The sequence below is a fragment of the Cydia pomonella genome, chromosome 20, assembly GCF_033807575.1.
Source record: "Cydia pomonella isolate Wapato2018A chromosome 20, ilCydPomo1, whole genome shotgun sequence".
NCBI classification, from domain to species: domain Eukaryota; kingdom Metazoa; phylum Arthropoda; class Insecta; order Lepidoptera; family Tortricidae; genus Cydia; species Cydia pomonella.
Genome location: NC_084722.1, coordinates 6566104 through 6693448, shown reverse-complemented (window position 1 = coordinate 6693448; position 127345 = coordinate 6566104). Strand labels below are relative to the sequence as shown.

The window sequence follows — 127345 nt, the reverse complement described above, 5'->3', positions numbered from 1 at the left end:
TCCTCGTGATTGTTCAAAAACGATTTTTTCCTTATATTAGCTGGTAGAATTTAATTTTCAATTATGATTTTGAATGGTATATTTTATATTTGGATTTGATTTAGTTTGATTTTATTGGTATTTCATTCTTAGTATTTTACTAGCGTTGGTGTGGTGAACATTTTTGTGTTTCACTCAGAGGCAAAGTTTGTTTAACCCTCGCATCGCTCAAGATTGCGCTTCTCGAACCACTCGCTAAGCTCGTGGCTCAATTTTGGAATCTTTCGCATGCTCGGGTATCAATATTAACACGAGCGGTTAAATATTAACTTGGCCTCCTTGTAAATAGGTACCTATGAGCCAAAAATACCTCATCATTGCAATAGACACAATTCAATAATAAATGCTCCTCATTATGAATGGATAGTTTTAAACGGTTCAGGCAGATCCCTAGTATCTAGACTCTAGAGAAATTCAGATAGTATTTTTTACATTCATGATATAATAAAGAGTTTTTCAGTCAAGTACCGTTTTTGGGCAACGAGGCTTGCTGAGTTGCCTAAGTAAGGTACGAGATTGAAATTTTTTATTATATTGTAAAACAAATACCTAACTATTAATAGTTTCCTCGATTTATTCAGGGCCATATCATTCTATCCTGACAATGGGATATGGAACTGGCAATAGGACTGACTTTAAAACTATTCAGTAAACCTACTCATTCAAACAAAACACAATTATTTGTTTAACTAGTGAGCAAATTTATTATTTTCTCCTCATGCTTATATTGAAACCCGAAGCGACTCAGCACTTTCGTGCTTTCGAGAATAAAATGTAACTTACCTACCTAACCAATATTCACGTGTTTTTATTGAATTGCGTTAACTCCGGGGTTTCGGTAAGTACGTTTAAGGAAACTAAATGGCATAGTTAATTTTCACAAAAAAAATTTTTTTTTGTTTTTTTTTTTACTATTTTTATTTTTATAAAAAGTAGCTAAATGTTGCATATAGCGTTGTTGTAACACGGGCATTACATTTAACTCAACCAAACAATTGAAAACTGTGATATATCAATGTCATTTCTAACATCGATCGTCCGAGATAGTACGTACGTTAGTAGCAAATGTATGAACTCGCACTAAACACTAATCAATAAGTAAACAGGTCCTAAGGCAAGTGTAAACGCTCGTAAGGGCCTTATAATATAAAAAAATATGATTGATTATCTCCGAAATGGAGTTAATTAGAATATCGGTGTCTTTGAGAAAGTTACTTAATTAAAGCTCAGGAATGCACCCTTGAAATTAACGCAAATCGAAAAAAACACGGTGTTTAATAAATTTAACACATATCAGTGAAAGAATAAGGATTAAAGTAAAATGGCGTTCTAAATGTTTTAATCATATGTCGAAAGATGGCAGTATATTTACTGTGGCTAAAAAGTTTACTTTGAAAATCCAGCTCTATTTAAAATTCTCATAGGCATGGAAAAATATAAATTGTACGAATAAGGGCTATTTCATTGACCTTGTACCCTCAACTCCCAAGTCGCTAGAACTTCGCAGCACTTAAACGTGGAAATATTGATTTTATTTAATAATAGCTCCCACTGTAGAATCGTTTAGTAATAAATGACTAAGATAACCTAACGACGACATAAACAAAGATAAAACTTTATCTACTTCTGCAATAATGAGCATTGTACAAATTTACCTAAACAACACCATTATGTTTTTCGGTTAACTTCCATTAAGTACTTAATCTTGTGACATTAGCCAGAAACTGAGAGTAGATCTACCTTTCCTAATATTTATGTATCTAAGTAGGTATTACCTAGTATTTATAAATTATAATTTTTTTTTTTTTTTATTAAAATCTGATCGGCGATTGGCTCTAGTCACACCTGATGGAAAGTGAAGACAGGGCCTAAGATGGAGCTCACCGATTCAGTAGTAGCCTATTCACTCTTGCTTTAAAGAGACCGAGGTCATATTGACCAGGGAATACAGAGGGCGGGAGCGCATTCCATTCTTTAGCCGTCCGTAACAAAAAGAGGAGGCAAACCGTTTAGTGCGAACAAATGGAATGTGTACCACGAACGGGTGCATTCGCTCCCCACGCCTGGACGTCCGATGATGGAAAGGGGAAGGTGGGATCAGATCGTGCAGTTCCTGTGCACACTCCCCGAAATGTATCCGATAGAACACCGATAGGCTAGCGACTCGACGGCGATGCTCAAGGCTCTGTAATTTTGACTTGATAGATGGGTCATCGCCAAAAAGTATAATACTATGGTGGAGGATAGATTTAGTTTTCTGCCAACAAAACAAAACTGCGGAACAGTTTGGCAGTTAAGTGATTATGACTATTACTCGTATAGTAAACACCCCTATAATTTATAATGGAACAGACTCCAATAATGGGATGGTGTAGGCAAATCCTGTAAACTAAGTATTTATCATCAGTTTATAATACTCGGAACATTTTACCATAAACAAGAGCCATAGAGCAGCTTAAGTTTAATGTTTCATTAATTTTTCTTTGTTTTAAAATTAATGGTGCCATACATTCGTAACAGGAGTAAAAAAACATTTTTATCTATTAACTAGCTGATCCGGTGAACTTCGTATCACCTATCGTATTCGTATTATACACCGTGTTTTTATTGAATTTCGTTAACTTCAGGGTATCGGTAAGTACGTTTAAGGAAACTAAATGGCATAGTAAATTTAAAAAAAAAAAAAAATTTTTTTGTTTTTTTTTTTTACTATTTTTATTTTTATAAAAAGTAACTAAATGTTGCATATAGCGTTGTTGTAACACGGGCATTACATTTAACTATACCAAACAATTGAAAACTGTGACATATCAATGTCATTTCGAACGTCAATCGTCCGAGATAGTACTACGTTTAGTAGCAAATGTATGAACTCGCACTAAACACTAATCAAAAAGTAAACAGGCCCTAAGGTAAGTGTACACGCTCGTAAGGGCCTTATAAGATAAAAAATAATGATTGATTATCTCCGAAATGGAGTTAATTAGAATATCGGTGTCTTTGAGAAAGTTACTTAATTTAAACTCAGGAATGCACCCTCGAAATTAACGCAAATCAAAAAAAACACGGTGTATAAATTTATAGTCCCTTTTAGCACGTCACGAATTATCCAATCATTCTTTTACAGATGTTACTGACTTGTCAAATAAGTAGGTACCCTACGGACAACTTTTTTTCGGAGCGGTTGTGGCACTTGTGGCATTTCCCTATTTATAAGATGTAAAAAACACTTGGCCTACCGCGAAACACGCAAATCGAAATTTTGTTACCTGCCTCTCTATCGCTCGAATATGCAAGAGTGATAGGGGGCAGATAATTCCAATGCCATTTATTCTAATTTTGGCCTCAGATATATAATAAACGACCCATCGGATCCTCAAATATCGATTTTCACCTTGATCAGAGCATAAAATGGAGATATTAAAGATGACGGCCGTTTATTCCAATGTTGACCTGAGATTCATAATGAAGCGCCTCTCGGATCCTTAGATATCGATTTTATTTCATGTTTCATATTTATTTTATTTATTGTGTACATGTACATACGTATAAATGCAGAGGGAATAGCTTTAGGTTTGCGTCGTACAACATGCTACCTCTCTGTAGAGAGGTGCTACAATATACTTTCTTCTTTAATCAGAGCAAAAATGCTGAAATTCAAGATGCCTGCTGTTTAGTCTAATTCAACCTCCGATTCCTAATGAAAGGCCTCTCAGATTCTTAAAAAATCGATTTTAATTTTGATCAGAGCAGAGAATTTCAACATGGCAGTTTCTTTTCATATTGATCAGAACAAAATGCCGGCCGAGTTTTGCAATTTTTCCCTCAGATTCATAATAAAGCGTCTTTCGGATCGATTTTTATCTTGATCAATGCAAAAATGAATAAATCGAAGATGGTGATATTTTATCCATTTTGACCTTAGATTCATAATAAAGGGGTTCTCGGATCTTTAGATATCGATTTTCATCTTGTTTAGAGCAAATATGCAGAAATTCAAGATGGCGGCCGTATTTTTCAATTTAACCTCTGTACCCCTAGTGTAAATATTTTCGACAGCGAAACGTGACGTACGCGTTTGCGTTAAGTGTCATTTTGTATGAGATTTTTGACTTTCCAAAACGTCCCGCTTGGCGCGCTGTTCAAAAACCCATACAAAATAAGACTTAACGCAAACGCGTAGGTACGTCACGTTTCGCAATCGACTAAATTTACACTAGTGGTACTGATTCCTAGAGTCAGACTAAGATAATTTGGCAGCGATTTTGATAGCCCAGACGGTGCAAGTGTTAAGTAAACGTGTTAAGTAGAAGTTTGACGTTAAAAATAACACGTGCCCCGTCTGGGCTATCAAAATCGCTGCTAACTTCGTTTTATTTTTGGTATATATATATAGATAATATTGAAACCAATTGCAGTATCTTTCATTAAATACATCGAAAATATAAAGGGCGAATAGAACATTTAACTTTTGACGCATATTGTAGTAGAAATTTTAAAAGTGACGAGAAAATATCAAAATACTCCAAATGTTTTCTTAAATGTCCCATGACTGGTGGTGTCTTATTTTTTAAATTAAATAAAAAAAGTAAAGTCTTGTAAAGCCCCCCATTATTCTTCAAAAAGTGATGAGAAAGTTGCACTTTATCCATAAAAGTGGCAAAGTAATTTGATACAAATTTTGCGTTGTTTCCTCATAATGGGGGCTGGTAGAATTTACTTTAAAGTGAGGATTTTGAATAATTAATATATAATACCGTTCATTTTATAGTTAGTATATTCCTCGCGTTGGTGTTTTTGTCTCGGTAGCAAATTTTGTTTAATCCTCGTGCCTTGAAACCCTCGCAACGCTCAAGATTCCACTTTTCGTACCACTCGCTACACTCGCAGATCAATTTTTCGCTAACTCACGTATCAACATTACACGAGGGGGTAAACAACAACTTTGCCCCCTAGGAAACTCATTAGCAAAGTTTGTTTAATCCTCGTGTAATTGTAAACCCTCGCAACAATCGCAACGCTCAATATTCAACTCTTCGAACCACATACTACCTCGCGGCTCAAGTTTGGAATCTTTCGCTTGCTCGGGTATCAATATTAGCTCAAAGGGTTAAAATAAAATGTGCAACGAACGAGGGGGGTAAGTGAAATTTTGTAAACGAGGTCTGAACGAGATATTTTGCAATATTCTTACCCCCGGAGTTATACACAATGTTTTTCACCACACTTGCTAAAAAAAAACTAAATTTTTAACGAAATAATTCGCAAATACTACATACTAAAAGTATTAATCATTTGTCGAAAGATGGCAGTTACTTTGAGAATCCACCTCTATATATTTTATGGCTCCTCCACACGATGGCCCAGGATAGGCCAATCCAAGGGACGCATTAATGCGTTAGTGGGAGCAAGTGATATTGCTATCTCATTCCACCGCATAGCTGCGGCCCTTAGACTGGCTTTCACTGGTCCATCGTGGAGAGGAGCCCTTATAATATATTAAGGGCTCTTAAAGAAACAGCTCTTCGTATCAGAGCCATCTATACTTATTAGGTGACACTGTTCATCACTCACCTGCATACCGATATAGTTACAGAACAATCTGAGAGATGGCGATAAAATTACTGTTGTACGTTTTAGCGTCATCTATACTAGTTAGCTGATACTAAATTCTCATGCATGTGACGTTACCGACTTGCTAGGTAAGTTCCTCACCCAGCTAAGTACCGATGTAGTTATAGAATAATCCGAGAGGTAGCGCTAAAATCAAAATTTAAAAGCTGAGAACTGTCACGTTATCATTGGACCTTCAAATGACCTTTATTCGTGTCCTCCCTATACATTTTGACAGTAGTAGCCGCGTAGCTGAACGGGAGTGTCCGTGTTTTACCGATAAATAACAAAAAACCGTAAGTTATTATAATTTCTTACATTTTAACCCCCATTTCATAGAGAGAACAATATGGATGATGTTATTATCGATTATTTATTCGTGCAATGCATTAAAAAATTATATTATTTGACCTATTTGTAACCTCTGAAGTCCGAACATTCTTACTATATCTAAATAAGTTTTTGTAAAATATGTATTTTATATTCACATTTTAGGTTTTATGTAAAATATAATTTTACCTCTATTTTGTTTTAACAAGACGTTCTCCATTTCACAATGATTAAAAGCTTTACGTTATATAATGAAATAAATAAGTATTAATGCGCAATGGAACATTAGTAGCATAACATGTTATAAATAAAATAGGATTTTAAGATGTCACTCCTTATCAAGCTTTTACAAACGATGAATAAACTTTCATGAGGTTATTGACTTTAGTCGGTGCTTTAATTTAATTCAAGAAGTAGGTACTATTTAGTAAAAGTATGCAATGCTAAATACAGCTTCATAGTTATGAATGCAGTCTTAGAATAGTTCTTCCTATCTTCATTGCATTTCTACAGCTATCTTTAGGTATACCTACCTATATGAATACAGGCATGCCTGTGACGCCTTGTTTTCAGTGACCTTTCAAGGTCACCTTTTAATAAGTTTTATCCGCCGTAATCTGGCACTTTGGGTTGAAAGTGTTGAAACATGCGTGTCTATTTTAAGTTATTATATGGAATTAATAAAGTAGTTGGTAGGTTCTATAAGAATTGGATTTTTTAATCGCTGTTTTACACTGCTGTCTAATTTTATTTTTGCACATTGCGTTTTTGTTTACTGATATTCCTACAATAAATAAATACCTAATCCTATTAGAATTACCTTTGTTTGTGATAAGATCATCTACCTGTAAAAAATATTTATTTAAGTCTTTAGTTATTATGCTGACTCAACAACGGTAAAAATATAATTGGTAAATCGGTATAACGATTTTTTTCTATCTGGGTTGGAATAGCACATCCCTAATTAAAAATGATTGAATGTCAAAATTGACAAAATTGTGACATTGATTGATTTGTTTGATTTTCGAAACTTGAATCAAAAATAAAAGACAACGAGGTCAACGAGCCTATTTATGGTGAGTAATGACTGTAATGTGTTTTTGAAAATTTACAATCATTGAAATTATGTCGGGTATATTGTTTTCCTTTAAGTAATTATTTTACTAAGTGTTAGTTGACACGATAATTTAAAATGGCACCAAAGAAAGGCAAAGGAAAGAAAGGTCCCCCTGAGTCAGGATGGATGCCTGGCTTTGGGACCAAAGGTATGGCATCAGATTTTTTAGGGGCGAATTATGGAAACCTACTTGAATATTTTAATTTGATCTCGTCGTTATGTCTAAAACTAACAAGTTGAGACATTCAGTTTTGAAATTATTGAAACTTTCTCGGCAGTGATCGTAGTTGTAAACAACGTACTTATTTTACAAATTCAATAGGAACTGTCTCCGTCATTGAGCACAATGATTGTCACAAAATATTCTGACCTAATCAATTGAAGGTTGCTTAGTCTGTTATTAGTGTTATTACTCCAATGAGGAGATATAGGTAACATCAAACAAGTAGGAATTGGTGTTTGAGATCTATTAGTTTTGTCATTTACTAATGATATTCCTGTTTAAGATTGTATTTAGTAATGAGAACAGAGCCGGTTTTAGGGTAGGGTTGCCATACGTCCCGGTACACATGTTCCCGTCTGAACCTTGGCGTCACATTAAGATAAATGTCCTGGCGTGACATGGTTCAAAATAGGACATGTGCCAGGATTTTTTAGGAATTGGTCCAAATTTGCTCATTTTATAGTCTTCTCACAGTGTACATTTAATGCAGCCACATATCTGGGATTTTCTGAATTTATCCATCTTAGAATGTTGATATTTGTACTAACTGTAAGACTTGTCGGCAGGCACAATGACCACATACTTCCAGTACCCGACCCCTGAGCTGCAGGAGGAGCTCCGCAAGATTGCCCAGGCTATTGTAGCCCCCGGCAAAGGTATCCTCGCTGCTGATGAGTCCACTGGTAAGTTATAATTACAATAATACAAACATGTTATAAATATATAATATAGTCTATAATATTGTTTGACAGGGATCATTGACCATCTTGAAAAACAAGGGCATAAATGTTATCTGGTAGACTTGAACCAAATGAACAAGAAATAACTATTATGATAAAGAAAAAAATATGTAAGAGTGTAGTAAATTAGACTGCAAATATAAAATTACTGTACCAGGAGAGTATGAGTTCATTGTCTTCAATCATTCAACACTGAGGATAGTGAGATTACTTCCTTTCCTCATAGACCGCCATCCTTTTCTTCTCTTAAGTTCATGTCCTGGTATTAATAGTGCATCTTTCATGTCCTCGCTCCTACATACCACTCCCCCAAAATATACGGTGGGTTTGCCATGAGGCTTTAGGCTATGAATTCATTATTATACTTCTCTTGTAGGCCAGATTCCTCTACCTCGCCAAGTTTGTATCCAAGCCTAGTCATGTTATGATAAGTGTAGTAGTTTGGGTGCTTCATCTAGTCCTGTGAGCTGTGAGGCCTTGGTGTATGAAATTTTTCCTTTGATTTCATTTTATTTATTTGGCTCACAAAACAAGTTACAGACACTTTCAGGAATTACATTAATAACTTGCAGTTCAGATCTGGACTAAAACTCTAAACATGTGTGTAGTACACACTGTGTACCGAAGGAGAGGAAATTTCAGTTAAAATATAACACTATAGGGATGAGATGTCAAGAACATGATATAAACAGTATTAAGATTTGAACTCTACACATACTTAATTGAGTAGGTAATAGTTAAACTAGGTCCAAAACTAAACAAATAATTTAAAATAAACTAAGAACTAAAGTAAAAAATAAGTGAGAACGCAGCTTATGAACAGAAAGTGTTATGTAGGTATTTTTAAAAGTGGGTAATCTGCATTCAGATACATCTAAGGACGGAATGTGGGTAACGGTTTCGTTGTATAAGCAACACATTTTTGTTACTGGATTGTAATATGAGGTATTGTATATTAAAATAATGTTTTTTGTTCAGGTACCATGGGCAAGCGTCTGCAGGACATCGGCGTGGAGAACACCGAGGAGAACCGCCGCAAGTACCGCCAGCTGCTATTCAGCACTGACCCCGTAAGTATAGCATCTAATATAAATATAACACAGTCAGCACCTAAAGTTGCGTATCAGACTTTGCGCCAAAAGTATCTACCATTCTCGGACAGCTTAACAAAAAGAGATATGTCTATATGTGTAGAATGCTGTTGTAGATACATACTTATAAACGGACACTGTTAAGATATATCTCTATTTGGAATGTGGCAGATGATTTGTTAGACCTGTACCCCAAAAGCATAAAATTGTTGTAGTAATTCACCGAATCGCATTTCACCTTGAATGAAAAAGATATCACTGGATTTTTTTACTTGACGCACTTTTTCCCGTAGCCTTTGACATTAGTATAATTAATTTGTAGTATTTAATTTTTCGTGTAGTATGTTACCGAAGAGGCATTTCGCCGCGATCGACGTTTGTTTGGGACTCTATTTAACTTGATACGTTAATTTGATGCTTGCACTAAAATTAAGTGTTTTTTTTAAACACGTTTTGTACTTGTAGGATTAAGCCTCAAGTGCTATCAAACTCATTAAAATTTTATCTATGTGACGTTGACGTTGCGTTGAATCACGTCGCCAATACAATATCGAGGTGAAATGCGACTAAAGTAATAAACGATTGAGTCACAACGCGATGTTTAAATGTACGGTCGAGGTGAAATGCGACTAAAACTTATAGCCACTAGAAAAAAAAAACTATTGAGACACAATGCGAAAATTAAATATGAGATCGAGGTGAAATGCGATTCGGTGAATTACTACAACAATTTTATGTTTTTGGGGTACAGGTCTCACAAATCTGGCAGATGTTTGGTACTGTTTAGTTTGTTGTTTCAATTTCCTGAAAGATGGCGTTGTTCCAGACGCAAACTATGTAACGCTAGTTTATCATAGAATCTATATAAGAAACTGTCACATACGAACTTGTTTAAATAGGTGAAATTGTTTCATACGCTTCTTTTGATTCTGACTGTAGTAACTACTAATACTACTAATATCTAATAGTACTTCACTGACCATTGGCAGTCTTTATTTAATTACAATAATGTTTACAAATAGTTAATTAACCATGTTGATTATTGTACCTTTCTAAGCGGAAAGGTACAATAATCAACATGGCATCAATTTGAGACAGTAGCTGTTGAAGTTAAATTGAACTAAACGAATGCCAATTATCTTTAAATTGTCTTATCATTACTTTCAATTCTGTAATTGATAAATTCGTGCTCAGATAGGCAGACCGACCTGCACCTCTCTAGCCATAAAAAGTAAAAACATTAATACGTTTTCTATTAGTTTCTACCTCCCTTTTATGGTTTGTGCATGCTCAAGAATATCGATTTAAACCGGAAGTATGTACATTAAAAGTAAAAAATATATGCTGTAAGTACCTATACTATATTAATATTATATTTGTAAGTATCCATTTTATTTAATTAACATCACCTTATTTGGAATACCGAATCAAGTTTTAAAACCAGAATGGGCGTGAGTCTGAGAGCCGTTATTGTTTCTTAACTTAATGCCAAGGTCGGACCAATAAAGACTTTCAACCGCTTCTGATTGCCTGGTATTGCAAAAATAAGATTGTTAAAATTGTGGTGGTAAATTGACAAGGTGACATTTTTAAATGAATCTTGTTTAAATACTATAAGTTAAATTCTTACTTGTTATTGATGTGTCGGATCCGAATGCGAATGCGCCAATCCGAATAGAATGCGTACAACTGTCATCTTCTTTTCGGTCTGCCTGCAGCCCGGCCTGCACCATCCGTGGGTCCCACTCGGTAATGATTTTGGCCCACCTTTCCTTCCTCCTTTTCTTCACGTATCCGAGAATAATTTCATTTACAACCATATATTCCCACAGGCCATCTCCGAGAACATCTCCGGCGTGATCCTGTTCCACGAGACGCTGTACCAGAAAGCCGACGACGGCACCCCTCTGGTGGGTCTTCTGGAGAAGCGCGGTATCATCCCCGGCATCAAGGTCGACAAGGGTGTCGTTCCGCTGTTCGGCTCTGAGGACGAGTGCACCACCCAGGGTGAGCTCCTCAAGTTTATTATAGCCTGGTACTTTGTGTTACAGGGCGTATTGCGAGAACCGTTTGCCGAAAGGTGGTATAGTCGGAAAAACCATTAGCTTTGCACGCCTGCATACATATTTGTATGCAGAAATGCTAAATTACCTAATAACAGTAATAATTTTGCTGGCTGTACACGAAAACCTGAGAAGTTGGATCGACGACCTGGTCAATATCGCTGTAAAATTTTGGAAGTGGTAGTTGAGATCATCTTGATAGGTACGTATGACGGTGGTATAAGGGAGAGGGAATGTATTTTCCACAATCATTTTGAACTTTAATGCAAAGTGTCAAGGTACAATTTGGCGTAATTTCTGACACATATGCACCTTGGACATATATGCAACATTTCACGCTAAATGTAACTGTGACTATTACATGAGTATGTCAATATGATTGCCTGTTATTTTCCTAGATTACCTGGTAATTTTAAAGAGATATTTAAGATGTATTAGGGACAGTTTAACCTTGAGAGGTCAATGCGACGTTGCTATTTCAGACTTGCCCTTGAAATCCCCTTTGTCTGAACACATAATCGGTGAAATAAGATTATCTGTGCAAGGGCACCTTGGCCGGGAGTTTCGAAATATTTCAATTCACTAATTGCAAAGCATGCTCGTGTGCATGATGTGATATGAATTACAAGCATCCAAAGTCTACGATGTCTACAAACCACTACGTGAACTACGGCGTGGGATCTTACGCCACGATGGTGTCATACAGAAATCATTGTAGCATTTCGTCAGATAACAACCAACACTTACTAATTACTACCGCAATTTCATAGCCATAGTGAACGGTATTAGTAATAAATTAAGATTGATTGTTGTTCAACTATTTTTAGTACTGAGTTTTGTTGTCACCTGACGTTTTGATAAATATCTCTTCAAGTGGCTTATGTCGTTTTTGAGTTATTGGAATTATTTCAATTAATCAAATTTGAAATTTAAATGACATAATGGGTCGGGAGTCGACGGCCTACCACTCCAAGGGTTAAATAAGAAGTTGGATAGCCAAGGAACTTATACAAATATAGTATTGATGTTCATACCTACATAACAAAGTTTCTATGTTTGTAAAATGGTGATGTAATTTAAGCTACTTTTTCATCATTAATTGTAATTTCTATCAGCGCTCTGTTTATAATAGATACACTATTTGTAAAAACAAGTTCAAATGCGAACATAACTAGGCGAAAAATTAAAAAGCAGTTATGTTACTAAATATAATATTTACAGTACATATGGGGCTACTTTATAGCACTAGTGCGAGAAGTAGCATATTACGTTACTGTGTCGAACATTTAAAGGGCCATATGTACTGTAAAACGTTGTACGATACATGTGCGAATAGGTAATTCGCAACTCGTGTCGATTTAAAACACTCCCTTCGGTCGTGTTTTAATTTATCGCCACTCGTTTCGAATTTCCTATTTTTCGCACTTGTATCGTAATGTACTAATTTAATATTGTCTTCACTGAATAGGTGTGTTTATTATAAGTTATAACTTAATTTCTGTGGGGGCTCGACCGCTTATCTCCGAATGATAATAGTGTCATAGTCCACTTTGATAACATGTTATGTTAATTGTTGAATTAATTAATGGTTCTTATTACCGAGGCAAAAGGAATATTGATTGTTTATTTGGCAAACATTTATTTAATGATGCTAGTAGGATCTATAAACAGTTCTTGACATTTGGATAGAAATAACTTTTATGAATAGGTGTAAAGTATTTACTTGGGTACTTTATGTATTTATAGTATAATAAACTCTAATATCAAATTTGTATTCAAGCTTTGCTGTAATTATATTTTTTTTAATACCACGACGGTGGCAAACAAGCATACGGCCCGCCTGATGGTAAGTTCCTTTTAAACGCACAGTGCGTCACCATTACTAGGTTCCAGGGTGTGAGGATGAACACCCTGCCGACGGTGGGCGGTGCGGTGATAGAAAGTAGCCGTGGGCATCATGTCAAACAATTCTTCAGAGCACAGCCCATTGTACAAGCGGTAGAACACACATAAGGAGGCAAAGTCTCTCCTTAGACTTAAGGGTTCAATACTGCTTGTGAGTTTGGGATCGTCGACGATTCGTACAGCATGTCTTTGGACCGAGTCGAAGGGCCCAAGCTGGCATCCAGGTGCTCCTGCCCAAATGTGACAGCAATACTAGACATGGGGTCTAACTTGCGATTTATAAAGGAGCAGTCTTTGCCCTGGAGTAAAGTATCGCTTTATTGAAGGCAGGTGAAGGCACTGAGAAGGCTCCTGAGTATTTGCGAATCCTATGCGAGCAGTCACGGATTACAATATAATGTAAAAAAAAGTGAATACATGATCTTTAAGGCCGCCGGTAAGAGACCGGAAATGCCGCCTCTTGATGTGCCGGTCATTTGTCTCAACGGTGCACCATTACAGAGAGTTTTTAGTTTTAAATATCTTGGGCATTATCTAACCGACGACCTTAAAGATCATTTAGATATTGAAAGAGAACGCAGGGCGCTGGCGGTGAGGAGTAATATGTTGGCCCGCAGGTTTGCTCGTTGCTCGAATCAAGTCAAAATCACGCTATTCAAAGCGTTCTGTCAGAGCTTCTATACGAGCAGCCTGTGGTTCAACTGCACTCAGAAGTCGCTCAGTGCCCTGAGAGTTCAATATAATAACGGCTTTCGGGCGTTGTTGAAGCTGCCCCGCTTCTGTAGTGCTTCAAAAATGTTTGCGGAGGCGCGCACTGACGGTTTTCACGCCATCATACGCAAAAGAACTGCCTCGCTAGTGAATAGGATGCGGAGCAGCTCTAACGGCATCCTGAAAATGTTTGTAGGAAAGCCTGATTCTCCCATGCACAAACATATTAATAAATTAATGATCATGGGTAGTTTAATTGCGTGAATTTTAATTTTGAATTTTAATTTAATGTAGTTATTTTATTGTGAATTTTAAGTTAATTTATTTATAATATTTGAATTTCAATTTAATTAATTTATTTATTTTTAAATATTAACAATATATTTTAAGTCACTATGTACCTAACCCCAATGGATCCTAGTTATCTAAATAAAGAAATTTTATTATTATTATTATTTATTATAGGGGCCGTGCGCGTTGGAAGGTCTGCCATCTTGAGGCCTGAATCGGAACAATAAATATTTACATTTACACGTCACGTGTTTTCTTGTGCATAGTAGATTCTGCCATCTTGTGGGCTACATCGGAACAATAAACATCACATTTACGCCTTGCGCCAAAAATCTGACAGCTCCTGTGCTGCCTCCTACAGTTCATGCACGCTCCCTATTGTCATATTATTAAATTTACTATGACCTGGCCCAGTCGGTAGTAAACCTGCCTATGCCAATGCTAAGCCAATGGCCCCGGGTTCACATCCTGGTAAGGGCATTTATTTGTGTGATGACCAACGAATATTTGTTACTTATTGAGCTTATGGGGCTTGGTCATTTTGTGTAATAAAAATGTAATAATGTTCTATAATATTTATTTCTTTATTTACTTTTATTTCCTTGATGAGTTATTTTTATCTCTACACACAATGCTGATTTGACCATACTTAAAAGTTTAGTATGAAGCAGTCACGCGAGCGGTTAAATGAAATAGCTCTTTGAAGTACTCCCTTTGTAATGCCGTTAAACAATACATGCAATTTAACAACTTTAGATATTAGATTATACCGTTTGATAAGCAATTCTTATCTGTATGACAGAATAATCCTCCTATATCATTCACTGTGGTTCTTATAAGAAGGCCTTAAATATTGACTGGTTACTTATGGATTACATCATCAGAAAAAACTGAAACATTACGTGATAACCAAAGATATTATATTGATTGGTAGAGAAGTAATATAAGAAAAAATCGTAATCCCAAGTTTGACAGCTAAAGCAAAAAAGCAAATGACGAGGTACGATGCGTAGGACGAAATTGTATTGAACTTAACATATTAAATATAATCAACGAACCGACAAAGTAGGGTAGAATAATTCTGTTATAGTATTCAGGGGCTCTTTAAAGATGTCGATAATATTGACTGGTTTGGTACTTATGGGTGGTAAATGATCATCTGAATGAATCACAAGGGAAAATACAAAATCCAGAGCTTAGTCACAAAATATACACTTGACTTCTACAGCGGTATTTTGGTTTCAGGTCTCGATGACTTGGCTCAGCGCTGCGCGCAATACAAGAAGGACGGCTGCCACTTCGCCAAGTGGCGTTGCGTGCTGAAGATCGGCCGTAACACGCCTTCCTACCAGGCTATCCAGGAGAACGCCACTGTATTGGCCCGCTACGCTTCCATCTGCCAGAGCCAGCGCATCGTGCCCATTGTGGAGCCCGAGGTGTTGCCCGATGGTGAGTCTAATAGTGTCTAGTACAATGGATGAGCTTCGACAAGTAGCGTTGCATGCTGAAGATCGGCTGTAACACCCTGTCCTACCAGGCCATCCAGGTGAACGCCACTGTGTTGGCCTGCTGCGCTTCCATCTGCCAGAGCCAGCGCATCGTACCCGTTGTGGAGTCTGAGATGTTGCCCAATTGTGAGTCTAGCAGTCCAAGGACGGGTGTGCTTCGCAGATTCAAGGACGTATAAACACTAAGGACTCGGTGTTTAATCTGACTTTCAATCACAATTTCATCACTTATTTTACCGACTAGACTTGTGAAGACTTTTGAAAAAAACCTATGTTAACAGGCGAGCACGATCTGGACCGCGCGCAGAAGGTGACCGAGACCGTGCTGGCCGCCGTGTACAAGGCGCTCAGTGACCACCACGTCTACCTCGAGGGGACCCTCCTCAAGCCCAACATGGTAAGCTCTTGCTATTTTATTTTTGCAGTGAATTGATTGTCAATATTCCATATTGTCAATGCTCAACGAATAAGGTCCAGTGTAAAAAGGGTCACCGATTAATTTGCGACATTACGAGTATATATGGCAGACTGAATGCCGACTGAAACGTAAACCTCTGTAAAACCTTTTTCTGAAGTGACTCAAAATCCTCAGACGGATTTTAAAGATTTTAAAGTAATTTTTGTTGAAGAAAACTAATTTCCTCGAGTCTTTTTCTCTCATAAAATGTACTCACAAGACAGTGGAAGAGGTTTACATCTAGAAATAATCTGCACAAATACAAAAGGATGTTAGAATCGTACGTAACAAGAAAAACGATCCATCACACAAAAATCTGACAATAAAATTTGAACAGTCGTATCAAAAGGACAATTTTGAGAATGAATATTTTTTGCTTAACTACGTCCAAACGTCATGTCGCTTGAAAAGAGATTGTAATATTTGATTTTCCCGTCAGGTGACCGCCGGACAGTCCTGCAAGAAGACTTACACCGCCACCGACATCGGCCGCGCCACCGTCACCGCTCTGCTCCGGACCGTGCCCGCTGCCGTTCCCGGTGAACATTTTAATAATACGTTATTTCTAGACCTTATAATCAAGCTAGCTCGCCAGCTGGGCTCTCTGAACTTGACGAAATTAAAATAATATGATTTCATCTAACAGATAACGTGACATCTGGTGGAAATCGTGAAACTAAAGGAGTCCACTGATTACCAGTTCGCCGGACGATATCGGCCTGTCCGTTATTCGCAAAAGCTGACAATCGCGAATAACTGACAGGCAAATATCGTCCGGCGAACTGGTAATCAGTGGGCCCCTTTAGGTGATTAATTACCACAAATTCTGCGATACACAAGTGTGCGATATCATACATTCTGACATGTTTTTCCTCATGTTTTGGAATGCAACTGCCTTACCGTAGAGTTAATCTTTGTATCTTCGATCCCTGTGACTCATTTTGCATTTCATAACTTAAGGCGACTATTGGCTATTCTAACTGAATTATGCCACCTGATAGGTTAATAACGAGCGCGGTGTATATTCCAGGCGTGACCTTCCTCTCCGGCGGGCAGTCCGAGGAGGAGGCGTCCGTGAACCTGAACGCCATCAACACGGTGGAGCTGAAGCGGCCCTGGGCCCTCACCTTCAGCTACGGGCGCGCGCTGCAGGCCTCCGTGCTGCGCGCCTGGGGCGGCAAGCCGGAGAACGTGCTGCCCGGCCAGCAGGAGCTGCTCAGCCGCGCCAAGGTGCGTACTACTGCAACTGCCGGCTGAAGCTCCTTACCAGGGCGCTATGTGCGAAGAGAATATCTTCATTCTTTTTAGGGTTAGAAAGAACGGAACTGCTTAGCCGTGCTGAGATGGGTTATAGGAGTAGAGGAACGGTTATATGAGCGTCATAGAGAACCTAAACGCTATCAACAATGTGGAGCTCAAGCGTCTCTGGGCCCTGACGTTCAGCTACGGACGCGCTGTAAGCTTCAGTGCTGCGGGCCTGCGGAGGCAAGCAGGAGAACGTGCTGGCTGAACCGCAGGAGCTGCTCAGCTGTGCCAAGGTGGGTGTACTGCACCAGGAGCCCAGAAAAGTGTGGTATAGGACAACATTGTTAAACTCGAGCGGCCCTGGGTCCTGACGTTCAGCAACGAGCGCGCTGCAAGTGTCAGTGCTGGGTTCCTGGGAAGGCAAGCAGGAGAACGTGTTGGTTGGTCAACAGGAACTTCAGAGTACTTCTGACCCGCGCTAAAGTGGTTAGTACTGGCAGTCAGATATTTGGCAGGGTCATCATATACGGGCGAGAGATGTAGAGTGATCAAAATCTACTTCAAGATGCATATTATACCAAATTTACCATTTCTCGATGCTTTTCAGGCAGAGTACGTAGTTATTAATGCGTAACTACTTACTAGTATTATAAAAGACCACTTGTTTGTTTATTTCCATTTTTATATGACAATGTAAACATGCGAAGCTTTATTTACTCACGCGTTTATCGTATTAGTAATATAATGGTGGTGGATATTTCTGTCAAAATAACCTAAACTGTATCTAAATAAGGTAAGTATATTTTTAAAGCCAACTGATATCTATCAACTCACAAAAGTAGCCAACATTGTGTGTTTGTCCTATCGCTATTTACTAATGTAGTTTAGTTTTTATTTCGTTCAACGCACCCTCACTTTTTGTCTTTCTTTGCAAATTTTAGTAATATATTATATATACCTATATATACCTATCCTATAGTATTAGTATACCTGTTACGGCAAGACACAAGTACGTTTATCTTGTTCATATCATTACCTAATTGTGAGAATTAAGCTAGTTTAATCTCTAAGTAATCCATTTTGTAATTAGTTCATGTTGTGATTGCTTGTGCTACTAATATAGTTCATGTCATTCACGATGACGCGTAGATTTGTCAAATCTAACCTTTAATAATATGACAATACGAGTTACGGCACGCGTCGTCGTGAATGATACCATTTATACTCTTACCCCCTTATTCATAAACGTCTACTAAAGTTGACAAGCCACTAATAATCGTTTGTCCCTTTCTGACGTAATGGTATGATGGAAAAGGACAAACGAAGGGTCGGCCTGAAAACCAGCGTTGTAGTAGGTAAGCCTGCTGCAACACATGCTGAGGTTCGCTCCTTTTTAGCATCATAATTTTAAAAGTTTTTTATATCTACATGTAAACATAAATTTGTGCCTAATTAAGTTTCATTTTAAGGCTTGTAATGTTTTGTAGTATTGCCTGTAAACATGTTTCAATGTGGTGTTAAATAAATAAATTCTATGTATATGTCTATGTCAACGATTATTAGCGGCTTGTCAACTTTAGTAGACGTTTATGAATAAGAGGGTTAACCTTTTAACATAAAATAGATTTGATTGTTTACATTATACAAAAAAAGCATTCATTACGAAAGAATTCTGGTTTGAAGTTTTGTTTATAGAAATTTCAAACCGTTAAAACGTTAACATCATGTATTTGCTATGTGCAATGTATGGATAGAGGCACTCAAGTGGCTGATATAATCAAATAACATCCTATCGAAGTGTCAAAATGATGGCGGCTCCACCGTCGTGCACATAGCCAATACTAAAGTTTTTTTTTTTTTTTGTATAATCTGCCTCCACTTACCTGTTCATTGTATGCATTGTTGTTCATAGCTTAGCCGTTTCAGTAAACAACTCTATTATTGGCACTCACTTTAATAACATCGTTATATAGCTGTCGGCGGCCGATCGTAAAATCAGGCAAATCTTTGACTTGTTCCCTGAGTCGACGGGACTATTTCTGGGCAGTTTGCCCTTCGGGCATCTGAAGCGACGATCAAAATATTAGACAGGAACATTACGATCTGCCTGATCTTACGATCGGCCGCCGACATTGCGTCGAATATAAGTTGCCAAGATAGTTCACTCTAGTAGATTATCATTTGTTTAGTACTAATTCATACTAATTAACTTGTTTGTTTTTTATTCTTTTGCACGTTGCTCCCTGACGCCGCTACGCACCGACGCCGCTCAACACCAATCATCTTCACTTTTCCTTCCTTGAAATGGAACGCATAATTCTAAATTTAAACTCGATACTCGTTTTTATTCGAATTCTAAATTTAAACTGGGAATGTCATTCTACTGCCAATTTTTTTAATAGGCTAACGGATTGGCTGCTACTGGCAAATATGTGGCCGGATCTATTCCGTCTTTGGCCGGAAGCAAGTCTAACTTTGTCAAGGCACATGCCTATTAAGTTTTTTTTTTTAATATCGCAATTTTATGTCCTTCAATTATGAAGTATACTGCGCACAAATCGAATCATGAATTGGTTATCTAGTCTGTATTAATGTTATCATGTAAGGAAAAGTAAATATGAAATGACATTCCATTTTTAAAAAGATATATTTGAATGAATGCTAAAGAGACTGAAATTATATGTAAGTAACTTGAACATTTCATTAAAAATAATTATTTTCTTATCTCTCCTGTATTTATACATTTAAGAATCATGTAAGATGCACCATAATACTGCCTCTAATATTGCTTGCATTTTGTTTTGTTAATATTTTAATAATAAAGTTATTTACAGTGTATGTTTTGATATCCTTTATTTTTAATTAATATTAATATAATACGGTATTGGCGGGATCTTGTTCAGCACTCCCTGTGCTGTGATTGGAAAGCGAGAGGGGTGTCCTTTGCCCAGCAGTGGGACACACAAATAGGCTAATAAAAAAAAAGTAATAAGATCCTTTTTGTAACCACTTCATTAAACCCTTTTCCAGGCATAGTACGATTTATCGACCACATACGCGCCAATAGAATTTCAACTTTAGCATTCCGATTTAAAGTTCAGATTAGATTGCACTTTCGGAAAATGAGACTTGCCTTCAAATTAATCATCAAAGCTGGATTAATTGGAATATATATTTTTTTTTTTTGGAAATCCTTGTAGATTAGTGCGGCCTGGAAAAGGGTTAAATATCATCCGGCGCAGAGGTAGTTAAGGTAGGCGACGTGTTCGATTCGAAATGACCAGCGGTGGCAGCATGGTTGCATCTTTATCGCCTGTCACTTTCGCACTTACATACTTGTTAGAACGTGACAGGCATGGTGACAGTTGATAAAAATGCAATCGTGCTACAACCCCTACATAAATTTTTACTGTCCCTAAAAATAAAATTGTGTACTTATAGATAATTACACAGTCGGATTTTGAAATAACAAAGTATGGAAATGTCATCATTAATGTCAGATTTCTTAACCCCTCACTATGTTCTATTCTAAACGGTGCAAAGTTTAAACTAGTGTGGTATCCACCTGTACAATTTCTTTGACTCATGTGCATAGCGTCTCAATCTCTCATGAATCAAAATGTGAGACGCAAACACACATTGATCCAATATATTGGACATGGAATACCAACCTTAAAAGGACTACTCTTCGCCTGTTTAGGTACTTCTGCTGCCGATTGTAATTGTTACATCAACTAAAACAAACAAATTCAAAAAGGGCATTCATAGAAAAGAATAGTACTATAAAATGGAAAATAAATTAGTATTAGTAGTAGCACATAGTTAACTGCACATTACTTGCTATCCATCGACTCTCGCACAAAAAAAACAAGCTGATCAGCCTTTCTATGTATCAAAGTAGATCAAAATTCCCGCCTTTTTGTCATTATTCGAATGCATGTTCCAATCCCATATCGTGCAGACAATACATTAAAATCAAAGGAACAACACTAATTATCGTTCATTCACCTCGCATATGGAATAAATTATCATGCAAAACCAGTTTGACCAACATTACGAAACCGAATTAATGATACTGAATTACCACCGCAATTCAAATACACCGAAAACGTCTTAAATAATGTTATCGCACTGTTCCATTTGTTTCTTTAAATGCTATTAATAAATGTAGTCGTAGTGTTTGTCTACGAAAATATTATTTTTATCAATTGATGATAATATAGAACAACAAGTGCTGTTATATGAATATCTCAAACAGTTTGTATAAGGAGCGTTGTTATTGTTCTTAATGGAAACTTGTTTCAACTTTTTTTTTTCAAGGGTATATTTTAATAATTACACTATTTTTTTAATGACAATAAATGGATCACTGTATATTCTTATAAAATGTCTAAAATGATCCATTGCTGCTGGCAAAGTTTTTCAGCAACAGTAGAATATGTAAAAAAAATCTAATCCCGTCTGTTGGGATGATAAATAGTAGTGTAAGAAAAATTAACTATAGTGCCAATTACATCCACACTTTATCAGACCTGATATCAGATCCGATTTCGGGTCCGAGAAATTATAAAAATATTTTTCCGTTTCACCAAATCGCATACAATAAACATCGTTTACAATACTTGAAATGTAAAAAAATGGTTCATATGCAAAAATATCAAGCATTTTTGGCAATTAGAGACAAAGTATTTTTTTACATTATAAATATTGTTCACGATGTGCTGATATACCGTGAAACGAAAACGATTATCAGGCCCGAAATTGGGAAGTGTGGATGTGACATTTTCCAAACTATATTAACGAATCTTTTTTTCTTTTCAGGCCAACGGACAGGCGTCTCAAGGCAAATACGTGGCTGGATCAGTTACAGGTGCGAGCGGCGATGCCGGACTTTTCGTCGCCAACCACGCCTATTAAAAAAAACTTAAAAATATACCAATTACAACCGGCCTATAAAATACCGGTTTCAAATAGATTCAACGATAGCTGAATCCTTATTCCAATTGCCATAGAGCGCATGACATTTTACTTTTACCGCCATTTTGAAAATGGCCGGCTTGGCGCGAAAAGTCATTTTAAGCGTAAACTTAGTTAAGGTTACTCGAATAATTTAACCTGCTTCATAATGAGATGTTGTCCTGTCGAGAATAAGCTGTAGATCACTTGTATTATCAATTTGAGATTAGTGTGTAGATTCACCGTATTATTGGAATTGCTTCATTATGTAGTTAAGTAAAATGTCTCACGTTGTTATGGGTATAAAATTTTAGAAAAATTGATGTTGAGATTATATAGAAAATTTGGTATAACCATCGATTTATTTATATACAGTGATATCATTATAAATGTTACAGTTGGTATTTATTTATGGATTTATACGTATTTTAATTTTGATAATATCAATTTTAGTTTGTAACGTATTTTGATAATTTAAGAGTAATATATTCTTGATCAATTGTGTAGTGTTTTACTTATTAAGTGTTAGTAGTTCACCCTGAACAAAGACACACACTTGATGCCTCTTAACTCCTTAACCTAACTTGATCCTCCTCATACTCTAAATCAAAAATTACATTTACACGAACTATGAGGCAGGACTTTCAAAAATATTGGTTACCCACGTAAGACTCAAATGCTCATTACAATGTACATATTCGTTCCAATTTGACTTCATAGCTTTTTTAAACACACAAAATTCATCCCAATTTATTTATGCAACGAGGTTCAAATTAAAAATAGATAAATTTTGTACGGCGGGCCTTAAAGGAAAGAAAGGTTAGGTTAAAGAATACACAAAATATCGTCTATCAACTATGGAACTTCGCTCTGTCTTGAATGATCTTAATCTAAATAAAACACCGTACAATCAGAAGCAGATCTCTTCTACGTTTACACATTTTTATATCATCGTTGCGTTTGCCAAAGCTGATGTGCTCGATGTGATTTTTGACAAATAGTTACCTACCTAGCAACAAAAGATAAGGTAGGTACAGTCGCCATCAGATATATTGGAGCGGCCAAGGTGCTCACAAATATTTGAACACGGCTCTACTGTCAAGCCGTTTGAGTGCATGTTCAGATATTTTTGAGCACCTTAGCCGCTCCGATATATTTGATGGCGACTGTACGTATATACATATTGTGGTATACAATGATAGGGGAGCAATTTATGCTAAGTTTGGAGTGACTCGAGCATCGTAGAGACCTATTGGAATCGTAAGATCTGATAATAGGAAGATTAAAAGGTTATTTTCTTTTCCAGTAGTTAGGGAAGCGTCTACAGATTTAAAAAATTGCGGGGTATTAGTGGGCAGTTAAAAGAATCGTCGAAAGGTAGATTGTGGATTTGTCAAGTTAATGCTTATTTATTCTATTACAAAATCTGACAATTATTTTTACGCATTTCCTTAATCTGACAAGATCGATACCCGATTTTCACATTGTAACCATAAGATTAAGAAATTTATGGCATTAACTAGGAACAAATGACCAAATCCACAATCTATTTAACGTTTTATCCCCCCCACCAACCAACGGACTAACATATTTAGTCAGCTAAAAGTTGTTATGGTAGACTCCACGCGTAGCAAAATATCACTCTTAGGTATCTGACATGCTCGAGCAACTACAAAAATCCGCTCTTGGGCTCCTCTACACAAGAAATCATTTGGATCTTTCAAAGATACATGTTACAACATAGATAAAAAAATCGTTACATGAATATAAGTAGATACATATCGTCAGCAAGGACAAAACCGGGAACGCACTGGTATATTGTGTACCAAGTACTGGTGGTACTTTAACCCCGTGAGCAAAATACTGAAATTGACAAAGTGACAAAGATCATTATCCTTTAAAGGTGACCCAGAACAATACCCTTCCAAGATGTCCCGAACAAAAGTACCGATCGCGTGAAATTTAGCGAAATTAATAAGGTTTCCACAAAACTTGTATGAGGAAATACATGAATAACTTATAACAAGTTTATGATAACAGTATACATAGGTAACGGATATATACAGTGGTGTTACTATAGCTAGCTTAAATCTAAAATAACCCCTTGAGGCATTGTATCAAGAATGCTGGCGGCATGTCCTCGTTGTATTGCAATGATACGTTTGGAGAGGAAGCCGCCAGCTCTTCGGTCACTTACGTTAACCAGACGGTTCGCGATTTCTGTAAAAATGGGGAAATTATGTGGAAAATTTAATCCTATTTACTAGTATTTCCGAAGGAACTCAGTAAAAAAGGCTTCTCTTAAATGGTGTGGCAGTAGAAGTAATTATATAATTTACATTAACAAAAAAAGTCGCTTGTTTATCTTATATAATCACAGGGGACTGTTCCAGGCAATTATAAATCTCATTAAAATAATCTCATGGTTCACTTGTCATGATGATCAAACTTAATGTGAACTCAAGACTTTAATGAACCCTCTTTAAAGTACAACATTATTAGACAGAGGTCAGAAAGCAGGTCGATGCCCATTTATTATTATTATGTAATTATAGGCGAGCAGCTATTTAACCCTAATTTCAGGCCAATCACACCTGATTTCTTGACTTGTTGGCGATGGCGTTTTAGGGGGCTTCGAAAAACGAAGAGCTTAGTTCGTTAAGAGGATAGTGAACGACCGCTTTTCCATACAATCGTAATCCCCAGTTTCCTCTGACATTATGGAAAATATTTTCAAATATTTTGATGTACCTATATTAACATAGATCTGAATCACTCAAACCTCATACCTCAATTTGCTACAATTATGTAGATGGTATGCTGCCGTGCCCAAAATGTAATCGAATAATTAGCAAGAATATAAGGTATCTAAAGACCAGGTATCCAGAGAGTGAAACAACTACTAGAAATAATGCTAATACAAAATGCCTACTCCAGAGCACAGTATCTGTGGCCGAAATCGGTCAGGAGTATCATCATCATCAAATCTCTACTTCTCTGACATGTCAGAGTGTGAAATTCTGGCAACCGAAACTTCGAGACAGACGATCTGAGTCACATCCTGTATGATAGGGTGTTTGATTGACAAGTCAAATTAGCATCTTTTTTCGAACTGCCAATGCCAATACGATCAGCCACTATATGGAACTTATATGAAACACAACGAAGTTAACTACAACAAGTTACCTAATCTTTATAATTAAAAAATTGAAATGAAACCAGGAAAGAAATAAAGCTCTAGAATATTGTTATTGTTGGAAATCTAGAGCTTCATTTCTTTCATGGTGCGAAATCATTTATTTTTTCTACTCGTCGACTGTTATGGTTGAATTAAGATTTCGTATAGGTAGGTACCAAACTATGGGTTGAGCTGGAGCGAGGCCAGAAGGCGAGCTGAAGATAGGAAGGCGTGGCGCGAGCTTGTGAAGGCCCTTTGCATGTCTGGGGTGCTTTAGGACAACAACATACCACTCTATAATTGCTTACTTTTCATGTATGGCTCCTAACTCAACTACATATATGATTCATTTCAATACGCTGTAGTCAACTATAAAAAAAAATTGTTACCAATCACGTGCCGCCTCTAAAAGAAGAGAAAGAGAGAAGAGAAGATACTAAACAGGGGCGGGTGGGCGTTGGACTTGGCGCGTTTATGTCTTTTGTACTACATTTTTGTCTACTGAGATACTAACCAATTTTCATTAATTATTTAGGTTTTACAGTAAAAAAAGTATTACTTTAGATGATTCGTAGAAAAAGTATTGTATACAATAGTGATATAATCAAGCTTTTCAATCTCGTACCTTACTTAGGCAACTCAGCAAGCTTCGTTACCTAAACACGGTACTATACTGAAAAGCTCTCTATTATATCACGATTGTATAAAATACTATTTCATCACACTTGCTCAAAAAAGATCTTATTTCATGCAGGTGTACTGCAGGACAAATGTCAGGAGTTATGGATTGTGAAACACTAATTCATACAAACCAATTAGCGTGAATGAGTTTTACTTTTAAAATACTTACTGACGTTTATAATTTAATATTTTTATGTTTTATTATTAGATTAATTGAATATTTTTACACAATTTTCAACCGTGGCTGAATGCCGAACAGGTCTGTGCCTTCGATGCTTAACAGGTCAAGAAATGAGAATGTCGCGGACGAATGTTTGATATGTCACTGTCTAATAATTCCGCTAAAAATTTAGTTTTTTCTTCGCAAGTGTGATGAAAAACATGGTGTGTAACTCCGGGGGTCAGAATATTGCAAACTCGTGTCTTTATTTTCCTCGTTACCGTAATTTCACTTACTCCCCTCGTTGCACAATGTCTCATGCCTCGTTGCTATATTATATTCCTACACTATACCTACAGTCAACATCCCTATTTCCCGGTAGCTACTTAATAACCCGGCGTCGCCTCGCGAGAAACTTTTAATTGAGTGCGAGTTTGTTGCCCACTTGATCGGTCAACTTTATCAATTTAGCGAAATATCGAGCGCTTTCTCGTGTGCCCGTTTCCTAGGAAAAAGGATGCTATACATAGGTCACTAGATAAGTTTTGCAATAGACAAAATATAAGACAAAGACCACCTATCACATAAATACTTACTTTTTAAAATTATATTTTCATAGACAATGTTTGGCGGGAAAACATTTACTTTCTTTTTTAAATTTACTTATTTAAAAATAGATTTAAACTTTAAAACTGTCGGCGTGGGCTAAAGACAATTTACGAATATTTTATGCGACATTTTCGTTTAATACAAAGTTATGAGTTTTCTGAATGCAATATAAATCGTGTCAATAGCCGGGTCCACACAGAGCGAGCGGTATAGGATAGGGGCGAGGCAATTTCCTCACACACAAACCGACCAGTGTAGACGTGCCTCGGCCGAGGCGGCACGCTGGCCGGTTTGTGCGTGAGGAAATTGCCTCGTACGTGCTCGCTCGCTCGCTTTGTGTGGACCCGCCTAATCACGACGAAGCGCGCCTTTAAATTTGACAAATCTGCGCGTCTTTGTGGATGACACGAACATATGTCTCTAGGTCTCTACTATTTATATATACCGCAATATATTTTTACCCCAGAGAGTTAACTAACTCCCTGGGGTAAAAATTTAGAGTTAGTTTGTCACTAAGATATTGGCCATAAACTGAAATAGGTGTCATATGGTGACTTACACGATATATACTAGTCTGTTATGAATAGAATCAGGCGTTACTTTGCGGAAATCCATACTAATTAAAACCTAAATAAGAATACTTCCGTATTTTTACACGCAATTATGTTCCCACTCTTCCTTGTTGAAGGTCGCTAGACGTTCAGTCCGAACGCTCACCACAAAATAATTTTAAGTTGGTAGGTTCTTTGCTTATATACGTATCCGTCATTGAAGTCATTGTTTTTGCTTGAGGTCAGTCACTCTCACAGAAAACGTGTTACTTTCTCAATAGAGAAATATAAATAAGTACTCGTAAATACGCAGATTCTTGGTCCATTACGCATTGAAATTGTTTAATAAAAGCCCTTTTGATGTAACAAATGGGGACTTGTATGGGATCAGAAAGTAAGGTGACCTTTTGATTTTATGACGCCTTTGTATTTACGCTAAAGTACCAGATAAAATAATTTACAGTACATATGCTGCTATTTTACCGAACTGGTGCGATAATTAGCACATTACGTAACTATGTTGAAAATTTAAAGGGCCATATGTACTGTAAAATGTTGTACGATACATCTGCGAAGAGCAATACACAACTCGTGTCTATTTAAAACACCCCCCTTCGCACGTGTTTTAATTTATCCCCACTAGTTGCGAATTTCCTATTTTTCGGACTTGTATCGTAATGTACTATAAAACGACACGTTAAAATAAGTCACGAAGTGGAGGCCTATTTCTACGAGTATAGTAATTGCTTGTTATCAATTTACATACATATAATCACGCCTATTCCCCGAAGAGGTAGGCAGAGACCACGGATTTCCACTTACTAAGATCCTGACATAACTCTTTCGCTTCCTTCACTTTCATAACTCTACTCGATGGCCCATAATACTGGCCCACTAAGATGGGCCAGCGTGTAGAGAGGGTAGTGGTGTCGGATGGCTTATGGCGTGGCCCATTCCATAGTGCGTGCTCGCTGGTTCAGCGCTGAGCCATCTTGTAGATGCATGGCCATCTCGCTGCCGCGGCTGCAGGAGCCATCATACACGCTCGCCGGTATAGGGTGCTCTTGACCTGGCTTTTCCTCAGGATCTCCCCGATTTGATCAATGTTATCAAGTTATTATGGATAATAATTTCTTCAACCAGAAATAGATGACATAGATAGAGTATACCCTGCCTCCTCCACTAGGCCATCGGCGATATCAACTGGGGACGCTTTTGGACAGATCATATTCAAATCCACTTTAAATGATATCGTCATAACAAAGTATTAATTTCAACATTGAACTTGACAAGAGTAGATAGTAATTTATGTAATAGAAATAGTTAGCTAGCATTGTAATAATAACTCTACAAAGTAGGTATTTATTGTTATTGTATGACAGTAGATAGAAACGTCTATATGGAGGCGGCCGATCGTACGATCAGGCAGATCGTGATATTCCTAGGTATATTGTGAAACGTGAAAATCTTTGTCTCGTGCCTTCAGTCAACGATACCCCGGCTCCTATTCCTGGACAGTCTTCCCTTCAGATATCGGAAGCAACCTAACGAACAATGTGACTATCGTCAAACCATTACACAGGTACATTACGATCTGCCTAATCTTACGATCGGCCGCTGACATATATGTTTACGTTTAAAAATGAAATACATTTAATTTTTTTTATCTAAGTACTTATATTTCACCATTTGTATAGAAATATTATTGAAGAGAGTGGGGTAATTGGGAACTTGGGTAATTTGAAACGGTAAAAGATACATGTGTGCAATGAGGAAATGAAAATTAAGGGAAAACAATAACTTTATTTCCAGTATATTCGAACTTTTATTATTATCCTTCTGCATTATTTAACATTAACTTGAATACAAAATTAAGAGTAAATTTAGTAATAAATAACCAGTGTAACATTGTGTTCCCAATCCCCCCCCACTTTCCCGTAAATGAAATTGTATCGTATTTGTTTTGTTTAGGTGGTAAAAAGAAAAAGTAGAAGGGCAAATTGTGAAAAGGACGTCGGGACTGCAAGTATTTGTCAAGTCAAATCAAACCTAATGTTTAAGGTCTCCTTTTTCTTTTTTCTTATAAGTTTTACACCTAGGCATAGAGAAATTAGAAGTAAGCATTGAGTGCTCACTCCGTACGTAGAGAAATTAGAAGTAAGCATTGAGTACTCTGCTACTTGACAATAGATGTTGCGACGACCGAAAAGTCTAATGCTCAATAATTTCCAGTTAATATTATAACCGAATTAACCGGAACTCTATTTTCAACTCATTCTGCTTGTAATATTAGTTGTAAGTAAATTGTTTAGAAATACAATTTGCGTCCGTCGCGACACTTGAGACATCTACTGTCAAGTAGCAGTACAGATAATTCCGCTACTCGATGCTAGATGTCGACTACGAAAATAATAAGCGTTTTGGTACCAAAACTTATGTATGGAGTGAGCATTCTATGCTTACTTCTTATTTCTCTATAACCTGGGTGAATTAACTTTCTTTGTTGTTAATCTGTCCAGTCAGCCAGGCGACAATAGTAGCATAGTTAGTCAGAGGAAAAGTTCCACTAATATACTAAGTGAATGACCCAATATGGAAAAAGTTAATAATTGTCATAAAAAATGTATGTTTGGTTATTTTAAAAACCATAACAGCAGGGTAATGAGAGTGACCCAGGCGTCCGTAATCATGGCAAAAAGTGACAAAAAAAAGTTGATCCACCCACCTATTGTATTGTATTGTAATACGGACGATTTTCCGCAACTCGACGAGTGGCGCCTATTTTGCGTGGTATTATCCATATCCACCCACCTTTATAATATATCTAGAAACGGTGAAACGCAAAAATATTTTTTTAATAAGTAAGTATCCAGAGTAAGAGGAGAAAAGGATAAAATGTCAAAAAATGGTACTAAAATGCCCCCTCGCCTAGTCCCAAATCCTATAACGCTATTTCAAACAATTATACAGTGCCCTATTGCGGTAACTAGCACTATACGTGCGTATTTCGTAAATTATCGCCATATGTACTGTAAAACGTTGTACAATACACGTGCGAAAAGATAATTCCCAACTCATTCGTTGCGAATTTCCTACTTTTCGCACTTGTATCGTAATGTACTATTTGTCTATTTAACGCTATTCTAAATACTTAATGACAATAGAAAGAAGACAAAGAAGTAAAATAATAATATAATGATCTTTTGTTTCAGGATAACCTGGAATCATGTAACTTATATACTGCGCTTTTAGTGTTATGTTCAACTAATTGTTTATGGGAAAATATATACTCGACATTATCAAGACATTTTATTTTTTGCAAAGGTAAATGACGTTTAATAGATAGGATATATGGAAGCAGATAAGATGCTTAAAACATATGAAGCTTTATTCTCAAGGCGCTAGAGTTCAGATATTTCTGAGAACCTCGGCCGCTCCGATGGCGATAGTACTGACGATTGGTGATCCTTATGTGATTGTAATAAGGTTTATAAATGCTCACTCTGTCATGTGGCCGGTGGTGAACTAGCTCAGTAATATAGTGGGTGATAAAAGCACGGTATTTACAGTTCCCGGACATATATGGTCGCTTCGGTATTGTTGTCTTAGGCAACGTTTCCATTGCGCTATTTTGGCCGGTTAGTTGACTTTACCGGATTCAAGAATGCCTTGTCTATTTATAAGTCCGGTTTCGGACAGTTATTTGTCCATCGAAATAAAAACGGCCACGAAAACTCTGCAAACTCTGGTTATTTTGCCTAAAAGATTACGATTAATTAGGATTTACAAAAATATATATTAGGTACCTACTTAAAAATATTCCGAATGTAATGTAACTATATAAACATTTATTTTATGACATTATGACAAATGAGTATAGTTGAAGAAATATAATTTGCAATAAAATTTATTGGTAATTTCACTGATCTTTTTAAAAATGTTGTACAAGCTTTTAATGCTGATAGGAAAGTTGAATAATATATCATTGCGTGAGTGACATTCCTTCTGGCATTTTAATTTGCCTTGCTGTTCAATACCTAGATGATTTAATTTTGGGAGTAATTATTTTAGCTTACATTTTTTTTGAGTAACGAGATATATTTAGTCTATCATAAGCTTGCTACCATTATCTGGCTTGAAACAGTGTTTATCTACCTACTCGTATAGTCCTATGTTATTATCTAATTCCCAATAATGAAATTTGGTATAGGTAGAGATAGTTTGAGATCCGGGGAAGGGCATATGATAGTTTTTGTCAGTCATCACTCATCATCATCATTGTATGCAAAGTCGCAGGCAGGAACTAGTTCGATATAAGTAGACAACTGTTTGATAGAAAATTAGTTGGGCAAGTATATGGTGCTTTTGTTTTCTCTGCACAGAAATAAATAAAGCAAAATCAATAATTTCTATTCATTTATTCAAAACTGGGATGTCACATTTATCCTTAAAGATGACGAATTAAGTTATCCCTGCCGGGATAGAAACCGTTCGTCTGCATATAATATGGATGGTTTATAAAATATGGCGGGAAAGCCATCATTGCTGGCTTGGCAGAAGGTTCGCAGGGATCAACAGCAGGCTCAGGACGTGCTGGGATTATCGGCTCCGGTAACATTGACAGCTGAGGAACAACCAGTGCTAGCTCTTCAACGCAAGGATCTTCAGGTTGGATTATGGGAGAAGAGATTTCTACACGTACTGGATCCTTGGGTAAAGGTGCTGTAGGTAGCTCAGGAATAGGCATAAGTGGTAAGTGTTGAACATGTCCCGGAATTGTATAAGGAATATCTTCAGGACAGGGTGCAATCATGGGGTCTCTTGCGGGAAGCTCAGGCACCACGTAAACTGGTAATTTAGGCGCTTGTGGAATTACCGTAGGTTGGTAGCTAACTTCAGGGGTCAGTTCAATAGGCAGGGGCATAGGGGCTGGCAGTGGAATATACTCAGGTGCAGGTGCCGTGAAAATCGGCTTAGGTATAGGAGCTTCTACTTTGACTGGTAATTCGGGCATTACCAATGCTGGTAATTCAGGGGGTTGTGGAACGATAGGCAAGTAATTGACTTCAGGAACTACTATTTCTTCAAGGCATGGTTCTGGGACTGCTACAATCTCTGGGAAAACAGGCATGGCGACTGTTGGCAGTTCTGGTGCTTTTGGTAGTTCTGGTATAGAGGCTACGGTAGGCTCTTCAATCGGCATTGGCAATGGAATATACTCTGGTGCAGGCGCCTCAGGTATAGGAACTTCTACTCTGACAGGCAAATCGGGCATCACAAAAGCTGGCAATTCAGGAGCCTGTGGTATTAATATTGGCTGAGGATTTTCTGGAACAATTTCTTCATGTATACAAGGTTCAGGCTTTACGATCTCAGGCAAAACGGGCATTTCTAGTGGAGGTAATGCTGGCGCTACAGGAATATTCTGAACAGGCATTTCAGGTACGAAAACGGGTTCAACAACCGGTAGTGGCATTGGTGGTGGTACATACTCCGGAACAGGGATTGGCTGGTCTTCAAGGCACGGTTCCGGCATGGGTACTTCAATTTCTGGGAGTTCAGGCATCACGAATGCTGGTAATTCAGGGGGCTGTGGTACTACCATAGGCTGTTGCGGAATCGCAACTACTTCATCCAACCAAGGTTCTGGTTGGGGAATTTCTGAGAAAACAGGCATCATGACTGGAAGCGCGTTCGCTGCAGGAATGTCCATAGCTGTTGTTTCTGGCACTAAAGCGGGCTCGCATGGTTCGGCTAAGAGTGAATTTGTCCCAACCATTACAGGTGCTGGGAAGTGTGGAATAGGAACCGCCACCGAAACAGGGGCTTGAGAAACCAAGGGTTTTTCTGCTATTGGCAATGGTCCAATTTCCGGTTGAGGGTCGTCACATTTCACGGCTGGTTCAATGTAAGAAGGAGCGATGTGTAGAGGGTAGTGGTCCGGGCTGCCTGTCCAAGCAGGCATGAGGATCATCTGGTGAGGATGAGACTTAGGCCTTTGTATTACACGCCCAAATGCAACAGTCGCCGCGAGTATAAACAGTGTCACGGTCTTCGAAACCTGAAACAATTTTGAAAAACAGCCAATTTTATTTTGGATACATTTTGGCTGGTTTGAAGAGCTCCTTATTCTGGTCGTAATAAATACAAAATCACAACTTAGTTCCGAAAAAAGTAATGTAATTTTCGGTTGAGTAAACCAAAATACATGAATTTTTTGTTTATTTTTTTAAATTGGAAAAAGTTAAGCATTTGACCACAATCTCACCTGATGGTAAGTGCCGATGCAGTCTAGGATGGAACATGCTTACCTAAAAAATGTCTGTTCACTCTTGGTTTAAAAAAGATCCAAGTTATAGAGTTTATAGGACATGCGGTGAAATTGCGCTTATATTAAGGGAACCTTAATTCAACAAATTGTATGCAAATTTGACAAATATTTCAAATTCAAGAAGATACAGTAATGTTCTAACTTAAAAAACCCAAAATTCACCTAAGGACTCTTGAGGTTTGACATTGTGACATACTTTTCTAAATTAACGAATTATAAAACAACCTAAGTTAAACGTAAGAAGTAATCAAATGTCTGAAACTAAATTAAAACTAAAAAAAAGATAGATCAAAGTTTTACCATGATTAGTGTAGTTCGAAGACACAAGTAGAAGATGCTATGATCGATTAAAAAACTTCGAAGCAATTTATACTTCGTTTTTTAGATTATTTCGAAATCTAGAATAGTGTAATAATAACGAACCTGTGCAATTATTGATACTGGATCGAGTATTTAAGTAAATAAATACTTAATATGCTATTTATCACTTAATTTGTTCTTTAACGACGTTGCCTATACTTGTACAGTACATTAACGTATCTTGATAATCGAGTAGTTAATATGTTGTTATGCGGTCCCGGGCCTAAAGAGTGCCAACGGGACCATGTCACTAAGCCTTCAATGTCCATCTGTCTGTCTGTTACTATGCTGTATCTCAAAACCGAAGGAAACGGTGCACTATTGCAGCAAAGAAAACGCAAAGACAATAATTTTAAAAATAAAATGTACTTGATTTTTAACTGTGTAAGTCATGAACTGTACTAGGTGGGTACCTAGATGATTCTAATTTAAAAAGAATCTGCTGTTATTACTATTGCCGAAGGTAATCCGCCGATATGGGACCTTGCACGACGACAGCGCCATTTATAGCGCTAGCGATATTTTGTTACAAGTTACAACTGTCAAGCGAGAAGTAAGTAAAAATCGTAACAATGTCAATGAAATCTCAGGATATTGTACTATTTTAGACAATTCTGGACGATGGTAGTATTGGCAATTATATTAAGGCGAAGGGTAGGGCAAGCTCTTTCCATACAAACTTAGTGCGGGTTTTTCTTTGTTTGTGTTTGCGCTACAGTTATTATTTTTGGTAAATATGCTTTTTTTTCTGTTAGCTAGGGCTTGATGTATTTTTTTTTAATTTTAACTTTTTTGTATTATTGTATTTTTTTAATAAAGAAAAAATCTACTTCAAGTTCTGCGTATATCCAATATAAGGTAGAAGTACTAGTCCTCGACGCTGCACTAGTACTCGACATGGGCACTTTATGTCAAAGTGACAAGGATTAAGTTCGAATACAGAAAAGTCTTCGTTGTTCAAATTTGACCTCTATTTCCATGAAATAAAGTGCCCATGTCGGTGACTAGTGCAGCGTCGAGCACTAGTACTTCTACCTTATACAAGCAAAAAATGAAATTAAATGCTATAGTGCCAAAACTAACGAATAAAACTTGCACAAGGTTTGTATGGAGAATGCCTTGCCCTACCCTGCGCCTTAAGAATGTTGTTTTTAGTTAAAAATTAACTTACTTTTTAATTTTTCAAAAAGTTACAGGGACTTACTTTTTTCTTCTTAAGGCTTGTCCACTTATTACGTTGTTCTTGTTTCCACCATACTTTTGGAAATTGTACATATTGCAGTCACTGCTCTTGTTATTTTTTTACAATTCGCAACAATAGATCTTTTTTTTATTTAGATTTTAAAATTAAAATAGGCAATGTTTACTGCAAAACCTATGACATCTGACAGCTCTTGCATGAGGCGCTTGAAGAACCCTCAGCACCCATAGTTTCATTTTTTCCCCCCACTACCCGCTTTGCAAGTTTGCACGTAGTAAATAATTTACTAATTATTTTATTTATTTATTTAATCTTTATTGCACAAAAGAAAACCTTATAGTACAAAAGGCTGACTTAATACCATGAGGCATTCTCTACCAGTCAACCTATAACCACGGAGTACAATTTTCTGTACCTACAAGAAACATTTGACGTTTTCTGTCTGTCCACGAAAAATGTCTCATATAATACTAACAATTAAATATTTTAATAAAGAGACCATTATACAAAGAAAACTTAATGCAGCATACGGAACCTTCAGAAAGAATGTTACATTACGATGCACTTGACCAGACATAATTGTTCTTATTCCGACAATGCCTTTTTGATGAACTAGGTTAAACTGGTTTGAAATTTAATGTATTCGAGTCATTAATTCAATTTAAACAAAATAATTACTTTTATCAGACCTATTATAGTTTTGATGTTGCTAATAAACAACACATCGTTGTTAAGACGAAAGTGGACGACCGCTCCGAAACCATAGTAACGTAGTCCCCATTTTCCTCTCTGGATAATAAAATTATTGAAAATATTTAATAAAGGTAAATATATCAAGAAATTCCGATCGTGCAAAGAGGAATGGAGAGAGTGATGCTTAGGATCGCCCTACTAGACCGGAAACGTAACGATTGGATCCGAAGCAAGACCAAAGAGACATTATGGCTGTCATAGCGCAGAGAAAGTGGACATGGGCGGGGCATATTGCAGGAATGGACAAGAGTCGCTGGACAAGACGAATCCTTGAATGGAGGCCCAGAGTGGACACCCGAAGGAGCGGTAGACCACCGCAGCGATGGGTGGACGACATCCGACGACACGGTGGTTGGGACTGGATGAATCAGGCACAAGATCGACAACAGTGGAAGAAGAGGGAAGAAGCCTGCATCCAAGATTGGATCACCAAAAGGCCACCATGATGATGATGATGATAAAATATATTGACCATATTTATGCCCTTCATTTTTTTTTTCAATTATTATATAAGTTAGGAGCATTTACAAATCTGTATGGAAATTATTTTTCGCTCCGAACTTTTATATGCCACAAAAAACGGAAAAAATGCAAACTAAAATTCTGTTTTTTATACCACGTCAGTGGCAAACAAGCACAAATCATGAGGGGTAGTACAGCGCCATCTATTTCAGGTTTCAAACTAAAGAGCATGATTTTTTTATTTACATGTATTATTAATAACTTCTATGGAAATTACCCGACAGGTATCCTGCATACCTATCATGATTCAGGAGACGTGAGCAGGATCAAGCCTGCGAATTCAGTAGGTAAGTTATAAGCAACTGTTTCGTTCCAGTCAAGTATAAGTGAGATTAAAGTTAATATATTTTTTTCTATTAAAAAAAAGTTAAATACCGATATGACAAGTGTAAAATTGAATATCATCGGAATCTGGTTACATTTGAAAAATCGTATCTCACTTAAGTGTGACATATCTTTTTCATAATCAAAGTGCTGTCATAACCGGACCCTTTGACTGTACGCTTTATGTCATAATTCATAAATACAAACATCACTCAAACGCTAAGATCCCGGGTGCAGGGGAGCTAATGTAAACCTTACTCGAAAGTGTAAAGGTTACTTTGACAGCGTATCCGCCGTAACACCTAGAAGTTTGACGATTAAAATTACATTTGCACTGTCTGGGTTGTCATAATCGCTGCCAACTTATCTTGGTCTGGCTTTAATTAAATTTGTTCTTACCAGGAATAATAAAAGAAAAAGTGTGATAGTTTTATTTGAATAGTTTTATGTAATCGATCCATTAACATTTATTGAATGTGAAGGCTTGGTTCTCCCCACGTTTCATCAATCGTCCTGTATTATAATTTCCTAAATCCTATAACATTAAATTAAGGTTATGAAAGCATCGCTAATTGACTATTATTTAATCGCTACCCCAATTACAGAACCCAAAGCCCATGGCAATTTTTACGCCATTAATATGAGAATTAAGGCAATCGGTGCCAATTATGATTGTAATATTGTTTTGGTCTCAGGGGAGAGTGATTGCCTTCCGACCTTCCAACGCAGAGGGGAAACTAGAACTTATTGGAACTAGTCCGGGTTACATCACGATGTTTTCCTTCACCGAAAAGCGATGTTCCACGCCTTGCTATTGCTACTAGGCTACCAATGCACATAACACAGGTGGAATATAAATATAACTAATAGTAGTTCGCCCCGAACTGAGAACTAGCGGTGCCTGCCAATGAATCTACACTATGGCCACTCATACTTTCTTGCAGAAGATTGACCAGAATAGCAAGACCCCTCACAAATAGCTTTTCGGCTCCCATAGAAAATTTCAACATCAGACCAGCAGTATGGCACAGTCATTTTTTTTTTCACGATTTCAGAGTTGGTCCCATAGCTAACACATTAACGGGTTTAAGTAATTGCTTTACGTTCAGTACCCCTAGTGTAAATTTGATCGACATCATAACGTGACGAACGCGTTTGCGTTAAGTCTCATTTTGTATAGGATTTTGAGCTTCCAAAACGTCCCGCTTGGCGCGCTCTTTCTAAATCCAATACAAAATGAGACTAAACGCAAACGCGTACGTCACGTTTCGAAATCGAATTTATTTACACTAGGGGTACTGATACATACTGTATTGCTGTATACTAATACATACTTACCTCTATTTGGAAAAAAATATTTGAGGGTGGCACATTATTTCGGTGCGTTGTTTCATACGCTACTTTTTGATGCGGGGCTAAACATAAACACTACTTATCATTTTATTCCCGCCACGCCGTGTCGTTGAATACTTAGATGTTAATGGAAACAGAATCTCTACTTACAAGTGTTTTAAATCTGTCTGCAGCAAGTTTATATTACCCTAGTACATATACAAACTCACGTCTCCTGCTACAAGTAATAATAAACAAGGAGATGTGTGAAATTCGCCTGTCCATCAATTTCATTACCTCCGTGGGTAGAAATCTATTTTAGATGTTTTATTAAACGGTTTTATTGAGTCATGCATTCTTTGTGAGTAATTATTTTAGTTTGCTTTTTTTTGAATTCCGAGATACGTATTTTTAAACTATCGTTAGCTTGCTCAACATTGCCTGTCATGCCAAACATTTGTTTGAAGTAATAGTCAATAAGGAAGGTGAGAAATTTTGCAGTAAGCCCTACCTACTTTTATTTCTTGGCTTGGCAGAAGGTTCGCAGGGAACAGGCTCAGAAAGTACGTACTGGGAATATCGGCTCCGGTAACTTTGGTAACAGCGGAACAACCACAGCTGTCTCTCCAACGCATCTTCATGTTTGATTATAGGAGAAGAGATCTTTACACTTACTGGAATCTTAGGTAAAGGTTAGATAACTCAGGATTCTCAGGAACAGTGTAAGTGGTAAAAGTTAAAAATACTCCGGACTTAATAATACAGTACCTGGGCGACCGAGCTTTGCTCGGTTATAACTATTTATTGTAATATGGTGGTGTATAGGTGATAATCTTAACTACATTTTTTTACTAAATTAAACTTGTCTAAAACAATAAAAATTAAAAAATTATACATAAACTTGAACATATAAAAAAAAAAACAAAAGTTAGTCACCGGGCGAGATTCGAACCCGTAACACTCGTTTAGTAGTCCGCGTCTTAACCCGCTGGACCAGACGGACAGTGGCCAGCAACACGAAATTAGCGACCATATTCTGCGTCGAAAGAAAAACGCATGAAAACTCGAAAACACGCGTTTTCCCAAACATAAGACTAATCTAGATCGATTGTTTACCCCCAAAAACCCCCATATACCAAATTTCAGCAAAATCGTTAGAGCCGTTTCCGAGATCCCGGAAATATATATATTTATATATATACAAGAATTGCTCGTTTAAAGGTATAAGATATATTTAAACGGGTCACTCATGTATTTTAAGTCTAAAACGCTGGACATATGTCACTCCGTACCGAGGAGTATCGTCAGGAGCTTGCGTTGACGGACCGGGCGCAGACTGCGAGCCGCAGCCCTCCGCGCGAGATGACTCTGCGCGGGCGCCGGTGGTGGCAGGGGAGGCAAGATTGTCAAATAATGGGTTGCACACAATACTCACTACATCATTCGCTAATGGTTCGTCCACACTGTCTACTGACGTAGTACCCAACACAGTTTTCCAGCTCGGAGTCACTGATCAACCACAATCACGTAAAAATTCGGATGACGACTATTTTCGATAGCCTCTCGTAATTTTCGCTTACGCATATTTTTTTCTTTCGCCAGCACGGTATCGAAATATCTTCAGGGCAGAGGGCTCTACTCAGGTACCTCAAGCACATATTGGCTGAATTTCTTGAACAACTTCTTTGTGTAAACAAGGTTTAGGTAGCGCCACGGTCTCAGGAAAAACGGGCGTTTCTAATGGAGCTAGTGCTGGCACTACAGAAAGGTTCGGAACAGGCATCTCAGGTAAGAAAGCGGGTTCAACGATCTGTAGCGGTATTGGTTGTAGCACATATTTTGGAACAGGGATTGGATTGTTTTCAAGATTAATTTAGGCATTCTAGGCATTGTTATAGCTGCTGGGATCTCAGGCATCACGAATGCACGTGGTACTGCCATAGGCTGTATCATAGGTTGTATCATAGACTGTTGCGGGATTGCAGCTACATCTTCTTCCAGACAAGGTGAAATAAATTCTCGATTAACAGGCATTATGAGTGGCAGTGTATTCTCTGCAGGAATCTCCATAGCTGTTTCTGGTACTATAATGGGCTCGCATGGTCCAGTGATAGGAGCTCCAACCATCATTGGGTACTGTGGAATTCCAACCGGTGCTATTTCTGCAGCTTGTGGAATCATCACAGGATTTTCTGCCATCGGCAACGGTAGTCCCATTTCCAGTTGATCATCACATTTCACGGGTTGAATGTAAGGAGGAGCGATATATTGAGGGTAGTAGTCCGGGCTATTTTGCCAAGCGGGCCTGAAGACCATTTGACGAGGATAGGGCTGTGGCTTTTGTAATACTTGACCAGATGTCACAGTCACCACAAATATGAACACAATCACGGTCTTGGAAATCTGAAACTATTTGCAAGAGGTGAATGAGAGAAATCAATTTTAAAGAGTGTTATTCTCTATACAGCGCGTATTTTTATACAACCGCAATTTGAAACGAACCATATGTTATAGAGATATATGCAACAATTTTAAAACATATTTGGCAATGCCATTAATTTTCGAAAACTTTTCGAGCGATAATGTTTTGCGTAAATACTTATCACTTGTAACAGTTGTGACGTCGCATCATAAGGATACATTGCGTGCTGAAATATTTTATAATGAAAAAAAATATATCGTTTATATTTATTTATTTATTTTAAGTTTATTGCACAAAATATATAGAATAATGTACAAATGGCGGACTTAATGCCAAATGGCATTCTCTACCAGTCAACCATAGGGCCAAACGGAGACACAATTGGTGCAGAGAGAGAGGTATTTAGTAAAACATATGAAAAATAATTGATTAGGGCCTACACTGTTCGTGGTCGTATCAAAAATAACCGCTGTAGTTTTTTTACACATTATTAACTAATATAAACGGGACTTATAGTCGCGTATTAAGTTTTAAATTTACCTCCGACGTTTCGAGGACGGCGTTGCCCCCGTGGTCTCGGAGAAGACCCCGACTTTCGAGTCAACGGGGACCGTTTATATTAGTTAATAGAACGCTGTAGATTGCCGGACGCCTCACCATTTTCGATTTAGTTTTCATCTAAATTCAACATGTAAAATTTGACTTGCCTTGTGGCTGTCAAAGGCAAAACTACAATGACTACATAATAAAGGTATTTTAGGCATGTTAATATTAAAATACAGAGCGTCATCTATTTTAAACACTCCCAGAGACATGAGAGATCAGAACAAAGATGAGAAAATGAGACACGAGGCTTTGTACTCCATTCTACGCCGTAAAATCAGGGGCCGGAGCTCATCAGCGCCAATCTCTGGGTGTGATATGTTTAATATAATTATAATAAAATATCATACACATGCCATAATGCAATTTTATTATTACTTGTGTTAATGTAATTATTATTAATTTTGTTATGATTTGATCTAAACCGTAATTGATATAATGCCTATATTTATATAATATTTTACTAGTATAAAGACATAATATATAATGGCTTTTGTTGTATTATATTGTTATATAACATAATACTTTATACGGTCAAAAACATTATTTTTTATATGGGAACGCAGTTCTAACCTAAACTAACCCTCTTTTAGCTAGATATTAGTTGGAGTGGGGTCACAATTTTAACCTAACCTAACCCAATTTTTAGGGCACCTTTTATTTCAATTGATCCTACATAATATATGATATAATGTAACCAGTTAGAACAAATAATAATAATAAATATAAGAAAAGTAAGTCAATAAAAGTAGTGCACCCCCAATCACAGTCACGTCTGAAAATACCTATACGAAGTAAATCCCAAAAAAATGTATACACGACCTTATGGCCCATATATATATTAAGGTGTATACATATTTTTGGTACTTTGTCGTCTTATCCATATTTTCAGATCATATCTACCTGCCCTAGACCTAGACTATAACCGCGAACACCGAAGTTCAAGAAAAGATTCAGATAGATGATAGATAAAACGTTTATTACAAACAAACATTTCTTATGCTAGTTATAGATTTTACTACCTAAAAGTACGGTTCTGTAAAAAATGTCATTTTTATTATTTCACAGCTTTCTATAATCCTTTGTATTTTATTTTCGCTCGCAAGCAAGAGAGGGTTCTCGACCCCCGCTCCGGGTCGTTTTCCTAGCGCAAAGGTTGTCCATCGCGGTTCAACGCGGAAACGCAGCAAGCGTGATGGGTTTAGTAGTAGGTTTAGTTTTATTTATACATAGTTAAGTTTATTGATAGTCCTTTTCTTTTTATAATGTTTCTTTAAAATGAAATAAGATCTATCAAATTACTCCAATTTCATTGAAATCGGTTAATTAACTAATGAGTAATTTCTAAATAAACACTGTAAATAGGCATCATTTATGTCAGCTGCACAAGCAGTTCTGAGTAATGACTACTTTCCTTTATACACTGATATCAAAACTATAGCTATAGGTATTAGCCACTGCGCCATAACACTTTTCATTGGGTCTCCATTGTTTCCCATAAAGTTTTAAGTCATAATGTATTGTTTGTCCGCATTTTTGTTAGTCATAATTTGGTTATTCTCAGAAATGCGTAACTTTTCAGGATTGGCATGTAACAAACCTAACCTACCCATAGAATAACTCTACGAAAATTCTGAAAAGTTATAACGGTTTCAGAATTATGACTAATGATAATCTGATTATCATTACATTATGACTTTCAATCATTATGTAAAATAATCCTGATCCGCTTTTGGTTACATCTGGTTTTGGTCCTACCCCCCTTCTACGGGTTTTCAAAGACCTTCACCTAACGTTTCACGTCAAAAAACTATACCTCTTTGTCGCTTAATTTAAAGTATTTAAGCATTAAAAGTGTTACAAGAAACCATCTTCTAGAATGCCACATTGAATGAAATTACGGAACCCTCTACAAGCTTGTTACGATAAACACTTGGCCAAAGTTTTAATAACATAATAATCATTGTTCTTATTCTGATTGTTAATAAACATATGTGACGAATTTGTTCTTGTATAGTGGTCCCACAAGAGTTGGGTCATACTCATAGTATTAGGCAGGGTGTCAAAACCGAGCCATGCAGTGAGTCAGATCTTTACTTCGCAGACGGCCCGCTCTCACAGTCGTAGTGAGAAGTGTTTCGATCTGGCCTCGTGGGTAGTGAAGCTGCCTATGGTCCCGGGTTCAAATCCTGGTAAGGGCATTTATTCGTGTGATGAGCATGGATATTTGTTCCTGAGTCATGGGTATTTTCTATGTATTTAAGTATTTATAAATATTTATAGATTATATATATCGTTGTCAAAGTACCCTCAACACAAGCTTTATTGAGCTTACTGTGGGACTTAGTCAATTTGTGTAATAATGTCCTTATTTATTTATTTATAACTAACTAAATACAGTATATTCAGATGTACTAGTTATTCCAACAAACGACGACCAGTCTGGCCTAGTATAGGTAGTGACTCTGCCTGTGAAGCCGATGGTCCCGGGTTCGAATCCCGGTAAGGGCATTTATTTGTGTGATGAACAAAGATATTGGTTACTGAGTCATGGGTGTGTTCTATGTATATAAGTATGTATTTATCTATATGCAATACGTATGTATATCGTCGCCTAGTACCCATAAACCCATAATACAAGCTTTGCTTAGTTTAGGGCTAGGTCGATCTGTGCAAGATTGTCCCAAAAGAAAAGAAAACATAAAAATGTTTCCTTTTGTATATAATTTAGCTGGAATTCGCACGCGCGTACAAGCTTGTTTTTGGAAGCACGTGTAGGCACGTATAGGAGCTCCTTTTGCGAAACGACCGTGTACAGATTCGAACTATAAGATACGTCAAAACTTTGCTAATGATACGATATGGATCGGATATGGCAGTGTCAAAAGTGACGTTTCTTCAAACAAAAACCTTATAGTTTCTTCAAACAGTACCCCTAGTGTAAATTTGATCGACATCATAACGTGACGAACGCGTTTGCGATAAGTCTCATTTTGTATAGGATTTTGAGTTTCCAAAACGTCCCGCTTGGCGCGCTCTTTCTAAATCCAACACAAAATGAGACTTAATGCAAACGCGTACGTCGTTTCGAAATCGAATTTATTTACACTAGGGGTACAGAATCTTAAAGTTCAAGTATTTTCACGGAAGCGTACAAACGTGTCATATTATTTTAGTCAGTTTCGGTACAAAAGTACTGAGGTTGACTGAAGTCGCATGACAAATACGAACGTTTCCAAGAAAATACGATGGAAAACAATTATGGAATATATCTGTACGCGCAGAAAAAAACGCTAATCTGAAACCGCTCTATAGTAACACTATTGGCCCAAACTATGTTCTAAATCCTATAATATTCAATTCAGGTTACGAAAGCAGTGTGCTAATAGTCTATTACTTAATCGCTGGCCCAGAAACAACGCCCTAAACCCATGGCAATTGTTACGCCATAAATATGAGAATGAAGCCAATCGGAGCCAATTAGGATGGTAATATTGGTCAGGTCTCAGGGGAGAGGAAGCAGGGGATATGGATATCTAGTAGACGTTATGAGCTAACGCAATATCGTAGTTATTATATTGAATTTTTGTACGTTTTAATTAAGAGTCCGGTAACGATATTAGAGCAAAAACGTAAAATTGATAGATTTAGTCGTTGGAATTGTTCACCTTTTGTTACGTAATATCTAAATAACAAGTATTGGTTTCTAATTTCTGTTAGCACGTCTTCTCATCTTGCCTTTTAATAATGAGGTCGCAAGCGTGCCTCCCCGGTAATATGTGACGAGAAGGAACAGTTTTTAAAAATTCATCAAAAAATTATGGTGGTAAATTATACAAAATGATGTATAAGAACTGTTTAAGCAAATGTCGTAGATTGTTTAAGTATCAAAATTACGCTGAAATTAAGTCGATTTTCAGAGAAATAGTCACTTGTTTTGAAGTTTCTGGTGAATATAGATTTCGTCTAACTTTCATTTACACTACTTCACATTTATAATTACAAAAATGTAGTTTATTAAAGTTGAAGTACAGGATATGTGTAATGCAAAATTACCAATTTTAGCAGTCCAATCTTCACGAAATTTACAAATAAGATTGACAAAATCTGTGCTTTACGCGCATTTACCTCAACGTCCATCAGCAAAACAATCATTACTAATTAAGTGAGTCTGTTCTCAAAAAAAATATGTATTAAAATGAAAGATAACAAGACGTGCTAATAGAAAATGCTGTCATAACGGTTAAAGAGGTTTTATCTTTGTTAATTAAGTGTTGTAGGGTGTCCATGATTGTAGATAATCAAATTTATCCTTAACAAAAAGTTTAATAAAATAACAGATAAAAAGCGTGATTGTTTTACTTAAATATGATGGTGAACGATTCATTAACATTTACTGATTGTGTAGGCTTAGTCCTGCTCACGTCTCATGAATCACCCTGTATTTTCAGAGTAATGAGATAAAGGATAAAAACCCGCGCAACGGCTATATCTTCCGTCGGAACTTTCGCGCGGTGCGCCTTATCTTTTATTTAACTTTTCTTAGTTTTACTCGCCTTATTAAATGAAGTATTATTTTGCAACAGCCATGATAATCACTGAAATAAGTTAGTGCGTGAAACTTGTCCAAATTTTTGACAGACCTCGCTTCACCTCGACTCTTAAGCGATAAAATATGGAGTGTTTCGGAATACATCGTTTATTTGATTTTATTTATTTATTCTAGATTTGAGTCGTGAGTGTCATGACAAGGGCCTTCGGTGCAAATTTAGCAACAACAACACTCATAATTTGTATAAAATATATGTATATAATATAAGTAGTATATGTCTATAATACTATAAATAAGATAATATTTTTTATACATGCCCATTTTATCCGCTTGGCGTATTACCTTTATTTTAATTAAGTGTCAATTACCATTAAGTAATTCATGATTGAACTTTTCTATTTTTTATGCTCGTTCTCGTTGCAATTTATTTAATTACTGCTAAAATACATGACAGCAAATAAACTTTACATATATATATGAAGTTATAAATCTACTTATAATAAAATTAAAAACTAATAAAGTGGTAATGGGGGCCGACACCTCGATATTTGTTTACCTTTTTGCTTTCTGCCGCCTCGGCAGCTGGCCCATGCAGCCATGGTCGAAGTTCTTAGTTCTTGGTAGATGGGACAGTGCCTGAGTACGTTTATTTATTTTAAATATGTTCAAAACGTTAAAATTTGAAATTTTATAAAATGTTGTAATTTTATAAAATGAGTAAATAATCAATTAATCATTTAACAAAGACAAGTATTGCGTACAAATTTTAGAACCCTTTTGATCGTTATAACGAATTACAGAATCGACAGAGCGTGGGATTCGATGAAGAGAAAAACAAAAAATATCTTCTGATGTCAAAATAAGACCTGTCTGTCCCAGATACGTTTCACCGTGTTCTACAGAATAGATTCTGACTAAATAAATATTAATAATGCTTACGTTCCAAATCTCGTTCCCATTCAGAAAAGAGAGCAGATGTTATATTTGAATTATTAAAAAGGTAAGTGACCCTCACCTACGTAGTTACCTATATATTCCCTTCAAAATACCGTATTATTGTCACCCAATTCGCCGGTCCACGCATACTAATATAACTGACCGTTATTGGACTTTATGCGTTTGCAATAAGGTTTACGAATCGTCATTTAACAGGATGGTCCGTACATGCATCACCTGATCGCGCCTATGAGAAGCTATAGGGAACGAATAGGAGATATCGGTGTATTGATCGGTTCGGTGATGCTCCTGGCGAGCCATGATTGCCTGGTACTTTCCGAACGGTTGTCCATTATCGACGATTGCCGATACCTTTCCAATAATGTTCAATACCCTCCCCTCCTTTTTTTGTAGGCTCGTAATCGTAAACCACTGTGACGAAATATAACTTTAATTGTTCATAGTTTATTTTTGTCAATGGTATTAATATTAATGTCTCATATTTTTATTAGAGCTACAATTTTGTTTAAATTAATCAAGTACTTAAGTACCGATTCGTAATAAATTGCGCCGAAATCAATATTAATTTCTTAAGAAATATTTATAAAATGGTAATACAAAATTAAGTCAAGTAAGGTGAGGTGTCAGCTCTAATAGAGTAAATCAGCAACACCAATAATTTTCATGGACCCATCAAATTTAATCAACCATGCCTGAGCACGTCATACGAGGGGTGTCGTGGGAACGATACATCCTACCGTAACATGCTGGCCTGGTACCGTCGAAGAAGTTTCTTCCCGAATTTCTCACGCTTCTATATCCCATTTTAATAAGACGAAAAAACAAATGCGTAGCATTTTAAACCGTATTACTTTAAAGATAGAATAAAAAATTCAATAAGAATGATTATAAGACGACGCCGTTGGGCAGGTATCTTTCATTTCACAAAACGGAATAATCTCCTATTATTCTTTTTTTTTTGGTTTTGGTAAAATCATTCTTCTCTTCTTTTTTAATACCATTAACCTTGTCAAGTTGACATATGCACTTTTTTTTTATTTGAGTGCCTATAATTTTATTCATATCAAATACCAGAGGCTAGCAAATACCAAGTCCAAGTACCAAAACAAATCGTTCTCTAGACCCGATTGTACTTGAGATTACATTATGAAGAACAGTATCCTCACCATGAGTTTTAGCGACTCCGTCAACTCTAACGCAGTGCATGCATCTTGCTTGCACCAATGCCAGTACGAGGGAAATGCATTGCAAATATACTCGTATCAGTATCAGTGTCAAAAAACATCACGCCGAATAAAGTTTTGCCAGGTTCCTTTTTTATCGCTAATTCTATTATTCATATAAAATGTTATAAATAAGTGGAATCGAGCCGTGGTACTTATTTACCATTAATCAAAAAAATATGTTTCCGTCCATATCATGTTGATGTTAACATGGCAAAAACTCTGTAAAAATATGTAATAAATATGAATGAATTGATTAATATTGATAAAAACTGCACTGATAAACTAATGTAATTTTTTTTTCTTTTTCAATATCACACATTTAGTACAATTAAGTATAAGGAATCCCAAAAATCCTAAAATCCGCCAGGCATAAGAGGTAATCAAACTTGTAGGTAATTAAAACCCCAGTTTAACTATTCGTTTACAAAAGTAATTAACTTTTATTTCAAATAAATATATCACCTTTAAAGACCGGTTCACAAAAACCTGGCGCCGAATGTTTGTGAGTTCATTCAGTACAATCTCACGCCGTTGTAAATCTACCTGTAAATCTTCATAAGCATTAATCCAATTTAAATTAAATTTGGAAACCTTCCATCGACGGCAGTTCATAATTTTTTTTATCCATACTACAATCCTGTTTAACTAACAATTAAATTACAACTCTATTTCTTCGCAGTAGAACTGAATATTAAATGTCTCTATTGATTGGCAAGATAGAGACAACAAGACGGTTCCCGTGTCCGTCTCTGTCTTCGCCGCCGTTCATTGACCGGCTGGCATTCGATGGGAAGGATGGGATCTTTGGAATGCGGGTACCTCCTGTGGAATTATGTACGCCTGGTATTTGTGGAGGCTTGCAGCAGTGGCGCCTGTTTCACGCCATTCCACGTATTTTTTTCCATCCAAAAAAAGTAAAATTTGGTACCAATAGTAGTTTATGTGACTGCTACATAATGAATGGCATTAAAATACGAGTGTAGGTTCAAAAAACCTTAAATAGGTGGCGCTACAATACCTAGAATACTTGAAAAAAAAAATCTAATAATAGACAGCGCACTTCACTCCTTCAATAACGCCTCGATTCTTAGCTATTCTAGCGCTACTCTGGAGAGATTTGGAACTATTATTTATAGCTGACCAGTGACACTTTTGCATAAGTTCTGCCTATGGAGATTGCGTTCCTTAATTCAAAAACTTTACTAACATGTGAGATAAATTGTCAAAATTCCTTGCAATTCACATTTAATTTCGAATAAAACGTCATCTCAAGTGATAATAGAATAATGCAAATTGATTTTTTTCTTAGACATATTCTAAATTTGTTTGGCCTCAGAAATGCGTGGTTAAAATCTCTCGGGTTCCTCGTGGGCACCTTGTACAAGTAGATAGTTTATGATATATTATGTGTGTAAAAAATGTTTAAGTTTTAGTTAGTCGTAGATGATTGGTCGATAATCAAACGTTTGAACCATAAACGAAATAAATTATCGACTACCGATGATCAATGATCGATTGATAGACAACGGTTGGCATTATAGACGAACTAGAGAGTAAAATTGCTTTGGGTTAATAATAGCTTAAAAAATTGTATTTTGAAATTTTATTCATTATAAAAAATTATTCTTTGTGTTTCTTCCTTTTTACAAGTTTATATTTAACTTGCCCAGTCAGTACGAATATGTGGGTCAAATCTTGGAAGCTAAATTTTACCCACTTCCCGATAGATTTATTTATTATAATAGTGACAAAATTAACTTGTCAAATCAGTCAAGTTTCTGACCTGGAAAGCCCTTCGGGTCATTGTAAAGTACTAGTAAAACCATGAAATTCTCGTAGCTTTTCAAAAGTTGCTTGATTTTTTTCAATACCTATCACTCCTATCTGTAATATGCATAATGATACCTATAATAAGATTAAACATAGTATACTAATAAACATATATATATATCCTGGTAACCAGGAATGACTTTTAATATTTTTCATCACACTTGCTCGAAAAAGATCCTCTTTCATGCAGGTGTACTTAAGGACAAAGGCCTATTTTGTTCCCGGGGTTTTTTCACAATCCATAACTCCCACGGGAACAATATAATAGGCCTATGTCCTTCAGTACACCTGCATGAAATAAGATCTTTTTCGAGCAAGTGTGATGAAAAAGTACTTCTTTTGATCATACATTCGCTCTACTTACGCCAGAGCCTTTAGTCAGCCAATTCTTCAGCATCATGTGGCCCTAGTTACTTGCTTGAATTAACCCTGGTAAGATTTACGCGTTTTACTTGTTTCTTACATACAGACTTTGCGGATAAGAAACCAGTCTTGCAATACACGCAAGTTGTACTTACTGATTAATACCTCGCCGGTGGCTAACAAGCATACGGCTCGCCCGATGACTAACGTTTAACGTAGCCTATGAACGTTTTAACCCATTACGCCTTTCCACTGAGAAGCAGATGAGCGGAGATGGGAGAAGACGGACTAAAATACTTATTTTCAGTACATATGGTGCTACTTTTTCGCACTACTGCGTAAATTAGCACATTATGTAACTATGTCGAAAATGTAAAGGGTCATGTACTGAAAAACGTTGTATGATACACGTGCGAATAGGTAATTCGCAACTCGTGTCGATTTAAAACACTCCAAATAACTATTTCAACACCAAGTTGGCGTTTTTATTCGACCGTTTTTTTGTTCATAATCCTAGATATTGAACACGCGTGCTTTTTCAGTAAGTATATTATAACACTCGTGCTTATTCATTATATTATCCGACTGGGTTAAGAAGGTAACTGATTGCTAATAATATGTATGGAAACGGAGCCTTCTTAAATTGGTCGAGTAAATTTTACAACGTGGAATAGCGGGAGCCGGCGCCCCGCCCGCCGCCGGACAGGCAGTTTGACAGATGCAAGATTGCATACTAACCGATTTAACAATTATAAGTTGGTTTATAATTTAAATAGTAATATTACTACCTGAAATAACACAAATTAACAAATTTTCATGGAAAATTTGTTAATCAAGCACGTCTTCTCTCATCTCCACTCATCACCGCCTCAGTCGAAAGGCAGCGTTAAGCGATTGTAGACTTTGTTTTTCAAGAAGAGACTATTGAGAAAAAGTAAATTCTTCACCGTGAAGCAAAAAAGTCTAAATTTTGTTATCTAACTTCTCTATCACTCTTGCATATTCGAGCGATGAAGAGGCAGATATTTAAATTTCGATTATCGCGTTTCTCGGTAGGCTCTTTGTTAACAAACCGCCTTGATGCATCAATGTCACATTTTATTGTCTGTAAAAACTTGTCAAGAAACAGTTTAAGGCACAGTATGTATAAGTTACTCTATGTTTTATGAAAGGTGCTAGTACTGCACTCTGGCGGCAGAACGTTGCAGTAATACTCCCTATTATTTACACCATATCGGCTCGAGCACTGTGTCCCGCCACTGCCCCACTTTCAAGATTAAACTCCTTGGCGGTTGCGGGGCCTTACCCAACTTTATACTGATTCATGATGTTACACGAGAACTCTTAAATTGGACACATTTCTTTATTTTTTGTGACGGTTTAAGGCCACATTCACTCTATCCTAATAATTGTAAATTGAGCGAATAAGTGATGCGATGCGAATTGTTATTCTATAAAAAAAAAACATCGCAACCATAACAAATGGACAAAGCTTGTTGCGGATTTTGTGTTGTACCTACATTAACGACGAAGCCTGTGGCGGATTTTCACTTATGTAAATTGGACGAAGTTTGATGCGGATTCTGTTTTGTATCTATGCTTGTGATGACACGACCGAAGGGAGTGTTTCAAATCGACACGAGTTGCGAATTACCTATTCGCACATGTATCGTACAACGTTTTACAGTACATATGACCCTTTAAATGTTCGACACAGTAACGTAATGTGCGAATTTTCGCACTAGTGCGGTAAAGTAGCACCATATGTACTGTAAATCAGATTTAATACGTCGATTATGGAGGGGCGTAGAGTCGGACCAAGATAACTCTGCAATGTCATAAATAATTAATTATTCTTTATTGTGCACCATACAGTTAAAATACACAGAAAATGAAATACGGTTCACGGGAGAATTTAAGTAACAACAGACGATCTTACGTCAAATTTCTATGACAATATGACGGTTATAATAAAAGTTACACTCACTTTGTTAAAATCGATGCATAGTTAGCCTAGACGGATCATTTCTAAGTGACTAAAATATACTATTTTTACCTACTCAAAAAGGAAAAGGTTCTCAATTCACCGAAATATTCCGAATCTTTCTATACATACCCTGATGTATCTGTTTCTCCAAGACGGCTGGATCGATTTAAAGCTGATAAAGACCAGAAAAATTATGGCATATTATGTCCGTTTGAAGCTGGGAGGTACACACAAGTAAACGCTAAGCGCGGTAAGCTAAACGTCAGACCACCTGAGACCATAATTTACAATTAGGTATGTCAGACCCGCAGCTAGTGTGATAGTCGCTGCAGAAACTGGAGACGATGATGACGAGAAGATGACTTCAGTCAGTCATCTGAGAGCGCACCAGCGACGCTCTCAGCGGTAGAACGCAGTCGCTGTGGCCAAAAACACCTAGGAGATGATAATGATGATTAACAGACCCACTTTACTCAAAGCCCTCTGACTAATTATTCCGGTCCTCGTTAAACCAAAAGGCGATGTTCTATTTCTGTAAACTTCAAACGAAACAAGGAAGTTTCATTATGCTAATCAAGTTCAACGTCTCCAAGTCCCGAAGGAGTGCACCCTCTTCAAGACATGTCGGGTCTGAGGGGTATTGAACTGAAACTGTGTTTGTTTGAATTCGATCAAGATGACTTTAAAGTCTCGGTTTGTCTAGTCTACCGGATTTTTATTTTGTCAGATTTTTGTGGGGTTCTGATAAAATTTTGGTAGGTTTGAATAGCTCCTCGTTTTAAAAAAAAACAATTCAGGGAAAATAATACATATGTATTTTTTCACCACAGCTCGTAAAGGTTCTCATGATTGTTCAAAAACGGATTAGAAAGCTGCATTTTATCCCCAAGAGTCGCCAAGTAATTAGATGCAATTACCGAGTTGTTTTTTTTTGCTATGTTGGCTGATAGAATTGACTCTAATACGATGATTTTGAATGACACGAGTAAATAATTAAAAACGTCCATTTGTGATTTGGTTTGATTTTGTTTCATGTTTTACAGTTAGTATTTTCCTCGCGTTGGTGTGGTGAAAATTTTTCTCGCTACCTACGATCGTGTTTCAGTTGTGGAATTTTTCGTTTGCTTGGGTTTCAATATTGGCACAAAAACTTTGCCCTTTGTAAAACTGTGTTAAAAAGAAGTATTTACTTGAGTTACGAAAATTCCATAGGTTTTCGTAACTTAGAAAAAGTTATATGAGCCAAGTAAAGGAGCATGTAGGGACCGTATCGTACCAGGACACTAAAGGGCTGGCTTCGGATCGACCAAGGTGGAGAAAACTTCATCAAGCTGCACCGACAGCCCTGCTCTTAAATTAAAGAAGAAGAAGATTGTACAAAAAAGGGAACTTTCTTTTCACCAAATTTCCCGAAATCTGACAAGAGCGGCGGCGACAACAACGCCAAGTTTTGTAACTTTATCACAACTAAATGAAAGTGGTCAATCCCTTTAAAAAATTTCCACGTTGGATGAAAAAAAAAAAAAAAAAAGATTTTTATTTAAGTAGTTGTTGTCATATTATTTAAAACTGTTTTATAAGTTATTAAGTAAAAAAATATTTATACACCATGTTTTTATTAAATTCCGTTAACTCCGGGGTAAGTATGTTTAAGGAAACTAAATGGCATAATAGTTAATTAAAAAAAAAAACTTACATTTATTTTTATTTTTATAAAAAAGTTATTAAATATTGCATATTTATTAAATATTGCGTTAAGTGTAACAGTGCCCTTGTTTTACATTTAATTTAACCAAACAATTCAAAACTGTGACATATCAATATTATCAATGTAGTTTCGAACATAGATCGTCCAAGATAGTACTTACGTTTAGTAGCAAATGGATACACTCGTACTGAACACTAATCAACATGTAAACAGGCCTAAGGCAAGTGTATACGCTCGTAAGGACCTTATAAGATAAAAACAAATTATCGATTATCTCCGAAATGGAGTTAATTAGAATACCGGTGTCTTTGAGAAAGTTACTTAATTTAAGCTCAGGAATGTACACTTGAAATTAACGGAAATAAAAAAAAAACAGAATGTATTTCAATTTTTTTAGATAAAATAAGAAAAAATTTACTATAAAAAAATACAAAAAATAGAAATAAGAACGTTTTCTACTTTAAAACTTACAAATCACATGTTCAAATGGTTAAATAAACAAACAAAAAAAATACTTTTTTGGATTTTATACAACATAAAAAAATTCAGTGGTGAGCACCCCCTTGTAGTTGAGATAAAGTAACAAAACTTGGTGTATTTTATCAGTATAATAAGTCTAACAAAATAAGGGGTGCACCCTGTCATGCTACAGATTTAAGTTCACTCGCGATTCCTGGCATTCTTATCACGATGTCCAGAAACGGCCACAACACGTGACATTCCCACGCTGCCAAGAACGCGTGATAGAGCCCATGGAACTACTCGAATAAATATTTAGATTGGCATGAAATACAGCTATTAAATGGTAGGTATTTACGTAAATCAGGAAACCGATCATCCAGTTAATGTCTGCGTGATTTGAATTATTGCGAGAATAGCAAGGGCCAAGAATGCTTATGGTGCATCCACACCTCAGTTAACTTCTTTGGAGCAACACTGTGCAACAGTATGGGTAAGTAACTATACCCTAAGTCCAATAGCAAAAGCAAATAATGTAAACAAATATGACAGCCTTTGTTGGCATTTTGTAGACATCTAATCTAAAAAAAATATGGAGGTATCATTCAGCGAAATCATTCACTGAAATATTATTAACTAACATTATATTTTAAGAAAAAAATGAAATATTTAAGTATATAAATTGTTAATAAGATCATGATTGTCGTCAAAGAGTGCGTGATTACGAAGAATTGAAGGTAAATTGGTTTGTTTACATTATTTGCAATTTCTATTGGACTTCACTTTAGGTAAGTTACTGTGTGTGTAGTGTATACTTTTAGTGCGGTACAATGCAAGAAATCATAGGTCCACCCGCCATCCTGACGTCAGAATGGCGGGTGGACCTTTTTTGTTAAATATCTTGTTTAGGGAGAGGTACACTGAAGTACACAGAAGGTACAATATATTTATAAATATTTCGTTGAAATTCGTTGAGATCCACCCGCCATCCTGACGCTCACAAATTGTGAGTTGTTTCTTTATTTTGGCTGGTAGAATTGACTTTTATTGAACTTGATTTGATTATTTGGATTTGATTCAATTTAGTTTGATATTTTACAATTACCTAGTATTTTCATCGCGTTGGCGTGCAAATTTTTTTTGTTTTTTACTCGGTAGCAAAATTTGTTTAACCCTCTAGCCTTGAAAACCTCGTGATTCATTTTTGGAATCTTTCGCTTGCTCGGGTATCAATATTAGCACGAGCGGTTAAACAAAAACGTTGGCCCCTTGAAAAACAAATAACTATTAATGTCGATCGGCCGATCAGGCGTTCTAGGTATTGCTGGTCGCAAATTCATGCGGCGCGCCAAATTTTTTTCTTCTAATTTCCTGTTCTTAAGTGGTATGATGGGTCCATTAATTTGGTCATCATTGTTTATTATTGGATGATATCATGCAAGATGAGACATCAAGTGTATTTTATCACTTTAAACAGTCTGAGTGTTAATAATGTATTATAGGAATCTTTTAGATTGAGTACATTGTTGTACTTTGTAGTATAGTTCGTGTCATCCACGATGACGCACAGATTTGTCTAATGTAACCTTTAAAAACATGATAATACGAGCCAAGGCACGCGTCATAGTGAATGACACCGTACCATATATATACATATATATGATGGCGACTGTACCTACTGATTGATATTTTTTTATCAAAAAAGTTGGTACATTTACATTTACATCAAAAGAATATTATAGAATCCGTCTAAGCCACTTTGTTCTGATTTGAATAGAACAAAGTGTGAGTGTCATTATAAACAATATTTTCATATAAATATTACATCAATGATGACATTTCCATAATATATCTTTGTAAATGGCACGCAGAGTGCAGAGATAGCTTGTTCCGACTATCGGCCCGATTCTAACTTTAAGATATGTCAAATATTAGGTATAATATCGATCGAATATGTCGTCGTTTCTTCAAACAAAAACGTCACTTTTGACACTGAAAAGTCAGGTCCGATTCATATCCAATCTTAAAGTTTGAATCGGGCCGTGTATGTTATCCTTCCTATTGTAGATATTCCGCGTTATACTCCCCTAGTACGTCGACTGAAATATTAAACAACCATTCTACATTCAAGCCAAACCACCCCTAAATTACACAAATCATCGGCTGAGAATACGTTTGTGCCATATTATTTTCTGATCAAAAGTGTTTTAATAGTAAAAAAAAAACAATACAAATAATTGACACTAAACGGTTTAAGAACTATTTTTCAAAAATGTTCAGATTGAATTATAAATATTATAATAATATAATAATGCACACATATGTCAAAATTACAATCAATGAAATTATAACTAAGCGGATTTTGATTAATACGAACATCTAAACAAAGTTATTCACAAAATGTGTTCAACTACTACTTATAGTAGGATAATTTACTATCTGTCAACAGAAATATAATATATGTGCCTACTCGTAAATCATAAAAATCTAAGTTGAATATCAAGAGCCAGGCGATTTTATAGACACACGGCTCTAAACGACCTAATCCTCAAAGCACTCGGTACCGTCTCTATACCAGCAACTCTGGTGTGATACCAGCAACTCTGGTGTGGACTCCAATCTGGGGTTCCACAGGGCGGCATTCTCTCCCCACTGCTTTTCTCCATTTTTATTAATCTCATTACCGCTAAGATTAAATGCTCCTACCATTTGTACACAGCTACACACTCAAGCAAGCACCGACGATTTGGATCGAGCTTTCGGTCCGTAGTCGTCAGTCACCAAAAAACTACTAAAAGAAAGTTCTACCAAACTAGTCTGGGTGTCTGGCGAACTATGAGCTGACGCATTTTTTGCACAAAAACTCAGCCTCACTGTGCAGAGGGGGAACGCGGCCAGTGTCCTGGGAACAATGCCTCAGGCTAATTTAGGCTTAAGTTTATGATTAAATAGGTATTCATTGTGTATATTTAAATTAAAGCCGGAGAGACTGCTGATCTTCAGGCCAACATTCTCCAGTTTCCGCCGCCATTCCTCAAGTGTACCTCGAGTCCGTCTTCACCCACGATTACAATGTCATCAGCGAAAATCATACACCAGGGTGCCTCCTCCTGTATACCCGACGACAGAGCGGCCATAATAAGCAGAAAGAGGTAGGGACTCAGAGCCGATCCCTGGTGCAAGCCTACCGTGACACTGAATCTGTCGGTGGTGCCAGCAGTTGATCGGACGCGTGTACAACAATGGTTATACATTGACCGAATTAGCTCCACATACTTCCAAGGCACGCATTTCTCATCCAGAGTCCACCACAAAACCTCTCGGGGTACTCGATCGTATGAAATAGAAAACTATAAAAAAAATGTTTTTGATTCTTTTGGCACTCCTGCAAACCAATGTACTCGTAAGTGGCGTATGGCACAGACGTATTCTCACCCGGAAAAATATCTCTATTTAGATGCAGTAGATTTAACCAACAGGGTTTTTGAAAAATTGTAGCGCTTTTAATTAATACCGTTGTGAAACACAAAAAAACATGAATAGCATTCTTGAGGCCTATCTCTAGTAATTTCGCCCGATAGAAAAAAAAACACAAACACAGATCTAAAAGTCACCTTAAAAAAAATTGCAGTTTTTGCACAAAAGCTAAAATTATGAAAATTACTTCTTAAAATGTGCAATATATTTTTGATCGTCGATTACTGTTTTGTAAAAAACTTATTAAAAAATAATATCTCTAAAACATGACATCCGCGATCCCGGGAACGCAATGAGAGTGAAGTGAATAACCTGAATCCAAGGGCCTTAAGTATACGAATGCTCGAAATACTAGCTTTAATGATTTCAGAGCACCTTACTATAATTTTAAGTAATTTGATGCTTTTGCTCACTAGGTAATTCAATACTAACAATTATTAAAATGGCTGCCGTCCGCGTCTGAGAGCCCGAGCAGCGCAAGCCAGTACGATATTTCAATTATGAAATATTACATTTAAATTATGAAATGTAATTACTCTGTACCTTCAAATGGCTACCTTCGCCGAGGAAATTAGATCGGATGCTTTGACAGGGAGTTTACATTATATAAGGTGCGCTCCGGCCCGTCTCGGTGAGAATCCTACATAGCAGACTTTTAGCTAAGTGTAATGTAATGAATGTATGGCTATTCAAACATTAACTCCACATGTAAGGGCTAAGCTAGCTAAGCTTTTTACTGCTTTGCACATTCTCTACCGAATACGTACCGAAAGCGTACCTATAGGTAGTCACCATCAGATAAATATCGGATTGGAGCGGCTAAGGTTTTCAGAAACATCAAAACAAAGATGTTTCGTCATGTTCACATCTATTTGAGTACCTTGTCCGCTCAAATATTGATGGCGACTGTACCTATAGTTGAACAAGCCTGCACACAACGAACTTCCCCTTCTTTCCGCCATAGCAATGCGGAAGAGATGTTTAAGTATTCCCACCATGCTACCAGGCTGACATAACTTAGAAGCGTGAAGGGGAAAACTGAAAGCGAAATTCGGAAAAACTGCCCACTGCGGAAAAATTAGGGGAAACGGGTTCAACGCGGAAGAGATGTTTATTACATTGAACTCGGCACCAGGAGATTATAAATCGAATGGAGTAGTATTAAATAGTACTTCGGTGAACACGGAATAGGGTGTTCTAGTTTCATTGCGCCTCAATTTCATAATGCCATTTTATTTTATTTATTTATTAGATTACATAATCATTTGTGTTTGTCCTAAATGTCAAACCAACTTAGTCCGAAAAAGCCTAAATTTCAAATGATTTCCTTCTTAAAATGGCCGAATGTCATAATGTCTGTCATTCATACAACGTCTAACGGCCCGAATCGAACTTTAAAATACGTCAAATATTAGATACGATATGGATCAGATATGTCAGTGTCAAAAGTGACGTTTTTGTTTGAAGAAACTAATAATACCCAAATGCTAAAAAGTATGTTTTGTCAAATTCCGAAATGACAGATTTTCTTCTGCACACTGACGTTGTTACTTCTTCTCACCATAATGGGCCATATTGTCAGTTTTTAAGTAACAAATAATGTAATCAGCCTCCTTTTTGCGTTGGGGGCCTAGCGTGCGACTTTCAATCCGGAGGTCGCGTGTCCTATCCAAACCCCGGCTCGTACGCACGAGTTTTTCGGATCTTATGTACTAAATATCATTTGATATTTACCAGTCGCATCCTGAGGAAACCGGACTAATCCCAATGACGCCTAGTTTACCCTCTGGGTTGGAAGGTCAGATAGGCGACAGTCACTTTCGTAAAAACTATTGCCTACGTCAATTCTAAGGATAAGTTGGCAAATGACAGAACAACGCGAGGAAAAAGAAGAAGTAATCAGCCTCTTTTTTCATAAAATAAAGACTAGATTAGAGTATAAAAATATACGATTAAAAATAAGCAATCAGTTTTTCAGAGGAATAAAGAAAATACTCAACTTAAAAAAACAGTTATATGGTTTATTTAATAAAACTGTGTAAAAACCTGTATTTTAGCCGCCCAAAGTTTAGTCGTTTATTTTTCAATTAAGTTTTTACAATAATAAATTTCTGCCTTACCTGTGAAGCTGAGGAGCTTATTATTACTCAGACTAAATGACATTAATTGAGCCTTAATTCTTCTTGGTTTTAAAGACTTTTACAAAGCCTTTTTTTTCTTGCACTGCAATCAGAATGCTTAATTGTACCTGTATTGTATATAAAATCAATTACAAACAACTTAATTTTTAATTCGAGACCTACTATTATTTCATCAAAGTTTTAAAAAATATATCTCACGAGGCTAGTCCTATCAGCATTTTGGCGAGGAACACTTCGGACTGTAGCCAAGATGATAATCGTTTATTGACAAGTGAAAATGTCATGTCATCATTTATATACACGGTGTGTCACCCGGATAGGAACCCGAAAGATTTTAACCACGCATTTCTGAGGCGAAAAAGAAGGGAAAATGTTATATGAGTTTAGGTCAATTCTGGCAACAAAAATATTTTTTACGGTTGACTTTTTTCGTTTTTTGAATGTATTTCTAGGTAAGTACATAAATATCAAATGTTATTAGTAAACCGGTTACTTTACTAGTGCTATTTTATTACTTTTTTACATCTACCAATGAGGGTATTAAATTAAGACTTCATCCCACAAAAGCAAATATCACCATCAAAAAGGCGTTTAGCACTAAGTAGGTAACAATAAAATATGTTTTTTTTCAATTGGCATTAACTCTGAAACTAGGCGAATTACAGAAAAGTCTATAGGACATTTTTGTCTTTAAATATGATCAGGAATACACTGTTAAAATCTCTCGGGTTCCTTGTGAACCACTATGTATTATTTAAGTTTCTATAACGTTTTCTACACGGTTTTTTAATGTTAATTTCATGGGTGCATCCAAGTAACTTTTTCAAAGAAACCGGTATTCGAATTAACTCTATTTTAGAGATAATCAATGATTTATTTTTATCTGATGAGGCCTCATGATATGTCATAGTTTTCAATTGTTAGGAGGATTTAAATATAATATCCATATTAAAACAACGCTATTACATAATTACATTTAATGAAAAATATAACTATGCCATTCAATTTCCTTAAATTTACTTAACAATGAAGTTAACGAATTAAAAAAAAAACACCGTGTATATACGATTAATTGTTCCTGGTTAGGTTTGTTAGTTAGGTGTCTACGATAATCGTAGCGTAAAAAATGATTTCACTACTATTTCCCCTCGTAGATGATTATGAAAAGGTAGGTAAGCTGTTTAATTTCATGCGCTACGAAAAGGCACTACCGCACGAATGCTACGACGCCAACGTAGCATAGACAAGGTAGACAGTTTAAGTTTCTTAAAGGTACCTCTATCAATGTGTCACAATGTGTCACTTTTGATACTGACAGATCTATACAGATACAGCTGTGACATCTTATAAGCATTGTTCGAATCTCTCATCTTACATTGTGTGCTTACAATGTAGAGAATGTGATTCAATTATTTATCGTTTTTTGACTCAGTTAAACAACGTTGCATACAATACTTTTTATACGACCAAGCACTTAGGTACTTTGAAATAAAATTGTAAATTTAACAAATATTTTTCATGTCATCTGTCGCGATTTTGAAGGCAGCAAATTTTTTGTGACTTCTTGGGCCATCACTGATATTTCTTCAGGTGTAGACACTAACCCCCTTATTCATAAACGTGTACTAAAGTTACGATGCCGCTGATCATCGTTTGTCCCTTTCCGATGTATTGGTATGATGGAAAGGGACAAACGATGATCAGCGGCATCGTAACTTTAGTACACGTTTATGAATAAGGGGGTAAGTTTTCGTCTTCATCTATTTTAACTTAAAAGCCACACTATTTTTAACACCAAAGTAAAGTTTTTATTCGACAACATTCAAGAAGTATCAAAGAATGGAGGGTACGGGCGGGAAAAGGAAAGAATGAAATTAAAAAAAAAACTTGCCTATGGTTCACTTATTTGTCAGATATGACATTTAAAATAAGGTTAGCAACAATGTATTTCATACAATATTTTTTCAGTGGTCATTACACGAATTATCGAAAATTGACAAAAAGATACGCGTGTATGCACAAATGCGTTTTTGGGAAATAGACTAAAGACTTGTATAAGGTAGGGTTTTAAAGATGTGTCCACGACCCTTTAAATGACAAATAAAAGTACGGAAGTAGAAAAAAATCATAAAAGAAATCTTATTAATTAAATGAAAATATTTGGTTTCATTTTGTTTACATTCAAATATCATATGATTTTGGTAAAATTATCACAAAATTACCTATTTTGTATGGTTTTAGAGAAAGTATTGGAAAGTTGGTAACCGATTGAATATTTCCAATAATGACAGCCGATCGGAAAGCACCAGGCACCCAGAAACCAACAGGAGGTGTTCCGAACCGATCAATATCCGATCAGAAGCTCCCTCTGCCGCACACATAGGTAATTCGACAGGTGTGCACCGATAGGATGCAATGCTTGTGTGTGTTTTGATTTGAACTATCACCTATGTGAAATGGATTCGAGTTGCTCAAAAAGTGCGACTTTACGTAAGTACTTAATTGTTTAGCGTTCGCAAAGTTTGTTTATGCGAACTTGTGCTTTTTACGCATCCAACTTTTTAAAATTTATATTTGACCGTAATCCATACGACCAAACCCAGAAATAGTTCGGATGTCCAAAAACTTGATATATTTTTTTTATGTTGCCTTCACACGTTTCTTACGTCCAAAGATATTATTACACGATATAAATAAAATATTATATATATATTTTGTTTAATTCAATGTTTAATACGATATTTCACTAAAACCGTTTTTTAACTATTGGCTGAATATTAATCATTAACAGAAAAAATATAAAGTAAAACCGGCGCCCGCCATTTTCAGTATTTTCACTTAAAATTTTACAACTAAATTTGTATCATAGTTGTATCAAAATTATTCAACTGAAATAGCAACTGTGAGAGTATTTTTGTATGAAGTAAGTTGTTGTGACTAATTTTTTCATCGTTAAATCATCGCAATAACATTCAAGTGAAAATTCGTAGGTAACTGAAAGGTCTATTGTTATATTCGCGTAACCAATATTTGTTTTAAGTATTTTGATTTTTTCGCAAATGTGTGCAGTTGTCATTATTTACCTGTTCGTGTCTTTTATTCGTATCCGGCTCTTAAAAGACATCTCGGGACTCGTAAATAATGACACACTTTGCACACTTGCATTGAAATCTACTATTATCGTGAGCTTGAAACATAAAATAAGTCATTTTTAAACGAGTCACGTCACTTTAGTCGCAATCAAATTTATGTTTTTTAGAAGCTAAATAAATATATAAATTGAATAAGAACTTGATTAAGTAATTTAGGTTGTAAGGTTTTATTATTGTACTAACATGTTCTAACTAGATATTCTGTCACATAATAATAAATTCATGTTAAATGTATTAAATGTTTTTGATTGGTACTTGTAACACTTGAAATAGAAGTTAGTTTCCTGTATTTTTTTAGGGAAGTCAAGTCATTATTAATATCGTAATAAAATAGTGTTGATAGTACCTACTAATGTAAATTATTTTCTGCTAATGAGCAAACGAAATGTCATTTTCGTTTAATAATATGACAAAATTAACAGAATCCAACACACCATGTAGATAAATCCCTATTTAAGGGGTAAAACTGCCTACGTGCTGTTAAAGCTGTCAAAGTATGTTTAATATAAACATTTATCTCTAAAAGCCTAAATTTAGTCTGATTTATTAAGATCACGTTGACTGATATCAAAGATGAACAGCCGACACGCAAGATGCAAATACAATTATTTAAATCGCGTTTTAGTGATGTGCCGTTCTGCGTATTCCCGGGCACTTCTCCCGGGATTTGTATCCGCTACGGGACAATTAATCATTGTTTATGTATAATCTTTACATTTATTATTTTAAAAAGTAATTTAAGTGTCTCTTAACCTCTGACCTTTTAAATTATCACGCGAAAGAAGGGAAAGAGCGATATATGGTGCTACGTTTCCGCACTAGTGCGTAAATTAGCACAATATGTAGCTATGTCGAAAATTTAAAGGGTCATTATGTACTGTAAAATGTTGTACGATACATGTGCGAATAGGTGATTCGCAACTCGCACTCTCTTCGGTCGTGTTTTAATTTATCGCCACTCGTTACGAATTTCCTACTTTTCGCACTTGTATCGTAAATAACTATTATTGACCAACTATATTCAATTATCACGCGAAAAAAGGCAAAGAGCGAAATAAAATAATATCAAAATATTTTATTGACCAACTGTATTCAACAGGTGACATTTTTAGAATACTTCCGAAAGTTAAGGAAATCCCAATTTGGGCATGCAATTTTAACATAAGATTTTCTGGGATTTTGACTGACTCACAAACGGTGAAAATTGTCTATTTATGCTTAGGTTTATTAATTATTAGCCTTATTGAGGTTACTGTGGAGTTTAGTTAGTTTGAGTAATAATGTTATTTAACATTTATTTATTAGTTGTTAGTATTGTTGCGTATGTACATAACAATGTTATGTATTACGTTGTTATCCCTACCCCTCAACCCCCAACATATATAAATTCATGTAATTTTTAAGCCCTTTCGTAATGTTAACCACAATGTTGCTAATTGGTAATTGAGCTCCAATAGTTGTTTTTATATAATATATGAAAACTATATCACAACCTTTTTTTTTTGTAACAACATACCTTCCACAATTTTCAAAGCAAATTTTGAAACAAATAGGCAAAAACTCAAACATTTATTAATTACAAAGGGGCATTAATAAATGTCATTTTTACAAGCAAATAAAATAACCAAAAATTACAAAAGACAACAAATCAATGAAATATAAAAAAAAAAACTTTATTAGAGATGTTTACATGCAGTCTCGATATGTCGAATAACACAAAAAAAACTTTAATAAAAATACCAACAACAGAAGAATACTAAAATTCTTTAAAGATGTAAAAGTCTATAAGGGCCTGTTTCGCAATGTCCAAGCAATAACTTACCACTTATCTGACGAATTGTCATTGTCGGCGTTTTACAATCTTCAAATAAGCTCAACTGGTAGATAAAGTGCTAAGTTTTTCAGAAAGTTTTATCTGGCAGTTAATTTATTTTATAATTAACTATCCAATACTTTACTTGGACATTATGAAACAGGCCCTAAGTGTCAGAGACAAAATATATATAATAAATAAATAATCATTTTACGGGATGAAATGCTCTCTTACATCTAAGAATATTGAAAGGGAAATATCCCGCTATCTCGTCACTAATCACATTTACCCCTTGAATGGATATAAAGGCGACGACCTATTAGTTGTTAAAGACGAAGGGTAACGCCCGGTTAAGGACATTATGAACTTTGGTTTGGACCCCCGCCAACTATGACTGATTGTTGGCCTAGAGTTTGACTTTTGTTGATGTTTCTTGCTGCTAGGAGTTAGTATATAAAGTAATTAGAAACAGAACGCCTACTGCGAAAAATGAAATTTCTTTATCTGTCTCATTCGATTCTGCTCGACTATGCAAGAGCGATAGAGAGGCAGATCACAACATTCCGATTTTCGCAGTAGGCTCTATGATTGCTTAAGGAGCCCACAGAATACCAGTTTGCCTGATGATATTAGTCTATCGCAAAAGGTCACACATTTGAGGTTTCGGCCTGACGACTAATATGAACCAAAAACTAACGACTCAGAACTGCTAGTATGTAGTCGCAGAGATAGCAGCATGCCATTGCCGGCAAGCAGTAATCGCTTATGTGTGAAGACGTTTATTTATTTAAGCGTATGGCGTAACATTGTAGGCAATATTAATACTATCTATTTATTATAAGTCGACATCCAGGCCACGCAGCCAACTGATCGCGTCCGGTGTCAAATTGGTATAGAGGTCCTCCGGGCTGCCTTGGAAACGTCTCTTTGGGCATCGTTCAATAATGTGCTGGGTAGTTTGTTCTTCAAGGCCACAGTCACACAACGGACTCTTGTTCCATCCCCATTTGTGACGCATATAATTTCACCTGCCATGACCTGTGCGGATTCTGTTGAGGCGGCACTAGTATTTCCTCTGCAGCGAGAAGCTCTTCGGCTTCCGAGTAGGGTTTTGGGTACTTTTGTGGTGATCAGTCGCCGCCTTCGCCCATTCTTCCTTCCACGCCTGCTCCACCTGTGAAGACGTTATTGGCCTGGGATGGCAGGCCGTCCGTTGGACCAAAGACTGCCGGTGGATTGGTAATGGGTGCCTGGGTGGGGCCCTTTAGGCAGTGGAAAATTGGGATCGTCAGCAGATAAAAAATGAAATGATGACGGTACAAGCACCACGTCTCGGAGGAGTATAAAAGGTTTGGCAGCATAATCGCCATTTACACGGAAATTTTGGTGGCCAGTTTTAGGACTGCGAGCAGAAGACCCTGGAACTCAGTTTTCCAAACGCTGGCAAAACACATTTTTCTGAAAACTGCGAGATAATCGCGGACAAACATGACGTACGTACAAACATATAAAGATACGCATCCAGCCAAGGGCCTCCTTTTTTTGAAGGCGGTTAATAAAAACATCGAGATTCTAGAACAGCCTAAATAACAATTTGTGTCATATGAACGTTAACCCGTTACATATACATTATTCATTGGTCTTTAAATCGAGATCAGACAATGTTTTTGCAGACTTAATCTAGCTGTTTTAAAAACATATTTTGTTATTTCAATAAAGTGTCGTTTTGACACTAAGTGTGTTTAAATGACAGGTATCAAGATTGGCTTCTAAGTGGTGGCCTGGTGGGCGATTGTCTTGTGATTTCTTATGTTTATGTTGTATTTAAAATAAAGAAAAAATAAATTAAAATATATTTATTTAAAATAAATTGAAATTAACAAAGGTACATTGCAATGAACCCCGCACTATGCATGGCCTGTATCGCGGGCTTCGTAGGTAGGGTCACTACCCACTAGGCTAGACCGGTCGTTGAATTTATATTAAGTTATTACCATAGTTATAGCCATAGCATGCCCCTACGTTTGACTTTTTGTATTATTGTAAAAATTAGGAGCGAAATCATACCTCTGCCTTATGCCTGGCTCCGGAACATGCTGAGATGCAACACCAAGGTAAAACACCAACAGTACTGGTCTAACCTAGGTACGTGCAGGCAGGCGAAGGAGGCCCTCCCGACAATCGACCCCGGTTTGTCGAGGAGGCTGAGACAGCTGAAGAGGCCACAGCTCCGGCTTTTGACTGGGGCCATAACCGGCCACGCCCCACTAAACAAACACCTACTAACCCTACGTGTCACAGATAGCCCCCTCTGCAGAGCGTGCATGGAGGAGGAGGAAACAGCCGCCCACGTCATTCTTGAATGCCCAGGGGTGGCAGAATACCGGGCACAATACCTCGGTTCTCCGGGGTCTCTCCCAGAAGTCGTCGGCAACATCAAGGGTCTGCTAGGCTTCCTGGTAGAGCTGGGTTGGCAGGAGTAGTGCCGTCAACCCACCATCACGCAAAATAGGCGCGAATTGCGACGTCGAGTTGCGGAAACCCAGCCCGCGAATACGAATAACGAATAGGAGCGAAAAATAGATTTAATACAAAAGGAGAATGGGCAATTTGTCCCATGGATGTATACTGTTGAGACATATCTCGTTTGAAAGGGTTTACTCTTAGCATTATTTTATTGTATGACACCAACTTTGGATAACGTGCAGGGACTGAGCAATTTAAAAAAAAGAGTGGCCAATATAAACTGTTGTTTTACAAAGTACTTGTTATGTAGCCGGTTGTTAGGTGTTTTGTATGAAAGAATATGAGAAATTCTAGATTTCTGTTTACCACTACTTACGTTTAAGTACGTACAGGGCTGGAATTAGTTGATATAACATATGCTTGAATTAAAAATACTGCTATTAAACACTGAAACTTGCTTGTATACTTAAGCCATATATATCATTTAAAAGACATTTTTATAAGGTATTTTAATATATATATACTTGCACTCAAATGCTTGCAGGGGCGGTAATAAAACGAGTTTTTTCGTTAATTAATTGTGGTAAATGCCGCTTTGTTTGTTCTACCTGACACTAGATGGAGCCTTGGTAGCCGTTTGGGTAATTTTTACTATTGGTATATACATTTGAGTCATATCCTATTTGGAAGGTCTTCAATTAAGCATTAATTACTTATATGACACCAAAGACCGAAAGTGTCCAGGGAAGATGATATTAATAATTTTGATCATGCGCTGCGGCGTAAACTGGAACTAAAAAATGTCATTCATATAGAGTTACTTTTGTAACCATTTACATCACTTTGCATGCCTGAAATATAATGAAAAAGTAATTTATATATTTTTTTAAATTATTACCGGTCAATAAATGGCACTAAACTACTTAATTATGATTTTTCAAATCCTCTCTAGTACTGACATCTTGCGTGCAATAGGAGAACCGAATGAGCGGCAAATGCTGGATCCGTATAGTCGCTTATAAACGCTAAAAAATGTCACCGAAGAATAAGTTTGTTTAATTCGGAACTTTGACAATAAAACGAGTGGTTACCTTGAACTAGTAAGTTTCGTCTATTTATCTCTCTTGCTCTTACATATTCGAGTGATAAAGGTAGAAAACGCATTATATTTTTTAAAGTTCGCGTTATGTCCCGCTAGAAACGTTATATAAACTTATTATTAAACATGAAATAAGATTCCTAAGCAATAAGTAAATAGGTAAGTAAATGTATTTATGGAGTAGTTGGAGTACCATAATTAGCAGCAAGAAAATAAATCTAAGTTTATATGTTACGATAAAATAAATCGTAAAAAGGTACTATGTACATACTTGTTTTGTCTCTCTGCAGGAAAATTGTGTAAAAGTGAAACATTTGAGATTGCGTCGCGGTTCAAAGCAACGTTCCCTTCGTTTGCCATATGAAGCAGGATTAAATTGTGTAGTTTTAAGTTCTCATGTAAGTGAATTGTCAAATTCTTAGTAAAAATAAAGAATCTTAAACCTAAAATTAACGCAGTGAATACATTACAAGTATCAGCGACTCTTAACTGCTTGCCAAGCTAAGATAGTAGCTGTATTTCGTTCCATTATATATACATATGAAATAAAAACTTTTGAATACATTTAACACCTTTATTTCATATAAATTGAAAAATAACTGACGCCATACATTTTCTTCACGGTCGCACAAATATTAGCAGGATGAGTCGACAAGTTAATTTAAAGCAAGCATTGGTGAATAGGTGCATCCAGATCCAGATAAGAGAATGCATGGTTATTGCGGTTTGCTAAGGGCACCGCTAGCTGGTGCGGATGCACAGAGCACTTATACATACCTTAATAAATAAAAACTTTTGAATACATTTAACATCTTTATTTCATATAAATTGAAAACTAAGTGACGGCATAGATTTTCTTCACGGTCGCACAAATATTATCAGGACGAGTCGACAAGTTACTTTAAAGCAAGCATTGGTGAATAGGTGCATCCAGATAAGGGAATGCATGGTTATTGCGCCAATCTCGGACCATTTGCGATTAGTTTGCTAGCTGGAGCGGGTTAACGAAAAACAGTAACTGGCGACGCTAACTGGCGCGGACGCGTGCGACGAATTTTACCTACAAAGGCACCCGCGCGCGTGCATCCGCTCCGTGCACTCGCGCCAGCTAGCAAACGCCCTTAACCTTTTGAACGCCAAGAATACCTTAAGGCGTCGTAACTAGCTATGCTCAAAGCGTCATAAATACATTATAGCTGATATAGCCGCTGTCAGAGTAACCTTCACACTTTCAAGTAAGGTTTAGGGCATAGGGCGTCCGCAACGTCGCGCGTGTGCACGGAGCGGGCGTGCGGCTTACAGTATGAGCAACGCTAACTGGCGCGGACGCGTGCGACTGATTTTACTTACAAAGGCACCTGCGCGTGTTTGCCCGCTCCGTGCACTAGCGCCAGCTAGCAAACGCCCTTAACCTTTTGAACGTCAAGAACACCTAAAGGCGCCGTCACTAGACATGATTTAAGGGCCATGAACACATTATTGATTGTAGCTGTTATAATCGCTGTCAAAGTCCCTAATGTAATACTCATGCACTTTCAAGCTCACTTGCGCCCGTGACCTTGGCATGTGAGTAACGTTTTTGTTATGGCGTTCAAAGGGTAAAGTATCAATGTCGTAATGCGTCGCTAGCACGTTATTTTCGAATCGCACCCGTGATCCCGTGTTGGACTGCACACGCGGTGTACACTTCTTGTTATTGTAACCGTTTGTGCGCCTAGATAACACAAGTACACATACACAACTCGCAAAATGCTCGCGTGCTCTTGTTTATATGTAAAGTACGTCTTCTAGGGCCGCGGATTGGACCCACGCGACCGGCGGGGCGGTGAGCAGCATACATTGGTCGCAATGCAAGCTGTAAAGCTAGTGCAGTGCATGAGGGACGCGCGGCTTTCTCTCACCACATCTTTAGGTGTTCTTGCCGTTCAAAAGGCTAAAATCACCTAATGAGGTGGCTTTACATTAGCTAGATGCCGGCCCACACGCCGATCCGGTGTGCAGGCTAAGGAAATCGTTATGTAGACCAATTCGAAAGTGCAACTGACAATAAATCAATTTTAGGATAATATTGGAATGATACCAGTTAGCTGTCATTCGTGCGTTCATTTCGCACTTATACGCATGTATTTGTGCGAGCGAGACGCCCGCAAGTAACTGATATGATTCCAATATTACTTTAACATCGGTGTGCACGCCCCTTTTTATTCATAAACAAGGTAAGATTGAACCACTATAGAAGGCAGCAAAGAGGCCGGCAATGGAACTGGTAGCGTTTGATGGAGACAATCAGTTTTCTGTCAAATGCAAGTTCAAATTGGCCTGACTGTCTCACTCGCACACCGGAGCAGCGTTTCATATAAGCGTACTTTGTTATATCCAATCGACCCGCTCTATTCAGTAGGTTTAATTATCTCGATCCATCAGTTAAGTAACAATCTCTTCAATCTGGTGGATCGAGATGGTGGATCCTACTGGACAGATGGAACCTATGGATAGGAAAACGTTATGCTCAACAATTTGGTAGCAGAAAATGTGTTTTTTAAATCGCGACTGTGTCATTGACATAATATATCTGAGGACGGGCCTTACGGGCAATAAGAATGAGGCCAGTACAGCGGTGTTACGCACACGAGTTTGAGCCAATCGTGCAGTCTAACGCCACAAGTACCACAACGTGATTGGTTGATGAGTTCTAGTTGCGTTAGACAGCACGATTGGCTCGAATTTGTGAATGACACATCTGAACTAGCACTATCGTTATTGCCCCTAAGGTCGGTCCTTAGATATATGGTAAGCGTTAGGATGGCGGTGGACCTCAGCGAATTTCAAAGAAATATTAATAAACATATTGTACCTTCTGTGTACCTCAGTGTACCTTTAATAGACCGAGACGAGATATTTTACAAAACGGTCCACCCGCCAACCTGACGTCAGGATGGCGGGTGGACCTATGAAATCTTGCATGAGCTTAGCCTAGCTTGTTTTGGGGAGAGGTACACCGGTTTCTATTTCTATTTACAGAGGTACACTGAAGGTACAATGCGTGTTTAGATATCTTTGAGCACCTCGGCCACTCCGATATATCTGATGGCGACTGTACCATATAACTGCATACTTTTAGTGCGGTATAATGCAAGATTTCATAGGTCCAACCGCAATCCTGACGTCAGAATAGCGGGTGGACTTTTTCTTAAATATCTCGTTTTTGGTTAGGTACACAGAAGGTACAATATGTTTATAAATACTTACTTACTGCTGTGGCGCAGCGACCCGAAGTGGATCTTGGCCTCCGACACCAAAGACCGCCATGCTTCTCTGTCCAAAACAGTTTCCATCTAGTCGACGGCGCCGAGTTCGCTAAGGTCTTTTTGCATTTCATCTCTCCAGCGGGACCTACCTAGGACGTCTAGACGGTCTTCGGCCATTTGAAACTTCAGAGTACGCCCTTCAGGCTGCACGATCCTCACCCATCTGGACTACGTGCCCGAGTCATCGGAGTCTGGCAGCGCGAAAAATCCTAGGACCCTCACGTGGAGAGGATGGAACCTGGAGACTCCACAGGAATCAGGAGATTGAAGATCTGGTTTCCGAGCCGAACGTCATTGGATGTTTATAAATATTTCTTTGAAATTCGCTGAGGTCCACCCGCCATCTAGACGCCAGATGTCAATGCCGTGTACGACCGCCCTTAAAGCGGTGTATTATCTCTAGTGTCTCCAATATGTTCTCCTGGTGGGTCCACGGGGTTTATTTTAAGTGTTATCATAAACAGTGTTCACCAGTGGGTCTACGGGTACCTAATTATTTTTACCATGGGCCGACCATGAACACGATTCTATTTTGAAAACGTTGCCCGCGTAGCTACTTCAGTCTAAGGCGGTATATACTCTACACCACGTTCACAAAAGATTGATATTTTAGGTAAAAACTCAGATTTCGCTATTTTGTCCATAGTAAATACTAATTCAAAAACTACTGTAGGGCCTAAAATCTTCTGTGATAGTAATGTAGAGATAAATACTGTTGACAGGCGGTCAACGGTATTTAGTACAATAATTACACTAAAACAATTCATATAGAATACAGAACCTATGAATAATATATATCTAGAGAATCTAACTTTAATGCAATAATATAATTGAACAAAAGAAATACATTAGTACGAGTAGTACGATCAACCTATATGTCTATATTTAATAGTCTTAATGTTCGTGTATCGGTTCTGTATTCTATGGCCATTAATTATGCTTTATTTTTCAACTTTCTTTGACTACACACAAGTACACATTATATTTGCTTTTTTCTTGAACTTTATCTTGCCCATGTTCGATTCTTCTTATGTCGATGCATCCTCATTATTGCCGTATGGTTTCTGAAAATACAATAACACTTTTTGTATTGTTTTCTAATACCTATGTTTGAAGTCGGTTTCCTATTTTTAAGAGAAGTTTTTTTTTCATGTAAGTACCGTCAAGTGGGGTAAATTAGAGCAGATGGGATACCTATTGACAATTATGTCAATAAACAGTTTTACGTTCCATCAAGAATTGAGAGGTTGCCTCAATTCCTCATGGAACCCATGATGTAAGCTAGACCTTTACACAAATATTCCTTAAACCTCGTTAAGCTTCTTTACAAACATAACAAAGAAGACAAATCGTCTAGCGTGAAATACGCATCGTTAAAGAGTTATTTTCTGGTCCTGTCTTAGTCTATAAATGTGGTATAGTCTTTTAAGTTCCACTTCTTCAAATAGCACTTTTTTGAATGGCAATGCCTGGTCTGTTGATGAAACTAAAAAACGCCTATAAGATTTGGGGAGTTCCCTTAATTCCTCGTGGTTTTGTCAAAAATAGGACCATCTTGGAACTATATACCCACTTTCAAACGATAACTAATTTTCAACATTGGTTCAGAAATGACGAAGATCTTACTTAACATATATACAAAAAAAAAGTTTTTGAAGTCGGTTAAAAAGTAGTATCTATACAATACTTCCGTCCTTTTACTAAGAAGGGATGACTACTACAATTTGCTTACTAGGTAAGTACTTACTTACTATTAGTATCAGATTGGAGTCGACTCGAGAGTCGATAAAATGGGCGTCGCTACCCTTTCCGGGTGGGGGGGATTTCACCGCATGAAAAAGAGACACATATAGTGAGTTCTTACTGTTCTACCAAACTACATAATTATATAAAGTAGTCTTACTTTTTGAGTCAAATTAGTTTAATTCTAAAGGTGCGACGTAATGGCCTGAAGCCCGCTCTTAGCATACCTAGTTATACTATTTGATGGATATTGGTGTCAATTTATAATACGTTTAATTATTCATTGTCTTTACCTAATTATCTTTACCTTTTGCCGACCGGTTTGGCCTAGTGGGTAGTGACCCTGCCTATGAAGCCGATGGTCCCGAGTTTGAATCGCGTAAGGGCATTTCTTTGTGTGATGAATACAGATATATGTTCCTAAGGCATGCGTGTTTTCTATGTATATACGTAAATATATATTTATCTAAATAAGTATGTTTAACGTCGCCTAGTACCCATAGTACAAGCTTTGATTAGTTTGGGGCCAATCTGTGTAAGATTGTCCCTACCTATTTATTTTTTTATTACCTAACGTAACCTACTTTAGGTAATGAAAGCATTTTATTTTTGTAAGGGTAACAGTTTTGTTGGGATATAAAATGGTTAATGATAAAAACTAATACTTTTACCAGCATTTTAACTTTATATTCATGTATTCGAAACCTATACATTTATGACAATAACTTTTGCAAGACGATAAGATTTTTTATTCACAATAACTTGTCCGTATTCGAACTGTCTGGCTACCCGGCTAGCCGTGGCTGTGTACCCGGATTTTATACTCTGAAACTGGAACTAGTGACAGATAAGAGTCGATTGATGTTTTTTTATAAAGACACTTATACTTAAATAGAATTACTTACCTGTTTAATTAAAAAAAAAAAAATTTAAATTAAAATTAAAAAATTAAAATTAAAAAAATTAAAATTATTTATTTCTATACAGAACACAGAAAAACATAATTGGTATACTGGCGGACCCCAAACTAGGCTGAGCCTGTATCTCGGGACCCTTGAGTGCAATACATTGGCAATAAGTATAAAGACGTTACAAATAGGTACAGACTTTACAAATCAGAAAGAGAAGATTAAAAAACTAAAATATAACAACACTAAAATACATTACAAAACGGTGGATACTACTATACAAATATGTGTGTGTGTGTGTGTGTGTGTGTGTGTGTGTGTGTGTGTGTGTTTGTGTGCGTGTGCGCGTGCGTTAACTTGGTACAAGAAGAGCCTCCGTTTCGTGATATGTTAACGACACAAGCCACTTTTTTACTAGCATTTTAAATTAAAAGAAAGACTACTTATACATAATAATCCTTACAGTTTTAACCTATTTAACCTACCTACCTACCTACTTTTAATAGTAGCAGTTCGGTTCACTTAGTAGAAATACCTGTTCTAAGAATAATGAAAAAGAAAGAAGAGTAATAAAAATAAAGAATCTGGAAGTCGTTGAGGTGTTCCGTTCTTCATCAGCAATTCTACTTCAACAAATGTCACTTTATTGAGTAAAAATGCTTGTAATATTGATGAAAATTCTAAAATGACTATATGTATGCCTATCCTATACAATATGAGAAGCTCCTTCGGTTTCTCGTAGAACCTATCATCAGAACTGGACCTTGACACAAATGTTCCTTAAAAGCCTTACATGCTATAAACGAAATGAAATAAAAAACACGCCTAAGGTAAAATACTTGTCGTTGAAGAGTTCCATTTTGCTCAATTTCACTTCATCAAATGTCACTTGTTCAAATAAAAAAAACTTGATATGTTGACGAAAATCCTCAATTCCTCCCAATTGTGAATTCAAATCGATTTAAAATCCTGAATTCCTCATTGAATCCATCATCATAACTGGACCTTGACACAAACGTTTCCTAAGAACCTAGCTTGCTACAAACTTAACAAAGAATAAGAATCGCGCGCGTTGAAGAGTTCCGTTCTGGTCAATATCACTAACTTGTTTAAATAAAAATGCTTGATATGTTGACGACAATCCAAACATTACTGTATGTATTGTATGCCTATAAGATTTGAGGAATTTCTTCGATTTCTCATGGAACCCATCCTCAGAACTAGACCTTATGACACAAATGTCTTCAAGAACTTTACTTGCTACAAAATAAACAAATAAAACATATCGCGCGCGAATTGGCGAGTTCCATTTTGGCCAGCATCAGCTGTTGCATTTCGTCAAATGTCACTTTTTAATAAAAATGCTTGATATGTAAATAAAAATCCAGAAATTATAAGATGTCAGGAATTCCCTCGATTATTTATGAAACCCATCATCAGAACTGAACATTGATATAAATACACCTTAAGAACGTTACTCGCTACAAGCTTAATAAAGAATACAAAACGCGTGCGTTGAAAAGTTCCGTTCTGGACAACATCAGCAGTTCCACTTGATCAAATATAACTTTTTTTAAATAAAACACCTAGAGATATTGATGAAAAAAAAACTATATGTATTTCTATAAGGTTTGAGGTGTCCATCATCAGCCCTAGACACTAGACACTGGTGTCTAGCACAGATATTTCTTAAGAACCTTACTTTCTACAAACTCAAAAGTTCCGAGGAATTGTTCGGATTAATCTCTGCCGCCTCTTTCCGTCACCGCTTTACGTTACATCATTTATATCTTCACCACTTAGATGGTTGGCAATCCTCAACTGTGCATTTCTCTAGAAACTTCCTGCCTCATGCAGCTAAACTATGAAATGATCTGTCGCATGCGGTATTTCTGGCCCAATACGATCTTTAAAACTTTAAGGAAAGAGCGTATTCCTATCTTAAATGCCGGCACCGCACTTACAATCCCTATGGTGTAACAGATGTCCATGGCCAGCGGTAATTGCTTACCATCAGTTGATTCGTCTGCTAGTTTGCCTCTTATATCACAACAAACAAAAAAAGAAAAAAATCTCACGCGTTGAAGAGTTCCGTTTTAGTCAACATCACTAGTTCCACTTCATCAAATGCCACTAATGTGAATAAAAAAAGCTAAAGATATTGATGAAAATCCAAAATGACTATATGCCTATAAGAATTGAGGAGAATGAGGAGTTCCCTCGCTTTCTCATGAAACACATCATCAGAACTGTACTTCGACAAAAATGTTTCTTGAGAACCTTACTCGCTACAAACTTAACAACGAAGAAAAATTGCGCGCGTTGGAGTTCCGTTTTGGTCAACATCAGTAGTTCCACATCATCAAATGCCACTTTTGTGAATAAAACTTGATAATATGTTGATGAAAATCCAATAAGTACTATATATATACCTATAATATTTAAGAGATTCCCTCGATTCTTCATGGGACCCATCATCAGACCTTTACCTTGACACGAATGTTCCTAAAAACCTTAGTACTTAAAACTTACTTGCTACAAGCTTAACTAATAAAACAAATCGCGCGCGAGTTGGCGAGTTCCATTCTGGTCAACATCAGCTGTTACACTTAGTCAAATGACAATTTTTTTTATAAAAATGCTTGATATGTAAATAAAATCCCAGAAATTATTACATGTATGCCTATAAGATTTTAGGAATTCCCTCGATTCTTCATGAAACCCATCATCAGAACTGTACTTTGTCAAAAATGTTTCTTAAGAACCTTACCTGCTACAAACTTAACGAAGAAAAATTGCACGCGTTGGAGTTCCGTTCTGGTCAACATCAGTAGTTCCACATCATCAAATGTCACTTTTGTGAATAAAAGTTGATTATATGTTGATGAAAATCCAATAAGTACTACATATATGCCTATAGCATTTAAGAAATTCCCTCGATTCTTCTTGGGACCCATCATCAGACCTTTACCTTGACACAAATGTTCCTAAAAACCTTAATACTTAAAACTTACTTGCTACAAACTTAACTAATAAAACAAATTGCGCGCGAGTTGGCGAGTTCCATTCTGGTCAACATCAGCTGTTACTTTAAGTCAAATGACACTTTTTTAATAATAATGCTTGATATGTAAATAAAATCCCAGAAATTATTACATGTATGCCTAAAAGATTTTAGGAATTCCCTCGATTCTTCATGAAACCCATCATCAGAACTGGACATTGATGTATTAAGTACACCTTAAGAACCTTACTCACTACAAGCTTAATAAAGAATACAAAACGTGTGCGTTGAAAAGTTCCGTTCTGGAACACATCAACAGTTCCACTTGATTAAATGTAGCTTTTTTTTTTTAATAAAACGCCTAAAGATATTGATGTAAATCCAAAAAAAAAAACTATATGTATTTCTATAAGGTTTGAGGTATCTATCAGACCTGGATCTAGACACAGATGTTTCTTAACAACCTTACTTTCTACAAACTTATCAGGACAAATCTATTACGGCGAGTGTTCCATCGAATTGCTCGGATTAATCCTTGCCGCCTCTTTTCGTCAGCGCTCTACGCTACAACATTTTTATTTTCACGACTTAGATGGTTGGCAGTCCTCAACTGTGCATTTCTCTAGAAACTTCCTGCCTCATACAGCTAAACTATGAAATGATCTGTCGCCTGCGGTATTTCCGGACCAATACGACATTTAAAACTTTAAGAAAACAGCGTATTCCAATCTTAAAAGCCAGCACCGAACTTACAACCCCTATGGTTAAGCAGGTGTCCATGGGCGGCGGTAATCGCTTACCATCAGGTGTGACGTCTGCTCGTTTGCCTCTTATATCATAAAAAAAAAACAAAGAAGAAAAATCTCGCGCGTTCAAGAGTTCCGTGTTGGTCAACATCAGTAGTTCCACTTCATTAAATGCCACTAGTGGGAATTAAAAAGCTTAAGGTATTGATGAAAATCCAAAATGACTTTATGCCTATAAGATTTGAGGTGTTCCCTCGCTTCCTCATGGAACCCATCGTCAGACCTTTACCTTGACACAAAGGGTCCTAAAAACCTTGGTACTTGAAACTTACTCGCTACAAACTTAACAAAGAAGACAAATCACGCGCGTGAAAGAGTTCCGTTTCTGATCAACATCAGCAGTTCCACTTCACCAAATGTACTTACTTACCACCCATTTATTTGAAACAGTACCTAGGTACTCCATTTTGATGCCGCCAGCTTAAAACTTCAATGGCCTCAGTGTCCGATGAATAACTTAAAAATGCTGAAAGTAATAACAATTATAATAAGTTGGGGAGTAGCGACCTTACACACCCGAGTGCTCCTGGGGAGTTCTGTTACTGGACATACAATAATAATAACAATAAATAAATAATATAGGGACATTCTTACACAAATTGACTGAGTCCCACGGCAAGCCGAGAAGGCTTGTTTTGTGGGTACTCATACAACGACATAATAATATACACCGTGTTTTTATTCAATTCCGTTAACTTCGGGGTATTGGTAAGTACGTTTAAGGAAACTACATGACATAGTTAATTTTCCAAAAAAAAAATTTTTTTTTATATTTTTTAAACATTTTTTTTGTTATAAAAAGTAATTAAATGTTGCATATAGCGTTGTTGTTGCACGGGCATTACATTTATCTCAATCAAACAATTGAAAACTGTGACATGTCAATGTCATTTCGAACATCGATCGTCCGAGATAGTACTTACGTTTAGTAGCAAATGTATTAACCCGTACTAAACACTAATCAATATGTGAACGGGCCCTAAGGTAAGTGTACACACTCGTAAGGGCTTTATAAGATAAAAATAAAATATGGATTAACTCTGAAATGGAGTTAATTAGAATACCGGTGTCTTTGAGAAAGTTACTTAATTTAAGCTCAGGAATGCACCCTTGAAATTAACGCAAATCAAAAAAAACACGGTGTATAATATACAAATACTTAAATACATAGAAAACATCCATGACTCAGGAACAAATATCTGTGCTCATCACACAAATAATGCCCTTACCGGGATTCAAACCCAGGATCATCGACTTACTAGGCCAAACCGGTCGTGAAAAAAAGAGCAAAAAAAAAGAAAAAAGAAAGATATGTCAAAAGAAAATGCGATTTGGAAACGTTATTCGCCACTTAAAACACTTTATATATCTGGTTCACAGCATTTATTTGGTGCTGATATAATGCCTGCAATATTACCCGAATACATTAAAATATGAATAAATTATCATAAATTCAAAAGATGGTCCCTATAACAGTTCATTTTTACGTGGAAAAATGGCTTTCATGTAAAATGTTTGTCAGACATATTTTTGGAAGTATAGTACAATCATTGTTCGGATTAATCCCTGCCGCTTCTTTTCGCCATCGCCCTACGCGACAACATTTCCATCCTCACCACTTAGATGGTTGGCAGTCCTCAACTGTGCGTTTTTCCAGGAACTTTCTGCCTCGCACAGCTAAACTGTGGAATGAACTGTCGCCTGCGGTATTTCCGGACCGATACGACCTTCAAACCTTCAAGAAAAGAGCGTACTCCCATCTTAAAGGCCGGCAACGCACTTACAACCCCTCTGGTGTTGCAGGTGTCCATGGGCGGCGGTAATCGCTTACCATCAGGTGATCCGTCTGCTCGTTTGCCTCCTCTACCATAAAATAAAAAAAAATATAGGTAACATTTCACGAATAAAAATACGGTAACACATATTTTTAATTATTTTTTAACTTATCCTACGCAAAATAGAATTGGAGAAACTGACATAGGGACTATCATTCGACACGACACGTATAGTAAAGTATGAATCCGCTCTAAGTCCCCTTACATAGACAGTGGGAAGTTAAATAATTCTTGTTCTGAAAACAATAAAATGTTAAATGATTAGGTAGGACAATCCAAACTTCTAAGGTCGCGTAGGTCAGAAGTAGATATGAATTTGTTCGACGATACGATAGGAAACTTTTCAGCATTTACATTGGCGTTTTTTTTTCTGGAATACTATCTAAATTGCACTTTGTATATATGCTACATTTTTTATATAATTTGGAGCCTTTATTTTCCATGGAGTCGAACGCTATATAGCAGCTATACGAGAAAAAATAATACTTTTATCTTACCTACCCCATGAATAGTGAAGATCATCAAGGAGCATACTCTCTGAGATCAATGGAATGGAGTGCCTTTCGATTGGAGAAAATTATAGCGTATTAGAAATATACTATTTTGTAATTACAATGTTGAATATTTTAAATTGCGTGTTTTGACAATTATTGTTGACAATATTACATTCAGTCATCTTGACATAACTTTAGAAATCCATAAACTAGTCTATACTTTTTAAAATGATGGAGTAAGACTGACGAGATTACCGCGATGTATAAATGTTTTACGTCAAGTAGAATTTTGCTTTAGAGCGACATCTGGCGTTGAGTAGAAAAGTTAAGGCGTAATTAACTACAATTAATTAACTCATTAAATGGTTTTATTTTGGTCCCTGCAACGATTTGACCCCAGTTATATTATACGAAAAATAGCTTATAAAAATACTTTTCACATGATATACATGGCATTTGTATACACTCTTATTTCGCTGTGTATTAAGTAATTTTTAGAATGACGATTTTTTAAAACTGTACATTGTGTCCCTTTAAATACTTTATCATTGGTGTTGATACAAAAAACATAAAGCATTTTTTATATTCTTTCGAATAAAATACGCTAAAACTTTTTATATCCCGCGTTTAAGGAAATATAACTGCTTAAATGCGCAACTTCTTTTTTTATATAGCACGGTCCCTGCAAGTGGTCTAAGGTTGGTGCCATACAATAAAATAATACTACGATTAAGAGCTTTAAAACGACATATGTCTCAACAGTATACATCCATGGGACACTCCCCATACAAAAGTGCCCATTGTCCTTTGAAATGCTTCTTACTCCTATAATAAATTAAAATTCGAAAAAAATCGAAACAGAGCTGTGATTGATATACAACAAATTGTGTCAAAATATTTTCAATAATGTTAATATCCAGAGAGGAAAATGAGGACTACGTTTGTATGAAAAGGCGGTTTCGGGCCTTGTTATTAGGGTTCCGTAGCCAAATGGCAAAAAACGGAACCCTTATAGATTCGTCATGTCCGTCTGTCTGTCCGATTCTGTCACAGCCACTTTTTTCCGAAACTATAAGAGCTGTACTGTTCAAACTTAGTAAGTGGATGTATTCTATGAACCGCATTAAGATTTTCACACAAAAATAGAAAAAAAACAATAAATTTTGGGGGTTCCCCATACTTAGAACTGAAACTCAAAAAATCTTTTTTCATCAAACCCATACGTGTGGGGTATCTATGGATAGGTCTTCAAAAATGATATTGAGGTTTCTAATATCATTTTTTTCTAAACTGAATAGTTTGCGCGAGAGACACTTCCAAAGTGGTAAAAAGTGTGTCCCCCCCCCGTAACGTCTAAAATAACAGAATGAAAATCTAAAAAAAATATATGATATACATTGCCATGTAAACTTCCACCGAAAATTGGTTTGAACGAGATCTAGTAAGTAGTTTTTTTTTAAAACGTCATGAAATTAAAAAAAAAATTTTTTTTTCATCATACCCATACGTGTGCAGTATCTATGGATAGGTCTTTAAAAATGATATTAAGGTTTCTAATATCATTTTTTTCTAAACTGAATAGTTTGCGCGAGAGAACCTTCCAAAGTGAAAAAAAGTGTGTCCCCCCCCTGTAACTTCTAAAATAACAAAATGAAAAATCTAAAATAAATATATGATATACATTACCATGCAAACTTCCACCGAAAATTGGTTTGACCGAGATCTAGTGAGTAGTTTTTTTTTAATACGTCATAAAATTAAAAAAAAAAAAATTCATCAAACATATACGTGTGGGGTATCTATGGATAGGTCTTCAAAAATGATATTTAGGTTCCTAATATCATTTTTTTCTAAACTGAATAGTTTGCGCGAGAGACACTTCCAAAGTGGTAAAATGTGTGTCCAAAGTGGTAAAATGTTGAACAAGATCTAATAAGAAGATTTTTTTTTAATACGTCTTAAATTGTACGGAACCCTTCATGCGCGAGTCCGACTCGCACTTGGCCGCTTTTTGGTTGTTATTTTAAACGTCAGACGTCATAATTTCATAGAAGTCTGACGTTTAAAATAACACTTGCAGTGCGTGTGCTATCAAAATCGATGCAGACTTGTCTTGGTCTGACTCTAGGTACCTAAGTAAATAAGTACCTAAATAGAATTTGTATTCAGTAATGTCACCAAACAAACAAATAATTTAAAAAACATGGAGTTTTTTCGGTAAGTACCTTATATCACATTTTATGCATCTCTATTATTTAACGTCCGTTTAAGATAACTATTTATTTATTTATTTCCTTTTAGTACAATTTTAACTTTACAGCATATTATTCGTAAGAGTAGGAAATGATTCCTCCGTACTAGTAAGAATTGTATGTCGGCAGGATGCACCACCTCTCCCAGATCACATTTAATCTATCTAAGTCTATACATAGTCAGTATCTCTGCAGTACTAAATAGTAACTATGCAGCGATTTTGAAGTGAAAAAGTGTGGCAGTGACATTTAAACGTCGTAGAATCAAAAGTAGCAAACCTGCTGCTGTGGCATGGTGGGATTGTTATATCCGGTCACTATTGCTGTCACTTTCGCACTTACATACTTGTTAGAACGTGACAGGCATGGTGACCGGAGTGCGACCGACGATATATGTCGCTATGTGTAGAACAATTATGTGGATTGTGTCATAACATCATATATTTTTCAACGCGAATTATAGAGATATACTTGTTGCTATCTGGAAAAATATTGGGTGCGTAGACAAGATGCCAAACGTTAACGCTCCGTAGCAACTGTCTCTGTCGCACTAATAGGGAGGAGTGATAGAGAAAAATAACTACGCTACGCTACGGAGCGTGAACGATTGGCATATTGTCTTCGCACCCAGGATCGCAACTACTTTTGGCGCATGTACCCGCTATTATTGTTCCTGACTGTATTACTCCTGTTTATTTTGCCAGGCTAATTTAAAAATCAGTAAATTAACATTTTCCTTAAGTCCCAATTCCAACTGTCCCAAGTAAGTGACCCCAAAATCAAACGTGTTGGCTAACCAAACACGGGACTTACAAGACCCCGGGCCGGTCGTTGTGCCAGTTCGCTTCGTGAAAGGTAATGTTCGAGAACAGTGAAGTTGGGGCGGGAATTCTGTACCTTATTATGTACCTTAGCGATGTTTTAACATTTACTGTGATTAATTTTTTCTATGAATTTGTTTCACTAGGATGTTTATGAACTTTTAAATTCACTTCAAATTGGAGAAGGGGGGTTGGGAGGTTCGTCGAGATATTTGTTGTTATAATTTTTCCACATTTTCTTAAAGACAGTTATACTCGTTTGTTTTTGTTCGTTTAATAGGAATTAACCCTCTATCGGGCAGCGGTCTCAAAAAAGACCAACATAAATATAACACCAACTTTTTTCTTGTACAGAATTTTCAGGACTGTACTTGGGCGATGAGGCTTGAATTGAGTTGTTTTCAGTCTTGCCTATTAAAGGGTTAAATTGGAAAATTGGTTCCACTATCATCTGGTCAGGAACATTGTTTATTGTGTTAACAAGGGAACTTTCAAATTTAGTTTTGTTATAGTAACTTGAGCGTTAGCTCTCGTTTAAACATCATTGGGTGAAGTGGAAAAGATTTAAAAATAAGTTTTCGAGATAATATAAAATTGCACAAAATTTAAACTGATTGAATAATGAATATACAGAATACCCGCTCAAGAATAGCTACTAGTTTCTACAAGTTAGGGGCTTGGGGGTCGATCTTCAACTCCCCATTATTCCGGCCCACATACCACAAGTCGCGCGACAAAAATGTCACTATCATATTTATCCGCCCCCGATCATTCGAATTACGAAACCACTTATACAACCTCGTATCACACGACTTAGTTATCTTTTATATTCCACCTTAAGCTTAAAGCAGCAAGGTCTAATTTCAAATGATAATTATTGTAAGTTACGATATGCGAAGGCTACAAGTATTTTGCAGTTTAGCGTCAACGGTTGACCCATTTGTTGCACGGAAATATTTGTTTATTTCCTCCTGTTTATTGCTTTCACATGACGCAAATATGAAATTATATCTGGTTCTCTTCGGACGGCAACTTATTGTTATTATTATTATTTATGTTATTAAGTGCGTGGTTGCCTCAATATCAAAGGAAAGTAGGCAATAGATATTACTGCCAGTCACACACACAGTTACAATATTCATTTTAGTACCAATTTACCAGTTAATAGGTTAATTAGGTGAGTTGCGTGGTGTTTTTATAGATCGTTTCATTTACGACGGCGCATGCTCTGATTCACAATGTCATACTATTAAAGGTTAGATTTGACAAATCCGCGCGTTATCGTGAATGACGCGATCTATATAAGTACGAGTGTAAGAGGTAGCTTATGGTTTAAGTCCTTAAATGATTTTACTAAGCTTTACAAAATACTAGCTTTTACCCGTGACTTCGTCGACAGAAGAATTAGTAATCATAATTACTTATTCCACGCATCTAATTTTCTTATCTTTTATCCAATCTGCTTTTTATTTAGTCCCCATACAAACTTCCTTATTTGAGAGACAACTAAAAGGCCTGGATAAAACATTATGGCAATCATTTAATTTGAGTACATTAATTATCAGGCGATGCATCGCAATTATCACTAGTATCTGACTTCCACCCCGCTTTTCAGCCTCTTAAGGGATGATTTCCGAGATGAAAACTATCCTATGTCCTTTCCTGGTACTCAAACTATCTCTTTATCAAATTTCAACTAAATAGGTTCAGCGGTTTAAGCGTGAAGGGGTAACAGACAGACATATAGACAGACAGGACCCGGGTATGTCCTTTTGGACCCGGGTATGTCCTTAAACTACGTCCAAAAAAGAGGTATGGGCAATGTGAATGTCATCTCGTCTTGTGTGGTAGGGCACAGCACAGCAGATGTCATTCCAGATCTAGCGCAGAGCCCAACTGGGGAAGTACCTCCACCTTACAGAAAAGTGTTGTGTTCCTGCCGGTGAGTAAGGTTGCCAGAGCTCAACGAGGGGGGTGGGGTTAGGGTCGGCAACGCGCATGTAACTCCTCTGGAGTTGCAGGTGTACATAGGCTACGGAGACTGCTTACCATCAGGCAGGCCGTATGCTTGTTTGCCACCGACGTAGCATTAAAAAAAAAAAAAAAACAGACAAACACACTTTCGCATTTATAATATTACCCTACTACCCTACTATAGGGACCGTGCGCGTTGGAGGGTCTGCCATCTTGTGGTCTGAATCGGAACCATAAACAGGCACATTTACACGTCAAGTGTTTTCTTGTGCATAGTAGGTTCTGCCATCTTGTGGGCTACATCGGAACAAAAAACATCACATTTACGCCTCGCGCCAAAAATCTGACGGCTCCTGTGCTGCCTTCTATAGTTCATGCACGCTCCCTATTGTAATTGAAATTGAAATATCTTTATTTCGAACATGACGTCCATAGGTTTAGGTTATACAATAACTTATATAATTATCTAGAGTTAGTATTACAATTAATTAGACAAAACAAACAATTGGACGAAACAAACAAAACATTACATAACATTTATAAGTTTCGCGGCGGCACAGCAACACTATAGCTGTAGCTGCGCGTACCGCTTGACTAGGAGCGAGTTCCAAACGCTGCGCCAGCGTACTTAAGATGCTGTTCGTGCTGCTTCGGCAGCGAGTGAACAGTGACGCGCATCACGAATATTATGATGGCGAAAAACAGTCTGTTCGTACCTCAACAAACATCGCTGAGGCACAACAATACTGCACAAACTAAACAGCATCCTAAGGGCCTGTCCTGTTTCACAATGTCCAAATAAAGTCCTGTATAAGCTACTTGCCACTTATCTGACGAATAAAGTCATCGTTGGCGTTTCAGAATCTTCAAATAAGCTTAACTGGTAGATAAAGTGGTAAGTTTTGTGGATCTGGCAGTTAATGTATTTGTTAATTAGCTATCTAATTCTTTACTTGGACATTGTGAAACAGGTCATAAATGCATCATTATATTGGACACGCAGAGTTACTAAAACAATAATTCTTCTTCCTCATTCCTTCAATTATAAATAGAGTCAGACCAAGATAAGTTGGCAGCGATTTTGACAGCCCAGACAGTGCAAGTGTTATTTTAAACTTCAAACTTCTATGAAATTATGAAGTATACTTAACACTTGCCTGTGTATCTTGGTTTGCCTCTATACGTATATATCGCTATGTTGCGAAATTTACCATTGACAGAAATGTTGAGTAAGGAAGCGTTTTATGTAGGTTATCTATATTATTATCTATCTCTGCCCGTGTAGCCAACATGCCAATCGTTAACGCTCCGTAGCGTAGTCATCTTTCTCTATCACTCTTCCATATCAGTGCGACAGTGATAGTTGCGTTTCGTTCGCTACGGAGTATTAACGATTGGCATGTTGGCTACGCGGGCTGGTGTAATATGTAACATCCCTCACGTGCCATATTTAGGTCAAAAGGGTCTATCTAACCCGACGACCGCGAATCACGCAAATCCGCCAGTTTCGTGGACTTAGCCTGAGTGTGCCAACAAACCAATATTTACTTAGGTTAGTTCCACTTAACTAGCAATCAAGGTGAAATTAGGTCGGATCGAGTCGAACATTGGTTGGATAAGGGTAGTGGTTAGGTTAAGCTTAAGTAGTTCGTAATTCAGACACCAAAACAGAAACCTAAAATAAGTACTTACCTAAGCTACGTTTTTTTCTACAAAAACAGAAACTGAAATATGTAGAAACAGTTGACATAAGTAGCACATTTATTATTATATGCGCTACCTACTGATAGGTCTCGAGAACGAAAAGAAATACCTATTGCAGTACATATACCTGGGTGAAAATTATTTTCGTTGTCTTGTTATTGATCCGTAAAAAATGTGACGGAGAGATTAATTTATATGAGATTAATTTTTTTTAAATTTTCTCATGTAAGTTAAAATCTATAGCTAGAAAGACGTGCAACTCGAAGTTTTTACTTTATTTGATAGGATAGAAGACACAAATACTAGTGTGACAGAGTGGTCAGAAACAAGACAATGAAAATAATTTTGACCCATCTACTCGTATCTGTAAGCATAACCGTTCTACTATCCCATACAAACTTATTATACCCTAGTTATCAACTTCAAATATTAAACAACCCTTGCACATTGGTAGCCTGTCCAGTTTTCCCTCAGTCACTCGCTTTAAATTCCTGTTCTCCTAGTACCTAGTATCAAATATTAAACAATCCTTCCGCATTGGGGCTTTGACCTCTGGACCCTCCCTCACCTGTGGAGTCAGTCCCTATTGGCCCCCTAACGCAGGGAGGGAAGTATTTTCTCCTCACTTTGGGCCCACACCCTTCACACCGATGCAATTTAGCTCTTCTCAATTTATGTGAGCCTAGTATCCGAGGTCGCAGTGCGGAGAGATTTTTCCGCGAATGCGGGTTTTTTCCTCAAATTACATTTCGCCAACGACCGAACAAACCCTCAATAAACAAACACTTGATCACTGGAAGATGTAACTGAAATGTAAGTGACCTTAATCGGTGGGTCCTATCCTAAACAATTGAGTCCTTTCACTTTTGTGTGTTTCCGTTGTCCTGAGCGTATAAGTGAAGGGTGTTTTGTTAGAGCTCGTTTACCCTTAAGGTCGAGTGTCTCTTGATAGCGGACAATGCTATTCATTGAGTTGAATATCATCGCTAACTAAGACGAAGCAGTTACTGATCCCTTTCAACCAACTTTCAACTAACTTCTGAGAAAATAAAAATGGTTTTAAGTACATAATTACGCGGGTATAAAAGTAACCTGTACCCCTAGTGTAAATAAATTCGATTTCCAAACTTGACGTACGCGTTTGCGTTTAGTCTCATTTTGTATTGGATTTCGAAAGAGCGCGCCAAGCGGGACGTTTTGGAAACTCAAAATCCTATACAAAATGAGACTTAACGCAAACGCGTTCGTCACGTTATGATGTCGATCAAAGTTACACTAGGGGTACTGGGCTTAGAGGTAATTTTTAACAATTACACAAAAAAATATTTTCTTGTGGCCGGTAATGACCTTTGTTGTTAAAAAGCGGCCTTAAATAAATAATATATATAATGTTTACACCGTGGACAAGTACGTTTAAGGGGAAACTAAATGGCATAGTTAATTAAATAAAAAAGAAATATTTTTTATATATTTATATTTGTTAAAATATTAAATGTTGCATATACGTTGTTGTAGCAAGACATTACATTTAATTCAACCAAACAATTCAAATATGTGACATATCAATGTCGTTTCGAACATTGATCGTCCGAGATAGTACTTACGTTTAGTAGCAAATGTATACACTCGTACTAAACACTAATCAATATGTAAACAGGTCCTAAGGCAAGTGTATACGCTCGTAAGGGCCCTATAAGATAAAAATAAATTGTTGATTATCTCCGAAATGGAGTTAATTTTAATACCGGTGTCGTTAAGAATGTAACTTAATTTAAAGCTCAGGAATGCATCCTTGAAATTAACGGAAAAAAAAACGGTGTATTAAACGGTTATAAAAATAATTATAATATTTTTTGGCCACCGTTTATACCAGTAACATTACAGTGCAACAGTCTGAATAGTTTTTAATATGTATTTATTATCTTCGGGACCTTTGGGGCTTCGCATTGAATGCCATCGCCACCTCGGTCTGAGGGTCATTTTGTCATTCATTATGTCAGTCGCTCGTGCGTCTCGCTCGCGCCAATACATGTACGGACAAGGACACGGAGATTGATACACGGATAGGTAGAGCTGCGGCCAACTTTGGAAAGCTTCAAGCTCGAGTCTGGAATAACAACAAGCTGAAACTCTCTACCAAGATTCTTGTTTACAAAACATGCATCCTAAATATCCTCCTGTACGCATCTGAAACGTGGACAACCTACTCCAAACAAGACCGTCCCTTAAATGCTTTCCACATGTGCTGCCCACGTACGATTCTCGGTGTCACCTGGAAGGATCGTATGACAAACGGAAGGGTTCTCGACCATGTCGACTGTTGCAGCATCACTGCCGCCCTAAAACAGCGAAGGTTGCGGTGGCTAGGCCATGTTCCCAGATAGACTTCCCCGGGCAGTGATGTTGAGTGAAATTGCATACGCCAAAAGATGAGTTGATCTCCCAATGTTTCGCTTTAAGGATTCCTGTAAGCGGGACGTGTTGTCCTTTGGCATAGACCCGAACACCTGGGAAACAGAAGCCCTTAAAAGAGCGGAATGGCGTAACCTTCTACATGACGGCATAGCGAAGCATGATGAAGTCCAGCTCGATGATTTAAAGCAGAAAAGACTTCGGACTGCACAGGAACCATGAACAGATTCAAGCTTCACCTGCGATCTTTGTGGCAGGAAGTGCCGTGCTGCGATTGGGCTTTACAGTCACAGGAAAAGATGTGCCGCACCTCCGTTCTCCGACGGCGCATGGCAACGGACCGGCGTGTGATAACCGCCGCTATGTAACTTATTACATAACCAAAGAAAACCAATCCAAAGTGAACCTTAAACATTTAAGGAATGAATATTCTCTAATTAGCTTAACATTTCTAAACTTATCCATATTACTTACTCGTGTATATCATGTGAGTCAAATACGAATATATAACCTCGATCAGTGATCCCGGAAGAAAAGGGTAAATATCCTATAACACGGCACTTACATGACTTATCGATAGAGTTAGCAAGTAGGATTTACACGAGGTAGCGATTTACACGATTTACGATTTACATAATTTCCAGACTTTTTGTAACACAAATAATCTTTTCTTAAACCCAGAAAAATGTTTTGTCATTAGCTTTAGTAGAAAAAGGACAACTATTAATTTCAAGTATGATATTTGTAATAAAGAGTTAACTCGTGTGAACCAGATCCGTGACCTCGGCGTAATCATGGACTCAAAGCTTACCTTTGTACCCCACATTGATAATATCTTAAATAAATCTTTTAAGCAGTTGGGATTCATATTGCGCGTAGGTAAAGATTTCAGGAGACCTTCGACGTATAAGATATTATTTAATAGTTATGTCCGTAGTCGATTAGAATTTGCTTGTTCAGTGTGGAACCCGCTATATAAAATTCATAGTGATAGAATAGAGAGTGTGCAAAAGAAGTTTGTAAGAGCAATTGAATATCGCATTGGAAATAAATACATAGATTACACTACCGCTATGAAAATACATAATATTTTACCCTTGAGCTTGCGTCGCGAACGCACTGATGTTACAATTCTCAATAAAGTCATTAACAACATCATCGACGCCCCTGAGTTATTAAAATCTGTTTCATTTAAGTAGAGTACCCCGTCGTTGTGAGCGAGCATGTAGAAAGAAGAACCTCTTTTATATTCCTCGTAGTCGAACCGCATATGCGAGAAACGGTTTCACTAGAAGAGCATGCAGGATGTGTGATGATAAGTTTCAAAATGTAGATATTTTTCGTGAAAAGATCGGTAGTTTCAAACAACTTACATTGAAATGTATTAATGGACTTAGATAGTTAACTTTAATTTAATTGCAATTATTGTTTGTTAATAGTGTTATTGCAATGTACTTCATCTTTGTTTTTGTTTTTGTTAGGATGTACGAGCATTATTTGTAACTACGATTTGGCAACTTAGAATTTCAGGTTTATTTTAGTAATTTTATGTATTTAGGTTATATGGTATTCATACTATATTTAAGGAAACTGTAGGTTTAAAGGAAAATTTTACCACCTTATGCGCTGCGATCGCTTTTCTATAATAAATAAATCTAAAATCTAAATCATTGCCCCTGAAAAGAAAAAAATAATAATTATGCCGTAATCGATATACATACTTTTTTCAATTCTAAAATTTTCTTGTTAAATCGTTTCTCGAATCAAACGATGTCTCGTTTCAATTTGTATAGTTATACCAAAAATTCACACTGTATATCACAAGACTAAGTTAGATGAACTCAATTAAAATATGAACTTCAAAGTCGACAGAGTTTTTTGGAGCGTGAACCAAAAGGACTCGAGGCCTATAATAAAGACTGCTTCAATTTGAAAGTACTTTTGCGTTATTGAACTTCTTCGTTTATCGAAAGTGTCCGTGACATGTATGCGAAGATAACGCGTCTTGTAATTTTTTGCAAACATGTTGAGTTACTATACAAGAAATAAGTCTGTTGTGTACGCGTTTGTGTGTTTTAATTGCATAAAATCAATATGTTCCTAATGCAGTAGCTAAACGCAGCCATCGGGCTCGGATAGTATTCGGACGCTTTTTCAAAAGCACCAATAGGAACGCTCCACATATTTTGTATCGCGGCCAATTAGATGCACTTAAATTTAAACCACCTTTTGTGCTGATCAAATATTGCAAATCACTTTCATCAGTATCCTCCATACTATCAACAACCACTTTCCCCCTTAGAACCCTTGTAAACCAGTACCTACCTTTTGGAAGATTACATCAGTTCACTAGAAATCGAAGTTTTATTCAAGTCGAGTCGAGTCGAGGCGGCGACTACAAGTCTGTAACAAATAACAAATAAATCGGCTAAACTCTATAAAATTTAGTTATTTTAAAGGTGAGGTGAGGAATTCATAGATTCGTGTCTATGCCAACACTACCTCAGCTAGCTAGGTAGTACGGTCTAATTATTGTGCCACTCCGTGGTCTTCGTGCCTCGTCACTATCACAATATGGGATACCTAGCAGCTTTCATGTCGATTATCAGTGAGACTATATCCTTACCACTAATTTGACACTGATATACTCGCTAGCGACTTCATAAACTAATTCACAATGCATTTCTCTCGTACTAAAATTGGTGCAAGCGAGGCCGCATAAAACTCATGGTAAGTGCAAAGGAACACATTTGCAGAAATATTAAATGCTTTGACTGTACGTTATTATTCTAAGAACTGTACCTACTCATTGTCATCCATCTGAAATCAATCACTTGACGCATCTTTTCGGCCGAGGTCGTTGCCCTCCTCCCAAATAATTAATACCTACATTATGCGGAAACAAACCATTTATCACTTCTATTGCAAAAACGAAGGAGGTTATTGATAGACAAAATAAATTATATTTGTTAAATGTTTTGGCGTTTTATTTTATTGTGTGTTTTATTTACTTTATAATTTAAAACTTGCTGAAAGAAACCATCGCAAGGAAGTACCTACATCGGCTAAGAAATGCAAGTGCGTGTGTTTATAAAACTTCACTTCAAGAAAACAAATGCTCAACCCCCTTTTGAACCGTAAAGCTCTAGTCTATAGATTTGAGTCAGTCTACGTGGTAAGATTATTGATAAGTGCGAGAAAGGTAAAACTCTTATATTTGCGAGTAAGCGGAAAGTAAAGTTTAGTTCCTAAGTGCTGGTGTACTGTACAACCTAGTATGATTAAACCATTGGTGAACTGTTGGTTTAGCTATACAACTAATAAGCACTAGTTTCTAGTCAAGATTTAGACCGTGAAAAAGATTATATCATTAAAGTTAATGTAACTAACCGTATATAGACTTTTGGGTCTGGAATAAAGATATATTTAATTTATAACTACTCCGTAGCAACGGCAAAAAGCCAATGCTTTGAGATAAAATAGCATTACTGCATCAGTATTTCTAATCCGGGAAACAACATATATTTTGACATTTACAGCAGCATTGCACTCGGCCGTAATGTCACGCTCTCGCGCTACAATCAAACAAACAAACGGACTATAAACGGTTCTTTAAACGAGTCGGTCTAATTGGGAAGATGTGGAAGATAATGAGACTACGTAGGATTCGCTTTGTTTATTCTATTTTTTTCTCATATGTTTGTTAGCTTTGTAACAACACGAGTAATTATAAAGGGCTGCTTCTTCTGGAATACCGGCCCGCACACCCGTTCCGTTTGACAGCGAGATCTGATTCTAAATTCAAATATGTAAGTGTTGCCAGTCACCGTTCAAAAGAAGACTGTAAAGGTTGTAAACCTACCTTTAAAACGCCTCTTAGAACATATTAACAAGTGCGTGATAACAATAAACCAATATCACGACACTTAACCTACCCCGTCATTCAGATAGAAAACCTGCGCAGTGACCTGTACCCCTAGTGTAAATAAATTCGATTTCGAAACGTGACGTACGCGTTTGCGTTTAGTCTCATTTTGTATTGGATTTAGAAAGAGCGCGATAAGCGGGACGTTTTGGAAACTCAAAATCCTATACTAAATGAGACTTAACGCAAACGCGTTCGTCACGTTATGATGTCGATAAAATGTACACTAGGGGTACAGAATACTCGTATTGACTGGACACTGTAAGTTGAACAAACACATATTTCAAATTGGAAAAAAAAAACAAGACGCTACATGTAGGTTCTGCCAAGAGCCAGAGGAGACTGCAATGCACATTATCTGTTCCTGTGGACCACTAATGTCAAAAAGAAGTACCTACTTAGGGCGGGACGTATTCCAACCCTATGAAAAAAACATTACGGCCCAAAGTATCTGGAATTTCCTGGATTCAACGGGCATTAGTAATGAACTTTAAAGGGCTGTTCCACCACCACCACACCATAACCCATTAATGTCAAAAAGAAGTACCTACTTAGGGCGGCACGTATTGCAACCCTATGAACAGAATATTACGGCCCAAAGTATCTGGAATTTCCTGGATTCAACGGGCATTAGTAATGAGCTTTAAAGGGCTGTCACAATAGATCACTGCTTGGTCGACGTGGCACTCAAAGGCCCGCAATACCCCAATAATAATAATACCCCTTCATTTTGAGGTTAGCGCTCACCAAACTAGAAAAGTTTAACTCAAGTTATCGCGTGCCATAACAGTAATAGGTACTTTCATATTTAACAACCTCATAAGTCTCGTAACTCGTAACATTTTCGCAACGAAAGTGGAACGCTTCCTCGGAGGCCGATTCTATTGTAATAATTTGAAATAGTTTTCATATAACTTTGTTACGACCAGAGAATAAGTAATAGTTGGATGGTTGACTGGTAGAAAATGCCATTCGGAATTAAGTCCGCCATTTGTACATATTATTTGTCTAACTTTCCAAGTTTTCCTCCTACAAAACCAAAGTTTGACAGCGATTCAGGGACGAGCCATGCTGTCCCTTTCTTATATATGGCACTATCCCTATTGGCTATTTAGGGTTGTCAAAATTCAAGTCATGATTTTATCTGTGGTCGTACATGCAATGCGACGTCAAACTGTGCCAACCCTATAGGTAATAATGCTCAGTTCCCCCCCTCCTGATACGACTTTGACCATGAGCCCTAAGCTCCAAGGAGCATTACCGGCTCACGCTTATTCCAGACGAAATGCAATCAGAAATTGTCTTGCACTAATAGCGTGTGAGATGCCTGGGGGCTTAGCCAAGATGACAATCGTTGGTAAAAAACGCCAATCGAATCTTAATATTGTATGGAAAAGTCACGTGACTTTTCATGTCATTCCGTACATTTTTTCTTTTCATCAGGCATTAGCCTATGTACGATTGTCATCTTAGCTAGGCTCCCAGATTAAACGACTCGAGGTCAAAATAAGTTTCAAAACCATTTCAAATTCTTAAAACTGGATCGGCATCAGGGCTGTGCACCCCGCCCGGGGGATGCCATCCGTGTCACCGCGACAGCTTAGTCCATTTTCAGGATTTAGTACACTGGTTTTGCTAAATAAATACTGTATTCGGGTCTCTTTGTTACTAAATTTTTACGGACCTGACTGCCAAGAAATCTAACAATTCTAATGTACAGGCTGATTCATGAGACATGAGCAGGACCAACCCTACACAATTAGAAAATATCACCATCGTATTACACATTCACCGCTGAGCTACCGTCGTAGCAGATAACATGGGTTTCCCGGTATGTAGCAAAACGAGAGCGTGTCGTGATTAGCACTGAATCTAAAACAAATAAACTTTTCTCCTGTGCTTAAGAGGCTGTCAACACCCAATGTCCTTGAAATTGATGTTACTTAAACAGTTTTTAAGAAAGACTATTTGTTTTAGTCAAGTAAGAAAAATATATGTTCATATTAATTATATTTCAAAGACCGTGGTTGTACTCGATACATGATTGAACGAAATCGGCTCGATAGAAAATAATTGCAAAGATTGGTCTTAAAATCACAATTAAACGGTTTTATGTCTTTATTGTTTTGACTTATGGGTCAGCAATTAAAATCACAATTTCAAAACATTTATATCTAAACCGTGGTTGAGTAAAATATTACACTATTTTTTTTTAAATATTTTTCTTATTATTCCCATGCCCAGGCCCAGTAACATGCGACAGTGCTATCTCATTTACTCCGATACAAATAGACAGAGACGCTTTAGGTATTGACAGCCTCTTTAAAAAATTAAGTAAAAGTTTACTGCTCTACAATAATGGTCAACCCACAATGCCTCATTAATAAAGATAAAAAAAAACCGTTACCTGCAGACCTAGTTAAGTTGGGAGCCTGTGCAAGTGTAAGCGTCATAATTTCATAGAAGTCGTTTTAAAATAACACTTGCACTGTCTGGGCTGTCAAAATCGCTGCCAACTTATCTTGGTCCGTCTCTATGAAGAAAACTAATAGTCTCATGTGAGATACGATTCTTCAAATGTAACGAATTAGTCACTTGTCGCGGATAAAGTAAGGCTAAGTTCTAACGGCGTTAGTTTTTCCCGTATACCGTATACCGGATTTTATCAAATATCATAGTGACAGCAAAATTCGTATGGCAACGTTCAAAATCGTTCACACGGCTAGAAGGTTTTCCCTCATAGACGCCGTGTAGACGATTCAAAAAGTTGCCATACAAATTTTACCGGTGTATACGGTATGTGGGAAAAATTACCACCGTCTAACTGAATTTGTGTTTTTAACAGAAAAAAAATTTAAACCCGAAGTACAAAACAAAACAGTAGCTTATTATTAAGGGGGTCTGTAACGCCAATGACCTTCAAATTCAATCCCTTAGTTTTCTAATGTTTTTTGTTGTTTATCATATTAACAGAAACAAGCGCTGGTGGCCTAGCGGTAAGAGCGTGCGACTTGCAATCCGGAGGTCGCGGATTCAAACCCCGGCTCGTACCAATGAGTTTTTCGGAACTTATGTACGAAATATCATTCGATATTTACCAGTCGCTTTTCGGTGAAGGAAAACATCGTGAGGAAACCGGACTAATCCCAACAAGGCCTAGTTTACCCTCTGGGTTGGAAGGTCAGATGGCAGTCGCTTTCGTAAAAACTAGTGCCTACGCCAAATCTTGGAATTAGTTGTCAAGCGGACCCCAGGCTCCCATGAGCCGTGGCAAAATGCCGGGACAACGCGAGGAAGTAAAAAATAAAAAAAATAAAAAATCATATTAACAGAAATGGCTGTAAGCAATTTAGTATACCATATTTCCTTCAAAGTTCACTATTTTCGAGATATTTGGCATCAAAGTTGAACAATTTTAGGCAAAAAAACAGATTAACTGGCCATAACTTTTGTGGTAATTAGTTTAAAATTAAAATCTGTGACCAGTTTTTAGAGACGTCAAAGACGAACCTAAATGTGTAGATTTCGTACATGTAAAATCCTTCACAGCAATCTAGTAACGAAAAAAGTGTTCTTTTAGACAACGTTTAAAAAATTTATAAAAAAGTAAGTGTTCGTTTCTTTCAAAATCCAGCAGACCAGTATGAATATAAAAGATTGAAGAACCGGTAGCTGTTTGTCTTATAATTCTATCATCATCATCAGCCTTCCATCGCCCACTGCTGAGCATAGGCCCCTCCCCCAGCACGCCACTTATCCCGGTCCCGAGCCAATCTCATCCAGAAGTGACCCGCAGTCTTCCGAATGTCGTCCACCCAACGAGCCAACGGACGCCAGGCACTCCTTTCGTCTGTAAGCGGCCACCATTCCGTTAGCATTTTGGCCCACCTGCCATCACTTTGCCTGGCAACATGTCCCATTATAATTCTATCTAAAGTGCAAATGAAGGAGTAACGACTCAAAACTAGTCAAAAATCTATGAAAACCGCGGGGAGCCCCTTAACGGAATGCGTAGGATCCTGCTAACGTCTCCCTGTATTCTGTCTATTTTCTACTCTGTGAGCAGATTAGTTGCAATATAAACCTGAATCTTTATAACACTATTTAGATTTAGGGCTACATTCGGGTCAGACTGTCGCAATTCCATTTTACGTGCCCCAGAAAACGGGATTAGGAAAAATGGAAATTGTCTTTCGGCGAGATTTGGTTTGGGAATGGACTCTGTTTTAATTTGGAAACCACAAAGTTTTCCTTTAATTTACTACGGCATTTTCCTTGATTGTTTTATAGGGCTGTTATTTGCTTTTCTTGTTTAATTTACTTGTATATCTACACAAATATTAATTTCTACCATTTACCATTCTCTGATAGCCTTAAAAAAGTTATGTACCTTAAAAACCCGTCTTTAGTGAAAACGCGTTTAGTTTTCACAAAGTACCTTGGTAACTCGACTCCTTACATGATTTAGGTAGTCACGGACGGCCCCATTAAATACCTTGGATTATTTCACAATATCTGGGCCACGGAGTTTTGCTCGGAAAATATGTAAAAACTCAAAAATGCGCGTTTACCCAGAGATAAGACCTGGCTAGATAGATTTTTCGCCCTCGAAAATCCCCGTATAGCAAATTTCATCGAAATCGTTAGAGCCGCTTCCGAGATCTCCGAAATATATAAATACAAGAATTGCTCGTTTAAAGACTTTAAAGGTATAAGATTTGGAACACTTTTAAAACGCTCAAACATGAAAACTGCGTATTTTATGTTAGTAGGTTGACTACATTAGTTACTATAATTCATTTCTACTAGCACCAAACTGGCATGATAAACTAAAAAACACTGCTTGTCGCCACAAATATTACTTAACATTAATATTTTCACACGAATTCTCTATTATCTGTCGCATGACCGTATTCTGAAGGGATTAATTTAAACGAATTACATTACAAAATCCGATTAAGTATACATGTAATAGGTTACACGTGTAGTGGGACAGAATTAGCGCAAATCCCACACATAATTGTTCTACTGGCCACTAGGTACTGAAACAAGGTGATTAACAACAAATAAGGACTTACATCATAAGTATAGTTTTGTGTTATACGCCTTTCTGTCCTAGGTAGGAAAGTTGTTTCGCAGAACATCCCATGATGTAAGCGCGTTTCCATTTCATGAGTATTACAATGCTAACAATGCTTAGTTATGGAGAAATTCATGACATACCGTTACGTTACTTACTCAAAATTCAGTTAGAAATAGGTCTGCGATCATGCTCCCAGAAAATAGTAGGTTTTTAAAGACTCATCAATGCGCATACTGATGTATACTTAATAATTATTTATAATATAAAGCTATATGAAGTATATGATGCTTAAATTTATTGCTCATAATAAACGAAGTTATCATGCATCATGCCATATAGACACCGCTAATAGTGACAACATACATTTAACATTGAAACGGCACTTTTGAGAAAGCCTTCATGTTTCTAAAAGACCTCGTTAACTTTCGGGCGTAATTTAACCTATGTACGTCACACTCCTGGGCACAGGCCTCCTCTCATACGCGAGATGGGTTGTGGGCTATAGCTATAGTCCCCACGCTGGCCCATTGCGGGTTCGGGACTACACATATACCTTTGAGTTCTTCGCAGATGTATGCAGATTTCTTCACGATTTTTTCTTTCACCGAAAAGCTATTGGTAAGTTCCGTAAAACTCATTAGCACAAGTCAGGATCTAAGCCCGCGATCTATGAATTGAAAGTCGGACGTCAGATCCACTGGTGACCAACCGCTATACAGAATGTATTACCTCGTACCGGCCTAATTCAACGTACCGGATGGCAATGGAATCACACCTTAACACCTACCTAGTATGTCTATTAACTGAATTGGCTATCGATCTTTTCCACTTCCCAGCTATTGCCAAGGTCACGATGGTTCTTGGAAGATTACAGTCATTTTCTGCTAATGTTCCGGAGTAGATTAATTGAGTTTTATGAAGAATCGCTGTTCACTTGATTTTTTTCCTTAAATTTATTAATTCAGTATGCCTATTACGTAACAAAAGAGTCAAAACTTTTTTCAGCTTAAGATATATTTGGCATTACAAAGATAAGGGTTTTTATGAAGAATCGCTTTTCACTCATCTAAGCGCTTTCCCAGAAGGCCTACCATAGCCAGGCCATAAGCCATGGCATGAATGCCGGGACAACGCGAGGAAGATCAGGAAGATGATGTTTCCATTTTTGATTCTCGATTTTTATATTGGACAACACCCTAAATGAAACGCTGTTGATCCCGCTAATACACATTTTGTTATAGAAGATAATTAAGTAGGTTCTAAAACGTCACGGTATTATAAAAGGAGCGGCAGTAATTTATCTTTCAATTTAATAAGCTTGAAATGTACGGGGAAGACCCTTTGCCAGCAAAAGCATGTAGGCGTGACAGTAATACATGCCATATCACATTTATCAGATGCTTTGTGTTGTCAGCTTGGGTTAATTTATTATCCTATATTTGTTGAGACATGAGGAAAAACTTCGCAAAAAAGACTGTACCTATCCCTTACATTAACCCTTTTTGACCTGTACCCCTAGTGTAACTAAATTCGATTTTGAAACGTGACGTACGCGTTTGCGTTTAGTCTCATTTTGTATTGGATCTAGAAAGAGCGCGCCAAGCGGGACGTTTTGGAAACTCAAAATCCTATACAAAATGAGACTTAACGCAAACGCGTTCGTCACGTTATGATGTCGATAACATTTACACTAGGGGTACTGAACATCTTTAAAGATCGTCACGTGTGCGATATGTCACACATTTAATAAAAAAAGTGGCGGAAACTTTCTTTACAATCGAAGTGTCAAATAAAAAGTTGCAATTCCAAAAACCCTTATCATCCTATCTAAAAAGGTTGAAAGGTCATCAACCTAAAGGGTTATGTAAGCGATACGTGAAAATTGTATTTCACGCACCTTACCGATAAAGTGGAGAGCCCTTATGGAGGCTTGGAATATTTGCCTAACTTTCCAGACAAAGGGCTTTTAAAATGGTAGAAAATTAGGTAAAGTAGACAAATATTTTTATAAATAGCTTGCAGTATATTTAATTATATATTAATGCACACGTACTTTAAATTCGGTTTCATCACAATTGCTCTTAGAGGCTTCAAGGTATCTATTTATTTAGACTTCATTGCAGAATAAATACATATACAGTTACAAAAGGAAACGTGATATGAAAATAAAATCAATATACAACAATAATATTTGTATTTGTGCTATCAGCATCAAAAGTGGCGGATGGGGCTACGCATGTAAGGGCTTGTGCACAAATCACGCTAGATTTTTTCGGCTACTTTTTTGACCCCCACTCCCCCTTGGTGATATTTGGTGAGGTTCTTGGCTTACCCCTAACATAGCTTTTCTATAAGAGATTCGTGTTAAGTGCAGATAAAACAAAATACAGCGAGGGAATGCTGCCAGCATCTTTAGCAGGATGCCGTCACGCCAGGGTCCTTTTTAAATGTAAGTATATTATTCTATATCTGTTTATACTTAAGTTATTTTATTTTTAAGGTTTTGCCAATCTATTTGAAGAAACATACGAGTAGCTTTTGGGCGTGTTAAGAGGAAAGGATACCACGTGAACGTACAAAAAGAGAACGTTTTTCCACTTCTAAATATTTTATATTCTCCATGATTTTTTAGTATGTTATTGACACAATGAAAAACTAGGTTTATAGGTTTTCCTTCTTTTCATAATTTGCAACACAAAAATATTTTTTAAAGGGAAACCTGTAAACCTAGAATATGTTATGCTGAAGCGATCGGCATCAAAATCAAAGTGATTTGTTAAGATTTAGTTAGTGGAAACCGTTTTCTCCCGAAATGGAATTTCATAGAGAAATTACCGTTACTTTGTTAGATTCTAAAAGCTATTCTTTCCTCTTAACGGGAGCACATACCAAAGGGGAAGGTGGGGAGACTTAGTACTTTTGCTCTGAGCCGTGTAAAATAGAAACTAACAGCTAATATTATACTAATGCTACTTCATCGTCTACTTATCTTTCTATGATAACAGCGTATTTCTGATTTGATACAAAGTAACTTGGCCAAGTTATTATTTAAGATTTTAAAATTGGGAACTGTACGAATGCACGACACACGTGGGGTGGCCTCGTACGCCATTCGTTTTTTTTCCGGGGATTTACTATTTTCTCAGCTGTTTCACCTGTCCCAGTTACCTTTAAGGTATATGTTTTGCTGCATTTATCTGAGCTGGTTTTGTAATGATTATATTCTAGATTTTAATTTTCAGTCCCATATAAATTTCGTACTAAGTATATAAATTTACACACAATATGAGTCTATAAAATTGCATACAAAGATCAGCCAAGTGTAGTAATTAACTATCAAATGACAGAAATACTTCCAAATACTCTCACTTCTGGGACTTCTCTTCACTAACACTTCAAAACATGACATAACACGACGTGTCAGTATGTCAAACATTAGTCATAATCGAAAGTCCTACATTGTTCTGAGGGCACGTGGGTGGCCCGATATTACACTTACTTTCATACAAGTATTTTCGACTTTTTTGTGCACTGGGAAAGCAAGTGAGTGTATTTTTCCTGGAAAGATACGGTGTGTGAGATGTTTTATTATGAATTGTACCGATATAATATTTAGGAACAAGGTACTTAAGACACCTATACATTCAATGAACACTTGGAAACAAAATAATCAAGAAGTGATAAGTTATTTATACACTGAAATCTTAACAAGAAAGGGGTGTAAACAAAGTATGACTTATCAGTTCTAAACAAAGTATGACTTATTATTATTATTTATTGATTAATATTTCCTTTTAAAAACCTTTACTGAAAAGTAAGTCTTTTTTCTTCATATTTCTAGAATAGGTTACTTTGTCATTTTTCTAACATATTTATATAAAATTATTATAAAACTGAGAATGCTTTTGTACCTATGTTAATTAGTCGAGACACATTATTTTCGGAAGGTTTCGCCCTCGTTTAAGTAACAAAGTCAAAAAGGTAATAAACCACACCTGCTAATGTGTCAGTAACCTATGGGTCAAACATTTGAAACCAAAGTCAATAATAGCTTAAAAGGGTTAGGAGCACTTACCGGTCCCTTGGGATGCTCGAGGAAGAGTAGATTTACTCAGAGTAATCCAACTATGAACAAAAATATTTTGATAAAAACAATCCTATCTACTTCCTCGGGCCTTAAACTATCTAAAGCAGAGACGCTTTTCAGATAGATTTTCGTCCATTGACCCACCTGTTGCTATCGCTATTGTTCAGTGTTTTAAGCGTGGTGAGTTCACCGAAGAACAGACATACAAACAGAGTTACTTTCGCTTTTATAATATTACTAGCTTTTGCCCGCGATTCCGTCTGTGTGGAAGGAGTAATTTGGGTAGCTTATTATTTTATAATCTGCTTCTTTTTGATTCCCTATACAAACTTCCTAAGGTAAAGATAGTTTATTTTTCAAGTAGGTATAATACAATGCCCTTATGAACGTCAAATAGAGCTACGCCGCCGGCTCTAACCCTACACCTCTGACCCGAGAAAATTTAAATCCCTTCTAAATTGTAGGAGGGTATCCCTTATTTGAGTAACAACTAAAACGCCTAGATAAAATGTAATGGCAACGGTACAAGAGCAAAGTCAGCGTCTGCACCGCCTTTGTCAGAACAAAGTGTGAAAATATTACAAACGTCATAATGTCATTAAAATTTGACGTGTATGAAACGCTCCCACGCTTCGGGATTGCAAATCTATACAAACTTAGTTTGGTTCGACTTTTAATGAGCAGGGAAAACCGTCGGTTTCCGTCAGAGTCAGAGACGTGAATATTAAACGTGAATATTCCTAAATATAACATATAACTAATAAACGGCCCGATTCGATGAATGAAATACGATAACGATAAGTTCTTGTTTAGGTAAGTTCTCATTTAGATATCGTTTATAATATGTCGTATAATTGACAAAAACAGCTCGATTCAGGCAACCAATGTCACTTTGACCTTAGAAATATCGTACATAGATCTTATTGGGATCATAGAGGCATCAAAATAAACGTGAATTTTGACATATCGTTTATCGATCTTTTAAAGATCTTTCAAGATCTTAAACGTGTCTTAATCATTCTTCGAATCGCGCCGAAACTCTTTATTTTACGAAACAAGGGAAGGTAACGGAGAGGTAAAGTACAAAGGCGAATTTATCTCTTCCAGCTAACCTAAATGTTCGAAGGTAGGTTACTGTTACTGTTCCTATGCTGTGCTCGAGGTGAACGAACCATTTGAGGGAAAGATTTTGCTCTAAAAGTTCAATTAAGTAGATCAAATAGTGACTAGACGATAATTGGAATTGGTTTCAGACCCTCCGATTTCATTTTTAAACGATTTGACTTCACGCTATTTAATCATAGGCGTGACTCGGGAGATTTCATTTTAGTGGAGACTTGGTGCCCTAATTTATAAAGTTATATTGAATCTGAAATGGCAACTCTAACTCTACTGTGTTGTCAAAATGAGAACATTATAGCGATTGGTTCCTTTTAATAATAATTATGTAATGCTATTTATCCTTTTCCTGCAATTAATTAATTGTTTAGGATTGTTATTTTTAATTTCTTGGCAATTAATTATGGTTTTATAATTGAGGTGACCAAGTCTCCCCTAGGATCAAGTCTCCCCAGTCTCCCCTACCTACTGTATGAAATTTTAAATGTTCCAAAGATCCCCCGTAGCAGTTCGGAGAACTCACCATATAGACTTCGGCGGCCGATCGTAAGATCAGGCAGATCGTGAAATTCTTAGGCATATCTGTCTGTTCCTGCTGCTCGTTCCCTGAGTTGACTGAGCCCCGCGTAGCCGCCTATCTAACGATCGGGCGCCTACCTCGAACATCGAAATTCGGTTTTTATGACTCGAATGTATATTTTTAATACAGCTTGTAATACCACCCGTTTCCAATCAACCCCACACACGATGAATGTTCCATATATAAAGGAAAAATAAAGTATTAAACGAAATAAAATATTATCAGTGATCGGAACTATGGGAGTAAAACTTTAACAAAACTTGTTAAACGGACATAAAATAGTGCATACAGCCCTAAAAATATTCATGTCTATAGGGGATAGGAATAGTATAGTACTTACAGCCATAAAAATATTTACATTCATAGATATTCCAATATGTTTAAGGCTATAAGCACTTTTTTTACGTCAGCTTGATAAGTTTTGTGAAAGTTTTACTCCCATAGTTCCGATAACTGAATATTATATGCATACGGCAAAATTACGGAGATTTGTTTATTGTTTGGCGTGCATGAAAGGCCATTCAGTATACACCGTGTAAATAATACTGTAAACAGCTATTAAATCACACCAATTCAACTTTTTTAAACATATACATGAGAAATAATATATCATGTTATTTGTCTCTATTCTATTATATTCTTAAATGACAAAACAACATTAGTAATTTAATTAAAAACTAATTTTTAGAGTTTTTTAAAATAAATATTTGACTTTGGTTCGTATTGACTGAGTGCCATCATTAAAAATAAGTCCATAACTCCCTAGGAATTAAAATAGGCTATAACTCCCGCTTAACAAATATACTAGATATTATGTGGACAGTGTAGGTTTCAGGCGTCAGACATCAATGTATGACGACGTACGCATATAAATCGCTATGGCGGAATAAATTACCTATTTAGGAACAAGGAAAACCCACGTCAAAAATAAAACACTATCCATTACGAGTAACATCTTAAAGGAGGAAAAATGAGCAATAATTAGAATTAGTTATCTATACATATTATTTAAATATAAACACTTAATTATCTCATTGTAATTACTATTAATAGAAATCAAACATACATATATAACTACTAGTGGATCTGTGAGGTGTAGACCTCGCGTTAAGATTAGAAAATATTAAAGTGAAAAATACTTCGTCCGTTGAGTGTTATCATGGTGAACTCACAATGTTCTTAAGCGTCATAGACGATATTGGCGCTTAATTCTTTTATGCTAAACTCTACATTTTGAATAATAATAATAAGAGTCTTGAGAGACTCTCGCTAGGTGGTTGGATCAAGGGTCAGATGCAAAAGGCGGTGATCTTGGACACGACGCGGATAGTCCGGCGGTTCCTCTCTCTGCGGCCCTGACCACCGGCAGCTTGAGCCCTGCCCCGCTGCTGGCGGCACCCTAGGTTAGGTTTTTTATAATGTGTTTATATTTTTTGTATTGTTTTGTAAGTGTTTTTATATTTTACTTTTATATACATATTGTAAAAAGCCTAATCTGAGAGAAAAAGATAAATAAAGGACATAATAATATAACAAAAACTGGATAGACATTTATAAAAATTTATATAAGTTAACCAAGGGATGAAACGGTACCTTTCACCCGAGTTAAACAAATAGGCAAATTTGCATAATCAGTACCTAATTAAAGTCTTTTTACTATGAAGGGAAAACTTTTTGCGATATCTCAAAAACAGCTAAACTGATCATGTCCGCTATAGTTTTCATTTAATGTCTTTCTTAAGCTCTACTTCCACGATTTTTTTCATATTTTTTGGACCTATGGTTCAAAAGTTAGAGGAGGAGGGACACATTTTTTTTTTCTTTCGGAGCGATTATCCCGAATATATTCACTTTATCAAAAACTGTTTCTTGAAAACCCCTATTAGTTTTGAAAGACCTTTCCAACGATACCCCACACTCTAGGGTTGAAGCGAAAAAAAAAATTCACCCCCACTTTACGTGTAGGGGAGGTACCCTAAAAAAAAATTAAATTTTTAGATTTTATTGTACGACTTTGTCGGCTTTATTGATTTATATATCCATGCCAAATTTCAGCTTTCTAGCACTAACGATGTGATGTCTTAGCCTGGCTAAACTTTACTACAAAAGCTTTGAAAGCTGAAATACTATTACTTTCCTCAACTCTATTGAAACCTTTGGAAAGTAATACTGAAATTTAGTAAATAAGGGTCTAGGCTAAAAGGGATGAAGTATAAAATAAACAATGTATTAACTGCTAATAAATTTTATTTATTGCATTAAAATTGATTGAATATGATTCAATAATTTATGAACTCTATATCCAATGAAGTCTGATTAGGACCCATTCGGATATACCGCCTTGATTACTAGGGCCAAATACCTAAGTCAGGAAAACAAGACGGAACAAAAACCTGACTGCCCAATTTAACCTGTACACAAACATAACAAAATATGTCACAGATAAAGACAAATTAAAACCTCATTTAAATTAGGTATGGCGTGATCATTTAGTGGTAAATATAGACCAACATCATGATAAATAACAACCCAAGCTCTCTGAGGTGTGAGACATGTTACATGATAAAATAAAATCTGAAATATGTTCCAACAAGCACAAAACATATCCGTTCTTAAAGAAAGACGAATATAAACCATGTCAATAAAATGAAACACTATTTTAAGTGCATTGAACCAATAGGAAATTATTAAAATCCTATCAAAATTATTGAATACTATTTACAAGACTACTATAATAAACTCTACCTTCTTCCTATAAAATGCCATTGTGGGAAACATAAGGAGATCAAAATATTCCTACTTTAAGATAAAGAAAATTATGAAACAAGTAGTTGTAGCAAGTTCTATTAATAATATATAAGGTTTACTAATGTGCTCAGATATAAATAAAGATATGTTAGCACTTATGTTGTGAATGACGTATTGATAACGTATTCATAAATGTGTTATAAAGATCGACCGGGTGAAGTCTGGCTTCCCACAACTGTATTACTTTAATTAGTATACTGTAAAATAGCTGGTTGCAGTCAACTATAAGGCAACCTTTTGGATCTCATAAAATTATCATGCATACGCCGCTCTATGGACAACTCCCTAATATGTCAAGCCGCAAATCCCACGTGAAATGTTTCCATAGGTAAGTCACTTGGACCTTGCACCGTCTGCAGTACCTGAGGCATGTAGCCTAATGGAATATCACACGTAAGGTTCAGACTATCAAGTACTGAAACCGGGATAATAGTAAATAAATGACATGAGTGACCAAGAACGAAAATATACAAGACAATGATATAAGCGTTGCCCCTAATATCAAGAGATCAGCCATTTTACTAAATTATCATATGCAACGTCACGCAAAGAGTAAGACTGTTAATTAAATTAAAAGCCAGTTGGATTAAGATTTGATACCTTTTGATCAAATATAAGTAAAGATATATTAGTACTTATGATAACACATTCATAAATACGCTATAAAATTAGGTAGGATCGACGGGGTGTAGTCTGGCTTCACACAACTTTATCACCTTAATATACTGTAAAATAAAATAGCTGGTTGCAGTCAACTATAAGGCAACCTTTTGAATCTCATAAAATTATCATGCATACACCGCTCTATGGACAACTCCCTAATATGTCGAGCCGCAAATCCCACGTGAAATGTTTCCATAGGTAAGTCACTTGGACCTTGCACCGTCTGCAGTACCTGAGGCATGTAGCCTAATGGAATATTACACGTAAGGTTCAGACTATCAAGTACTGAAACCGGGATAATAGTAAATAAATGACATGAGTGACCAAGAACGAAAATATACAAGACAATGATATAAGCGTTGCCCCTAATATCATGAGATCAGCCATTTTACTAAATTATCATATGCGACATCTCGCAAAGAGTACAACTGTTAATTAAATTAAAAGCCAGTCGGTTTAGGATTTGATACCTTTAGTCATAACTGGGATCAATCAAATGCAACGACAATCCCAAACATAACCAAAAACCGCATTGTTAAAACAGCCACTTATAAAACCACTGTGACAGGTTTCAACAACTACAATTGATTAGTAAATATATATAATATCCTCTCAATTGGACATAATCCAAAATGTAATAACCACATTCAAGTCATATGATTTGATTCAATATGACAAATAAATTAGGGCAGGTATAATACATTGGCAAATACAGATCAAACTATATACCAAATGATCAAAATATATACACCCACAATAACATTTCAACATACGTAATATACTTAGGTATGTACCTATAAAACGGAATCATGATCATAAAATAAGTATCAAATAGGCACCAGTTATCTACCTACAAATAAGTAAGCAGTTAGGAATCGTGAATATTATTTAAATCGCTTGTATACTCCTATCATAACTAGACTATGAAATTAAAACCTTTTGTATAATTTATTGAAAGGTTACGTCACCGCTAGGTATTAAGATCTGCTTGATGGGGCTTCGATGCTCTCACATCATGATGAGAAGACAAGGCAAGGCAGGACCAATTCTCGTTCCACGCAAATAGACAGCGCACTGGATACAATGTGCAGGCGTGAGATACAGATGCGGCGTAGTGCAGCCAGCCTCTTCATGTAGAAAGTAGGTCTTGCATCTGGGCGCCCGTGGCAGTGGGGTTGATCAGGTACCGACGAGGATGCTCGGAGACACCGAGACACTCGAAAGCCGCTGATGGAACAAGACTCGCTCCGCAACCACCGTGAACCGGAAATTGAGACAAAAATAGTGCTTAATATTCTAATCGAGTTAAACATTTACGCCCTACGGAATATATGAAGCTAAGTATCTATATGAATAAAGACAACTAGGCATTCAAAGGAAGAATCATTTCAGTTATGATAATCATAAATTATAAGATGTAAACTATAATAGTGGAAGTCAAAGGATCTAAACTTAGTGACGTACAGAATACCTATAACAGTAGCCACAGTAATTAAGCTACTGTAAGAAGTCATTGAATAAAACCTATAATGTATTGCGACATAATATTACATCATTAGCCATTTGTATAACATTCTAAATAAATAACTATTTTGTAAAACTTATTCACCAAACAATTATATCAATCTAGTTCATGAAACTTGGTTGCTAATTAAACAAACGTGGCCGTATACCTATATACGTGTGCACAAATAATTACACAACCAATTATTTTTGTAGTATTGTAAAAGGTGAATTATGTAACTGCGTATTACATCATAATTAATTCACTCAACCTATCAACCTACATTTTCAATCAAAGTGCTGTAATTCACTAACACTGAAACATGAAAGTATGCGATATATAGATATGTCAGGTCAAGATTGAGATAACATATAACTCAGAACCAACGCACCGTGTCTACTAGCTTGCACCGGAGTGAATCTTCGCCTTCGCCCACATCTGCGAGGTCCGCATCTTGATTTGAAGCGTTGAAGCTCTCGAAGGCAGAACACCCCAGGAATTGATGGCGAGACACGAAGCAGGCGCCCTTAGGATCCGCTGACAGGACTCGATATTCCTCGTACATGAACCGAGAATTCAGAAATAAATAATTTTAAATATATGTTAAAACATTACATGAATTAAATTACCTACACCGTTCGTTGACTTTACGTGTTATACTATATATGGTAATAATGACTGATATTGACGGCTAAACCTACATAAAACGATAAAGAAATGAACGCCGAGTGTAACACAACTAAAGTTATTTATCAACCTAATTGAACACATCTACTTATGCCATCTATATCGAGACACATTCCACCCTTGCCATTGAATTAAAACATGGAAAATACATACGTTCCACTTTTTTTTCGTAAACGGTTAATCCACAATAATAAACGCGCTCGTTTACTACTAAACACACATTCAATTATTAACTAATGATTTCACAACTCAAATCAAGTACTTATCGTAATTGAATGCATCTACCTACCCTATAATCATATCACACACGAACGCTGATTTACCTATCCTCAAAATTGATTATATTTAATAAGCATATACACGATTTAGGAATTCACTGAACAAATGAAATTAAATATCTCAATCCATTTTGACGTCGTAGTTAAAATAACACTCTCGTACAAGAATCCGACTTACATTCACAGAGCACAAGAATTGTCATCTCGTTCCACAATGAAGTGTACCCAACGCGATCTATTCAATCTACCCGCTATTCATATATAGAAATAATGATTTTATTTATAGGCAACTCGTCGGTATCAACCAAACCTACAATCCTACTGATATTAAGCAAACATTGGAGCCTATGAATGAACGAAATATGTATTTTAGGTTTCCTCAAGATATAAAATGATATGCAAATAATTATGTAGGTATATGAAATTACCGCACCGTAACACGTAGTTGTTTGGCAGCTGACCCATGATGGTTTTGTGTTTTTCAACACGCCCATGGTCCGGATGAAGCTCCTACAGCGTCCCGCCCATGTTGGCCGTATCCACACGCTAAGCTTCCAACGAAGGTGGCAGCTTATACTCGTATCTGCGAACAAGTTCTAATACACGGTTTTCTTATGATTTGCCACTCACAGTGACAATTTAAGAACCTTTAAGACCCGATGCTCGTGAAATGTAGCCCTTTCGGCAGCTGCCCGTTGTAGGCTCACGCAGTTCCTCACACCCGAGGTTAAGGTCAATACGACCCGCGTGTCGCCCATTGCAGTCGCTGTTCCTTTCATATCTCCTGAAGATGGCCGCTAATAGACGTATCTGCAAACAAGCTTAGACACATGGTTTTTCTTACAACCTAACACTCACAGGATTCCTTCTTGACTCGACGCTCTGCTGAAGGCAAAAGACCACGAATCCACTTTGCAGTTCCTTAAATAACCTCGTTCCCCCATGAGAACCCCTCAACCGCCATGTTAATCCTACTCCTAAGCCCAACCAGAATGCAGAGTTTTGATTGGATAATATTTACTATCCTCGTAAATGATTGGTCACTTTTATTCCCGCGTATTTAGATTGATCTGCCTTACAACAGATGGCATCTCTAAAGATAACATAAATAAATTAAAAGCTTACGAAGTAGTTTATTGTGTTTAATCGATTATTCAATAAACATTACTTAAGAATTTATATTGAAAAATATATTATAAACAAATATTGTACTATGCAATATTATCATGACTAAACTACCTGCTAGTTCAGTCATTCACCGCCAGATGTCACCGGATGCCACTGTCACATTACAAGTGCGAATATTATGCGCGAAATTCACTCCAAACAAATTCAATAATTTCTAAGAGAGTAAATAAATAAATGTAGATGTCAGTCTGTTACAATCGCCCTTAGTATATTTACGGAGTTTACCGGAGTAATAATACTAATAAAAAATAACAACTGACATCGCAAGTATCTACAAGAAGTTGTAAAACCGATAAACACAGAGGCAAACAGAGTAGCTGGTGAGACTATGACAAATCGAAACCGAAAGTAATGACAAACAAAGAAAATATAGCCAAAAAAGTCAATGATAAATATCGAATATGCAGAAAGTTATGCGTACCTGTGCATTTAATATCCTTTAGAAATCAAATAAGCCTCGAAATAGAAAAAAAAAGATCCTTTAAGAATTAATCAAAAGCACACATTTCCCAATGACAACTAAAAAAAACTATACAAATTAGAGGAACAGGATGGCCCAAAATAGCAAACGATAGAGGAAAATTGAAGAAGCTGGAAGAGGCCTATATGTCACGAGACACGCTGGACACTAAATCCTGAAAACCTCATAAACTGATAAACAATGGTGTGCAGTTTAGTTTCCAGCAATAAAGACTATAATCAGCGGCCTAGTAATAAACACACTGTGGGATCTCACACAGACAGCACTGAAAATAGAAGAGAAATGGTGCAAGGAGAATGACCTATCGGTAAACCAAAAAAAAAAAAACCGACACAATTCTCTTCACACACAAACAAAAACTGGGTACTTACGAACTGCCAACCCTTTTTGGCACATGATTGACACTTTCAAAGGATATAAAATACCTAGGCATAATCCTGGACGATAGACTGAACTGGAACAAACACCTGGACAATAAACTAAACAAAGCAACAGTCGCCTTTTGGCAATGCCGGAGGATGGTGGGCAAGAGATGGGGACTTGCTCTTCACATCATACTGTGGCTATACAAAATGGTAATAATGTCAATGATCAGCTACGGCGCGGTCGTATGGTGGCCCCGCACCCAGCTAACCACGGTAGTAGACAACTAAACAAAACACAAAGACTAGCATGTGTGGGTGCGACGGGCTGTATGAGAACTACTCCGACTGCGGCGCTAGAAATAATGCTAGGACTCCTACCATTACATATATACATACAAAAAGAAGCGGCTGCCACGGCTCTTCGGTTGAAAAAGCTAAACCTATGGACATCCTTCAGCTCATCGTACAAGAAGATCTATGAAAATATGATCTCTAAACTACCCATGCTGGAGGCGCCCATCGACAAAACCCAAAACTATGATCTTCTGGAAAGAATACGCCATATCGTTAACAGAAGATCCTAAAGAAGGACTAGACTAAACAAACCTAAGAATATTCACAAATGGCTCAAAAACATTTGAAGGGACAGGAAGTGGTCTCCTCTAGGAGGACCTGAACATACACATCTCAAAACCCCTGGGAGAACATAATAAAGCTTGCAATGCTATAACAAGACGACAAGTGAAACATGAAAATATACTAATATTGTCAGACAGTAAATCAGTACTACAAGCGCTATGCAACGACAAACTTAATTCAGAACTCTTACTCGAATGTCATCCAAGCCTCACGGAAGTGAGCAAGAAGGCAACAAAGTAACAATTCAATGGATAAAGGGGCATAGTGGATACAGTGGAAACGATGCAGCGGACAAACTGGCCAGGAAAGGTTCAGAAACGCCGGCATATGGACCAGAGCCCATCATACCCCTACCAATATCCTATATACACAACCAGCTAGACCTACATCACAGACGACTGCACAATAAATACTGGAATGAAATGGACACATGCAGGCAGACCAAGGATGTTTTACCGGAACTGAACCACAAACTCACCAAAATACTACTGAAAATACCTAGACACCAACTACGTAAAATAGTAGGATTAATTACAGGACATAACACACTTAACAAACACCTACGCAATATGGATAAAACAGACAGCCCCATGTGCAAAGCGTGCATGGAAGAAGAAGAAACAACAAAACATATTCTCCTAGACTGCAAACAGGTAGAAGTATACAGGAACAAATACCTAGGGACTCCGTGCACACTAGGAGAGGCAATTAGCAACCTGGAAACTTTGCTAGGCTTCGTGGAGGAGCTAGGGTGGTTAGAGTAGCGCTACCTCGTTTCACGCAAAATAGGCACAATGGTTGTCGATTTGCGGAAAATGCCCAGAAGCACTAACTAACTAACTAACCAACTAACTAAAGGCTATAATAATATTAATAATATACCGATAAACATAAATAACATGTCTGTCACGTTTTACTATATTTAAGGTAACAAGATATCAAATCAACATAACTAAATCGGTTTCCCTTATAAACACTATAACCATGACTGACAAAATTACTATATAGCACCTATAAAACAACCGTCCGGTATAATTTAACTAAAAAACACAAAAAAAACCCGCAACTTAGAACCAAAGGTAATGTCACTATCAACTCAATAGCCTACTTTGTCGGCGAACTCTGAAAATAAAATCACTAACATGAAAATAAACACCAATGCAATAAAATGAAAGGGCCGATTTTAAGATATATCGCAGTGCCATCGCTAAAATATAATTTCAAAATAAAATATCCGCGTCCAAATTAATACAACCATCTATAAGCTACTGTGAGATAGACTGACACACATAGCGGCTAAACTAAAATAAAAAAATGTCGATATATAAAAAGTACACAATTGTAAAATATTACACGTAAAAGACTAAACATATGTATTTATACGTACCAAATAAAATAATGTATCCTGGAAATTATAAAATTATATAAACACACACAGTACAAGTAAATGAAAATCAATAGCGTTCGCTCCAACACTGATATTACTGTTCCTTTATCAACAAAATAATAAAATTGTACGATTCTACTACAACGAAAGTTAAGGAAATAATAAAATGAAGAAATTTCCAAAATAAAGTTGGTATACTAAAACTGTCAAAATACATTTTCATAGAGCTCATAAAATCTAAACCGAATAGTGTAGATTAAAAATTGAATAAATCAAATTTTTAAATTAAATTAATCATTATTAAATCATTGTAATTAAAATCAAAATATATCATAAAACTCTACTGAAAAATCGGATAAATTGTAAAACGTCAATTCAAAACTGTAGTGTATGGTGCATGATACTGAAAGAAACCAAAGCATTATAAAACAAATCACGGTAATACCATCTGTAAACATCGATACCTAGTAAAATATATCAAGATGGAAGGAAAGTATACGAAACGAAACAGCCTAAAAGTTCAGTTTTACATATAAACAATGCTTGTTAGAACACAGTACAGATAAAGAACATGTCTCACTTTCGACCCCAGACCATTGCACGAACATCAAATTGTGCCTTATAAGGCACGAAAATAAAATAAATAATAAGTTAATATCCTGGTTACGGCTTAAACCATATTGTGATGTCTTAGCCTGGCTAAACTTTACTACAAAAGCTTTGAAAGCTGAAATACTATTACTTTCCTCAACTCTATTGAAACCTTTGGAAAGTAATACTGAAATTTAGTAAATAAGGGTCTAGGCTAAAAGGGATGAAGTATAAAATAAACAATGTATTAACTGCTAATAAATTTTATTTATTGCATTAAAATTGATTGAATATGATTCAATAATTTATGAACTCTATATCCAATGAAGTCTGATTAGGACCCATTCGGATATACCGCCTTGATTACTAGGGCCAAATACCTAAGTCAGGAAAACAAGACGGAACAAAAACCTGACTGCCCAATTTAACCTGTACACAAACATAACAAAATATGTCACAGATAAAGACAAATTAAAACCTCATTTAAATTAGGTATGGCGTGATCATTTAGTGGTAAATATAGACCAACATCATGATAAATAACAACCCAAGCTCTCTGAGGTGTGAGACATGTTACATGATAAAATAAAATCTGAAATATGTTCCAACAAGCACAAAACATATCCGTTCTTAAAGAAAGACGAATATAAACCATGTCAATAAAATGAAACACTATTTTAAGTGCATTGAACCAATAGGAAATTATTAAAATCCTATCAAAATTATTGAATACTATTTACAAGACTACTATAATAAACTCTACCTTCTTCCTATAAAATGCCATTGTGGGAAACATAAGGAGATCAAAATATTCCTACTTTAAGATAAAGAAAATTATGAAACAAGTAGTTGTAGCAAGTTCTATTAATAATATATAAGGTTTACTAATGTGCTCAGATATAAATAAAGATATGTTAGCACTTATGTTGTGAATGACGTATTGATAACGTATTCATAAATGTGTTATAAAGATCGACCGGGTGAAGTCTGGCTTCCCACAACTGTATTACTTTAATTAGTATACTGTAAAATAGCTGGTTGCAGTCAACTATAAGGCAACCTTTTGGATCTCATAAAATTATCATGCATACGCCGCTCTATGGACAACTCCCTAATATGTCAAGCCGCAAATCCCACGTGAAATGTTTCCATAGGTAAGTCACTTGGACCTTGCACCGTCTGCAGTACCTGAGGCATGTAGCCTAATGGAATATCACACGTAAGGTTCAGACTATCAAGTACTGAAACCGGGATAATAGTAAATAAATGACATGAGTGACCAAGAACGAAAATATACAAGACAATGATATAAGCGTTGCCCCTAATATCAAGAGATCAGCCATTTTACTAAATTATCATATGCAACGTCACGCAAAGAGTAAGACTGTTAATTAAATTAAAAGCCAGTTGGATTAAGATTTGATACCTTTTGATCAAATATAAGTAAAGATATATTAGTACTTATGATAACACATTCATAAATACGCTATAAAATTAGGTAGGATCGACGGGGTGTAGTCTGGCTTCACACAACTTTATCACCTTAATATACTGTAAAATAAAATAGCTGGTTGCAGTCAACTATAAGGCAACCTTTTGAATCTCATAAAATTATCATGCATACACCGCTCTATGGACAACTCCCTAATATGTCGAGCCGCAAATCCCACGTGAAATGTTTCCATAGGTAAGTCACTTGGACCTTGCACCGTCTGCAGTACCTGAGGCATGTAGCCTAATGGAATATTACACGTAAGGTTCAGACTATCAAGTACTGAAACCGGGATAATAGTAAATAAATGACATGAGTGACCAAGAACGAAAATATACAAGACAATGATATAAGCGTTGCCCCTAATATCATGAGATCAGCCATTTTACTAAATTATCATATGCGACATCTCGCAAAGAGTACAACTGTTAATTAAATTAAAAGCCAGTCGGTTTAGGATTTGATACCTTTAGTCATAACTGGGATCAATCAAATGCAACGACAATCCCAAACATAACCAAAAACCGCATTGTTAAAACAGCCACTTATAAAACCACTGTGACAGGTTTCAACAACTACAATTGATTAGTAAATATATATAATATCCTCTCAATTGGACATAATCCAAAATGTAATAACCACATTCAAGTCATATGATTTGATTCAATATGACAAATAAATTAGGGCAGGTATAATACATTGGCAAATACAGATCAAACTATATACCAAATGATCAAAATATATACACCCACAATAACATTTCAACATACGTAATATACTTAGGTATGTACCTATAAAACGGAATCATGATCATAAAATAAGTATCAAATAGGCACCAGTTATCTACCTACAAATAAGTAAGCAGTTAGGAATCGTGAATATTATTTAAATCGCTTGTATACTCCTATCATAACTAGACTATGAAATTAAAACCTTTTGTATAATTTATTGAAAGGTTACGTCACCGCTAGGTATTAAGATCTGCTTGATGGGGCTTCGATGCTCTCACATCATGATGAGAAGACAAGGCAAGGCAGGACCAATTCTCGTTCCACGCAAATAGACAGCGCACTGGATACAATGTGCAGGCGTGAGATACAGATGCGGCGTAGTGCAGCCAGCCTCTTCATGTAGAAAGTAGGTCTTGCATCTGGGCGCCCGTGGCAGTGGGGTTGATCAGGTACCGACGAGGATGCTCGGAGACACCGAGACACTCGAAAGCCGCTGATGGAACAAGACTCGCTCCGCAACCACCGTGAACCGGAAATTGAGACAAAAATAGTGCTTAATATTCTAATCGAGTTAAACATTTACGCCCTACGGAATATATGAAGCTAAGTATCTATATGAATAAAGACAACTAGGCATTCAAAGGAAGAATCATTTCAGTTATGATAATCATAAATTATAAGATGTAAACTATAATAGTGGAAGTCAAAGGATCTAAACTTAGTGACGTACAGAATACCTATAACAGTAGCCACAGTAATTAAGCTACTGTAAGAAGTCATTGAATAAAACCTATAATGTATTGCGACATAATATTACATCATTAGCCATTTGTATAACATTCTAAATAAATAACTATTTTGTAAAACTTATTCACCAAACAATTATATCAATCTAGTTCATGAAACTTGGTTGCTAATTAAACAAACGTGGCCGTATACCTATATACGTGTGCACAAATAATTACACAACCAATTATTTTTGTAGTATTGTAAAAGGTGAATTATGTAACTGCGTATTACATCATAATTAATTCACTCAACCTATCAACCTACATTTTCAATCAAAGTGCTGTAATTCACTAACACTGAAACATGAAAGTATGCGATATATAGATATGTCAGGTCAAGATTGAGATAACATATAACTCAGAACCAACGCACCGTGTCTACTAGCTTGCACCGGAGTGAATCTTCGCCTTCGCCCACATCTGCGAGGTCCGCATCTTGATTTGAAGCGTTGAAGCTCTCGAAGGCAGAACACCCCAGGAATTGATGGCGAGACACGAAGCAGGCGCCCTTAGGATCCGCTGACAGGACTCGATATTCCTCGTACATGAACCGAGAATTCAGAAATAAATAATTTTAAATATATGTTAAAACATTACATGAATTAAATTACCTACACCGTTCGTTGACTTTACGTGTTATACTATATATGGTAATAATGACTGATATTGACGGCTAAACCTACATAAAACGATAAAGAAATGAACGCCGAGTGTAACACAACTAAAGTTATTTATCAACCTAATTGAACACATCTACTTATGCCATCTATATCGAGACACATTCCACCCTTGCCATTGAATTAAAACATGGAAAATACATACGTTCCACTTTTTTTTCGTAAACGGTTAATCCACAATAATAAACGCGCTCGTTTACTACTAAACACACATTCAATTATTAACTAATGATTTCACAACTCAAATCAAGTACTTATCGTAATTGAATGCATCTACCTACCCTATAATCATATCACACACGAACGCTGATTTACCTATCCTCAAAATTGATTATATTTAATAAGCATATACACGATTTAGGAATTCACTGAACAAATGAAATTAAATATCTCAATCCATTTTGACGTCGTAGTTAAAATAACACTCTCGTACAAGAATCCGACTTACATTCACAGAGCACAAGAATTGTCATCTCGTTCCACAATGAAGTGTACCCAACGCGATCTATTCAATCTACCCGCTATTCATATATAGAAATAATGATTTTATTTATAGGCAACTCGTCGGTATCAACCAAACCTACAATCCTACTGATATTAAGCAAACATTGGAGCCTATGAATGAACGAAATATGTATTTTAGGTTTCCTCAAGATATAAAATGATATGCAAATAATTATGTAGGTATATGAAATTACCGCACCGTAACACGTAGTTGTTTGGCAGCTGACCCATGATGGTTTTGTGTTTTTCAACACGCCCATGGTCCGGATGAAGCTCCTACAGCGTCCCGCCCATGTTGGCCGTATCCACACGCTAAGCTTCCAACGAAGGTGGCAGCTTATACTCGTATCTGCGAACAAGTTCTAATACACGGTTTTCTTATGATTTGCCACTCACAGTGACAATTTAAGAACCTTTAAGACCCGATGCTCGTGAAATGTAGCCCTTTCGGCAGCTGCCCGTTGTAGGCTCACGCAGTTCCTCACACCCGAGGTTAAGGTCAATACGACCCGCGTGTCGCCCATTGCAGTCGCTGTTCCTTTCATATCTCCTGAAGATGGCCGCTAATAGACGTATCTGCAAACAAGCTTAGACACATGGTTTTTCTTACAACCTAACACTCACAGGATTCCTTCTTGACTCGACGCTCTGCTGAAGGCAAAAGACCACGAATCCACTTTGCAGTTCCTTAAATAACCTCGTTCCCCCATGAGAACCCCTCAACCGCCATGTTAATCCTACTCCTAAGCCCAACCAGAATGCAGAGTTTTGATTGGATAATATTTACTATCCTCGTAAATGATTGGTCACTTTTATTCCCGCGTATTTAGATTGATCTGCCTTACAACAGATGGCATCTCTAAAGATAACATAAATAAATTAAAAGCTTACGAAGTAGTTTATTGTGTTTAATCGATTATTCAATAAACATTACTTAAGAATTTATATTGAAAAATATATTATAAACAAATATTGTACTATGCAATATTATCATGACTAAACTACCTGCTAGTTCAGTCATTCACCGCCAGATGTCACCGGATGCCACTGTCACATTACAAGTGCGAATATTATGCGCGAAATTCACTCCAAACAAATTCAATAATTTCTAAGAGAGTAAATAAATAAATGTAGATGTCAGTCTGTTACAATGACCACGGAGCAAAGCCTCGGACAGACAGACAGACAGACGGACAGACAGACAGACAGACAGACAGACAGACAGACGGACATGGCGAAACTATAAGGGTTCCGTTTTATGCCATTTGGCTACGGAACCCTAAAAACTACTTACTAGATCTCGTTCAAACCAATTTTCGGTGGAAGTTTGCATGGCAATGTATATCGTATATTTTTTTTTTAGATTTTTCATTCTGTTATTTTAGAAGTTACGGGGGGGGGGGGGGGGGGGGACACATTTTACCACTTTGGAAGTGTCTCTCGCGCAAACTATTCAGTTTAGAAAAAAATGATATAAGAAACCTCAATATCATTTTTAAAGACCTATCCATACATACCCCACACGTATGGGTTTGATGAAAAAAGATTTTTTGATACATACCCCACACGTATGGGTTTGATGAAAAAAGATTTTTTGAGTTTCAGTTCTAAGTATGAAGAACCCCCAAAATTTATTGTTTTTTTCCTATTTTTATGTAAAAATCTTAATTCATAGAATACATCTACTTACCAAGTTTGAACAGTATAGCTCTTATAAAAAGAAAGAAAAAAAAAAAAAAAAAGTAAAAAGTCTTAGAAAAAAGTGGCTGTGACATAATCGGACAGACAGACGGACATGACGTATCTATAAGGGTTCCGTTTTTTGCCATTTGGCTACGGAACCCTAAAAATGTCCTTTATTCCCCTAAAAAGTTTACATTTTATTATTAAGGGCCTGTTTCACAATGTCCAAGTAAAGTCCTGAACAAGCTACTTGCCACTTATCTGACGAATATAATAATTTTTGACGTTTCACGATCTTCAGATAAGCTTAACTGGTAGATACAGTGCTAAATTTTGCAGGATGTTTTATCTGTCAGCTAATTTATTTGTTAATTAGCCATCGAATACTTGGATATGGTGAAACAGGCCCTAACGTATATAAAATAAATAAATAGTAATAAAAAAAAAAAAACTAAAAACAATTGATTTGTTCACTATGTGGGGATCTTTCATTTCTGAACGAATGCGTCTTCCATCTCATGCCAGTATTTGTTTTGAGCCAGGAGCTTCGGTCAATTATAGGACATTATTAAAAACCCTAAACCGACGAGCGTGTATGAGGAATGTCATGAAAGTGAAGGAAGCGAGAGAGGTATGTCAGGATCGTAGCAAGTGGAAATCCGTGGTCTCTGCCTACCCCTTCGGGAAATAGGCGTGATTATATATATGTATGTATGTATTAAAAACGAAAGCGCTTTGATTCATAAAATAATCGGAACAATAAAGAATTGGGGTAAGACCAAACGCCCTGTGTGGTAAATTACCTCGAGCAGGAACGTTGCGTGTGCTCTTATTCCATAAAGTAGGCAAGTGCGTACTTAATTTGAATATTTACGTTATACGAATAGTAATAAATGGGTAACTCCCAAAACTACGATGTTGTTTGTTGTGCATCTGCTTATCCTCAATGTTAAATGTAATAAAAAATAGGTACGTATATATTATGGAGCAATCTTAGGTATTTACAATAGTAAATTAATCAAGGGATGAAAGGCACCCAATTCTGTCGAGGTAGAATGGCGTTCGAACACAGTCCAAATAGTCAATAGTCCGAGACTAAAATGGTGTCTTTCACCCGAGTTAAGCACTTTATTTTTCATTTCGAATAGGCGGAAAGTAAAATACATGTGCATTTATAGAAACACGGCTAAGTTTAAACTTCAGTAGTATTTTTTGAGGGTACTTCAATCAACAAATTTAGGTAAAAATATCGTTATACATTATATGGAATAGGGAATTTATTATCAGAATAGAAATTGTACAACAAATCCATTTAAAACCAAAATTTTCATTGCTTATCGTAAAAAAACGTACTTAGTAATTGCAGTGCTCTAGAGCAGAAACATATATCATTTTCTGCACACTTTTTAGAACAACAACAACCCACTTTCAGATCATGAGAAATGGAAAAAAACTTTTATCTACGCCGTATTCTTAACTCCTAAAAAACATCGCCTTGAAACTAACACAAGTCTAAAAATATGTATTTTCATTTGAAATAATAGGCGTAAAAATCGATATTTGTATCTTAAACTATATAAATAATATAATGAACATTTTCCAAAAAAAAAAAAAACAGGAATAAAAGCTTGATATTCATCAAACCGGTGTCACACCTATTGATACTTAAAATGATTTTTAAAAACTGGTTAAACGATTTTGATAGATTTTACAATAAGTTACTAGAGGGCTTAGGGAAGTACAAAATCGATCTTTCCTATTTCAGGAGTTTTCTTAGTTTTTGTGCACAAAGTAAACACCTACGGCCTGATTCGAAGAATGATTAAGACACGTTTAAGATCTTTAAAAGATCGATAACTAAACGACATGTAAAATTGACGTTTATTTCGATTCCGCTATGATCCCAATAAGATTTATCTACGATATTTCTAACGTCAAAGTGACATTGGTTGCCCGAATCGAGCTGGTTCTGTCAATTATACGACATACAAACGATATCTAAATGAGAACTTATCGTTATCGTGTTTTATTCATCGAATCGGGCCGCTACTATAGACCGTGCCATTCACGACGACGCGTGCCTTGTATGGAAACCTTAAATAGGTGGCGCTACAATACCTAGAATACTTGAAAAAAAAAGAAATCGTAGACAGCGCACTTCACTCCGTCAATAACGCTTAGGTTCTTAGCTACTCTAGCGCTACTCGGGAGAGATTTGGAACTATTATTTATAGCTGACAGCTGGACACTTTTGCAATAGTACCTACTACCATAAGAGATTTCACTCCTTTTAATTCCACACTCCATAGTGCCTTGACTCATATTGACATGTGATTTGACAAGCCTGCGCGTCAACGTGGATGACACGAACTATAAAGCCTAGTTTTTTACACCTTTCCACTTGTTCTGACTTAAAACCCAAATATTTACGAATTTTTATTTATTAGGGTTCCGTACCAAAAAGGTACAAAAGGAACCCCTATGGTGCGACTCTGTCCGTCCGTCCGTCTGTCACAATGCTAAATATCTCGAGAACCACTTAAGCTATCAATTTGAAATTTTAAATAGTTATGAACAGCGCTAACCCAGACACATTGAAAGTATTATTTTATTTTTAAAAACTATGGGAAATGCCCAATATGAAGAGGGGGCAAAATTTCAAAGTCTAGTGACTAGGTCAAGTGGGGTATCATTTGAAAGAGCTCAAATTGACCATCCCAAAACAATTTATTATTTTTTTTTAGTAGAGGAAAATGTAAAAAAAAATACCATTCCCCATTTCCGAAGTTTACCGATGAAAAATTATGATTTTTTTTACATAATATTAACATTACTATAAATTTTACAGAAAAAATATAATCAGACCTCAATCTGGGTAGCTTTTTTTTAATTAACAACAAACATTTCCGAATTAAAATTGCAATTTAACCAACTATAAGTGTGTTTATTACACTGGAAATTGCTATGAGATTATATTAAAGACGCCTTTTTTTTCAAATAAAAGAACAATTTTTAAAATCGGTTCACATGATAGAGAATTATCCACGAAAAACCAATATACGTGTATTACATCGCGCAAATTAGTTATACAATTTGCCGACAGATGGCGCGGTACACAGTTATGCTTAGTATAGGTACATCTGATCAAAAGCATTTCGCCTTTATAGTTACAAGAGATAATTCAAAGTTTGTACAGAACCCTCGGTGCGCGAGTAAAAAGAACTCGCACTTGACCGGTTCTATATTTAATGGAAACACTTTCATTGTTTGTGTTTCAACCTAAATGTGGACATGTTTACTGGTATTACGTTGTACTACTTACATAATAATTGACGAATGTAATTATAACTGAATTAATCAACTGTGCCCTAAAAAATATTGGGATTGGGGACGGTATTGTCACACCAGAAGGAACTAGATTATTTTTTCATTAATTTGATATATGGTTTAATACAACAATCAATCTTTTAACAAATTAGATACCTATAGTTCGTGCCATCCACGATGACGCGCAGATTTGCCAAATATAACCTTAAGGAAATATCTATAGTTTACAAATACTACACACATAGTTACATACATAACATTACATTTATTAAAAATATAAAAAAATAGAATGATCATTCTACATATTATAAACCGAAAAACAGGAACAAACAAATAGAGTAATTTCACAGCAAAAAGAAGTATCGACCGTGACAGGACTCGAACCTGCAATCTTCGGATCCGAAGTCCGACGCCTTATCCATTAGGCCACACGGTCGCTGGGAGTCTCGACGAAATAGGCCAAGTGGTGCTGTGAAGCGAGCCTCCGCGTGATGTCACGCGTGACGTCACAAGGTCGTTCACCTCTAGTTAGCACATTTTCGCCGTGATTCGTTGAAATGAAAATATTAGGTAATAGGCGAGTTTTAGTAATTAGGTATAAGTGGGTGACACTTAGTGGTAAAAAAGGTTATGTTATTTACTTACTTATTAGTAGATCGACTTTGTATTGACATTTGACGATGTTTGTTACAGTTAGATAATTCTCTAACATATATGAATTTTGGATATAATTAATAATACCTACAACTCAAGCTTTATTGAGCTTACTGTTGGACTTAGTCAATTTGTGTAATAATTTCCTATAATATTTATGTTAAGTATTTATTTATATAATAATATTGACACGTGTTGTATTGTAATGCATTGTAAAAATAATATTTCCTCTGTGTTAGTAATTAACCACGCTGTTAAGTGTTGGTCAGTATTAGTACTCTTTAGGATCTGTTTCATAATGTCCAAGTAAAGTACTGAATAAGCTACTTGCCACTTATCTGACAAATAAAGTCATCGTTGACGTTTCACAATCTTCAAATAAGCTTTAACTGGTAGATAATTTGCTAAGTTTTGCAGGAAGTTTTATCAGACAGTTAATTTATTTGTTAATTAGATATCCAATACTTTTACTTGGATATGGTGAAACAGCCCTTAGACTCACTTCTGGACAATAAGGCTTAAGCCTCACGACGGTTCAAGAACGTGAATGCAATATTCAATACATTGCTAACTATACAGTACAATTAATTCCGTCAATCGAAAACCGAAATGTAACGAAAATCGCATGCAAGTTCTTAAACCGTCTAAATGGGGCTTTAGAGTTACTGACCAGGGCTATAACCGCGAAAATCGAATTTCATCAATTGCGGGCATTTTTCCCTGTCACTCTAATTACGTCTTAGTGAGAGTAAAAGAGAAAGATCCCCGCAATATGAGAATTTCGGTTTTCGCGGTAGGCCCCCGGTCAACACATGCGGTTTATAAACTAAAATCAGGAAGCAGAAACTGCGCACCATACTGTAACACGTTCTGGATGTACATTTTTGTGGGGATACTGTGAGCAAGAATTGTACAGAAACAGACCTATCAATAAGGACGAATTAACAGCATCCATCGTCAGAGCAAAGATAATTGTAATATAGTCTAAGAAAAAAACATGCCCTTTAGTTTGATTTCCAAAACAGGTGGCCCTGTACTGGGCCATATGTTTTGTCGGTCACTGAATTGTTAAACATTTTGTCAGTCAGAGTTACCGCAAAATGTATGGAGCTGTACAGCGCCATCCCGTTAACCTGTCAACTGTCAAGCACGAAATTGTCTTACATTTTACGTAACGCATCTTTAATCAATATAATAGACGAGCCAGGAAGATTTCTATGAACAATCGCCTCCCGGGCGAAAACTCGCATTGTGGTTAACGGCTATGTATGATGAACCCTCGTGGACGTCATCTGCCGCTCCGTTCGTGGGTTGAGGAATGGCAGCCACCGAAATACGTAAAAAAAACGATGACTAGGTAATCGCCTCCCGTTTGATACTTTGTCAGATGCTTGTTCAGATGCTATTGTTGATTAAGAATATCGTCGGCCGGTTGTATCGCGGTGGTAAGTACATATTAAAGCTGACAATCGCGAATAACTGACAGGCCGATATCGTCCGGCGAACTGGTAATAAGTGGGCCACTTTGATAGTTAGTACTTACATAGGCGTTGTCCGAGATCTTCCAATTTTGACATTCAAAAGTCTAGGCCCAGAGAAATGATCCATATCTGTCAGATTTCGCTTAACTATCTAAGCTAGATGTTACAAAGGTAAACTAATTTAGTCGAAGTTTATCTATTTGAAGTTTTCGACATCAAAGCCAAAGTTTCGCTAAAGCAATGTCCGAGATGTTTATTTGAAGGGCGTGTGTTAATATTGAAATTTATTTGGCAATATTATTCAAATTCAGTATTCCAGTGACAATGCAATAATTATGTTCTTCGAGTTGATCTTACGATTGAAATATAAGTGGTAATTGAGAATCTATGATAAAACAAGACATGAGACATGACTATATTGTTTTTGGCTTGTTAGAATTGTCTCTATGTGTAACGGAAGATGTAAAAAGATAAGAAAGTACAGCCAGCGGTAATTACTTGAACTAAAATTAAAATACGAAAAGTATGTTTATTTTAAATATGCAGAAATCTGCTCAAAGACTAGATCACTATTGTAAGTGGCAATGCCAACTCTCATCTTTATTAAGTTTTAATTATCTTCAGTCCAGTGATACATATTATATACTAGCTGACCTGGTGAACTGCGTATCACCTATCGTATTCGTATTATAAAAATGTATAGTCCCAAATGTCTCCTTTTAGCATGTCAGGCATTATCCAATCCTTATTTTACAGATGTTACTGACTTATCTATCAAATAAGTACCCTACGTACAATTTTTTTTCGAAACGGTTG

The 127345-nt window shown here is 36.6% G+C and overlaps 3 protein-coding genes, 1 long non-coding RNA gene and 1 other non-coding gene across 9 annotated transcripts; 1 reads left to right on the top strand and 4 right to left on the bottom strand.

Moving 5' to 3' along the window:
• Positions 1 to 5797: 5797 nt before the first annotated feature.
• On the top strand, positions 5798 to 30767 carry LOC133529267 (fructose-bisphosphate aldolase). Of its 5 annotated transcripts, XR_009801114.1 has the most exons (11): positions 7086 to 7247; positions 7889 to 8005; positions 9041 to 9132; positions 10986 to 11160; positions 15369 to 15572; positions 15913 to 16028; positions 16528 to 16627; positions 17119 to 17318; positions 22155 to 22203; positions 29440 to 29529; positions 30681 to 30767. XR_009801114.1 is itself a non-coding variant. In XM_061866961.1 (10 exons), exons 1-10 carry the CDS (start codon positions 7175 to 7177, stop codon positions 30683 to 30685), a joined length of 1131 nt encoding a protein of 376 aa, XP_061722945.1. In that variant the 5' UTR covers positions 7086 to 7174; the 3' UTR covers positions 30686 to 30767. The 5 variants fall into 5 exon arrangements, 4 of the variants coding, with proteins under 4 accessions (XP_061722946.1, XP_061722944.1, XP_061722945.1 ...); XM_061866961.1 differs by lacking the exon at positions 29440 to 29529; XM_061866962.1 differs by lacking the exons at positions 7086 to 7247; positions 29440 to 29529; positions 30681 to 30767 and adding an exon at positions 5798 to 5948 and having other exon boundaries at positions 22155 to 22789.
• A 1104-nt stretch (positions 30768 to 31871) lies between these two features.
• On the bottom strand, positions 31872 to 92147 carry LOC133529131 (uncharacterized). Its single transcript, XM_061866765.1, has 2 exons — positions 92133 to 92147; positions 31872 to 33529 (listed from the first exon to the last, which is right to left on the bottom strand). The coding sequence occupies exon 2, from the start codon at positions 33440 to 33442 to the stop codon at positions 31916 to 31918; it is 1527 nt and encodes a 508-aa protein (XP_061722749.1). The 5' UTR covers positions 33443 to 33529; positions 92133 to 92147; the 3' UTR covers positions 31872 to 31915.
• LOC133529074 (serine/threonine-protein kinase WNK2-like) lies at positions 39526 to 41739 on the bottom strand. The gene is made up of 2 exons (XM_061866690.1): positions 41371 to 41739; positions 39526 to 40700 (listed from the first exon to the last, which is right to left on the bottom strand). The coding sequence occupies exons 1-2, from the start codon at positions 41389 to 41391 to the stop codon at positions 40050 to 40052; spliced, it is 672 nt and encodes a 223-aa protein (XP_061722674.1). The 5' UTR covers positions 41392 to 41739; the 3' UTR covers positions 39526 to 40049.
• On the bottom strand, positions 68979 to 81033 carry LOC133528751 (uncharacterized). Its single transcript, XR_009801050.1, has 3 exons — positions 80652 to 81033; positions 78709 to 78781; positions 68979 to 72918 (listed from the first exon to the last, which is right to left on the bottom strand). It is a non-coding gene; the product is annotated as an uncharacterized LOC133528751 (long non-coding RNA).
• Positions 92148 to 124757: 32610 nt separating the features above from the next.
• Positions 124758 to 124830, bottom strand: Trnar-ucg (transfer RNA arginine (anticodon UCG)). The gene has a single exon. It is a non-coding gene; the product is annotated as a tRNA-Arg (tRNA).
• Between the last annotated feature and the right edge of the window lie 2515 nt (positions 124831 to 127345).

Bases quoted from the DNA above. Each gene is read 5' to 3' on its own strand.
- LOC133529267 (XM_061866959.1), top strand. From the start codon at position 7,175: ATGGCACCAAAGAAAGGCAAAGGAAAGAAAGGTCCCCCTGAGTCAGGA. The intron at 7,248-7,888 runs GTATGGCATCAG...ACTTGTCGGCAG, and splicing joins GCCTGGCTTTGGGACCAAAG to GCACAATGACCACATACTTC. The intron at 16,628-17,118 runs GTGAACATTTTA...TGTATATTCCAG, and splicing joins CGTGCCCGCTGCCGTTCCCG to GCGTGACCTTCCTCTCCGGC.
- LOC133529131 (XM_061866765.1), bottom strand. From the start codon at position 33,442: ATGATCCTCATGCCTGCTTGGACAGGCAGCCCGGACCACTACCCTCTA.
- LOC133529074 (XM_061866690.1), bottom strand. From the start codon at position 41,391: ATGAAAACTAAATCGAAAATG. The intron at 40,701-41,370 runs GTGAGGCGTCCG...TCTTGCAAATAG, and splicing joins TGAAAACTAAATCGAAAATG to TTTCAGATTTCCAAGACCGT.